The sequence below is a fragment of the Sciurus vulgaris genome (assembly GCF_902686455.1).
Source record: "Sciurus vulgaris genome assembly, chromosome: 14".
NCBI lineage: Eukaryota > Metazoa > Chordata > Mammalia > Rodentia > Sciuridae > Sciurus > Sciurus vulgaris.
The window spans coordinates 83,895,450-84,026,343 of record NC_136475.1 but is presented as its reverse complement, the minus strand read 5'-3'; the positions used below and the strand labels follow the sequence as shown (position 1 = coordinate 84,026,343).

The 130,894-nt window shown below is 40.2% G+C and overlaps 3 protein-coding genes and 1 long non-coding RNA gene across 5 annotated transcripts; all 4 read right to left on the bottom strand.

Annotated features, from left to right (window-relative positions):
- Positions 1 to 15,349: 15,349 nt before the first annotated feature.
- Positions 15,350 to 19,509, bottom strand: LOC306644228. The gene is made up of 3 exons (XR_013759213.1): positions 18,725 to 19,509; positions 16,441 to 16,700; positions 15,350 to 15,798 (listed from the first exon to the last, which is right to left on the bottom strand). It is a non-coding gene; the product is annotated as an uncharacterized lncRNA (long non-coding RNA).
- Positions 19,510 to 30,078: 10,569 nt separating this feature from the next.
- On the bottom strand, positions 30,079 to 38,262 carry TTC32 (tetratricopeptide repeat domain 32). Its single transcript, XM_079110917.1, has 3 exons — positions 37,860 to 38,262; positions 33,489 to 33,655; positions 30,079 to 32,697 (listed from the first exon to the last, which is right to left on the bottom strand). The coding sequence occupies exons 1-3, from the start codon at positions 38,009 to 38,011 to the stop codon at positions 32,558 to 32,560; spliced, it is 459 nt and encodes a 152-aa protein (XP_078967043.1). The 5' UTR covers positions 38,012 to 38,262; the 3' UTR covers positions 30,079 to 32,557.
- Positions 38,263 to 44,976: 6,714 nt separating this feature from the next.
- Positions 44,977 to 101,192, bottom strand: WDR35 (WD repeat domain 35). Of its 2 annotated transcripts, XM_079110920.1 has the most exons (27): positions 101,026 to 101,192; positions 100,258 to 100,375; positions 99,065 to 99,136; positions 97,588 to 97,680; positions 95,939 to 96,067; positions 94,161 to 94,294; positions 92,928 to 93,093; positions 92,647 to 92,792; positions 87,262 to 87,387; positions 84,659 to 84,844; positions 80,015 to 80,075; positions 73,870 to 74,014; positions 71,160 to 71,229; positions 68,074 to 68,127; positions 66,595 to 66,704; positions 65,817 to 66,027; positions 61,993 to 62,073; positions 57,516 to 57,652; positions 57,009 to 57,212; positions 56,110 to 56,256; positions 55,334 to 55,466; positions 52,645 to 52,755; positions 51,514 to 51,678; positions 50,505 to 50,645; positions 49,673 to 49,829; positions 45,770 to 46,010; positions 44,977 to 45,444 (listed from the first exon to the last, which is right to left on the bottom strand). In XM_079110920.1, exons 1-27 carry the CDS (start codon positions 101,047 to 101,049, stop codon positions 45,294 to 45,296), a joined length of 3,513 nt encoding a protein of 1,170 aa, XP_078967046.1. In that variant the 5' UTR covers positions 101,050 to 101,192; the 3' UTR covers positions 44,977 to 45,293. The 2 variants fall into 2 exon arrangements, with proteins under 2 accessions (XP_078967046.1, XP_078967047.1); XM_079110921.1 differs by lacking the exons at positions 44,977 to 45,444; positions 45,770 to 46,010; positions 49,673 to 49,829 and having other exon boundaries at positions 50,510 to 50,679.
- Positions 101,193 to 106,748: 5,556 nt separating this feature from the next.
- Positions 106,749 to 124,607, bottom strand: MATN3 (matrilin 3). The gene is made up of 7 exons (XM_079109850.1): positions 124,375 to 124,607; positions 119,498 to 120,064; positions 116,837 to 116,962; positions 115,848 to 115,973; positions 114,119 to 114,244; positions 111,223 to 111,348; positions 106,749 to 106,986 (listed from the first exon to the last, which is right to left on the bottom strand). The coding sequence occupies exons 1-7, from the start codon at positions 124,589 to 124,591 to the stop codon at positions 106,817 to 106,819; spliced, it is 1,458 nt and encodes a 485-aa protein (XP_078965976.1). The 5' UTR covers positions 124,592 to 124,607; the 3' UTR covers positions 106,749 to 106,816.
- Positions 124,608 to 130,894: the final 6,287 nt, after the last annotated feature.

The window sequence follows — 130,894 nt, the reverse complement described above, 5'->3', positions numbered from 1 at the left end:
ATCCCAGCACTCAGGCCCTTGGGGACAACGCCAAGCAGACCATGGGAGAAGCAGCCTGGAGACCACAGGGGCCAGGCCATCTGCTGGAGGACAATGTCCAAGAGGCTCCTGCTCTGAGCTCGAAACCTATGTCCCCTGGGCCTGCCCCAGCTAGAGCCCTGTGGTCTGGGACAAGCCTGGAATCCTTCAAACCACCCAAAGCACCCAGAATCGTAAGAAATTGAACTTTAGGAGATCCCAGAACAGGACATTTATAACCTTAAATAGAATCACAGAGAAGAGGACAAAGGATGTCCGCAAAGCTAACATTCTCCCTGTCCCAGGACAGGAGCCCTCTCAGCAGCACCCGCCCACCCCACCCCACCAAGAGCCATCCTGGCTTAAGGTTCCTCATGGCCGTTCACTCCCCTGCCGTCTGGCACGATCTGTAGCTGAAAATTGTATTTTTTTGAGTTTTTTTTAAATTTAGGATAAAATCTACCTTTTTGTAATTGTTGCTAACTAGCTCAACTCTAGTGCTATAAAGCAGTTGTTTTTTTGTTTTTTGGGTTTTTTTTTTTTTTTTTTGTGGTTTTTTTGCAACTTTTTTCCTTCTATAACGTGAAACCAATGACCTACAAGTGAATTCCATAGGTGTTCATTTGTGCATTCATTCATTCAACAAATGTTACTGAGAATCTACTAGAGATCAGGTGCTGGAACAGGGTACAACATGAAGAGAAAAAAGCTCTGCCTCATGAACACTATATTTATTATTGCTTGCAATAACAATAAGTAAAATATACAGCAGCTCAAATAGAGATAAGTTGCAAAATAAATACAGCAGGGAAGAGAGAAGGGAGGGCTTGGAATATCTACTTAATAGAGTGTCAGGGGAGGTATCATTGTGCAAAGACCCAAAAGAGAGGAGTGAGCTAGGCAGCCATGCAGATATCTGAGAGAAAAGCAAGGCAAGCAAAGAGAGCAGTAAGTGCAAGGGCCCTGGGGTAGAAAAGCCAGGGCACAAATGCAATGGATTTCAAGTTGGGCACAATGCTATGGAGTCCAGCTGACTGCCACTTTAGCTCTCCACTCAAGAAAGAGCAGGGAATGAGGAGACATTTTAGAGACTTGAATCTGCTTTGATTTCTTTCTTAAGATCCATTAGTACTTTATTATAGTATCCGATTATTCTGGCAACATACCTCCCAGTAAAGACAACTCCTCACCTCTTTGCAACACTGTGGCTGGGAACTGCTGTCCTAGAGACAAACACAGCCACCCCCTACCCGAGGATGTGCTTAGGAGAGCAGGGGCTCTCATCCCTCACTGTCCTCTCTGTCCACCTCTGGCCCCGCTCCAGTCTGTCCAGGTCAATCAATCAGTCTCCATCGTCTTTTAAATCATGACGTGCAGCTCATGACATGAAAGATGGAGGAAAGGCACGCTGCACATCCGTTCACACACAACTCAGGTTGCTTCACCCAGACGCATGACCTCCACGTTGGGGAGCTGGCGCAGGGGTGCCCTCCCCTTCGTAATTCACGTCACCTCCAATACCAGAAACATGCATCACGCAGATCTTTTCCCTTCTTTTTTTTTAAGATGTTCCCAAGAAAATCTGTATTTAATTTATGGGCAATTTATAATGGAAATAGACCATATAAAATGTATACAAATGTGTATGGCCACGTAGAGGGCTTGGAAGGAGATAGTTTAGCCTAGCAATAATTAACATGAAGGGCCTCCTCCATGCTGCCAGGTAGACGTTTGGAGTGCCTGGACTTTCGTTAAACTTAAACCAGAAAGGGCTTGGGGGCCGAGGTCCAAACATTCCTCAACTCTATGGAGGACAGCAGGACGTGTAGCCGACGACAACCCGTTTCTCCAGGATTGCCAAGGCCTTGTTTAAGTTCAGAAGATGCCTGTCTTGCATTACTTGGACAGAAGGCGCCAGCCTGTGTGCCACAGTCAATTTTCTAGAAAATTGGAAACGAAACCATTTCCAATGCCCCAAACCCACGTGAGGCCACAGGACTGGCAAAGGGGTCGCAGGCCCACAGGACACTGATCTGTCCCCACACATGTTGCTTGGGCCTACAGAGCATGCCTGCTCCCCAACACGGGGCCACCCTGCTTGAGTGGAAGAAAAGTTACAGAGAACCTCAGAGTTGCCAAGAGCTATTTCCAGGGGACTTTGATCCACCGAAGCTGTAATCTCTGAAGGGAAACATACTTCATTAAGAAGGTATTCTTTGGTGTCATTCCCAAGGAGAAGACATACTTGGTTTTGGAATAACACAGCTCTTCTCTCAATCTCTCTCTCTCTCTCTCTCTCTCTCTCTCTCTCTTTCTCTCTCTCTCCTGAGTCATGAGCGCTGATTGTAATGGTGCACAACCTTGCCGAACACAGTGAGAAATCACAGAACATACTGTCGGCCAGAAAAGCATGTTTTCATGTGCCCAATTAGAAGCCAAATCCTAGGTGGCGGCGGTACCCTAGCCTAAGGGCCCCACTCCAACCTTCTGCCCGCTGCCTTCGCCAGGCCCCAGCCCTGGCCCCATTCAGGGCAAGACCCCTCTGTGGGGGAGGTGGGCCACCTCAACACGTAGGGCCCCCAGGATGCCCTGAATGCATAGCGAGGGTGGTACGTTTAAATAAGTTTTTCCTGGCGTCTTCCAACATGGTTTAGATCAGTTACCTCATTTTTCAACAATGAAAAGATTAAATAGTTGTTAAGGGTTATAAAATGATTTAATATGCTATTAAGTGGAGATATAAACTATCAAAGTTTAAATTTCCAGAGAGAGACTTAAATATCAATTATACTCGAATCCAATTTCTATGCCGCTCCTCCCAGACCCCCTCCCAGAAGCCCACACCGTGGGCAGCTCCCCGCGGCCGTGGGGACACGCAGCTGCTCCAGAGGCAGCTTTGAAAATCCAGTTCCCGTGTGTTGGTTTCATGAAAATTTGCCGTGGCCAGGGAAACCAGGCTCAGAGTGTTCACAACACTTTTTTTTTTTTCCTTGAAATGGAGAACAAATCAAATTTTGGAGAAATCTCGGGGATATGTATTCTTGCTGAATGATGGGAAAGGATCGTTAAGTGCCTTTTTTGAAACAAGAGTAGGGCTCTAACTTCTCAACTTTCTCCAGTATTCACTCATTCACTGCTGGAAACATTTCAAAGGATAAATTTTTTTTTTTTCAAACTACCTTTTAAGGAAAAAATGAAAAAAAAAATAAATAAGCCAGACTTTTCATCTTCTGTCTCCTCTCCTAGCTTTAACTTTTAAAACTATTGGTTCCTCAAGCTCACTTTACTCCCCAAACATTCAGCCTGCAAACCTGCAGCCCTGGGTGTGGACATCTCCTCAGTTTGCAAAGCACCAGGTTAACCCAGAGTACCTGTGAGCCTGTCTCAGTCCACCTTTCAGCCCCTGGACAGGTTCCCACAATGCCGACCCCGTCACGAGGATGACTCAATAACCCATTTGATCAACTCCATCCGCAAACTGTGCAGGCAGAGCCCACTGCCTGGGAAGCTCAGGGTCAGCCTGATAGAACCCAGATGTGCCCCCACTGCCCTATTGTCTCATCCCTACTCATTCCAGCAGGAGCAAATCCCATGAGATCAGCACCAGGAAGGCAGACCGCAACACAGCCATGCGCTCAAACCAGGTTCCATGTACCCCAGCCGCCATGCCCCGTCTCCTGCCTTCAGACCCCAAGTGGTCTTTAGCGAGGACTAAGAAGGAATGGGATGAAGAGGCGACATTGCCCTGCTCTGCCAGGAGTCAGAGGGTATCAGCTCACAGAATATTTGGAATAATGTTTTGCAAATTAAATGTCTCCCAACCCCAAACTACTGCTGCCCAGTGTCCAGGATTCCAGAAAGTCCCTATCATGCAAGATATGATTGCAATTATAAAATATGCACATTCCACGCCTCTCACGAAGTCCGACTCCCCAGACGAACAGTCCATCAAAATGGTCCAAACATGGGCCAAGGCTTCAGAAGCAGCCCGAGCTCCTCTGCCTTGCAGGCTCAGGAAGAGAGCAGCCTTGGAGCTCAGCTCAGCGCTCCCCATGGCAGGCCCCGGCCACAGCACTCGCCGCCCACTGTGACTCAGGAGAAATCGCAAGCATGGCCCACTTTCCCTTCTCGGAGAAAACTGTGATGCTCAGGAGACAGGCACAAGCAGCCTGTGGTGCAACTTGCAGGACGGTGACCACTGGGCCATGCGGATGAAGCTTGTCCTTGTGGCCTGCACCATGCCCAGCCGAGGCACTCCTGGTGACTTCAGAGTTCCCCGTCTCCTGCTCTCGCTCTCCCACCAGTAGACTACACCTGAAGGGGCTCAGGCTGTCCTGAGGCGGACCAGCAGGAAGAGCCCATGTCTATCCCACCTGCTGAGCCTCTGGTTCCAAAGGATGGCCATGTGTCCGGGTGCGGTGGGACCAGGTTCTAGAGGAAGGTGAGGAGTATCCTTCAACCCCATCCAGAGCACCTACCAGAGACCAAGTGGGTTCTCGCCATTGTCAGCTCTCCTCCCCTGTTTCTTAAGAGTTGAGTCCCTCCCAGCAGCTCAAGAGGCTGAGGCAGGAGGATCACAAGTTCAAAGCCAGCCTCAGCAATTTAGCAAGGCCCTAAGCAACTTAACAAGACCCTGTCTCAAAATAAAATATAAAAAAAGGACTGGGGGTGTGGCTCAGTAGTTAAGCAACCCCGGGGTTCAAACCCTGGTACCAGAAAAAAAGAGTAGAGACACCGGTGCTGTTATGTAACCTAAAGATACTTTACCCAAATCAGGGCAGGCACAAGGGGCAGCTGCAAGCATCCCCTAAAGCCATCTCTGGAGCCACAGGCTTTGTTCTCCCCGAAAGGTGCCCTGAAGTCTTCCCAGGGACATGGGCAAAGCTCTCCTTAGAAAGGCAGTCTCCGGGTTCCACCAAGTGAGCACAAACATGAAATCAAAATCAAAATCACGCTTGGGATCTGAACGCGGATCCAGCCCAGCAGGGCGGTGCTGAGGCCCTGCACCTGGCGGAGGTGAGCAAAGCACGCAGCCCTGCCCCAGCCTGAGCAGGGAGGGGCACCCGCAGATGCCCGGCGGGAGGTGCTGACTGCTGGTCAGCGCTCTTTCCTGAGCCCTTACAAAGGGCACCCGGTGAAGTTTCGCGCTCTCAGCAATGAAAGGAGCAAAGTGCTTCTTTTTAATTCTGGAGCATCACGTAAAACGAGGGGATTAAACTGCTGTTCTGCTCGTAAACGGGGCTATAAAAATCACCCTGGAGGGGCTTCCTTCCAGCAGGCACTCTCCATCATCACGCGCCGGGAACAGCGAGGACACGCGCGCACCTTCCCGCCTGCGCACCAAGCAGCACCCAGGCAATTTGGGTGAAGGAAACGTGGGAAGCAGGGACCCACCAGGATCCCAGTGACCGCATTCAGGCGCCATTTCAAAGACCAAGGACCCTCCAATGACCCGCCTCAGCCCCTGGGATGAATTTTCCAAATCTCCAGGCTGCTCTGGGGCTCCATCTCCCCCAGGCTTCATACCCACTGCCATCACTGCCCAGGGGACCTCTGAGAAAGGGCGGGCATGTCCACCTCACAGATGCAAAGACGAGGTGGAGGCCTCCCTGCTGGCACGGGGTAGGCAGGATCCGAGCCGCTCTCCCACCTCGACCCATAGTCTATCTCACACGGACCACACACCACACGCTGGTGTGAACGCACCCCCACACACACACACATAAACACACACACACACATATACACACATAAACATACACACACACATAAACATACACACACATACACACATAAACATACACATACGCACGTATACACACGTACACACATACACACATATACGCATGCATACATACTTACACACACACACACATATACACACATACATATACACACATATACACATATACACACACATACATAAACATGCACACATACACATATACACCCATATACACACATACACACGTGCACATACACAAACACATACACAAATACATACACACAAATACACACATACACTCACCTATATACATACATAAACATGCACACATACAAATACACACCATATACACACATACACACGTGCACATACATGAACACATACACACATACATACACATAAATACACACATACACTCACCTATATACACACAAACACATACATACATATACACACGCATACACACATATACACACATACACATATACACACATACACACATATACACACATACACATATACACACATATACCCACATGCACATATACACACATGCACATATATACACACATACACACACATACGCACACACACACATACACACACATGCACAGGCTTTCTGTGGGTGACAGACCCTGACACACCCTGGCGGCTGCTTACCCGCAGCCGTGGCTTCCAGGAGAAACCCCACTCCCTCTGTTTTTCCAGGGGGAACATAAGGGCAGGACTTGGAATATAAATAATAGAAATAGCGGAGCCCCACTCTCAGATCATCTTGTTTCAGTGTGACCACAGTGCTGTGACCCTTGGTTACTCTCAAACCCACTCTTGTCATATAATATATGAACTATGCATAAACAGCTCTGGGTTATGATGTGTTTTCTAAAACTAAGGGAACTTCAGCCATAACACTGACATTTTGTTTCTGGAAATGAAAGCCTGGGAACGGTGAAAATACAGTCCATCAATTTATGAATTGTATTTCCGTGCATACTTCAATTCCCAGCGCTTGTGGGGAAACAGAAAGAGGACTTGGTTTCTGGCGGCGTTGTCCTGGATCAGCAGGGTCTGACTCGCCTCAGTTTTCTACTTCATACCAGGAAGCCAGACTCTCCAAATAAGGCCCTCACGAGCAACCTGAGTGACCTAACACTGAAGAAATGATAAGAGTAGATCCACCCAAGACGGATTTGCTCACTGCTTTGGGGAAACAGGCACCCTGCGCCTGCCCAGTTCCTGGCAGGAAGGGCAAATACCTTGAGACATTGGGACAGTTGGCCAGGCTTCAGCAGAGACCCAGCTTCTCAGAGGGATCTCATCCTGGACCGTGCCTGTCCCTGCAGGCCAGGGGTGTGGATCCCCAACACCTAGCAAGTTGGAGACCCAGCCAATGTCTGCAGAATGATGAGTGGGGGAGGGGTCTTAATGGCTATAGCTGCCAAGGGAGGCCAAGAAAGAAGGTCTCCGTGTGGAAGGAAGATTGAGAGGAATGGGGAAGTGTAACAGGCAAGACGGGGTTTGGGTCTGGACACGATGGTAGGGTTTCACCAGCATCAAGCAGGTGGAAGACACCAGGTAGAGAGAGCTGGGCCAGCAAAACCCAGGGCGTAGTGGGTCCTGAAGAACAGAAGGAAGAGCAGAAAGCTCAGCTCCATGGGAGCTTTGCAGATGAGAGGGACAGACAGGATAAATTGATTCCAGCTGTGATATTATGATACGTCCTTTTGCTGAAAGGTTCTAGAAGGGCCCGGGTGGAGGGATGCTAGCTGCCCACACTTCCCATTCTTTTTTTTTTTTTTTTTTTTTTAAGTGTTTAGTTGTCAATGGATCTTTTTTTTTTATTTTATTTATTTATATGCAGTGCTGAGGATCAGACCCAGGGCCTTGCACATGCCAGGCAAGCACTCTACCCCCGAGCCACAACTCCAGCCCCAACCTTCCCACTCCTGCTCCTCCCCAGAATCCTCTGTGGCAGGCGTCCTCTGCCAGGATTGCCTCCCTGTTCCTTGACCCAGGACAAACCCATCCACCCCTGCTCACGCTCTTCCTCCACCAGGAAGCTCTCCTGCCCCAATTTCTCCAGCACATCCTCCCCTCGTCCCACCCTAGCCACCATCAGGCACCACAAGGCACGCACAGGCACTTTGCAGGTTGGCAGCTTTTCTCCCAGAAGACTGCAGAGGGCCACTGGGAGCAGGCCCACCTCTTCCTCTGTGGGCTTCCCCACAGCACAGCTTCGCCCCGCGCCTGGTGCACCAGGACTTGAAGAAGGACTCTCCAGTCCTGTAGGAGACCAGCCTGGGAGAGGGAGAGCCCATCAAACCCAGAGTGCCCAGGCCTAACCCATCTCTGTCAAGCAGGACTCTGACAGCCTCCCTAGTTAGGAGTTGGGGAACCAACTTGGGTGGTTTGGAGCCATCTTTGGTATCAGTGCACGTAGCAAGATCACCCAGCCTCGTCCTTGATCTTCACATGGCCGTCTCCCTGGCTGCCTGTGTCCAAATGTCCTCCTTTCATTAGGACACCCGTCATATCGGATTAGGGGACCACCCTACTTCTGTGAGACCTTATCTTAGCTAATTAATTTGGGGAACCACGGCTTCTAATCCCTTCTTCAAGGCTCCTGGAGAGAGGCACCAGCCCTCGGTTGAGGAAGTGACCCGCCTTCTACCCTCCTCCCAGAGCCCCCCTCACCAGGCCTCCACAGCTCAAGGCCAAGGGTCACGGTCATTAAAGGCAGACATGTGTCCTGCCAGTGCCAGCTCCTTCTGGACACCATCACTTCCAGCCAGTCCCACTCCCAGGAGGCCAACTGAGCCTGGCTGCCAGCACCATCCATGCTGGGGGCACCCTGGCTGGTCAGGGAGGATGAACGCAGCCCGACCCCAGGAGGCAGTCTTGCTTTTACAAGGCCAGCGTGGGGGTGGGGGGAGTGGAGAAGAGCGGGAGAGCTGGGAGGGCGCCGCCTCGGTTCTTTCTGAGTGGGAGCCTGGCCTTCACCGTTTGGGGCACAGGAAGGGCCTGCACAGAGGTGTCCACCTGCAAAAGAAGCCACCACCTGTCTTGGGCCTCCAGGTCAGTAGCACAGACTCCAGCCTTCAGGACTCTGACCATTGTCATAAGAAAAACATGCTGACGTGTCGCAGGAATTACTTAGGGGACAAAAACTCACATTACGAAACCATTGTTCCTTGACAAAAGTTCTCTTGGAGAGTTAACAAACTCCTCTTTGAACATGTGGGTGCCTCTGGACCAGCCAGGGGTCTCCCCTGGAATCATACCCCCTAGGTGTTGGCCACTCACCCCTCACTATGACCCACCTCAGTCAGATTGCTTTCCTGTTGCCTGATGGTAGAATTCAACTACCCAAAGGAAGGGATTTTGGTGGAGACTGATACAGGCTAGGTCAGGAGCACCACCAGAGACCTAGAAGAAGTGGGGAGAGGCCAAATAAGGAGACAAAGAAGAGCTGACTGATGGAGGGAGGGATCAGGGACGCGATGTGGCCTCTCAGCTCGGGCACTGAACTAGCTTGCAGGACTGTCAGAACAGAGGACCACAAACTCAGTGCCTTGAACAACAAACACCTACCACCCCACTGTTCTGTGGGCCAAGAGCAAGGTGTCAGCAGCACTGGGCACTTCTGGGGCTGTGGGGATCAGCCCCAGGCCTGGCCTCCGGCCTCAGGTGGTTTGGAGTCATCTTTGGTATCACTGGCACGTAGGAGGATCACTCAGCCTCGTCCTTGGTCTTCACATGGCCATCTCCCTGGCTGCCTATGTCCAAATGTCCTCCTTTAGGACACCCGCCATATTGGATTAAGGGACTGTCCTACTTCTGTGAGACCTTATCTCAGCTAATTACATCTGCAATGATAGTATTAAATGGAGGTTAGAACTTCACCTGTGGATTTGCGGGGGACACAATTCGGCCTATGACAGAATCTTTTTTGGGAGGGAACTCAACAGAAAAGAGACCAGCCCTCGCTAGCTGAGGGACTCTGAAAACCACTCATCTGCCTGACCTCAGTGACTCACAGTGGAGGTGTAGCGGGGGAAAGGGGTGGGCGACAGTCCCTTTCCACCTGCCTCCCAGCACAGTGGGAAGACCAGGGGCCAGACCTGAGTCTGCTAGGTGTGACCTCTGGGCAGTCGGCTGTTCTCAAGTCTCAGCAACGCTTCACTCGTCTAGGCTGACTCTTCCATCCCTACTCAAATAAGGACATGGGGCCTAGTTACCAGCACAACCAGCCCCTGGGAGTGGGAGCTGGGGCACTACAGAGGGCAAAGGTGTCACCTCCCACCAGGAGCCCTGGAGACTTCTCAAGTGGGAGAGTCCCAGAGACCACAGAAAAGCAGCCTATAGAACAGTCCCAGTAAGACAGATGGCACTTGCAAACGGCTGCACTCACAGGGAGCAGCAGCACCCCCACTGGCTGAGGCACTCACTCTCTTCAGAACAAAGCCTGGACGAGGGCACACACATGACACAAGCCAGCACACAGTAGGCCCTGCAGGAGCCTTAGACCGGGGCCTGGAGGCCCTCTCATGGAGCTAGGGCGACACCCAGTGGCCACCTGGAAAATGGCTCACAAGGCCCTGCGGGCTCAGTTGTGCAAACCGAAGGGATGAAATCCTCCAGTCTCAGCCTGGGCCAGTGGCTGAGTCCACCCTAAGTCCTACATCCTCCGCACTCCAAGGTGAGACTCCAGGCCCTAGGAGGGACAGCAAGGGTGTCTCCCTTTTACAGAACCATCTAGTCACCTGCACAGCTAATTAAAGAACAAAGTTCACCTGAGAGGGGTGCACTGAGCCCTCACCTGCAAACCTTCTAATGGGCTTTCTGCTCGGGGAACATGCGTCACTGCAGGACTCCAGGCGCCTTCAGCAAGCTCAACCTGGCACCAGGGAGTGGAGAGGACCCAGCGTTCTCTGGAGCCCTTGGCCTGGTTCTGCGCAAGGACGCTAGACAAACCCCAGCCCTGCCTGGACCCACTCTCCCCGGCCTGGGTTGGAGTAAAACATTTCCAAGGGCATCTGCAACTCTGGGTCTTTGTGAGCAACTTGTCTTCTGATTCTTGAGAACAGACAGAACTAGTTCAAATTCCGCCTCTGCCCACAACTAGCTCGCTGGCCTCAACCATTGCTCCCAACTTCTCCCTTTCCCCTTCTTGAGTTACGCGAAGGTTCAATGACACACTGAACGCAAAGTTCCTCCACACGGTGGTGTTGTAACAGGTGCTGATGACATCAGTTCTGAAGGAAGCAGTTTAAACAGTTCTAAGGCAGCTGCCAGAATGTGGAACTAAGTAACCAAGTAAGATGAGAGCCACCTACTTCCTCTGCCCTATGGTCCTCAGCCACAGGAATCACACAGCCCTGATCATGCACGCATGCACACACACACACACACACACACACACATACACAAACACACCTCAACTGCCTAGGGACCCTCACTGACCCCCTCAAGGTCAAAGCCACATTGACTACACCCTCCTTGCTAGAAGCTCCCACCCATAATGACCCTCATCCCAACCCCCGTGGCTGCCTAGAAAAGATTGGAGGCCCAGAGATGAACAGGGCAGGTTCCCTCTGCTTCTTCCCCACCCAGGTGGGCCCAAGGTGAAGCTCTGGAGCCCACGTACAACAAAATGGGCGCCCGCACTCAGCAGGAAGGAAGGGCTCCAGAAAGTAAAGAGGTGTGGTTGACATTCTCAGGCTGAGAGCAGAGTCTACTTCTTAGATGTCCCATGTCATGCAAAGGGTAGATCAGCCCTGAGAAGCCTCTGCTGAGCCAGCCTGCTGGTGGGGGACTTCCTTTTGGGCTGGGGGCTGGGATCCTTCCCCATCCCACACTGTGACTTGGGACCTCACTCCCACCAAGTGTACCCTTCAGACAGGCCCAGGCTGCCATGAGCCCAGAGGGTCTTTGTACTCAGTGACTTCAGATGAGGGAAAGTGGAGACCCAGAGGGCTCAGGGAATTCCCCAAAACCACAGAGCCAGTAAGTGGCAGAAGCCAGTGAAATTAGGTCCAATATGATTTTATTTGATCCAGTGTATCCAAAATATTATCATTTCAACACATAATCAATATAAAAATGTTAGAAATATTTTACATTCTTCTATTTGTACAAAGTCTTCAAAATCTGGTATCTATTTAACACTTACAGCACATCTCAATTGGGACAATAAATTTTCATCCAAAATCCTTGATTCGCAGTTGCAGATTCCCATGTTTTAAACGTTAGTATGTTGTTCCAAACATGCGTTAAAATTTTCCAGTAACTGAATTAAGTATCTTTAATATAAATTAATTCAAATAAAATTAGAAATATAGTCCCTCAGTGATAGAAACGACACTTGCAATGTTTAAGACCCATGTTTGCTGGTGTCTGCCAAAGTGGACAGTTGTAGCTTTAGACCTTTTGCATAACTCTTAAATAAGACCAGATCCAGATATCAAACACTTGGAACCCAAGTCTTTTCTCCCTACCCTGGTCTGTCTGTCCCAAATCCGTCCAGCTGATTCATAGGTAGGGGTAATGGAGCATCAAGAAGAATATGGAAGAATATTCCATCTCTAGCAATTAGAGAAATGCAAATCAAAACTACTCTAAGATTTCATCTCACTCCAGTCAGAATGGCAATTATCAAGAATACAAGCAATGAAAATAGTTAGCAAGGATGTGGGGGAAAAGGTACACTCATACATTTCTAGTGGAAATCCAAACTGGTGCAGCCACTCTGGAAAGTAGTATGGAGATTCCTCAGAAAACTTGGAAAGGAACCACCTTTTGATCCAGCTATCTCACTCCTTGGTTTATACCCAAAGGACTTAAAATCAGCATACTACAGTGACACAGCCACATCAATGTTTATGGCAGCTCAATTCACAATAGCTAAACTAACCAACCTAGATGCCCTTCAATAGATGAGTGAATAAAGAAAATGTGATATATATATATATATATATATATATATATATATATATATATATGATGGAATATTACCCAGCTTTAAAGAAGAATGAAATTTTGGCATTTTCTGGCAAATAGATGGAGTTAGAGAAAATCATGCTTAGTGAATTAAGCCGAACCCAAAAAACCAAAAGTTGAATTTTTCTCTGATATGTGGAAGCTAATTCACAATGCAGGGGATAAGGAAGAATAGAGTTACTTTATATTAGGTAGAGGGGAGTGAAGGGAGGGGAAGGGGTATGGGGGAAGGAATGATAGTAGAGTGAAAAAGACATTATTACCTCATGTACATGTATGACTGCATGACCGATGTGATCCTGCAATATTTATAATCAGAAAAATGAGAGATTACACTCTATTTATGTATGATCTATTAAAAGTGTATAAGCGCATTCCACTGTCATGTACAGCTAATTAGAACAAATAAAGTAAAAACAAAATTTTTTTAAAGAATAATATCTACCCAATAGAAATGGAAATAGGACATCACTTCTGAGCAAATAGCCATTGCCTGCAAAGACCCAAAAGGTCTGTGGGGCAAAGCCAGTATGTGCAGCTCAAAGACTCAAGAGCATTAAAGGAGACTCCCTGAAGCAGTGGCAACATTGTATCAGACTGCTGTGAGGCCTACAAGGGAAAACTAACTTGTCTGGACCAAAATTTAATAAGCAACAAAGCCACAATGAGAGCCAAGTTTTCTGGTTTTCAGCCTAAGCCTCACCAACTCCATCTCTAACTGCAGGTTCTCAAGGGAAGCCAGGACCTGCCTGGGGGTACCCGGAGCAGAAGGTCCCAGCCCGTTTCCCAGTGTAGGAGATGAGAGCCCAGGGTTCGAATTTCTACTCTGGACTGAACAGACGGCCCTCAGCCATCTGTGGCAGCCTTCTCTGCTGTAAAAAGAGGGGTATGTTTGTCTCCCAGGGCCACTGTAACAAAGCATGGCAAACTTGATCGATTAAAACAACAAAAATTGATTCTCTCCTAAAAGACCAGAAAATGAGTCCCAGGTGTCAACAAGGCCACACTTCCTCTGGAGGATCTAGAGGAAGATCGTTCCCACCTCTTCCAATGTCTGGTGGCCCATAGCAATGTCACTTCAGTCTCTGCCTCCCTCTTCACATGACCGTTCACTGTCCTCAGTCTCAAATCTCCCCTTTCTCTCAAAAAGATACTTGTAGTGGATTTACAGTTCACCCAGATAATCCAGGTTAATCTCTTTATCTCAAGACCCTTATCTTAATTATATTTGCAAAGATTCTTTTTTAAATACTGTCATTTGCACAGGTTCTAGAGGTTAGGTCAGGGACATATAGGGGGGGGGGGGGGAATCATTCAACCCACTGTAAGTGGTTTGACCAAATGAAGCCCAGATCTCACTCAGCTTTACAAACCTCTGACAAAGGCAACTCTCTCTACTACATAACTCGAGTAGACAAGGTAAACATCAACATCCCAAGGGGTCCTGGGACAACTCATATAGACAATTAGAAGAGGCTTTGATACTAGGCTGACTCCCACAGATGTTCTACCAGATGTCAAAACAAGGCAAACCAAAAATGCACCACAGATTTGCTAAGGCTAAGAAAACTAAAACCCAGTGCTGGCAAAGATATGATGAAACAAATTTATGCCTGAGAAACTTATATTTATTCCCAGGGACTGGCTCAGAGTGGGCATCTACTGAATCAAATTGATGGGTATGTAAATTAGCAAATCTCTTGGGGGGGAGGGGGGCATGTGGCAACATGTTCCAAGAATCCTAAAAAGTGTCTCTTGGCTGCAGATTCCACTAAGGAAATCATCCTTATGAGTGCAAGCGAGTCGCAGCATCATTCAGAGCAGCTAGGTATTGCAAACGACCTAGTTCAAGGGAATGGGAACAATTTTGCACAGACATTCTGTAGCTGTGAAAGTGACATTAAAACCAGGAAACAGATAAGGCACATAAATAAATCAGAACTGCTGCGGGGAAGGAAGAGGAAGTTTTCTGGAACATCAGAAAGGCTTTGCTGGGAATATGACAGCTTCAGAATTAATTCCATAAACAATGCATTTCTTGTGCTGTTTTATAATTAAATTATATTTTACAAGAATAAACACATAGACGACAGATCTATCTTGCTTTTTAAGCAGTAGATCCAGGGACTGGAAGGACACATCTCAAGCCTCCGCAGAAGCACACAGCCCTTTCGGCACAGCCTTGGAGGGCTCCAAACCATCGGTAAGGTCAGTGTCAAGGCAGAGATTTCCGCCCTGGGTCTTCCTCCAAGTCCACACTGGTGGGCGGAACAGGGTCCCTAGTGAGGGAGATCTAGGAAATCCCTAGATCTGGTCCCCAGAGACTCAAATGGTTTGCTTTCCGACCTTCCCCAGCCTCTGCCCCTGGCTCCCAGACGCGCCTCCTCCCCTGCAACCCGACAAGGAGAGTCGGGGTCCCCTGGGCCTTGGAACAGCCTCGCGGTCCCGGCGGTCCCGCGGCGCCTCCCCAAGAGAGCTGTGGGGACACTGGGCAGACAAACTTTTGGTCACACCTGGCCCTCGGTGCCTCACCCACTTGCGGGCGCTCCCCCGAACCGAGAGGAGGCAGCGGCCTCGGCTTCCGCACCCGGCTGGACCGCGGTGAAAGCCCAGGGCTGCGCACAGCCGCTCTGCGCCCCGCCCAGGACGGGGACCCAGGTCACCGCAGGCACCAAGGTCGGGGGTCTGTGGCCCCGCCCCTTGGTCCTTCCTGCGGCGCACTTCTCTGCCTCAGCTTCTGGTTGCTTCTCCTGCCCTTTTCGCCCCGGCCTCCGCTGGCCCCAGGTGAAGGGTCCGATGGAAGTGCCCTCGAAAGTCCTTGGATTTCCCATGGGAGGAGCAGGGAGGGACCTGCCTTTTCTAACAGACCCCCAGCCAACGGGGACTTCCCAGCTTGGGTGGAGAGCAGCTGCGCCACCAGGAACTTTCCAGATGAGGCTGTGACACGCATTCTGCAGAGCCTGCAGTTTGTCGGTGAGGGGAGAAGACTTGTGGAATTTTGTGGCCCAGTGTCCCCAGGGCAGTTTCTCCCAACCAACACAGCCAGACTGCCTGACCTGGGGAAAAGGGGAGTTGAGAGAGAAGGAATTGAGGGACTCCCCAGCTCAGGCTGCTTTCCAGCGCCTGTTCTCTCCTCCACCCGCCCCGCAGAAGGCCTTGGGCCGCTTTCCTGAGCATTATTACCCTGGTGACAGGACTCTGAGAGCTGCCATGCTTTCTTGGGCTGAAAAGTGACTTTAATCCTGCCATTTCAGACCTTCTGGGGGATCTGCCAACCCCTGGTTGCCTGGCTGGCCTTCCACTGTGGTTACGTGCTGTGTGAGAACACCTGGAGAAACCCTACTCAGGGTCTGTTCTCGGCTGTAATGGTTGACCAGTGAGCAAGTTTCTGAGATGCCCTGGTTGAACTTTCCCAGAAAAACCAGAGTCCAACACTCCAATAGCCAAGGCAAATACCATGCAACAGCCAGGAAAACAACTGTCCCCCAACCTCCCAGTCCAGGACTGAGAACATTCGGGAACCCAGCCTTTTCCCCCCTAAGGCATGCTGCTTCACCTTAGCACAAACTATCTTCACAGTCACAGAGACCACACTCTCTTTGCCTTCCAGGGTTGTCGAGCAAAGCCTTAGCAAGTGGAGCAGCTTTGTAGGGTAGACAAAGAAAACCACATACCACTTGCAGGTGGCTGTGACTTACTCGGCTTGGGGGAGACCATAACTGGAGCAGTCTGCTTTGTTCCTACTGGATCCTTCCCCAGTGCCAGATGACAGGCAGGAAGCCAAACATTGTAGAGCCTTGGGCTCAGGTGAGGCTCAGAGGAGACGGTGTTCCAGGGAAGAAGCCTCGGGTGGGATGGTCAGGCTGGGCATGGCTGTGACATCAACTTGGTGGAAGGCCAGCTGGGAGCCCAGCATGAGCTAGTCTGGGAGTCTGAGGATCTAAAGAGCTTCCAGGAGCTGTTGAATAGAAAAGTTGAGATTAGACATAAACTGTCTAAATTCAAATTTCAACCTGCTCTTTTGCACTCTGCTCCTTCCCCTGCACACCTCTGCCTGTCTACTGACAATCTGCTTCTCCACCCCACCAGGTCTTGGCCAAATCTTTCTCTTCGACTCTTCCGGAGTCTCCCCTGAGGCTTCATGCTTTCTTGCTTTTCCTCCAGGGTGATAAATGGCTTTCCTTCTATGTGAGCAGGAAGGTATTTGGACCTGTGGAGCCGGGTGAAGAGCCCCCTGCCGCCATCCCATGATCCACTCCTAGTTCACTGGGTCCCTGAGGAAAATGCCCTGTAAAGAGAGCTACGTGGAGGGAGCACGACCAGAATAAGGTATGTGAGCTTGGGTGACATCCGCCAGAAGGCTGGGTCTCCAGGGACAGAAACGACAGCATCCATCCTCTGAAGATTAGCAAACTCACTGTTCTCATGGAGCAAAGTCCCCTAGTACTTAAGTGTCATCAGCCATGAGCTAGGTCCTTTCCTAGAAATGAGATTTGGTTAGTTAAAAGGGAATAGAGTAGTGAAGGTGAAAGCACTAAGAGGTATTTGAGGTAAGCAGCGTGCAGTCAGCACCCACCAGGTGGTGCCTTGCTGTCACCTGAGAACCTACGAATACAGCATGAAAGTTGGTGCCCCACAGCCCATCAGCCCTTAGGATGGCTCATTGGCCTTCAGGATGGTCCAGAGGAATCTCGGGTCTTTCCTTTGTGTCTTCCCCTTCCAGACATAGAACCGACTTGCTGGCATGTGTTGTGAAGAAGAATGTGCCCAAGATTTCTGAAGCCCTGGACCCTCAGCAATAGAGGCCGGAGCTCTGGCTGGCTGCATGCCTGTAGTAGAACCAAGGATTGACCAGGCAATCCTTGGCCAGTCGGGGTAGATTGGCCCACCTCTTTCCCATATAGTGCATGGCTGGGCCTACCTCAGAGGGAGGTTCAAAACCACATCAGCCTTCAAATGCCCCTGTGGCCTATTGACAGTCTGGAGACAGGAGTCACCCTGCCCACCTGGGAAGGTCTCCCTGCCTTTGCCAGTCTTGACTCCCACTGGGAGCCTCCCTCTTTGGCCTGAAGACTCCCTTCTGCAGGCCTCTCTGGCTGAGCCTCTCTCTCCTCTTAGCTCTGCTCATGCTGGGCCGGGAGCTGGAAGGCGGTGCAGCCAAGCTGGACTATGGCTTTACCAGCACTGGGGCCAGCGTTCTGGCACTCGCTCTACTCCAGCAACAGGCTAAAGCTACCTGTGTAAATTCTACCCAGCTATAACCCTTGCAGAGTGAGGGGACAGATCATGAGATGCTCTATAATTGGCCTTCGCAAACTCTGAGCACAAGGACAAACCCTGTCTGCAGGAGGATGCAGAGAATAGACAGCAAGTGGCTATGGTCAGTGTCAAGGTGAGACCCCGCTCACACACTGTGAGGGCCCTGCTCTATGGTAGGAAAGGTCCTGGCATCAGAAAGCCTAATGAGAGCCAGTGTTTTAGGTTACTGAGTATAATCCAGGCATGGAGGGTAGAAGAGAGTTCTCCATGAGAACACCAAGCACTTCCCCTCTTAAAATAAGTCATTCACCAAATTCCACAATGGGGAGGTGGCCACTAGCAGATCAGCCATCAGAGTCGACATCCTTTGAGGTAGAACTAATGAGCTCAGATGCCTGTGCAGGATTATACCTAGATGAGTGTTGGGTCAGTGTCAGCAGACTCTGATGGCAGCCCCCAAAAAATGTCATCAACAGGCAAGTTAGAAACTGAGAAGACAGGATCAGAACCCATCCCAACAGGAACAGCCCAAGAGTCTGCAAGTGCCTCTCATCCTGTCTCCAAATTCGTACCTGCCGTGCAAGATCCCCAAGTGACAACGCTCAGGAGGTCTTGGTGTCATCTGAGCCCGTCAAGAGTTTCCCATCCCTCCTGTAACGTTCTCAGTCAGGATCTTCCCCTGACTTCTCCAGTCTCAGCCCCAGCGACAGCCATGGCACTTACCCAATCCTTATGGACACCTCCTCGTGATTGAGGAGCCAGCCACTTCTCACCAGTTCCCATGGTGACTATCAGGATGGACTGGAGACAGGTGTAAATGGACACAACCTTCCCCAGAGTGCCTCACACCCTGTTTCCAAATTCTTCTTGGCAACTGCAGAAAAGAAAGTAACCAGCTAGAAGATCCAGATCTTGGTGGAATTTTGAAGAAAACCTGTTGCTTAATGCCCCCTGCTGGAGGTAGACTTGACCCAAACTCCAGAGTGAGAGAGTTCCGTACCCCTTGCCAGCCAAGAGGCTGATGGTGACACCTGCGCCATCCCGACCCCTAAACAGTGAGTTCTCAGAAACCAGAAGGAGCCATATGGGAATCTAGACCCCCAGGTATACAGTTTGGGGACACTGAGCAAAGTCCCTGGAAGGCCCAGGTCCTGGAGTATTTCCTGGGCTCTCTGGAAGACATCTGCCTGGCACGTGCAGCTGGATGAGTGGGCCCCAGTGTCCAGAGTTGAGTCTGGCAAATGTTCCCTGGTAACTGATAACGGATCAAGCAGGGGACAGCCACCTGGCCGAGTAGGACTTTTAACCAATCCTCTGTTTAACCAGTCATTAGTTGTGTGACCTGGGCAGACATTTTGTTGTTGTTGTTTTTGAACCCACTTTCTGAAGAATGGGGCTTTGGCTTCATTAAAGTCACTGGAGACTTCAAAAATGCTGATAAAACATCCTGCACGTAGACTCCCTCAGAAGGAAGAGGACTGTGAGTCCCTGACTGACACCCCGAATGGCCCCATTTCCTGTCTAGATGACGTCTTCCTTCCCTATCCCTTCTCAGACTTTAGCTCCCCTCCCCTCTCCTCCCCCCCCTTCCTTTCCTCCCTGCCCCCCCTCCAAAGCTACTAGGAAGAATGTGCCCCAAGTCTTACATCTTAGGATGAGTGGGGCTGGGAAGGAGGGGGTATTGGATCACTCTTGGCTTCCTGAGGCCCTGACGAGGGAACCTCCGCTCCTGCTAGAACAGAGGAGCCCCTGTCTATGGGAGCTCAGATGCTGGAGAAGATCCCAAGACATTGGCCCCACAAGGTCCCTTCAACTAACATTCAGTGTCTGTGGTGCCCTCACTTCTGTTCTCAGCTCCGTCTACACCGCCTGACCCGAGTCTGCCTATACTTGCATCTCTTGAGAAGAGAGGTGGAGAGAGAGCCCCTCCCCATGCTGGAGAGCAGTGACACTGAGCAGCCCTGCCCCACCAGTCCTGCCAGGAACCTTTCTGCCTGTGTCCCCTCCACAGCTCCAAATGGCCCCAACCCGAGTGCTGACCAAAGCGTGCCTTGCCCTTCCAGCAGAGTGCCCTCAGCGGCATCTTAGCTGGGCCCATTCTGTTCTCTTGGCCCCAGGAACTCTTGCTGGAGGAGGCCTTGCCTGCAGCGCTGGGTGAATTCTCAAGGCTCCTTGGCCAAAAAAAACCTGGCTCTCACCCTGTCTAGTGTCTGGCTATGCTAATTTTCAGGCATTTTATGAGATGTTTAACAAGTCTGGTTATCTTTCTAGAAGAAGGAAATCCATGAGTCCAGAAATCTTGGTCTTCCTGTCTCATATATCCCCTACCCCATGCCCACCTTGAACTCAGTCCTGGAACACGTGCTTGCCCATCTGGCCTGGTTTTCAGTAGCTATGAGGTTATGTGCTCACCAGCTAGAAGATCAGGATCTTGGTGGAATTTTGAAGAAAACATGTTGCTTAATGCCCCCTGCTACCCTGAAACCCTTCCCCTGGAGAGCAGTACCCAAAGATCCTGTCTGTGGCCTCAGCTGACCATCTGCTTTCTGGTCATCATGGTGGTTGCTATGATGGTTCTGTCCAAGATGACCTGTAAGTCATCCATGAATGATACCAGATTCCAGGTGCAATAAACACAATCAACCAAGCACACAGCACAGCACCCTGCTGTCCCATCTGTAGAGCTCTACTTCAGAGATCTTCCCCAAATGAGGGAGAACTCTCAGTGTTCCACAGAAGCCCTTGAGACCTTGACTTGAAATTGTTTAGTAAGGTGAGATGATTAACTTAAGCAAAGTTGTCCAGCTCCTCAGGTACCAACAGACCTGTTAGCAAGGAGGAAACAGGAACAAGAATAGTTATCACCCTCGAATCATTAAGTGGAGGAGAAACTGCCCTGGAGCCACCTCATGCCTGAGAACCAGATCTCTGAGTCTCCATGAGCAGTTCAATGCTCCAGCCTGCCACCTGGCTCCTCTTTCTCAGGAATCAGCCTGACTTCTCGAGAATACGGTTCTGTTCTGCTTTATAAGACTGGTCAAACCCTCTTGTCCCTCTTCTCCACTTGAGTGTTTTGCTGTGATGTCCGTGAGACCATCTTCACTCCCAGGGTCAATGTTTAGCTCAATTCTGAGTTCACAAAACAGGATCTGAATTAAAGCTCATGGTTTAAATACAGGCCTCTTGGTTGGGGCCCTTCCTGGCCAGGTCTCGAAGCAGTCTTGGAGGAGTGTGGTAAGAATGTTTCCCTTGAGCCCAGTTACCGAGCTGGCCTCCTTTCCAGATCATGCCGTAATGGACGGAGGCCTCAGCTCAGCCCACACTCTTTTCTGGCCCAGGCAGCCGTCTCAAAAGGGCCATGTTTCTTACTGTAAAAATGGGTGGTCCATCTTGTTAACCTAGCTAAACATCAGGTGTTGGTTAGCTGTAAGCGGGTCGGGGGCCTCCTGGCCTTGGTGGGGAAGAACCCTGGCTGCCTAAGTCCCTGCTGGAGCCTAAAGGCTTCAGTGTGCTGACTTCTCCTCATTGAGGACCAGTTCATTATCAAGATTTTTTAAACATTCACAGCAACAAACAAAAGCAGAACATTTTTAGCACAAAATGTTGGCTCACAAATAAAGGATGCTTCAGTCCATCCCAACAGTCACCCCAGGATCTGGTGAGAAGGGGACGCGTCCACAGGGCTGGAGTGCGTGCCAGGGCTAAGACTGGGATTTGCATGTTGTCTATTATCATTGTCTAAAAGCTAAACTTCTCTAAGAAGCAAAAGTAGCAAGTGGAGCTGCCTTGGAAGGGGAAGCACTCTGTGAAGTCCAAGAGCAGACTGCAGAACACCCGCACTCACCTGTGGTCCAGCTGAGCACTGCCACGTGGGCTGGGGGTCCAGGGCTCAGACCGCAGGGAACTCCGCACCTATTTTCCTTCCCACCGGCCACCAGGGGCCACCAAATTCTCCACTAGGGGGATCAAGAACCAAGCTGCAGAGCTCAGCCCCTCCCCTTTCCCACTGCTCTGCCACCATCTAGGATCATATCCTAATTCTGAAACTCTATTGCCAGGGAAGTGTCCCCTTCTCTCCAAGTTGTATCCTCATACCCAGTTCTTCTCCAGAGAAGCCCAGCATCGCCTCCAGATCTGCCTGTGCACATTAGCAATTAGTTAAACCTGGTGTTGCTACTGGTCCTTCAGAACCCCAGCGTGGCTGGGCTGGACAAGACCAGCAGGTAAGAGGCTGTTTCCACTCTCTACTTTGCAAGCTGCTCATGAAGCCCATTCTCGTTCCTGTGAGGATGGTGTCCTTCAGATACAGCCCCTTTTGCCTTGAGCAACTCTGAATGTTTCCGACCCTTGCAGTGACATTTGTCTACAGGCAGAAGCACTGGTCCCGGGGGCTGACTCACTTGTCTTCCTGTTTGTCTCCATCATGTCTCACTTCTTGTAGGTGTGAGTTAAAGTAGAAAAGGACAGCCACAACCCTATCGGTGACCAGCCCTCCACAGGAAAGTGCAGTGGGATGGCCTGGCGACTGGCAGAGCCACAACCAGCCCCAGGGCTGTGGGCTCCATCCCACCTCCACCACTGGATGCGGAGCCGGCAGCCCGCCCTGTGCCAGGCGCCAGTCAGCTGAGCAGAGCAGGCCTAACTCAGCACCTTTGAGGCCAGGGTGGCTTCTGGCAAGAACTCTTGTCCAATGTGAGACAAAAAGAGGGAGGAGCAAGGTTTGCCCTGGGCTGAGGGAGTTCCTGAGATGCTGGATTTCCAGTTTCAAAACAGAAAAAGTCCTGGGCAAGCCAGGACAAGTTAGTCACCCTGGAAGAAACTCGAGTGTAAGGAATAGAATTTGGGGCTGTCTCCTAACTTTGGTTACAACCTCACCGAACCCCCTGATTGTCTCTTTTGGTAAAACAGATCTGCCTGTCTTGAAGGGATATTCAGCAGCTTCCATGTAGATACATGGAAAATGGCGGACACTTGCCTTATTGGAAAGTGCTCTAACAGATCTCTCACCCTCCTTCTTCCTACCCCTACTCCCAATAGGGTGTCTTCCCCTAGACCTGGGATTTAATGTGAGATCACTATTCTCCTTCCTATATGTGTAAATCAAATTATAACCAGCATTTCAGTGAGCAGAAACCTAGTGGGGTTGGAACGCCTCCTTCTCCCAAGGTTCTTCAGGCCAGCTTCCTTTCCTACAGCCCATGGTTTGGGAAATGTGCCTCCCCCCAACTCATCCATGGTTTGAGCATCCTGTTTAATTTGGGACTTGATTTGGGTGCTCAGAATATTCTTCTCTGAGTCAGATTACTGGACCTGTGCATAATTCCACACAGGGCTGGGTCAGGGGTTCTAATCCTGGAGGATGATTCTGAGCAAAGAATTTAATCCTGGGGTGGGTCTAAGGTTTGGTGTCAGGATTAGAGAAAATAGGTGTAAACTGAGGGGCTCCCCTAACTGGAAGTCACCACTACTCTTAAACTGAGAGTTAGAAGAACCAGCTCTGGTTGTAATTCTATTATTAACCAATCACATAAACTTGAATCCAGAAGTTCCTCCACTGTTGGTCTACCTGTGAAATAAAGGAGCAGATGACTTCTCTGGTTCCTTCCAGCTCAAGTGTTCTATGACTCTGATGAAAATTGTATGCCCATTAAGCAATTCAAAAGGAATTATGTCTGGTGATTTGAAAGCTAGCAGCCAGCCCAAGGAGGAAGAGCACAGGGAGCAAGGCCGGTCTGCTCCCCAGCCCAGAACTCTTGCTGCGGCGTTAATGGACGGTGATGGAACACAGCAGCGATTTATGAGAGTTCATGAGCAGGAAGCCTGAGGAGGCTGTACATTAGTCATGTCTGAGATTCCTTCTCACTGATACTGCAAGTCCAGGGAGCCAGCACAGCCACTGCCCAGATGAAGGACTTATTGATCCAGAGAAAGGAAGTCAGCCAGCATTGCTTTATTTTAATAGCAAATAAAAATGACTTTTTCCAGGGAGGAAACCCATATAAAACTATTGGAGACAGAATTCTGGATCAAGTCAGACTGTGACGAGATAACAAAATTACATGGTATTGCCAGTCCCGATTTGAGAGAGGAAGCATAACACTCCTCAAAAACCCAAACCTTCGAGACTCAGTTACAAAGGGAGGTCTACCTCCAGCGTCCCGGTCCTCCTCCCAGCCCTCTCATGATTGTTCAGAGCAGTTAGCAGGTAGTGACCCCTGGACATGTATCACCCTGTACTTATAACAGGGCTCAGTGCCAGAAAAACACACAACCCACATGACTCCTGCTCTCAGGTCCCCTTTTTGAGACAAAACACCCATGGAATGAAAGAGCATAACTGGAAACTAGGCTGAATGATATGGATGGGTGGTTCTCAAACTTGAGTGTGCATCAGAATCTCTAGAGCACGTGTTAAATCACAGACGGTTGGGCCCCACCCCAGGGAGTCAGATTCATTTAATTTGGGGTGGGGCCTAAGTCTTCATTTTGAGCAAGTTCCTGGGTGCCTCTGCTGCTGCTGGTTCAGAAACCACAGGGAATGAACACCATAGATCAGTGCTCCCCATGCCTTAGTATGCACGGGACCCACCTGGGGATCAGTTAGGATGTAAATTCTGATTCAGTAGGTCGGGCACAGGCCCAAGAGGCAATATTTCCTTCTTGCTGCTGGCTTGCTCGGCCTTGAACCCAGGGTCTCACACATGCTAAGCATATGCTCTGCCACTGAGCTACACCTTCAACCCCAAGACTCTGCATTTCTAACAATGCCCAGGTGCTGCCAAGGCTGCCAGTGTGGACCCCATTCAGCAGCCAGGGTGCTTCAGGAGAATGGGGGTGAGCGGGGTTGATACTGGTGGGGATGGTTTAATGGGAGTTGTTGGACGACGCTGGTCCTTGAAGAATGAGCTGATTTAAGTAGACGAGGAAAAAAGGGTATTCCTGGAGAGAACACTGAGAAAGGGTAGAAAAGTGAACACTAGCCATTGTCGGATGCTGGTGGAAGTGACAGATGGAGGCTTGGGGCTCCACGTGCGGGCGCCTCGCTCCGTTTGATCCCACCTCACCCTCCCCATTCAAGAGCTGGTCCAATTCCAATGAGTCTACTGGCAGCTGGTCTTCATGATGGAAATAATGATTGTTCTGTGAGCCCCAGACTGAGAGCTCCCATTCCTGTCTGCTCAGCCAACTTGGATATTTTTTCACCTGGCTTGCTAGTAATGGTTTGTTGCTTGGCAGCCTGAAGTGACGCCCACTTTTCCCTTCCAACCTCAAGTCAGAGGAGTCTCAGGTCTCCAAGAGTTGAGTGCCTTGCAACCACACAGGGTGGTAATGAATTTCTCAGCAGGCAGCCAGCGCAAACCAGCATGTTTTGTACAGTGCTGAGTCATGGGTTCCTCTCCTCATTCAGTCAGGGTCATGACCAAATAAAGAAACGCAGCCCTCTCTCTCCCCTCCTCGGCCTTGGAAATCTTTAGTTTATAGGCTAAACCAACAGAAGACCCACCCTTTTCTCAACAGAGCTTCATTTGTGGGTGTGAAAACACAGAAACACAAATGGTTTATCACCTGAAAATTGACCTATTTATAACTGTTTTTATTTCCCAGTCCTACCCTAACAAAGTATCACAAACCGGGTGGTTTACAACCACAGAGATTTGTCCTCTCACAGTTCTGGAGACCAGAAGTCCAAAATGGAGACAAAGGCAGAGCCATGCTCCTTCCACAGACAGGGAGGGATCTCCTCAGCTCCTGCAGTTCTGGGTGTTCCTTGACTTGCGGCAGCCTCACTCAAACTTCTGCCATCTCCATGAGGCCTTCTGCCCTGTGTCTGTGTTCAAATGTCCTTTTTCTTGTAAGAACACCATTCACATAAGGACACTAGGAATGGTGGATGAGGGATCCGCAGCTTCCATCTACGTCACCTTAACTAATAAGATCTGCAGGAATCCAATTCACAAATAACATCTCCTCTGCGGCACCTGTGGCCAGCGCTTTCACATATCTTTAAATTAATTCAATGGAAGCCATCACAGGTACCGGTTACAAAGCTGTATCTTTTAAAAGTCCCTGCTGAATTTGACCTCTTAGAGGGCTTTCTTCCTCTAACTTAAACCAGAAGTGTAAGCTGTTCTAAGTAAAATGAAATCTTACCTACAAATTGGGTCCTTGCTCAGGGTCAACAAAAAAGGGGTCACAACACTTGCCCACCTCATACCTATTAGCCAATGATGAGTCTGCAAGCTCTAGGCAGCACGTTCATAAGCAGGTTCCTATCGAGTGGTTCCTTGATCCACTCCACACAGTCCTAAGGGCTGAAGGTACAGTAGTGTACAAAGCAGGCACAGACTCCCGTCCCATCTGCCAGTGGAAGACAGGCAGACACAATGCACAAAACATGGTATGAGTAGATGGAAAAAAATACAGAGACACGAGGAATATGATCACGATTTGCAATTTTAAGCAGAGTGGTCAGAAGAGGGCCAGTGTAAGGCCAAAGGGCAAGCGATGCATGGCGGGAACAGCAAGGGCAAGGTTCCTGGACACTAGCCTGAGATCTGCCCCTCACTCTGCTGACGGTGTTGAAGTATACTTTGGGGGTGAGAGCAAAGCAGGAGACTTGTAATACAGAGTCACATCGGGGGACGATGGCAGAGGCGAAAGTTGTTAGAATCTGGGTCTGTTACTGGCACACCGGATCCAAAGTCAGGCCTGAAGATCTGGGACATAAAGATACCATCAGCGACAGGTGCAGGCCTGAAAGCTCGCTTTGGGATGAGGTAAGTTTTCAGCGCATCAGTTCTTTACATCTTTAATCTTTAAAAGAGCTTTAAGTAGAAATAAGTTCAAATAAATAGGCTGCTGAAAGAATATATTTAGAGGTATTCTTGATATAAACTGGTAAAATTTGCCCCGAAAGAAGAGTCACTAAGGTAGGGAACAGAACTAAAAAAATGTTTAAATGTGACTGGCAAAAGGGAGCTTTTAAACCATGGTTTCCAGCGGTTTTGGGCAGAAGTGGTTACTTCTGGAGGGGAACATGGGGCAGCACCTTTTTCATTCACACCTTCTTGACTGTTTTGTCATTACCATATCCATAAATACACTTTATAACAAAAAATTGGCAATCATTTTTAATATGGTTTTTAAAATTATAGGCCTAAGAAAAATGAGGTAGATTTCTATGCCCTCATGCGAAATAATAGCCAAGATAAATTATATTTAAGTTACTGAATAACAGTATGTACAACATAATTCTTTGCATGTGCGTGCATACACGTGCCCATGTTTGTATACAAAGAAAAGGGCCTGGAAGGGTAGACATGAACCACGGTGAGCCTAAGAGAGTCAGAGAGGGAGTAATGGGGGAACTTTCACTTTTTACATTATATTCTGCAGCTTTTGCTACTTCTTAAAGGAGTACTTTTACGTGTGTTTTGATTTAAGATAAAGGTCTTCCCTATATTTTGCTTCATCCAGAGCTCAATTAAACCTCCACACAATCCAAACAGAGATGATTGAATATTTTAAAGAAACAGGCAACAAGAAAATAGAAACCTTCAGTTCCTCTTTATTTGTATGCCTGCAAGAAATAATATGAGCACACAATGATAAGCTCTCCTTAAGGTGTTCATTTCTTTCAATAGTAGTGTCAAAACTTTAAAAAGTTAGGCATGGCTTCTAAAAGAACACAGAATGGAAATATGACAAATGTTTAACTCACTAATGAGAGAACCGCCCAGGTGGTAAGAGAGCGCTAAGTATTGATGGGCAATGAAGAACTGGGAATAAAGTCGCCAGGTTAGATGCAAAACTGGTCGGCGTTCTTCAGGGCAACAAAACCATAGCTTTTAGGGTTGTCTTTTCTATCAGACAGTTCATTTGCATCTCCTCTGAACAAAAATTGACAAGTTACATGTAACCTCAGTCTCGCCCCCAATTGAGAGTAGAATTAAACAGTCCTGGGGTTGGGGGTTCTGTCAGACAGTTCGGTATGATGCTGAAAGAACATGCAATCCCTCCTTTTGCCTTTTTTCTAAGCATTGGACGCTTTTCCTTAACATAAGATACAAATTTACATACTGGCAGCCACAGTTTTCAAGTTTCCAAATGGAGTTTGCTCGTAATATTAATCTGCTTTTCACCATCCTTTGTGTCTGTTTTCAATCAGAAAGAAAAATGACCAACAAGCAATTCTAGCATTGCAATAATGTTGCATTATAAAAATGAAATACATTTTAACATCGTTTGGATACTTACCTTGATGAGCATTAAAACATTTTATGACCAATTTAAAATTTTTATCGGGACCCAAAAACAGTCTACGTATCTGCTTTGAGCTGCTGCCTGCTCAGCAACAAAAAAATATCAATTGATAGGAACTGCAGTTTCATATGTTTGTACGGACTGGGGCAGAACTTTGGGCAAGTTACTGAATTTCTTAAATCTCAGATTCTTCCTCTGTGAAAAAAGACTTTCGCGTCTCTGCTCCATGCATGATTGTGTGCTGATAAATAGTGTTACACAAGGGTGTTCTCAGTCTACTGTTGTATGCACATTCACAGCCTGTAATTTCTGCTTCTTTACTTTACAAGGTTTACTTTACTTTACCTTTACAAGGTTTTATAATTGTCTTCTACTACATGGATTCGTGCTTTTACCTTCTCATAATTTTAAAAAGTATGAACTATGTTTCTTAACCCGATAGTTTTTCCAAAAACAAAAACTGTGTTTATCATCCTCCTTTCCTTTTCGTAAAGAGTAAAATGGTGTCTTTTGAAGTCCCCTAATGTTACATATGAAATGCAACCAAGTCTCTCAGTCTCCCCCCGCAACCCCCCAACCAAGTGCCCTTGGCCATTTGTGATTGGAATCCCCTTCCCCTAATTTACTGTCACATTTTTGAGAAATATAGGAAATGTTAAAATCTAAATTTATGTAGAAGCAGTTAAAATTACACACTTAGCTCACATAGCAACGACTCAGTCTGCCCTTTACTAGGCTCTGGAAAACTTAGACCACATGTATGTCAACAATTAGTTTTTAAAAAATAACAGTCTATTAGCACAAACACCCTAAATAAGTTCAACACCACAGCTGCAGGCAGAGACATACCCCCTGATTTCCTCAGCACAAGCTTCTAGCCAGAGACTATCACATGAAGCAAATTAGAATCATGCCACATACTTGGACAAAACCAGAAGTGGCATCTTTGATCTGTTTTGACCACGTGCTATTGTTTCTGAAGCACACTCATGCTTGGTCTTTAATTTGCCTAAAGGTGCTTTTCTGCATTATAACTTTATTAAGTACAGTTTGCAGGCAAGAAGACCATAAAACCCAAAAAGCCTGAAAAAAATGGTGCAGAAACTGAATATACTTTAAAACCTCCTGTGTACTTCAAATAGATGAATTCTCTCAATAAAGCTGTTTTTTTAAAGCATCAGAAAAAAACATTCATGCTATAACAGTTTATGTGAAAATTTCTCACTTTCCAATGGTTACATTTGTTCTCATTGCTCAATTTATTTTTCTGTGAAAAGTGAATATTGTGGGATAAAATGGAATTATAATTTTTCCAATTAAGAGTAATGTAAATAGTTTTCATTTAATAGCTTTTCACTTAGAAGAAGCATTTTCAGGGACAAATGAAAGTTGTTAAGCAAGAGATAGGTTTAATTATTTGAAACTTCTAGCTAAATTTTTAAGGGTACTAGACTCAGCAGAGATGGCGATATTGAGGCCAGAATAAATGCTGAACTGATTTGCCCTGAGTGTTAAGGTTACACTATATTATGCCCACTGAGAAAGGCTTATGACCTACAAAATGGCAGAGGGCCAAGCCTATGTTTAGGATAGAGAAGCCAGTATAAGACAGAAAACTAGCATAGATGCAGAAAAGAGCAATCCGATGATGACTACAAGCTGACTTGGAGATTTAAGCTTGCTTTTCACCGGCTGCACCATAGTTTACTACCTTAAAGTCAGTCCAAGGGTTCCTTCAGTTCCAGACTTCCGAAAAAGACAAATAGCTTCAAGCTTCTCAATTAGTGTTGAGAATAATTTTGTAAGCTCAAAAGTAACTTAAGTCCATTTATTCTGTTTTACTGTACTCTGTGAAAGACAATTCTTATAACAAACCATAATCATCTTCTGCTTTGTAGAGAGAAAAGAATGGAACAATTTAGTTTAGGCACTTTTCTAGTAGAAAAGGGAAAAGAACTCAACAAATACTGACATATGGGAACAATAATGAACACAAGAGCATCTCTGAGGTAAATATCAAATGTATCATTTAGGCAATCAGAAACTTAGACCTGAATGTGTAATGCCTCATTTTAAAGATGATAAATGAGGAAAATGTATTATTCCCTTGTTATTTCCACTTAATGAGAAAAAAAATAAGTGCCTGTGTCCCCAATAAGCAAGTGCTGATTCTGAACTTCAGTGATATTTTTCCTGAAAAAGGATGAGGAAACTTTGAATAAAATCCAAACAACCAAATGAAATTTTTTAACAAGTTTTCTTTTTCATATTATATCTGATCTCAGTCAAGAATAAAGAAGAGAATACAAGCCAAGAAAAAAATAAAGTTATATAAGTAGTATTTAAGTATCCTCTTGAGTGGAATGGTTTTAAACTCTCCCAAGGTCTAGAGATTTCACTTAAAAAAAAAAAAAAAAAAAAGGTAAAAATTTTTCTTAAAAGGGATTTTTCTGTTTTCATGCAACTTTATAAATTCTTTTAAAGCCATTTCCAACAAAATGAAGAGATAAATCATATTGGAAAATGTGACTAATTCCAGAAATATAGACTTCACTTCTGGCCATCTTACTTAATTTCCTCTTCATAGGCATTCACCTGCAGCCCAAATTCTCCATGTGTCTTGCCAGGTATTATTTATGAACTATAAACAAGGCAATTAGTTTGTCTGCTTCATGAGACCTCTTTTACTTAAAAAAAAAAAAAAAAAAAAAAATTATTAAGGCCAATGATGGCGAGTGTGTCTGAGAAAGCCACAGAAGCTCAGCTGCGCCTTCCTCCGGAGACACCAGTTAAACACACTTTCCTTTTTTCCCAGGAGGGTAATTTCCATCCCAGAATAACTTTCCGGCAGCAGCAATCAACTAGTTTGGTAGATCTCAAGATGAGGGTCTGTATCTTTGAAAGCCAAACCACAACAATAAAAATTTTCAACTATAGATGGGACATGCTGGCTTTGGCTTGCTTTCCCTTCAAGCGCTTCCCAGTTCCTGAGAGCCTCATCAGAGCCCAATTGCCTATTGGCAGCACACAATAAAATGGAATTTTTAAAGCTTTACATTTACCACGTGTTTCTGTCAAATCCTTACCTCTCTATCCACCCCACACCACCCCAAATCATTAGTTTGAACAGTGGTGTTTATATGGTAAGTATATTGTAAGTATTCAGTAAGTGCTGAGGACAATAATTACAGTCATTATCCAGAGACAGAAAGGTAGGTGCAATATTTAAAACCTTAACCTCTTATCCATGATTTCTAGAGAAAACAAAGTACAAGTTGAGCTCTTTCAGACTGCTCTCCTGCAGGACATATCATTATTTTTAAGCCCAAATGTCATGTCTCTGTATCCTAGCCACATAAAAATAGCTTTACTCTCAAAGCAAGTGCAATGGGTAGAAAATGAATAGGGGACGGACGATTCTAGATTAAAAGAACTCAGAGACATAACACAATGCAATGAAACCTGATTGGTTATAGACCCCCAAATAAAAATCAACACATTTTGGAAATAATTTGGCAAATCTAAATGTGGGCTGGATATGGAAGGCTTTATGAAATTTTAATTCATATTAGGTGTTATCATGCTATCGTGCTTATAAGGAGGATGTCTTTATTCTTGGTAGGGACAAGCTGAAGCATTTAGGGGTGAAGTACTGTGATGTCTGTATCTTATTCTCAAGTGGTTCAGCAAAAAGTATTTTGTTTTTTGGGTTTTTTTTTATTTTTACAGACTGCATTTTGATTCACTGTACACAAATGGGGTACATCATTTCATTTCTATGGTTGCGCATGCTGTAGATTCACACCATTCGTGCAATCACACGTGTACATAGGGTAACGATGTCTGTCTCAGTCCACAATCTTTCCTACCCCACCTCCCTCTCATTTCCCTTTTTAAACATAGAGGAGAAACAAATGTAGTACGATGTTAACAACCAATGAGTCGAAGGGAAGCATTTCTAGGTGATGGCAGTAACACCCGTACACTTTCAACTTCTCTGCAGATGAAAAACTTTTTAATTAGAAATTGGGAATAAAAAGTAGCAAAAATCAGAAGTTCCACTGAAGAAAATACCACACATTTCTTTAAATATTTCACTATAATAATATACAATTATACATCAATATTATTTACACATTGACAGTTTCTCAACCTGAAATTAACAACCTTAAATACATGAACTCTCAGTACCAATGCATAAATCTTAAATATAAATCAAAATAGCCTCTAAATCAGAGCCCCTAGAAGCAGATGTAAGAATCACGAATTACTAGTTCAACTGAGTTAAAAATTTCAGTAATTTTTTCCAGTATTTCTTCTTTGTTTTTCTTCTTTGTCTAAAATAGTCTGTTTTAAGCTCAGAGCAGCATCTTGAAATCCAGGATTTAAGTCTAGTACTTTCTTGAAATCTTTCAAAGCATCATCGAAATATCCTGTACCAGAACCAAAAAAAATAAGAGAAAAAAAGCTGAGTATTGGTATATATTATTCGTAGCAAAATCTGGATACACATACCTTTATATTTATGAGCTTTCAAACACTTGTAGTATACCAAGTTTTTCCTCTTAATACAGGGGTATATAAATTAATTTTGTGTCTTTATGGAATAATTACACCTAAAATTAACTGCGGAAGGTTGGGGGTAGAGTGCAAGGCCCTGGGTTTGACCCCCACACAGCAGGGGGAAAAATGAAGTTGGCTATGAGTTTATTTATAAGAGTTAATAGGTTAAGTAGCATAAATCATAAAATTTTAACAAAACTATACACTACAGTAAAATTGAGACATAAGAGATTTTCTTTTTAATTTTAAATGAGAAACAGGATCCACAGTCTCTCTAATAAAGGGATCTGAAACTTTTTCACTTTCTACTGTCTCAAGGGTCTTCAAAGATCTTAACCCAGAGAAGTGTCACAGGTGAGCGTCCGCATGACCCTCATTCTGCAGACAGGAATGCAGAGGCACAAAGTAGTGGGGTGCCCCGCACTCCTGCACCCAGGTCCAATTCCCACCTCAGTGCTCTGTTGTGATCTACAATGCCCATCAAACACCTAAAATAAACTCAGGTACACTTCCTTCGTTCCACGCTCCAAACCTAAGTTTCATGTTACCTTTAAAACTTGATGACTACTACATTTGTTTCACAACATTTAATCGCTCTGAAATAACAATGCAATGGATGGAGGAAAGCAGAAGTAAAGAAAAAATTTTTTAAATTTCTTACCCAGCCTGTACAATATCAACCCTCTGTTGTAATACGGAACTTCAAAACTGGGTTGGACTTCTATGGCAGATGAGTAGTCATCCATGGCTTCAAAAAAATCAACCCTCAAGTACTTGATTTGCCCCCTGTTGTTATATGCAGTAGCCAAATCAGCAGGGCTGCATTTGCTTTAAACAAAAAGTTCACATTAAAAACACAGCGTTACCAAATTCCTCAAATTTCCACTTTCATTCTCTTTTGGGCATTGTCAAACTTCATAACCTATAACATGCATTATCTACACTGAAAAAAACATGCAAACAATAAGGAATTGAAATCAATTTCTGTCTAACCCTGTTACTTTTGTAGGACTACAGAACTTCAATGTCAAACTGAAAAACACATGAATTTTATAGGGTGCTCAATGCTCCTATTCACTGCCAACATGTTTTGCTGAATATAATTTTAAAATGACTTCATTTTCTAAGCACACACCAGCAGGGCAAAGAAGACAGATCAAATTGTGTTGAGCAAGAAGGAAAAGCCAGTCCAAAGTTCAAGTTTGCTATGGATGGATCACAAAGTGAATCACCAAATTTACTCTCAAATTCTGAAGTCACCTTTAAACAATGAGACTTAAAATCATTTTCCACCAGTAAAAAAATCAATACAAGTTAATCCTAGTTGAAAATTCAACACACTGATTCCAGGGAGTGATCTCCGGGATAGAGGTGCCCTCTCTCCAGCCTTAGCAGGGATCCCCCAACACCAGGCTGCCTCCCTGAAAGGAGGGTGGGTTCCAGTTAACTCTGGAAGTCTTGTGTGCAGAAGAGCTCTAGAGACGGCCCCAAGAGCGTGAAGAGAACAGACTTTCCTACTGGGGGCTGCACATCCTGCAGTTGTTCCAAGAAACCACCAGTTCCGCAGGTCTCAACACCCTCCCCGTTACTGCCTTGAACCTCTCTGCATTGGACAACTATTTGCATAGAGAACATTAGAGATTCTTCTCTGAGTCAGGGATGATTCTGTTTTCCTTTCTTTTTTTCAAAAGCGACTCTCAAGTTCAAACCAAACAGAAGCTGCAGGTTAAACTTATCTGTCATTTCTTTTTTATACCCCATAGTGCAAACTGTAGTCCTCAGAAAGTATTTGTGATTGCGGTCAGCTACTTAACATTTCCATTCTTAATATCTTAGACAAGCACTACCACTACTGCCGTCAGCAGAAGTACTAACAGTCTAAGTTTGCTAAAAGTAAAAGAGGAACTGCTGCAATTTTAGAAAATCTCTGTTCTCTGAGCTCTAAAGACTACGTCTAGATACCACTAACACCACTGTTAAAAGGTGGAGAACCAGGGCGGGGGATACAGCTCAGTTGGTAGGGTGCCTGCCTCCCAAGCATAAGGCCCTAGCACCGCAAAAAAAAAAAAAAAAAAAAAAAGCTGGAGAACCGCAGGGTACAAGCTCTACATCTGACTGTTAGTTCACTAGTTGAACTGCTACCCAGTAATTCGAAGAAAAAAGAAGCATCAGGACTTCAATAAGGTTTTAGTAATACATTTGAAGGTTCAGAGCTTTGTTATAAATTCTTATATTCAAAGGATCACACTGAATGTTCAATGTAGAGTTAGATCTCACTACATCAAATTCTAAAAGCCTACTTTTTCATGCAGAAGTTTCACTTCCAATTTAAAGGAATGGCTGACACTGAAATTTTTTTAACGTTAGGATTTTTGTGAAGATAGTATTTCTTGTCATGGAATTTAACCAAGTTACCTAATCCAAATGAGGATTTTTAGCATTTGGGAGCTTTGGCAAAGACAAGGTACTTGAAAATTAGGTTATAGCTATGACTGCACCTTTGGATATTAAAAAGAAAATATGACAAACCATTCAGAGTAAAAGACATTCAAAGATAGCAAACAGTATCTCAAAACAACTCAGGGCCCTAATAGTTTAAAAACAAGTTTAAACTCTGAAAGATATAGTTAGAGGGAAAAGTTAACAGAGTTTAATTTCAATCCAAGAGCTCCTAGAGGAATTTTAGAGCTGTTGGGAGAGTGGAGGCTCATTTTACAGATGAGAAACTGAGGCTCAGAAAGGGCGCCAGTACTGCAAAAGCCAAGCTGAGTATGCAGACATGCTGAAGTCCCTTCAAACCAGCCAAGGCAAATTTTCTTTCCTGTGCTGGTAGAGGGCTGAAATTACATTTGCTATGGACACGTGTTCTTGGGCTGAGATGTGCAATGGAGGAAGTCTAGACGGCATCCACATAATCTATTGCTGAATATTTTTTCAAACCTATTAGAAAGTTCTATTCTCAGAGATAAAAATGAGGACAGAAAACTAAGTGTCCTATGTTTACCCGTTTTTTAAAGGGGGGGGGCAGTGTTATGCAGGATAGTGGCATCATCTCACTGCCTGTTCAGAAACTTGTATTAACTATCATTCTAATGTATTCTTGAAATAAGAGAACAATTTTTATCTTTCTAGTTTAGTTCTATATGGGTTTAATACAAAGTAAGAATAGAGTCTTCAGTGTTTTTTGTTAAGCTTCAGGCAAGAAACTACTGGCATCTGATCAAGAAAAATCAAACCCTCTAGGGGAGAGGAGGGTGATGGTGCAGACATCTCTCAACTGTCCAGGAAATCCAACCAACCCTTTCTGTTCTCTTTCCTCACCTGTTCCACTCCATGTCATCAACAAGCGCGACAAAGGCAAAACTTGAAGTAACAACAAATGCAACCACATCCAGGCATAAACCCCAAAGATGCCCTGCACAAGCAGATGTTAGCAGGTAAGGCTGCTAACATCACGAAAAAGAACAACAACCAGACTTTACATGCTTCCTAGCGGAAGCACACTCATCCACTTATAAAATGTTCTTGCCATAATATTCGATCAAACCTCAAGATTTTACTACCAATGCACAGACGACCACATTAAATGACAACAGAAACATGCATTCAACAAATCCAAAATATGGAAACTCTCAGAACACAAGATAACGGTTTTCTCAACAAATAAACTGCTGGGGGGTGGGGCCGGAGGGCGGAGGAGGGCTTTAAAGATTAAGAGACCAGATGTGCAGATATGCAGCCCGACTTGAGCCAACTGCTAACCGACCAATATCAGTAAAGCACTTTAACGTCAATCAGGAAAGTTTTAACACTGGATATTTGATATCAAGGAATTCTGTGATATTGTGATTATGTCTTTTTAGGAATCCTTAATGAAGGATTATGGAAAATAATAGTCCTACAAGATAGCTCCCCAAGAAAAATGGAGGGAAAGTGTGGCTTGGAAGGAGGGAGGGGAAATTGGCCAAACATTAAACCTCTCCCGGTAACAATGGGCCTTGAGGAGATAAAGCAGGCTTTCACCCCCAGCATCTCCACCAAAAGCAAACATTTACTCCTTCCCAACCCCAGTGCATCTTGAAGGAAGGAGGCAAATACTGAATGCTGGGCCCTGAACTTTGACCTTCCCCCATCGCAAATGAGTCAGTCCTAAATGGAGTCACAGCAAATATTGAAACCCTGAGAAACAAGGAATCCCAGCGAAAGTAAAACAATGGGCAAGATTTGAGTACTCATCCCTCGGGATCTGGGCTCCTATCTCCCCAGATGATAATGAGTTTCAACCTTTTTTACAACCACCCTCCTAAGTTAAAGTTTTAAACTGTACAACTAGCCCCTGCCTCTCAAAACTGCATGTCCGTAGACACCAATGGAACTATAAAACCCAGAGTCCTTCTGCGATCCAGGGCCAGCTCCATACCCAGAAAATGGGCCCTCCCGTGCCTGATCCCTGGACCTCGCTGCAGACTAAAGGAAAGCTTGCTGATCCGAGGTTTGATTCCCGGCTCCCGACTCCGTCCCTTGTGGGTCATGAGCCGACACTTAACGTGGGGAACGCGTTGGAAACACCCACGAATGACACGAGGTCTGTGTAACTGATGATGCTTAAGCGGGGAGATGACCACCTGCGTTCATTACACGCCACTCCGCACGCTTATCACGTTTTTTCGTTAACAACTCAAAATAAAAAGCCCAGCTGTGGCTGCAGCAGGGGCACCGTGTTCCGGCGTGACCCTGCCCGGACGTGCACCCTCCGGTCCCCAGGCCGCGGATCTCCGCTTGCTGGCCGCTGAGGGAGAGGCGGGGAAGACCGGGCGAGGGGCGGGGAGCGGAGGCTGCGGCTGCGCTCCCGAGGCGCCTTTAGAGGCAAGCTCCCCGCTCGGGTCCTCCCGCCCGTGACCCAGACCTCGCCGCGGTCTTTCCGCCACACTAGCGGCCCGGAAATCGGGTGAAGGAACGTGGGAACTGAAGGATCCCAGCCACGCACCCCCAAGCCCGAGACGCGGTCGGCCCCAACTCTCGCGATAGCTACCTCCCCGGACGCGCGCCGACGGGCGCCGCACAAGCGCACTGGCGAATGTAAGCGGAGTACAGCGCCTCGGCTTCCGCGTACTCGCCCTTGTCAAAATGAGCCTGAGCGAGTGCTAGGGTGGCGTGGCTTCCCTGCCCCTGCTGTTCTTCCATAGCGGTGGAAGGCCTGGCTCGCGGTGGGGAGTAGGGGTTTCCTTCTGAGAGATTAGAGGCGGCGCCACGGAGCTCCTAGTGTACCCCGGAATTTAATTTAGCAACAGAACCTGGGCGGTACGGACGAGGAAGTTTGAGTCTTCTGAGGACCCTTCTTCTCGCGAGAGAATTGGTCCGCGGCTAGCGGACCGCGCGGGAATTCGGGGGAAGTTTGAACGGGCCCTACTGATCTGCCTCTCCTCTTGTCGTTGGTTCCACCTGTACCATCGACAGGTGGTCCCAAACGTTTCTAAGATCACGTCTAACGTTGCGAGGCGCGTGCTCTTTGTCACAATGGATTAGGGCCTGTGGTGCTGGAAGCGGAAGGAGGAAGCCAGCGCGGTTCTACGAGTGGCTCTTGGGCTCGCAGAGTTGCCGTCGCTCTCCTCCGGCGCAGCGCCCCACTTCGCAGAACCGGAGTTCAGGGTGCTGTAAGCCCACCGGTCTCCCCGAGAGACGTGGTGTTGAAATCCTGCAAGCCTCGTTGTTCCACGGCTCCGAGTCCGAATTCAGACCACACCAGATATTAGCTCCAACAAGGTAGATGGCAAGCACTCCATCACTGAGCCACAACCCCACCCTATAATTTGAGTGTTATTGTTCGCCTTAATTTTTTTTATTTACCACTGAAAAATACATATACTGTTAAAAATACAGTAGTGGGAATTACAGGTTAGCAAGATACAAAAAAAAAAAAAAGCTGATATTTTCTGGTGTAAGAAAATGGACTGCTTAGGATCAACAAATATGTGAAAAAATGTTCAATAATTAGAGAAACGCAGTAATAAGTAATTAGAGAAATGCAAGTCAAAACTACCCTAAGATTTCTTCTCACTCCAATTGGAATGGCTGTTATCAAGAATACAAGCAACAGTAGGTGTTGATGAGGATGTGGGGGGAAAGGCACACTCACACATTGCTGGTGGGATTGTACAGCCACTCTAGAAGCAGTATGGAGATTCCTCAGAAAACTTGGACCGTAACCACCATTTGCTCCAGCTATTCCCACTCCTCGGTTTATACCCAAAGGACTTAAAATCAGCATACTACAGTGATGCAGCCACATCAAAGTTTATAGCAGCTCAATTCACAATAGCTAAATTGTGGAACCAACCTAGATGCCCTTCAATAGATGAATGGATAAAGAAACTGCTACATATACACAATGGAATATTAACCATAAAGAATAAACTTATGGCATTTGCAGGTAAATGGATGGAGTTGGAGAATATCATGCTAAGTGAAATAAACTCACCCCGAAAAACCAAATGCCAATATTTTCTTTGATAAGTGGATGCTGATACATAAAGGAGGGGAGGGTAAGGGAAGAATGGAGGAACAGCTGGGTTGTGAAGAGAGAAATGACAGGTGGGGGGAAGGAAAGATGGTGGAATGAGGCAAACATCATTACCCTATGTATATGTATGATTACAGGAATGGTGTGCATAACCAGAGTAATGAAAAGTACTCTGTTTGTGTACAATGAAGCAAAATGCATTCTGCTGTCATGTATAACTAAATAGAACAAACAAAATAGAAAAAGAAAATGGACTGATTCAAGGAGATGACCAAGAAACATGATCCCAATAGGCTTTTTTTTTTTTTTTTTTTCTTTTGGGTTTTTGTTGTTATTTTAATGTGTATCCTGAAAGAACAGATCCTTTAAAATGTGTGCTACTGGGAGAATGAGTTAACCATCTGAGGAAAAATACTTTTAAGCATTTAAGTTACCAGTTCATAATACTCTTCTTCCAGGTGAGTTAGAAAGTTAAAATATTTTTTAAGGTCTCCAAAAATAAAAAGTAGGATGTGTAAGATAATTATCCCAAATATAAATAGGTTTTTCTACATAAAAAAAAGGAATGCTATGGTTTTACTGTGTCCCTCCAAGTTCGTGTGTTGGAAATTTAATCTCCAATGTCACAGTGTTTGGAGGTAGATCTAATAGCAGATGTTTAGGTCAAGAGGGTTCCACCCTCATGAGTAGATTAATGCCAGTTATTTAAAGGGCTGAGAGTGTCGCAATTTCTCTTATTCTCTTGCCATGTTAGGCCTTCTGCTGTGTTATGAAGCAAGAACCAGATAACAGCCTCGTGATATTGAACCAGCCTCCAGAGCTATAAACCAAATAAATTTCTTTTCTTTATAAAATTACTCAGACTATGGTATTGTTTACAGCAACACAAAACTGATGAAGACAAGAAAGAAAAAATTACAAAGAATCTGGTATAATCAACTATAAAAATGACGCAGAAAGAAATCTGCAACTTGCAAGATAATTGCCATCTTTCACATATACAGAACTAAAGGCTCAAAAGTCATTTCTCGAGCATCTATGTGGCAGACAGTTAAGAACTGGGAGCAGTGCAGTGAACAAAAGGAAGTCCCCTGCCCCTACTGAGCTTACAGACTAGCAAAGACATGATTTTAAAATTAGTGATTTAGTGCCATGGGGGGAAAAAACAGTATAGGGTATAGGGAAGTGGTGATTTCTACTTTATAAGGTTGGGTGGAAAAGACTTCATAGGAAAGGTGAACTTCTGAGTACAGACCTAAAGCAAGTAAAGGAGCAAGCCATACTGAAACAGGTGAGGAAACCAAGTGCAAAAACCATGAGGTAGAAGATTTGCTCAAGAAGTAACAAGAATGTTCGTGTTTCTCAACAGCCAGTGATCTGAGGAGGAAAACAGCAAGATGTTTACTGAAGGATGGGAAGTGGGGTAGTGGGGAGGTCCAAAACAGGAGTAAATGGTTTGACAGTCTGGTGAAGCCTACAGCTCCTTCCCATTGTTTTTAAGTGCATTTAAAATACAGGATTATGGGGCTGGGGGTAGCTCAGTGATAGAGCGCTTGCCTAGCACATATGAGGCACTGGGCTCCAGCTGCAGTACCACATGAAAATACAGGAAATGTGTCCATCTACAGCTAAAAATATTTTTAAAAAATAAACATTCGCTGGGTCAGTGTGTTGCAAGGTGTAGTCTAGGACCACCTGTATCAGAATTCCTTGACAAGCTTTCAAAAATAAAGATTCCTGGGCTTCCAGAATGACTAAATTGAATAGGGATGGGGCCCAGGATTCTACATTTTCAATGAATTCCCTAGGATTCTGTATGCTGAGGTTTGAGCATCACTGCGCCAGGCTCTACTTAGAGATCACAGAGTAAATTTCACCAAGTTCCTTTAACTGGTTTCCTTTAGTGAAAGTATTTACTCAAATATGAAAGCTTGGGCCAAAGGGCTTGGGTTGAGATGTGGGGACCTGAAATGTCAAAGGTCACCTGCCTGTTTCTTTTCTGAGTAACAAATAAGTTTGTCGTGTTTTTGTGTGTTTCAGTCTTCCCATTAGCAAAATAAAGACTGGCCTGTTTGAATAAATAAATAAATAATGAAAATAAAATACAGGATTATGAAGGGACAAAATTATGTTAAAATAGATGTGGAAGTCTTAACATACATACTTTTTATTAACACACTAAATATCAAGTGGAAAACCCAAAGCTAGCAGAGAAAGGAAATAATAAAGGTTAGAAAAGAGATAAAATAGTAGGAAACCAAATATTGGTTCTTTGAAAAGATCAACAAAAATTGATAAACCTTTAGCAAGTTTGACTAATAATTACATCAAAAGTAAAAGTGAAGACAATTCTACATAAAAAGGATTATAAGAGCACACTGAAGAATTATATGCCAAAAAAAATGATAACTAGATGGAATGGACAAATTCCTACAAACAGAAAACCAGTCAAGGTTGAATCATGAAGAAATAGAAAATATGAATAGACATAACTAGTAAAATTTAATAATTAAAAAAAAACTCATGCTTTCACTGATGTATCCAACACCAGTTCTTAAATTCTTTCTAAAAATAGAACAGGAGGGAATACTTGCTAACAGCTTTATAAGGCCATCTTTTCTCACACTAAAGCCAAGGAAAGACACTAGAAGAAACTACAGACTAACACCGCTTATAACACTAATTGAAAAAACAAAAAAAAAGAGTAGCAAATCAAATTCAACAGCATAACCTCATGTACACATATGACTGCATGACAGATCCTACAATATGTATAATCAGAAAAATGAGTGATCACACTCCATTTATGTATGATCTATCAAAATTATAAAAGCATTCTATCATGTACAACAAATTAGAACAAATTAATTTTAAAAATTCAACAGTATAGAAAATGAATTATACACCATGACCAAGTGGGAATTATTCCTGGAATGCAAAGCTGATTCAACACATGAAAATCAATCACTGTAATACACCACAATGACAGAACAGAGAAAAACAACATGATAATCTCAATTGACACAGAAAAAGCATTTAACAAAATTAAAAACTCATGATAAAAACAAGTTAGGAAAAAAAGGAATCTACTTAAACATAGTAAAAAAAAATATGAAAAACCCGTAAACATCAGCTCATCAGGTTCAACAGTAACTGAAAGATTTTTCTCTAAAATCAGGAAGAAGGAAAGGATGCTCACTTTCATGACTTCTGTTCAATGTAGCAATGAAGATTTAGGCAAAGCATTTTAAAAAGTACAATGGAAAAGAAGAAAAATATCTCTGTTCACACACACATAAATAAATATACATATATTTGTATCCCTAAAAATACCACCAAAAGAAAATACTGTTAAAACTAGCAAATGAATTCATCAAAGTATCAAGACACAAAATATGCAAAATCAGCTGCATTTGTACACATTAACAATGAACAATCCAAAATATTTAAGAAATCCTATACAATAGCACAAAACAATAAAATACTTAGAAATTAATTGAGGTAAAAGACTTGTACAATGTAAACTGTAAAACACTGTTGAAGATAAATGGAAACATATCCTGTCCCATGTTCATGAATTAGAAGACTTAATGTTTTTAAGATGGCAATATTATCTAAAGCAACGTGCAGATTTAATTGAATTTCTATCAATATCCCATCTCATTTTTCTCCAAATTTTAGTTTTACCATATAGAAATTTAAACTATGCCAAAGAAGAAATTGTTTAAGTAATAAACCTAAACCTCTTAATGTCACCTTTTAATTTTAGAGAAGTCTTGTTATGAAACTTATTTATAACATGTTTCTTTAGTTTTGCCTGTTTATTAACTTAAATCACACTAAAATATAAATTAATGCTTTTTAGTTTTAAAAAAGTTTTTACTTTCTCATCTATAATCTTATGTATTTCTGAAATTTTCAACCATGAACATGTTACTCTTATATTTAAAGCAAATAAATATTAGTTTTACTTAAAAGAAAAAAAATGAACTGAGAACGTAATCATAAAAATAGACAGTAGGGGGCAACATAATATTACTATTTTCATTTTGGAAACTGGGAGGCAAGAGCTTGGAGCTGTCAGCAAATTTAATACTCTTGATTTTTCTCTTAAAAGCCTGGCAACATAATTTTTTCCCTTATTTCTAAATGAGAATATGTCACCTCTGAGGAGTAATTCTCTGCAACTTCGATCATCTGACATTTACTTGTATCTGTATAAGGATTGGGTTTCTCCCCTTTTATAGCAAAAGTGGTGTGATACATCTGTACCTGCCCTCTCCTTGCCTTCTCCATTCGGCAGCACAACTCCCTGCTAACCAACCCCCACCAAAATAGTTAAATGAAGACAAAGTTAACAGCATGTTACCCATAAGTTATCAATAAAGAAAACCTGGGATAAACACAAGTTATTTTTTCTTGTATTTATTATTTTCACAAATTTTCAGGTAATAATAAAACCTAAGATCTCAGCACTGGGAATACAGAAAGACACTTTCAAAGTATATCTGAAGAAAACAAACTAGCATTTTGTGAGTGTGGTAAGTCAACAGTGCTATGTAGCTTATTAGGCACACTGCTTATTTGTACAGCTGTATCAGCTGGTTCTGTCATTTCAATACTCAGGCCTACTATACCATTCTAAAACATAATATAATTCAGAATAAAGAACAACAGCATTGCTCAAAGTGAGTCAGTTCATGTTTACTGCCAGAGGAAAAAAGAATAGCAATTTCATTATCCTGTCTTCAGTACTCTACCTCTGTCCTTCCAACGTCTCTTCAGGTATTTGTTTTATGTGGTTAGTTTTGCTTCTCTTTGTCCCTTTCATCAAGGGAGAGTTGAATAGAACCAATCGGATCAATTCATACTAGAGGGTCTAGTACCACTTTCAAGCTGAACAAAAGTCCCCTAGACAGTGGCAGATCATTAAAAAACTTCCATAGATTTAGATCCCCAAGAGTCATACACATTTTTACAACAGTAGAAAAGATGTGTCTCTGTGTACATACATAGTTATATTTGTGTGTATAAATATACAGATTCATATACATATATGAAAACTAGATCCACAGGTTAGAAGAGTTTGTTCTTAGAGATTTGGTTTCTGAATCAAAACTGAACATGAAGTTCAGGTTGGCAGTAACTCAGGATTTATCTAAAATAATTAGTTGGAGGAAAAATTTAGGGCTCAGGCAGATGGAGCTAGATGGCTTCAAAAGAGAGTTACCAAAAGGTTATTAGGAGAGGCTTAGGAGTTAATGAGTTCTCAGTAGACTCCTGGGTAAGAACAGGAAAGGGAAAGAAGAGGTAGCAGACCATGGACCAAGAATCACAACTAAACAGCGTCCTACAGGAACTTCTCACAAAGAGGGACCTAGTGACAGGCACACCATCCCTACAACCCTGAAAATTCCTCTTTCATTGATAAAGCAGAGAATAGTCTCATCCCTGAAAAACAAAGTCCCATGGAAAGATATAATTAAGTTCAACAGGAGCTATGTTGTCTTGGGCAGATACCCTGTAACACACAGATTATATCAATCTCTAAATTCAGCTTTGCCCATTCCCATGCTTCCTCCATTGCCCACCTACCTCCCAAGATTGTACAATGAATTAGTAACCTTGGAATGGTGAGAAAAAATTATTTATTTGGAATGTTTCCTTAGGATCGTGTAACCAACCATAAGATATATAAATAACAGAGATAGGAAAAAAATAAGACTGACTTCCATAAATTTTATGTGAAAGTTAACCTTATTATTTCACAGTTGTACCTCTGCACAAAAGCTAATAACATAAAATGTCAATAAAATACAAAAATACAGCTATAAAATAATGAAGCTTATTTTCATATAAAAACTCAGAAAGAAACATTGCATATACAGTTAGAGCTAGGTATATATGTTACATGTACTTTTACAATTATATACATTCGTCTTTCCTTTATCCCACTGAACTATGGCATAAGGGACAGAAGTTGTAGTTGCTGATTTCCTGAGCAAGAACACAGTGCTTGCACACAGTGCACATCCAGAACTGATACTCCGTGATTGGGCTTCCTGTGGCAACGCATGTTGGCAATTTCCCTTCTCCCCTGGAGAAACAAACGAAAAACAGTTAACTACACTTCAAAATTTCCAATTACTCTAACAATGTATTTAATACCCTAAAAATTAAAGAACGAAAAACATATCAAGATAAACTTCAAATAAATATTTTATTTCATAGTTTGTTTTTCAACTAAAAACTTCTTACCATGAGGAAAAGCATTAATATACATGTAGATTAAGTAAAACAGAATGTGTTAAGGTAAACTACTTTAAAATTGAGCGCTTTAATTATTATATTACACATCATACCCATAGAAATTCAAGCTTCAAACAAGGTAGAATGGTAGCTACTAACAACAATTAGCCTACCCTTCAAGAAGGCTGTCCAGTTCAGATTTTCTGTTATCTTTTGGAGTATGTTTGGTGAAGATTTCTAGAGCAAGGTCTTCATATTGCTGTTTCTGTTCTGAACTGAGAGTCTCTAATGATTCAAGTTTAATGAAAGCTTTGGAACAAGTACCAAAAGCTCTACTGGCACATGCACAGAGCGCTAAAAGAGAGTATATCTCAACTGCAGGGATGATGTCTTCGTAGTCCCTCAGGTGAAGAGCTAGGAAGAAGAGGACAGTGTGAGCATTTAAAAATAATCATGATATCATGAAAATGCATGGAAAAGAATCTATGTAAAGCTGCTGTAGTTTAACCTACATGAACTTCAACAAACTTGAAAACAATGTTGAGAGAGAGAAGTACTAATAGAGGAAGTAGGACCCATGGTCCCTAGGTTAGGGAAGCCAACTGACAGCTCAGGTCCTGTGATGATTATAACCACCAAATGATACACATGGCTGACCCACCTAGAAAGAGACACAGACAAAAAAATTTCTTGGTGCTGAAAGACACATCCTTTTTTCCATTTAAATTAGGAATATCTGTGGCATTCAAAAAAAAAGTAGATTAATATACTGTTAATATTAATCATAACTGTCCAATTATAACTCTCAAAATAATGTTTATTTTTGCAAAAATAAACGCAAAGCAGTATAAAATCACAAGTTCTCTCTTCTTCTTGTTTTTAAATAGATTAACCCGTAAGGTACCAAATTTTCAATTCTGCAAACATAAGTATTCAAATAGTATTTCAAAAAAATAACCATAGTGGTATATATATAGTTCGATTTCAGTGTTTTTCTGGGACAAGAGGACAAAATTGATTAATGCTTTTTGTTTGTTTCATTGAAACAACAGGACTCAGAAAAAGGAAGTAAAAATGAGCCTCTAAATTGTCCACTTAGACCATTTATTTTAATAGCCACTATATCTTAATTTGCAATTATTCTATGCTAAAGACAATCTTTCTTTAAAAGGTACTGTAGTGCTAATATCAGATTTGTACCTAATTTGTATCTCTTTCTTCTCTAGTTCTTGCAATCTTACAATATACCTTATCATAGTATACTGGAAATGTCACAAAATAAGCATAAAATAATATACTCATGTATTTTAAAATATAAAATTCTTCAGACTGGTTCTGAGATCAAGTGTTGATAACAAAGTTTAATGGAAGAAATGTATAAAAATATATTTATTTAGTTACAATAAATAATACCCTCTAATTTCACATCTGGAACATAATGGATGTGCAGGCAATTTACAGGACATACATTGTTTCAGATGGTTTTATAACTGAAAAAAAATGGAAATATATATCTCCACCCAATTGGTAGACTCTCAAGTTAAAGTTCTAATTTTTCTTTTAATATAAGTCTAGAAATGGTATATAAATTATAAAAATATGACTTTAAACAGGGCATAATTTATATCAACATTAAGATTTGTTATAAAATAAATATTAAAAATTATTCTTTTGTATAATAACCAGTTAGAAAGACTTTTTCATAGACCCATTGCTTATGATGGCAAAAACAAAAATAAACTACAAAAGAAATATTTACAGCATACAAGAAGAAAACTAAGAATCTTTGGAAAGATTGCCAGTAAATGGATAGAACTGGAGACTAAAATGCTAAGTGAAATAAGCCAATCCAAAAAACCAAAGGCAGGATATTCTCTCTGATATGTGGATGCCGACACACGATTCGGGGGATGGTGGGTAGAAAAGAACAGAAGTTCCTTGGATTAGACAAAGGGGAATGCAGGGAAGGGAGTGGGAATGGGACTAGGACAGACAGCAGAATGAGTCAGACATAACTTCCCTTGTGTATATGAATACACAACCTGTGAAACGCCACATCACGTACGACTGCAAAAGTTGAATCCTAATTAGAAAAATTATACTCCATGTATGTATGTCGAAATACACTCTACTGTCATGTATACCAAAAAATAATAAAAAATTAATAAGGCCACAAAATAAAAGGCATAAAACTACAACCTAAAACAAGAATCTTTGGAAAGAAATACAGATACACCAATGGTTTTTAAAAATTGATGTTTCTGGATGAGAAAAGTCACAAATAAATAAATCAATGATACCAATATTAATATATTAAAGTTAAAGCAATTCTGATACAAAGTCCAACAGGATTTCACTTAAACTCCTCCTACCCTCAAAAAGATTGTAAAGTTGATCTGGATGAACTAACACAAGAAAATATCCTTCAAAAAGAAGAGTAATAGCTTAAATCCCAGATATTAAAATGTAAAAATAAATATGAGGATAGTACCAGCCCAGAAGTATACAAATAGAAAATAATAGTCTAGGAAGGGATTAGATATAGAAATTTAAATTCATTAAGGGAGAATTCCAAATCTCTGAGGGAATAACACATTTAATAAGTGATTTTCAGTTAACTAAGAAGTTACAATAAAATATAATATGTAATAACCTTAAAGTTAATGACTTCTTAACTTCCTAAGTGAAAAATATGAAACATGACTGATCAAAAAGCACTATTAATTATCATCATCATGCTGTCACTACTCAGGAAGTCCAGGTACCAGACAAGTGATTTTTCTTTTCAGGAACTTCTCTCTTCGTCAATGAAACAACTGTGAGGAAGATACTATTACCCACTTGACATAAAAAGAAACTAAGGCTGGGAGAGGCTTAGTGATGACCTTATTGCTGCTAGGGAATCAACACATATGAGAGACACTCATGTTATAAAATCTCTCGAGAGTTCTTATACAAACAGTGAAAACAAAAATAAAAACATCACTATAGAATTATAGAAACATTCAAATAAGAATTTCTATGAAAGATTTTTAAAAAATCATTCCCCAGAATGCAGATTAATGACTACTCAGGATTAGGGGGTGATGTGCAGTTGGTGATAATATGAGCAGCAGCGGCCCACCCAGTGTGACAGAGGGCGGGCAGGATGGCCAGGACAGTGTCTGTACTGCTGTTGTGCTGAGCTAAAAAAAGCAGTAATGTTACAGTAATGTTTTAGTCATTCATATGCCTTAGTTTATAACACAGATCTCATAATTAGTTCTTAGGAGTTAACATATCTAAACTCCAGCATACTGTTAAAGCCAAAATAAGTTCCAGATTCAAATACTACATGTAAATAATCTTCTATAAATTATAGTCCATAAATAACCAGGAATATTATATAACTATTAAAAGTGATACAGATCTGTTTCCCAATGAAAGAGGATAATTACAATATACTGATGGTGGGGAAAGCAAACTCTGGTCTGAAGAAACCAGAAGGAAGTTTACCCAAATGTTAGTGATCATCTCTGACTTATTATTTTATCAATTATTATTTATTTTATTATTATACTATATATTAATATATAATATTTATTATTATATTTTTCCATTTTGGAAATTATTAAGAATCATTTTATAAAAACAAGATAAATATCATAGAGTGTATACAATATGAAAATATTTTATAACATTATTTTTAAAAGTAAAAGTATGCCTTATTTCACTCCCAATATTATAAAAATGTTTTAAAAAGTTTTATATAAATATAGATATCTCCAAAAGGATACAGACTGATCTCTCAGTGTCCAGCTTTGAATGGACAGCATATAAATGCTATACACATTCTTTTGCTTATCTCAAACTTCTGATATTTCTATGAACTATAAATGCTGCCTGCTACATATTAAAAATTTGTTTAAACTTCAAAAAGGGGAATAAATTATATAGAGCATAATTCAAACATATGAAAATAAATCCATAGTGAAAAATGTTATCAAAACAAATATAAAAACAAGTTGAAGGAGTTGGCCCTTCACACTCGATCTGAAATCTTTCCGGCACCCGGTGTATGTAGCCAACACGCCCACCTGTCTTCAGCGCAGTGTCCATGTAGCCCTCGTAGAGCTGCCTCTGCGCCAGGATAAAGAAGTGGTAAGCCTCGGCCCCTCTCCACGCATTGTCTGTGAAACGACTAGTCGGAGACAGAACTTCCTCTTCCAGCAAGCCAGCCAACGCAGAAGTGGCCTGTGAGAAAGGCAGACAGCACTTTGGGTCAACCCAAACACCCGGTGCCAGCCACCACACAACCTTGTCATTACAACGAGGGTAACCTCTAAAACCGGCAGAACATATCAGCAGACCGGATGTTATCATTATAAATCTTTCATTCCAATTTTTTCCATTATGATTCATATTCTGTTAAACTGGTATGATCAAGTTTTAAAATAGGATTGATTAAATTTAAGTTAATATGAGATTCATTTATACATTAAAATAATATACATATTCTAAAAAAGATTTCTGGATTATTTGTTGTTCTCTGGTGCTGGGAATTGAACCCAGAGCCTTGCACATGCAAGGGAAGCACTCTACAACTGAGCTACATCCCTAGCCCCTAAGTTTTTTAAATTCTCTGATTAGAAAGGAAGATTTATTAGGTAAGTAAAAAAAAAATTAACAAAAATAAATTAAAGCAAATAATATATATTTTTCATGTAGAAAATATTGAAAATAATTTTCAATATTTCTAAGTAGAAATTTCTAAATTTGAATACTAATTCTAAATCAGTCGTACCTTTCTTTGTATCATTTAAGTAAACAAATGCAGATATACAAATTAAAGGGCTTGTCTACAAAGAAAGGTTGGGTCTTTTCTCCTAAGCAGGCGACATGATTGGACGCTACTTCAAGTGACCTCACCTCTGAACTCTTGCCCTTCACTTTCCCTCTCTGGGCGTTCTTCATCTGCTCATGGTACTGCTCTATAAGTAAGGCTGCCAGTACGTAGAGCTTCTTCACACGTAAAGGCTTACTTCCTTTCTTTGCCTCTTCATCAGCAATCTTTAAACAGAATTTGGGGAAGATACTTCTTAATCTACATTTGTACAAATAAGAACATTTTCAAAATTAACTGAAATTTGGTTATCTAAAAAAGAAAAAAGACCAGTAGGATGGAATACAAATACCACCTATTTATTTTGTGTTTTATATTTTAAAAGCCATTTTCCTTTCCTTACTACTAACATAAATACTCAGTTCTTTCCTCACTATTCAGCCCGTGGAGTTAAAGCTATTAACAGTCTTAGACTATCTGTGTTAAACAGTTAAAGCAGAATGAAGATAGTCATGATGGGATGGGCAACTTCCACACACAAAGGTTTTAAAAATAATATTCCCAGTACACAAAGAACAATGGCATTGACATGGTATATCCTTCAGAAGTTTATTTAAATAATTTTGAGGGAAATTTTTCCTTTTTCATTAATCAAACAGGAAAACAAAGCAATGTAAAATCTGCATAGATTAATACTGTTCTAGTTAGTTTTATTCCCTCCAAATGGATATTATCAAGAATGCAACATTTTAAAATTTATATAATTGCAAGGACTCAAAATGAATTATCAATAGCATTTAATGCCCAAATGAAGGAAATATGTGCTTGGTGGTTCCAGCAAATTCTTTTAAGTTTTTATTAACTTCAGTACCAAATATATAATTGTTTAGGAATCAATAAGTTGCTAATATTAATAAATACCCTTGTTAGTAAAAGGTAATACTAAAGCAACAAATAGTTACCATAGTCATAAAATCAGAAAGTTTGCTGTAACAAACATTTGGTTCTCCCCCAAAATAGCAAATGTGTTCAGTACTATATAAAAAAAAATTATAACCTGGACAAACCAAATACTCACCAAAATTGCTACCTTACCTTAAACATCAGTTTAGCAGCATCGAAAAAGTAACTGGCTTTCCGATAGAGTTCTATGGCATCAAGAGTTTTATTCTTTTCCAATAAGTGAGATGCATATCTAGCTAACAGGGATCCAATTTCTTTCATACTATGACTTTTAGCTAATTCAACAGCTTTGTTCCACTAGGGGAAAAAAATGATATCATTTGGTCACCCAAGTATCTATTTCACGTGTCATAAAATTCATACATTAAGACTTTAAGTTTGTAATAACTGATGATATTTCTTCAAAATAGAAAAAAATGACATATGATTTTAAAAATCACTTAAATTCAGAGAAACTATAAGTTCTATAAGCTAACCATGTCAAAAGGATTAAATGATCTAAGACTACTTTAAGAAGTACAACAGAAAAGGAGTTAATAATCACATTAATTTTATAATTCTATTTTTGCACATGCTAGAAAAAGATTCATTTTCTTATTCTTTACAGTAATGCAAAATATCTAATTTCAGTTAAGAAAATATCATTTCAAATTTAACATTTAAAATTTTTTTATACAGTAAATAGAGCTTTATAAAATACTCAAAATACTTAAAAGAATATACTGATAGTCAACAGTGTCTATAATAATTCTATACTTTCATTTTAGTTAAATTTCAGTTCTTAAAAATGTCAAATACATGTTTTCTATAAAGGGAAAGGAAAACCGATTTGCCAAAACAAATATTGATAGTGTAAATAGATTCCTTCCTCAGGCAATGACCTACCATTTAATTGGTCCTTCTTTGGAAACAAAACCTAACCCTAAAAAAATGCAGAAAATTGTGAAATTACTTCCAGATAAAAACTTGCCAGACTAAAAGCACAGGTTTATTCATGTTCCCTTACTGTGTTAGTAGGTCAATAATGAGTGGTCACCCTTCAAGGTAGCACTTAAAGAGGCATGTGCAAACTCCAACACTTTCTCAGGCTTCAACTCTAAGGGGGAATACCTGACTGCCTCCTTTCACAAAATTCCCTTCAAACCCTCCAACCCTTGCACTTGTCATAATCTCTACAGGATCATGACAGTGATTTTAATTTTATTTCAACTTTAAAATTCCTAAGACAACCAGCTGCACAGACATTAAGTCTCAGCTCCTTACTTGGTTCAGATGTATGCAGGTATCTACGGCTGCCTTGGGTTGATTACATTTCAAAAACGCAGTCACTGCTTGTTCACACATTCCAACACTCTCAAACATTTGTGCTATTTCCTGTAAGGACAAAACAGTACTATCAGATTTCACAGCCGAAGGAAATCATTTATATTTTAATTCAGCAAAACTATGCAGGGACAAATGAAAATTAAATTGGTAGTTACAGGAATTTTTCTTTTAAACAGACAGGGCAGAGGCTGTAAGTCAGAACAGATGCTAAATCACCTCCCTCTACAAAACCAGTACTTCACTGATTTAGGCAGTGGATCTATCTGATTTTTACCAGTTTCTGAAAACACTACACACCTTTCCTCTCTCAGCTCAGTAGCTAGTACACAGAAATGTCAAGCTCCAAAACATATCCCACACTAGCAGGTAAAAAGAAGACCCATAAGGGAGCTGGTGGTATGTTGGATGCTAATCATTAATTAAAGGCATAAGAAAAATTCTCCCATCCAGAGCTCTCAAATACCTCTAAAAAGAAATGCCCCCGTACCAGGCATGGTGGTGCACATTTTGGTACAGGTATTCACAAAGTCAAGGCTCATGAGGATCACTTGAGTCTAGGAGTTCAAGACCAGTGTTATAGTTTGGATCTGGAATATTCCCCAAAGACTCAAGTGTTCAGAGGTGGGGCTTTTAGGAGGTGATTGTATCATGAGAGCGCTAATCTCATCTAAGGCTGAATGGACTATGGCAGGCGAGAGAAAGTGTATGCAGGAGGTGGAACCTAGCTGAAGAAAGTGGGTCATTAGGAGTGTGCCCTACACGGGTGTATCTTGTCCCTGGCCCCTTCCTTGCTTCTCTGCTTCCCAGCTACCATGAACTAAGCAGCTTTCTTCTGCCATCGTTCAACCTTGACGTTCTGCCTCACCTCAGCCCAGAGCAAGAGAACTGAAACCTCTGAAACTTTAAATTGTTCATATCAGGCATTTTGCTCTCAGCGATTAAAAGCAACACAACCAGCCTGGGCAACAAAGTGAGACCCCCATCTCAAAACAAAATGAGAAATATGTCATTCATCAGTTCAAGAAGCTAGACCCAAACAATTCCTCTGGGAAGTTATGGTACGTAAGGAGAACCACCAGGACAAATCTTACCTGTTTGGCTATGATCCCCACTTTCAGAAAATCAAATTTCTGTTTGTTTCAGCATTCCTACTTAGCCAGATTGTTTCTCTCCCCAATCCCCACACCACTTCCAAAATACTTTTGGCAATATAAAAGTATGTTTTTTATCCAACTATCTTTTTAAAATAATGCTTCTTTTTTTATTAAAAATAATACATTTTAGTAGCAAAAAATATTATAAAACATGAAAAAGTAAAGTTACTCATAATCTCATTACTCATAAGAAACCTCTCAATATTCTGTGTAATTTCCTACTATTTTTGTCCTATGAGTGTATGTGTGTGTTTATATATGTATAGTGACCACACTAATGTAGTTCTGTATCCTGTACTTCCCACTTCATTATTATGTATATATTTTCATATTATTAAAAATTCCTCTAAAATTTGATTTAAAATTTATAGAACAACTTAAAATTTATTATTTTAGTTATTTGGTTACTATTACAATTAAAATTATTTAGTATTTTCTTAGTAATATTATTATTCGGGATCCTCTAGGGAAACATTTTTTTTAACTTCATCAGACATACCTAATAGAGGACACAACTAACATTGGCTATCCAGGTGCCCATACCCAGAATTCTAAGTAATTTTGTTTTCCTTCTTACTCAAGAAAATACTTAAGATTGAGAATAAAGGTAAATGACAATACCATTATTATAGGAATAACTGTTCTAGTTCACAGTAAGAAAACTGAATTATAACAATTCCATACTTATTTATTAGTTAACAAAATTTTTGAGGTGGAATTCACAACTGATACATGTCCACACCCTGCAGTTTAGAGCTACAACTCCATAGGCATTGTACAGCTCAATGATTTACAGATAAAATACAAATACATTAACAATATTCAACAATTAAAAGATGCTTAAGAGGAATATTCAAATTAAAGAACTCTGCTTTCAGTTTCTCTTTTTTGACATTAAATACTTCATTGTTAATATAACCTACTAAAAGCTGAACTATCTTTTTAAATTTAAGTTGTAGTAAATTTCAAATAATTTCAGATTAATTTGAAGCAAATTCCTGACAATATACATTTCATCTGTTAATAATTCAGGTATTCAGCTAACTTTTTTAAAAAATATTTTTATTAGTTGTTGATGGATTTTCATTTTATTTACTTATTAATCTTCAGTGCTGAGAATCAAACCCAGAGCCTCACACATGCTAGGCAAGCACTCTAACCACTAAGCCAAAACCCCAGCCCATCAGCTAATGTTTTAAAGCAATTTTATAAAACTGAAGAAACTATATAAGACTATATGTTAAAGTATTAAGAATATAATCGATTTCCCCTCTACTTTCAAATATTTTATAATACTGATATATTATTTCTTAATTAAAATAATAGCACTATTTCATGTCTAAGAAACTATAAAATGATAGATTTTTAATTTTCTAAAATTTTCTATATTACAGAGGATAATTCCTGACTATAACATAAAAATTTAACAAAGTAACCTAACAACTTCAACAACTAAAATTTGCAATACCTACTGGAAGCAACTTGTGGTTTTCTGGGAGTGAGCTGACAAGATTCTCTAATCCCGCATAATCTTCTAACATAAAATAACATTCAGCTAAGCGTTCCTGGTTCCGGCCTTGTACATAATATTGTACAGCATTCAACCTATGAAAAGAAAGAAAACTTTTAAAAGTAATGTGAATCTCGTAATAAATAAGTCCTTCCACCAAAAATGTTCATTAGATTTACCAGTAGTAGGATTACCCAAGTCATCATCTTCAGTTATGCAATAGTTTTAAAGCATATAAATTAGCAGGGGAAATCTAGAGACCACAGAGCATATTCTAGTTGTAACATTCTTTGACTATTCTTATGAAATATTATTTTAATCTGATATACCACTATAGTATCCCCACTGACATAAATAAGCACATTGATCAAAATGAAAACTTAAGAATAAAAGCAATGATTCCTGAAAATAATCTATAATAACAAAACAAGAAAATATAAAATATACTTTTTGTTCAAAAACAAATCACATAATATCTTAGAATTACACACGTGATTTCAGTGGAAAACTTCCTGGAGCTAAGTGCAAGTTTTATGTTTACTAACTCCAAAGTTTTACAGTGCTCATTTCACAATTCCAAGAATCTCTTGTTTTCTATTGTGAATCTAGAGAGATCTAAATTTTAGGACTAAGGAGAATAGTCTTCATTTCCCTAGCACTATTTCCAAGGGAAGTCCTCTTGGAACATTTAGCTCCAAAGCTAAATGTTGCATGAGGTGCTTCAGATAGGTTACATACCACTTTTGTCGATCAGCAAAGTAGTCTCCAATGGCACTGTGGGCTTGTTCAAGGAGACTGTCATCTGCATCGCCAGATCCAGTTTTCAGGAGTTGGAGTACTCTAAACCAATCCCCCAATTTCAGTCGGAGGCCAATAGCGAGATCTCTGCAACCAATGACATTCATTCACTCATCCATTCAACAAATATTTATCGAGCGTCTACCTTTTGCTAGGTATGGTTCTAGGTAAAGAGAATACAGACAGATAAGGTAACTCTTCAAACACTTTAGAACTAGCCTGACTAGGTAACATGCAATGGAGAAGATAAAGATGTTATGGTTTGAATGTATGTCCCCTCCAAAATTCATGTGGAACTATAATTCCCATTGTGGTATTAATAAGAGATGGAGTCTTTTCTTTTCAGGTCTTAAGGTGTATTAAGGATCTTCTGGGGAGGATAAACAACATTAATGAAAATTAGAATATTTCCAGTTGAAGTGTGTATGTTATTTTATATGAATAAGAAATGAAAATAAGTAATAAAACTCAGTCTATAACACCTTTGATTTTTATTTTATGCTTCCTGAAATGGAAAATTAAATAATGGCCTAAACCAAAATAAGAGAACCAAAATTAAGAGCTGTATGATAAATGATAGAAGTCCCTACTCCCTATAGTTCTATCAATATTTTTCCTACTAAGTGAAAAAAATCTCTATAGTGAATTATCAATAAATGTAAAAACAGAGAAGCAAGCTACCCACAAATTATAAAAGATAAATTAATGTATGGAATATCTAGGTTGTACTCCAAGCTGAAAATTATTTTTAAAAGAAATGGCATGATATAATCTATTTCATATTTCCCACTTGTAAGCTATTATGAACTAAGAGTGACACCTGATCCTTTGTCACCTACCTTCTGTCCATATCAAGATACATTCTTTCAGCTTCTTCAAACCTACCAAAGTAGGCTACCACCTCTGCCTGCTTCATTGACTCACTCTGCAGATTTCCCAGGCGCTTCACAAACTTAATGCCTTGGTAATCTTTGCAGCGCACAAATGCTTGCTCTGCAGTGTACAAATCCAGTTTCTGAAGTGCTGCTTCAGCCAGTAGTCGCCTTTATTAAAAAGAAGAAAGAGAATGCCTATCGAAAGTTTCTGATAAACAAGCCTTGAACCAGAACTCAATGATCACACCTATTGTTTCTGGTAAACATGGTGGGAAGTATTTATTTTAGCACATGCAATCACTTTTTAGTCTCTCTTATATTGAGGACTTCCATATCTAAAATGAATTTCTATATTTTCAAAAGAAGAGCAAAGAAAAGTCTGTTCCCATCAGGAGAGATCAGGAGATGACAGAGCTGGGACTTTAAAAGCATGCACCTGACATCTTGAGAGGTTTTGAGTTTTTTAAATACCAAAGTCGGGGGTGTGGATTGTCCTCTATGAACTGAGATGCATCTTCAATTCCAACCTTCTCAATTAATGCTCGACTATCCCGCAAAGACCGAATCTCAAAGTTAATTATATAATCCTTGTTTGGATGCTCTGGATTCTAAAAATAAAAATGAAAAACAAAGGGTTCAAATAGCTATTTGTAGAGCATGTTTCTTTTTTTACAATTAAAAAATAGAACCAAAAAAAACCCTACATCTCATTATAAGCAAAATTGGGAAGAAAAGAAATCCCCATTGTTATGGTTTAGAGATGAGGAGTCCCCCAAAAGTTCATGTATGAGACAATGCAAAAGCTTAGAGAAGAAGGGATTGGGTTATGAAAGCCTTAGCCTAATCAATGCATTATTGCCTGGGAGGGATTAACTGGGTGGTAACTGTAGGCAGGCAGGGTGGGCCTGGAGGAGCTAGGACACTGGAAGTGTGCCTTTGGGGTATGTATTTTGTCCATGGTGGGGGGAGTCTCCCTCAGTTTCCCTGTGCTATATGTCCTCAGCTGCTTTCCTCCGCCATACACTTCTGCCATGATATTCCACCTTACCTCAGGCCCCAAGGAATGGAGTCAGCCATCTATGGACTGAGACCTCTGAAAATGTGAGCCCCAACATAAATTTTTCCTCTTCTAATTGTCAGGACTTCTTGTCAGATCTTTTGGTCATAGCACAGAAAAAGCTGACTAAAATATCCATGTTTGGATATTATAAGTTACTTGGAAAATATCCAAAACACACAAGTCAACTCCTTCCTGAGCAATCGGCTACCTATGGGACGAGTGCACAATGGTGGAAGGGTCCTTCCCAGATCTGTTTCCCTCTGCGTCATTTTTTTCCCCAAATGATTCTCTTTCCCTTTCAGAGTGCTCCCAGGCCTCTCCTGGCGCAGAAAACACACATGCAGCAGCCTCCACTCTGTCACCCCTTCAGCAACTCTTTCCCTGCCAGAAGCAATAAAACTGTTGTTACGTACTGTCAGGCAGCCAAGGGATGAAAGAAAAGAAAAAGGGCCAGTTGTCATCACTACTTTCCTATCATAATGCAGCAGGCTGACTAACACAATAAAACAACCAAAGGCCTGCCTTTCAGGAAAGAGCTAGCTAAATGGCCAAACAGGAAAGGCAGTGGAGTCGACTTACTGATACTCTACACATCCCAAGGAATGGAAGAATGGAGCACAGGAGGCAATCAGACCAAGAGTGCAAAACAGCAGAGGGTGATCCCAGACAGGAGAGTTCTTTGAAAAGGTAAACACAGCCACAGGCACCAACCCCCACCCTGCAAGGAAAGCACAATAACTAAAGCAAGTGAAGTCCTCTGGGGAACTCCGGAGCACAAAGAAGGAATTTAAGGAAAGGGCTTGAGACCTGGATTCAAACAGCTGAGATCTAATCCATTCTGTCACTCAATGGCTATGTGACAACTCTCTCCAGAAACTGTCCCACACCTCCCCACACCAGCCCCAAACACCCAGGAAGCCAGGGTCATTCTTCTCCAAACAGAAACCCAATCATGTCCCTCCCCCGCTTTCCTCCCCCACTGACTCCAGGATAAAGCATAAACACCAGAGTCTGGCTACAAGGTCCCTGAGGACCCACCCCAACCTCAGCTCCCAGGCTCATTTCTGCCAGTGCTCCAGCTGACACACCAGCTTTGAAGCCATACCACTTGGAACCAAGTCGTTCTTCTGCACATTGCTAACTGGGTGACACTGGCAAATTAGCTTCACACCAAGCCCCAGATTTTCTTCCCCAAATTGTGAGGATTAAGAGACAACTCTCATCAGCCCTTGAGCACGAGGCCCAGGCGTGCTATTCACATTATTCCCAGTCTCAGAACTGACTCAATACTCTCCACATCAGAGCTTTGAACAGAGACACCTCCTGACTGAATCGGCACCCCAAACCTCTTCGGGTTGCTGAATTTCTATCTATCTCCCCACAGGAACTGGCTCCCCCGAAGGTAAGAACTGTGTCTTACCAGCTCTTAACCAATATTTCCCAATTCAATAAATAGATGATCTTCAGATAAGTCATTTTACCCACCAAGATCCTTCCTCATCCAAAAGAAGAGGTGTGTGTAATATCTACCAGGCACGGTTGGAATGACAACAAATGAACACCTCGTTTGAAGGTACTGTAGTGTATATTAACCCCTTCCTTTTCCTTCTATATTTCCTCTTCTCCAGTCCTCCAAGAAACTTCTCATATTATTCTTAAAACTATGCTTGAATGAATCCATAGTCCAGCTAATCCATAGCCCTGGGTCAACAAGACCCCAGAGAGAGGTATGACCATATTCTTTTCTTTGATAAGCTTTGCATGTAGTAAGCCAGGTAGGTAATGGAACTGTCACAGAGAATTTGGTTGTTGTTACTGTTTAACTCTCCACCCTACCCCCATTCCTTCTCAACAAACTGAGCACCAACCAACACTGTGGGCTCTCTATTCTAACACTAGTGCATCCACAGTCTTGGAGTACACCTAACCAATTTAAATACTTATTTTCTAAACACTTCAGTAAAGTCAATACAATCATCAGTTACAGCAATGCACTTTCAAACATTCTAGAACTTAAGGCAATCAGCAACTATGAACCCTTCTTGAAAACCACTACTGATGATGAAATCCAGCCAACTAAAAGACTAATCAAAGAACTCACATACAGAGAAAATGTAGTAAAAAAGACTAGTATTTGAATTCATTTAAAGATAAGAATCAACAACTGAAAGTTAGGCTTACAAAACAAAATTAAAATGTTCTAAATTTTGACAATGTAAACATAAGAATATTGCTAACACAAAAGAGGGTGAAGATGAAAGAATGTCATCTTTTAAAATGAAAAGTCAATTCAGTCTATTAAAAATTAAAATATAGTTTAAACTAATAAACTTAGTTTTCCATAAATTTTCTTAACCTGGGAAAATGATATTGTTTGTGGTGAAAAAAAATTTACCTAAAAGGCCAGAATTACTTTATTCACTTTCAGATCATTTAATTAAAATTAAATTTAGCCAGGCATGGTGGTAAACACCTGTTATCCCAGCGACTTGGGAAGCTGAAGCAGAAGGATCACAAGTTCAAAGTCAGCCTCAGCAATTTAGCAAGACTCTAAGCAATTTTGTGAGATCCTATCTGAAAATTTACAAAATAAAAGGGTTGAAGATGTGGCTAAGTGGTTAGCACCTCTGGGTTCAATCCCCAATACCCACCCCCAAAGTTAAATTTAACACTAAAATTGTGGATTACATAATGTTTTTATTTTTATAAAGTTACTTATGTTCATCTATCTAACCTATCAAATCTGTCCCTCCACATATGTCTTATAGCTATATGGGATGATATTCTCTTATTTATCTAATGCTAATTATGAAAAAAGCTGTCTGGTGGGATTTTGGGTGCTTTTTTAAAAACTTCCTTTTCATCACTTTTCCATATTGACTGAATTATATATAATTATATTCACCACTTTTTAAAAAGTTATAAAGTCATTATTCATTTTTTAAAAAATCAGTGTAATGGCTGGGCAAGGTGGCGCATGCCTGCAATCCCAGTGGCTTGGGAGGCTGAGGCAGGAGGATCTCGAGTTCAAAGCTAGCCTCAGCAAAAGCAAGGCACTAAGCAACTCAGTGAGACCCTGTCTCTAAATAAAATACAAAATAGGGCTGGAGATGTGGCTCAGTGGTAGAGTACCCCTGAGTTCAATCCCTGGTACCAAAAAAAAGGAACAAACACTTCCCAAGAACCAAGTATACCCCAGAAACTTGCTGGATGCTGGGGACTCAAAAAACTCACTGTTAAAGTATTAACATGTAAAAACTCCAGTCATCTTAGGTGGACTTTACCAATCTCTTTGTTTCTGAAAGGACACAGGCAAAATCACATTTTCCAAAGAGAGTCGCCCAAACGTAAGTCTTTTGGAAAAGAGGTCAAGATAACAAAAAGACTATTTTCCAGCACAGGTGAGGAAAATAGATATTCTCTGATGTTACAGGCAAGGAAACAAGCTCACTCGTTTTACAGGTTCTATACCTTAAACAGGTCAAGGTCTCTCTCTTTACTCTTTGCAGAAGTGCTATCCACACAGAGAAGAGTCAGTCAGACGTGGAAAGCATACAGTCTTAGAGTGAATCAAACTCCATTTTGATGTTTGACTGCTGACAGCTTTGAGTTTCATCCTTCTCTCCCTCCCCTTCTGCCTCACATGGACCAAGCTGAAAAGCACAGGCCTCCTTTGGGGCCAGCCAGAGTTTCAAACCATATAAGCCCCTACCCACAGGAACCAAAGCACAATTAACAGAGCAGGGCTGGACCCCAAGATCTGTGTGACCTCTGAGTCCCCACTCCTATGTGACCTCTGAGTTCCCATTCCTATGCAGGATGCTGCACCACCTGTTCAAACATGAATCCCAGTCAAGCAGGCAAAAAGAAATATAATTTTTTAATTACCTTTAATATCTCATCCAAAAGGACAGATTTGATTTCTAAATCCTCAAAGTTACAAATATATCCAGAGGTCTGAATGGGTTCCTTTAGAGACAAAAACAAATGTTAATGTTTCATCATGTAAAATGTCCCCGCCTTTAAGGAATTCTGATTTTAAATATCATCAAAACTTTCAAACCAACAAAAAAGTAGAGAGAATGCCATTACCACCGTATGCCCATCACCTAAATAATTATTAACATTTTGCTAAATAAACTTTGTTTAATTTTTTGACAGTAGCATTGTAAAGTAAATTAAAGACATCATGACATTTCACCCCTAAACACTCCTAAGCACATTTCTCTACAAGGACATTTAATTCTCAGTAAAACCAATAAATATGACATTTGAATCATAGTACATCTCTCACAATAACACCACAACTTACTGAAAAGTCTGTCTTCTGTAACATAAGCCAGAGAGTGTTCCTGATATATTTTCTACGCAAGAGTTTATTTGCAAATATGTAAATACATCTGTTATATGTCAATATCTTACCCTGATATTATGCAGGGCTGTAGAAAGAAAGTATAGGAAATGCATACTGTAATGTAAAGTAGCTGCCCTAAATCCTTAGTAGAAAAAAACAGGTATCAATAGCATATAAACCAAAATAAATAAACTGTTAATATACTTAATATCTTTATGAATAATAAAAAAGGAATAGGATATGTTATCTGATAATGTAAATAATATCAAAATATAATTTTTAAGAATACATGTGCAGGTATAAGACATATAATTGTACAGTATGATAATATAATATAATAAAAGGAAGATATCAAATAGATGAAAGGGTAAAAGAGGTAAAAATGGATTCACATTTAGTTTGAGTTTATATGTCTAAGTTTAAGAATGAGGTTCTTGTATGCAAAGTAGACATGTCTAATGGGGTTTTAAAATGTATATTTTCTTTTAAAAAGCATAAGTTGTTAGTTAAAATAGTCAAAATTATAAAAGAAAATTTTATAAAATTTTATAATGCTTTTGCCTAAAACTATTGTGCTGCATAAGGCAAATAATGTACTTTTATGAGCAACAAATACACATGAAGAATTAGAAAAAATTTAATTGAAAAAGAAAGCACATGTAGTATTTTTTCTATAGGGTCCTTGCACATAGTTTGATTATTTGGATACTATAGGTAACCAAATATATTTGTATAAACATGTTTATCTTTAGGAAAAAAATTATTTTTAGCCAGATAATGTAGAAAAGTAGTCAAAAGATAAGTCATAAAAGTTGAACCATAGATTAAAAAAAGTACCAAAAACAAAGAGAAATAAAGGGGAAAGTAAAGACAGATGAGATGAAAAACTAAAGAGTTTCCAAAATAATCTATGATTATTTGCATATACATAAATACACAAGTACTTACACAAAAATATTTTAAAGTTCAACTTCTGCTTGGATTACCTCAACCAATTATCTTTTATTTTCCAAAATTCACCATTCATTCATTCATACCTCAATTATGAAGTTTCAGACTAATGGTCTACAAAGCTAAGCATACACAAGATATTTCTGTTTATCAAAAAAGTATCTAAAGTTTTCCATTCTCTTCCTAGAAACCTGTTTCCCTCACCAGCAACAAGTCAGAAGGCCACAGTTGTTCTTTACTTTTCGATCTTTACACACTGTGACACACTAAAGTTTGGACATACCTTATTAAGAGGCTTGAGGGATTATATGATCTAATTTTAGCTACCCCTCACAAATTAGACAAGTATCATAAAAAGTTTCTTGACAAAAATCTGTGAATGCAATGTAATACGGATAATGCAAGCACAAGCTAATGAAAAGGCAAACTGACTCCTCTGTGACTCATAGCACAAAGCCTTGGGTCAGCCACACCACGGTGTGAACACAAGGACATTTTCACCTATCCTCACAAGGATAAAAATATATTCAGTTATTAGCAGCAAAACGATAGCTCATCTCCAGAATGATAATAATACCAACTATGTCCTGAAGGAATATACTATTCTGTAGTTCTGCAGAACTGTTAAATTCTGTCCCGGGCTGGAAGTGTAGCTTAGTGGTAGAGCATGCCCAAAGCCCTGGTCAATTCCCAGGACCTCAAGAACACACACACACACACTAAAAAAATCTGTTTTGAGATATGTGTTCTTACATGATCAGTAAGCATCTAGAGGATGATTACTTATAAGTAAACAAGCAGGAACCAGAACAAGTCAGTGTCTTCCTGAATGAACAGAAAGAACAGAACAGTATGGTTTATTTAAAAAAAAATCTAGACAGTGGTAAGGTTGTTCAAAAAAAAAAAAATCCATCTAGCTTTAAATCTAATAGAAACTGAATTTTATGCCAAGCCCAAAAATAAACTTGAATAAAGAAAATAATATTTTTTTTAAAATAAAGGCTGTTCTGTTAGAACTACTTAAGAAACACTTTCCACCAGGCAAAAACTTCACTTGGTGCTAGATTGGCCGCGTGTGCTTTGCACACATTATGAGCAGCCAGCCATAACAAACACTCACTTCTCCAGGCGTAGGATTTCCAGCTTGGTATGAGTGGAGCCAAGGACAGAGAAAAAACTCTTAACATTCAGAAAGCATTCTACTCCCATCTTCAAGGTTGTCCTGTGATTACCTGTTAAATTTCTACACTTGTTTTGTGGCAAGGGTCAAATATTCCTTAGGTCCTTAAAAAAACCCCATTCTTGCAGGTCAAATGTGGCAATCCCAAATGTCTTTTTTTTTTTTAACAATTTCTTAGGGTCTGAAAACTACAAAGGCCCTCAGACTCCTTAAGCTTTAACAGAGCCCTATACATCAGGTTATTTGCCAACCCCAAAATCCTAAGTAGGGCTCAAATGGGGAAATGTAAAAATAATTTAGGATATTAAAGGGGCCAACAGCTTACCACTAAACAAATCACCACACAAAATCTTTGGCAGCTCAAGAGCCCAAGCATGCAATTTCTTCGCAAAGGAAGCTATCAATGTGAAGAAAAATGAACAACTCAAAGCATTTATTAACTCATCCCTCTTATTACTTTCCCTAGTGAAATACAACAGAAAATTCCAAATTGAAAATCATTACTAATTTAAAAATTGTTTGAACATGTATCTTCTTGATTAGGCTACCACTCAAATTATTTTGTGTTTCCTAAATACAATAGCTAGCAATTGTTCCAGAGTAGACTGAATGACAGGAAAACCCAGAATATAAAAATGAGCTGATGTGATCCAGAAGTGGAAAATCAAAATTTAGGCTTAAAAATCAGAGATAAGAGCTTCCTGATAACAGAAAGAAGAAGAGAATCACAAGCCACCTGCACATCTGCAAAAATATCCAGGATAAGGAAAAGCCTGGATTAGATGGTGACATTGTGAATGTTTAAAAAGATCAGGTACCCATGAAACTAGACTCATAGGCAGAAGAAAAAGAAAGAACAACTCTAAAGCTGCATATTTTTTAGTTAGATGTTTAAAAGAAATCCAACAAATAGACTACTTTCTTTTTTTCTTTTTCTCTTTGAACTTTGATTAGGAAAAAAGACCATTTAGTGGCCATGATTCTGTATTTTAAGAAAAGAACAGATAAATGCTTAGAAAGTAACTTTCAGAGAAAGGGGAGAATATCTAAAAAATGAGAATTATTCCCACTTCAGACCAAATATCTTTAACCTCACAGAAATGTTTACTTTCACAAATTTACATAGCCAACACGAATGAACCTCTTAAAAAAACAAAGGGGAAATATCCAGATTTTGATCTTTGGCTCATTATGTATGGACTGTTAGCACTCGTTTCTTGTTTTTACCTCAGGATCCAAGTTTCTGAAAACATACATTCTCGTCTTCTCCATCATTGCAAACAAATCAGGATTATCCTTGGCCCACTTCATATCCCAGACGTCTTTGCGCTCCAATTTTAACAGCTCGCCGATTACTTGCTGTCCTGTGCTGTCTGTTACCCGAGCATCCAAGTCAAAGAAAACCAGAACTCCTGAGTTGTCCAAGATAGCAAGACGGCTAAAAGATGCCATTGCGGGAAGGACACAAATGTGAAATTACCATCCGCGGTCTTGAGTACAACAGCTACAACTGTTCTTCAAAATCAATTTATCAAAAACCTGAAACACTGGGGCTGGGGTTGTGGCTCAGTGGTAGAGCGCTTGCGAGCGCTTGCCTAGCACGTGTGAGGCACTGGGTTCAATTCTCAGCACTGCATATAAATAAAGATCCAACAACAACTTAAATTTTTTAAAAAACCTGAAACATTGCAAAAATGGCTTTAATTTTTTTTAAATAAATTTGACAGGAGATATAGACTTTTCCCCATTTTGCTTCCTTATAAAAAAAATACCCAGAGATCAAACCAATTGAGAAGTAAAAATACTCTCAAAACACTTAAACGTTAAGAATAAAAAGCTATACAAGGGTTTCCATATATCTAATAAAGATATTTAAACCAAAAGCCATACAGTTTAAGACAAGTTCATAACAAACACACACACTTGTTTTCACATTTATTAAATAAACCCAACAATCCCAACTGATAACTTCTTAACACCCCATGAGGAGAGTTTTTAAACTTACCTAGAGTTGCAATTTAAGGATAACTGGTAGGCTCGACAATTAAGAGAATATTTTTGAATCAAACCAACATTAGGAAGACTGTATCTCTGAATGGTGCCAGATTCACGACCCTGTAGGAATTAGTTGTGATTACTAGAACATATTTACCATAATAAAATCAATCTACAACTACAGGTTTCTCTGTATGTCACAGGTGTTTTAAAACCAAAATGACATCGTCCTAGCAAGTTCCCAGTTCTGATACTGAATTATATCATTAAGTATATGTTTAGCTCCTAATTTAATTTAAACCTTTTTAAAGTGGCCAAAGATGGTCTGATTTTTTTCACAGAACATTCAAGAAAGAAGTCAAAAACCTAGCTCTTCGGTAAAATGTAAATTCTTACATCACAAGGAAGAAATATCTACAGTTCTCTCTAGTTGTTGTCTATGTTAACATTCGGGATACATTAAGAGCTAAATCATAAAGTGCTTGTTGAATTAAATTTCACATGTATGAAAAATCAATAGAAGATCATGGTATGAAACAGCTGTTATTGAAAGTCTAGGTTTTTATCCTGTAGGCACTTTTCTAACACAAGTTTTGGGTAAGCAAAAAAAATGACCTGAAAACAGTCATAATCTTGAGTATTTGTTTAAATATGTTTTTTTAAAAAATAAAACTAAATATACATTCTCATGCAATTATTGGAAAACATTGAAAGATTGACCGCAAGTACAGCAGACAGGAGAGAGCTGCAGTTTTCAAGCCCTGGCCAAGGGACAGAGTGGAAGGTCCACACAGCCAGTCTTGACCTCTTTCCTTTAAATCAGAAACTCATGCTGCAAAAGTTGAAAAGAGGAGCCTGTCAGAAAGGTGGTGATACTACAGAACACAGTGCTCTTAGGAGCTTTTTCTCCATTAAATTAGCTAATGGTTAACAAATGTAACTAAAACTGGAAATATATATACTACTAAGTCTCTGTTTCTGTAATTCCAATGCAACTCCACCAGCATTGCTATATTAAACACTTATTTCTAAAATTAATATTTTCAAATGCCAGAGCTCAGGAAAAGACACTATACCATTGATTTTATTTGCAAAGTTCAGCAGACATTTGCCAGCAACCTCTCTACTGCTGGCGAACACCACCTCTTCATTCTAAGTCTTATGAGAGTAGCTGAGCCAAAGTATTTTCTTCAATATAAAAGAGAAAACTTTCTAAATCCCACTACCACCAAGCAATCGGTCCCACATCCTTCAAGCCTTCATAGGGAGGGCTCTTGCAACCTGCTGTAAAACTCTAAATGTACTTTATCTTCTCAGATGGCCACCATTAATTTGTGAGACAAGCTTGAAAACCTTCTCCTTTCTTACATTAGTCTCAGTAAAACATGGGGTACTCACCAGATGCTATTCAAATCCAAAAATCATTGCTTTAACCTACTTCTAAAATTTAAACAATTATTACTTATAAAATAAGTGTTTTACAACTTACCACAATCAGTGTCTTATCAGATGCAGTTATGGCACAAATTGGATCTCTTGTGCCCTAAAATAAATAACCAATTATTATTATTTAACAAATACCTATTGCATGACTATTCTGTAAAAGATAGTTGCAGTTCACCAAGAATATGGCAGGGTTGGGGATACAGCTCAGCAGTAGAGTGTACGTATAGCATGAAGAAAGCCTTGGGTTCAATCCCCAGGATCAAAAACATAAAAGAAGGAGAGAGAGGAGGAAGAGGAAGAAAAGAATATTGTCCATAAAGTATTTATTAACTTAAAAGAAATTTACTTAGTGAGCACCTATTATGTACCAGTCACTGAACTAAGTACAAAAGATACTCAAATGAAATCTTTACCCTTAAGGATTACTCAAAAGTGTGCTGCAGAAGATGCTGAACTGAACACGTAATTGTAGACAGCATGACAAAATAAGAGGCACAGAGAGGGATTATGAGGGAGAAGCATCTAAGCTACGAGATGGGTGAGGTTAGTTCTAAAAGATGAACAAACAACGGCAGGGCCAGCACATGCCAGGAGGAAAGGTTAAAATGGCATGGCACTGCAGCCCCCTCCAGGGCATCGTGTCTAGGGAAGAAAGTCATCTCAACAGGTTATACACTGTGTGATTCCATTCCTAAAACAGTCTCAACTGATAAAACCATACAGATGGAGAGCGGACTAGTGGATGCCAGGGAACGTGGATGGGCTGGGGAATAGACGAACACATGAAGAGAGAGCACTGAAAGGAGTTCCTTCCCGGTGATAAAATCACATCACATTCCATGCACACAACTGTATGTGAACACTAGTGGAAACTGAATCAGGAAGAAGGCCCCAGACTAGCAACAGTATTGTATCAATGTAAATTTTTTTTACAACCACATAAGATGTCACCATTGAGGAAGTGGAGTAAAGGGACTATTTCTGCAACTTCCTAGGAGCCTACAATTATTTCAAAATATTTTTTTTAAATAAATCAAAAGAAAACATCAGCCGGGCATAGTCAGGAAACTGCAAGTTATTTAGCACAGCTGAAGAATGTGCAGAGGGAAAAAATGGGCATGGAGGGAAGTTGGAGGGTTGGTGGAAGTTGTGGGTATCTATACTTAATTCTTAAAAATATGGTAATCTGCTGAAGATTCATATTTGGTGAGAGGAGGGAAGGCAGCTGCTGTGCTATCTTGCTCCCACCGATGTCCCACAGGTTGACATTTTAGGGTGCACTGACCAGCATGACAAATGGGTTGGCGCTGTGAGGACGGGGAAGTCTACAAGCAACAGCCTATGCTGTGCCATTAGACACCAGAGCCACCCACCACATGTCACCATTTAAATGTAAAGTTTGATTGATTAAAGTGAAATAAAACTTTGGATTCAGTTCCTCAGCAGAACTAGCCAAGTGCTCAGTAGCTACATATGGCTAGTAGCTACTGCACTGAACAAAGATGAAATTCTTCCATTGTCATAGAAAGTTCTCTTACTGCAGTGATCTAGACAGGAACTAATGAAACTGAACTGATATAGAAATAAGGGGGAGGTAAATTTGAGAGAAATGAAGGAGACAGAATGAGGACTTGAAGAGAAAGAGAAAAGGACTTCTCATGATTCTTCCACAGATGGCAGAACCAGTCACTAATATGTACATGCATATGGAGGAATGGATTTGGAGGCAAGATGAATCATACTCAGGCTAAATTGGTGTGCTTTCAGGCCATGTGAATTATTACACCCAGACAGCAAGAAATATATTATCATAAATTAGAAAAACTCAACATTAGAAAGATAGGTATTACAGTCATCAGCTTATATAGGGTGGGTTTCCATAAGAACGAAAAGAGTGCATTAAGTGATGGTCTAGGTCTGGACATAAGGGGACACCACAGTAACAGAGGGTAATGAGCCCTTGACCAAAAAGACACAGGAAAAAGCAGTTAGGTGCAAAACCAAGAGTGTGGTTTCAAAAGTCAAGCAGAAAAAAGTGATCAAAAATATTAAACGCCACATATAGATCAAATATAAAGAAAATTCCTATCAGAGTTGGCAATTCAGAAGCCTCTGGAAACCAAACTGCAATGGAGTGAAAATGGAATGTATGAAGAGGGAAAGAAAATGAATATAAGATATTCTTTCAAGAAGTTTAGCTCTAAAAAGGATAAAGAGACAAGGCAGTGGTTAGAAGAAACCATGTGGCTGATAATGGGGACTTGTTTTTAAGATGGGAGAGATTTCAGTCATATTTTATGTGAGGTAGGGGAAAGAACTGCTTGATGATGAATCAATGTGGAATTTCCTAAAAGTTCCCTAACAGAAGGGACTTTCTTACTCACCAGTAGATTTCGGTAGCCAATGTATGACATATGAGAGACATTCAGTGAATACTTGTTGATTAAATAGAAGGACAAGATAGATGACCAGAGGGACTCCTGCATATTCTAGTGAACAGATCTAGATCTGTCAAAAAACCTAAATTTGAATCCTCACTTTGCTACCCTTAGTTTTCTGTGCATAAGTAGGGAAGAGACTCCATGCTATCTGCTTGGAAGCATCAGATAAGAAACTAGATAAGAAAGCTTTAAATACTCTCAGAAAATCTTATTAAAAATGAAATTGCTACTAAAATATTAAATTACATTCGCTTATAAACAAAAGTATATTTCCACAAAGATACAGTGAACTATGCTACCTACAACAACTGGTATACTCACTAATACGACAGAGATGACAGGACCAATCTATGGTCAGTAGATCAAGTGACAGACCCACAGATAATAAGATAGACAGATGCTGAAAGGGGAGGGCAAGAAAGTGAGGAAAAAGTATGTGCCCCAATGTTTTTAGATAATAAGTTTTTCTATTATCCTATTAGCTACTTATCACCACCTTTATTTTAGTTGAAGAGTTTTTAAGACTTAAAAAAAGTTTTTCAGAATAGAAAAAAAATTTTAAACTGCTAAAATAATATCATTCACTGGAAATGAATTCTTTTTCAGTTCTCAAAATAAAATTACAATATTTACAATATTTCCAAACCTACAGATATAAACATTTTCTGGGAAAAATAAAATCACCTACTTGAATGGCTTTGCTATAATCAAGGACCCCATCCACTGATCCAGAAGGAGTATCATCAACATGATAAAGTCTGTTAAAAAAAAAAAATCAGAATTTCAAAGAAAATTTAATAAGGGTTATATTATTTCATAATCTTCAGAACAATGAAATGTTTGGGTGACACCATTGAATATTGTTACTTAATATAAAAATCCTGATTATTTTAAACAATTCTTGATACAGCCCAGTTTCACAAGGTATCTACCAGGTGTGTATAGTTAAGCAACTAATCTGCTTCTGATCAATGTGCCCCCAAATAGATGTGAACATTCAATCATATGTTCCCAATGAATTTCATCAAACTATGAGAAAGAGGTTACCCCACCCTGTCAGGAGTAACTTCTAATACATGAACTTTCTCTGTTGTTTCTCCATAATATCCCTTCTATCAGTATGCTTAATAAAAATAAAGCTTAAATGGATTTGAGGAGCACTAATTAAAGAAGATACGCCACTTATGGACCCTGCCATCTCCCTGGCACCATATTACAATACTTTTTCACAATGTAGTGGAGCATCATTGCTGGTTTACTCATCCATTGACTCTCACTAGGTGGTAAGTCTCCTGGAGGCAAAGACTCTTTAGTCCCCAGCATAGTACCACACACTCTCAAGTGCCATAATGTCTGCTGGATAATTATTAAAATGAATGAAATAAATTTTAAAGAATTGCTAAAATACTATCCTAGCTTACAGAGTAGCTCCAAGCCCTTGGGCAAATTACTTTACTTTCCTGACCCTCAATTTCTATCTCTGTAAAATAAAAGTAACATTTGCCCTCTGCAGCATTTCTGGAGACAAAGTGATGTTTGTAAAGCACGTAATAAACACAGAGCCTAATACATACAAGGGGTTCAGAAATTGCAGCTATAGTATAATCACAGAAAAACCGTGCCATTTTCTAGTTTTTAAATACCATGAAATTTTATAATTGTTCATCTGAAATCATGACTGTACTCTTATCAATGTAATAAGTGCATCAAATTTTAAATAAATATAATAGACATCTATTAAAATGCAGAAACATGGTATGTCTAAATAGGTACATGTTTCTGCATTTTAACACATTTCTATTAAGTATATCTAGGCCTACGCAGTTATCACAAAAGAAGTCAAAGATAAAAAGAGCAGTTCCCTGAAAAGATCATGTGGTCTGGTTCATTCTCCTAAAACAAGAAAGATACAAGAAAGGCCAGTTCCAGTAAAAGGACTTGGAGTCAGATTAACCAGGTTTTATGTCCCATCTATACTTAGCACCTGATGACCTTTGGCAAATAATTGAAGCTCAGTTTCCTGTATGAAACAGGAAATAATACAAACACTGACAAGACTTACCAGAGGATCTGTTACATAAAGAAGTACTCAATAAATGTTGGCTGTTCTCACTGCCATCAACATATTTTACAGATGAGGAAACCGAGATCCAAGAAGAACCAGCTCCAAATCATTAACACCAGTAAACACATCCCAGATTGGAAGATAAGGATGTGCTGTCTTCTTGATTTAAATAGAAACCTGAATTCCTACAACTGGCTAACAGAGGACAATGGTTACAGAGATGCTGGGTCTTTCCCTCCCACCCCCGGAAACTGTCCAAAGATCCAGCTTCTCTCCAAAGACTGCGGGTCTCTGCTTATCATCACTACTACAGGAAGTCCATCAAAGGACTAGTGCACTATCCTCAAGGAAGCCAAAGACCCTCTCCAGCTAATCTTCCAGCACCACCGAGAAGTCAAGATATTTACTTTTCAACAGTGTCTGCTTCCAATGAATTCATATGCCCCAAATGCTTTCACTGGTGACAAATCTGCTATCTTTGTACATGAGTGAGTCCTAAAGGGAAGGGAAGGTTGTATTGAGATATCAAGTGAGTGTGAGGGAAGAAGATGATTTGAAAAATCAGCCTGGGATTTCTGACCTGACTCCCACCACCCCAGTCACACCTGTGCTACCTCATTCAGAACCATCAGCTTAACAAATGTGACAAAATGCTTTACTTAAAGACTTAGGGTAACAACATAGGACAACAAACAATAGTATCACTAACAAAGCCAACTTACAAAACCCTATAAATGCATCTTCACCTAGACTTACTATAGGGAGTCGCACCTGCAGGCTCCTCACCTCTCCATGAAGAACAGCCCACCTTACCCCATTTACCACAAGTCTTCCCAACTCCAGACTTCCTGGAATCCAGAGCAAGGGAGAAAAGTCAAGTCCTCAGTTCACCCCACCCGACACCTCTTCCATATCTGTGCCCAAGGACCTGCTTGTCCTGTGGTGACTGACACTAGAATATTCCTGGAAAGAACTATACCACTAACGCAAAAGAATGAAGCTTTGGTTAGATACTTGGACCTCAAATGAATAATCATATTTCAGTAAACATAATAACCCTAGTATTTGGGGATAGGTGAGTGAAGATAGCATTTCATTACTAAAAACAGAGGTCTCCAGTCTTTATCTCTAAGGGCTTTCTTTTATTACACCATGCTATTTCTCTTTTGAGAAATTTAAAATGGATCAATTTGAAAGATATTCATATTAATGGAAAAATATTTTGTAGTAATCAAGGCAACTGGCATTTCTCAAGCATGACAGTTTATAATTAACTGTATCTAGTTTTCATGTGATATGATTGAACTATTAAAATAAGTATCAAAAGAGATACCTCTCTCTCCCTTCTTTCCGAGGCCGTGTGATCTGATTTATTTCCAGCGCTGTGAGCTTCTTTGCCACACGATATTGCCAGATATAAAACGCTTCTTTTGAAGCTGCTATCACATGAGTTTTAGTCATTGTAACAAATAATGGTACTGTCAAAAAGAACAATAAGACAAGTTATGGTTATATAGAATCACAGAAGTTCCTCCTGAATGGAACTTCAGGAATCACTGAGTCCAACTCCTCATTTTACAGACAATATACTTGCAGTTTCAAAATACCCACACACAGTTTCTCAAATCAGAAAACAATCTAAAACGCACAGGACCATACCATACAAAAATAATGGATCAGGGGTGGGGATATAGCTCAGTTGGTAGAGTGCTTGCCTTGCAAGCATAAGGCCCAGGGTTCAAATCCCCAGCACCACACACACAAAAAATATAATAATGGATCAAAGTACCCCAAAAATGCTTCTTTTGAAGTTGTTGTCACATAGGTTTTGGTCACTGCAACAAATAATGGTACTGTTAAAAAGAACATCAAGACAATTAAATTAAGGAATGAATCAAAGACCTAAATAGAAGAGTTAAAACTATAAAACCCAAAAAAGAAAACTTAGGAGTAAATCTTTGTGACCTTGGGTTAAGCAATGGTTGGTATCTTAGACATGACACCAGAGCACAAGCAACAAAAGAAAGAGTTGATAAATTGGACCTCACCAAAATTAAACACATTTGTGTTCAAAGAATTACCATTAAGAAAGTGAAAAAGTACAAAGAATGGGAGAAAATACTTATAATCATATATCTGAAAAGGAATTGTATCTAGAATATATCAAGAACACATAAAATTCAATAGTAAAAGCAGGCAAAAAATCTGAATAGACAGTAACCAAAATATTCATTAAGAAAATGAAAAGATGGTCAACATCATTAGGCATCAGGGAGATGCAAATGAAACCACAATAAAATACAATTTCACACCCACTAGGAGAGCTAGAATCAAAAACTCAAGACAATAACAAGGGTTGACAAGAATGTCAAGAAATAATGGAAATGTAAAATCCACTTTGAAAAATGTCTCAAAGTTCCTCAACGTTCACTTCCTCTAAATGTTAACTATAGTTACTATATGCCCTAGCAAGTATACTTAGATATATACCCAAGAAAGATTAAAACATATGTCCACAGAAAAAGTCATACAAATGGTCATAACAGCATTATTCATAATAACCAAAAGGTAGAAACAACCCAGATGCCCATCAACTGATGAATGAATAAATAAAATCCAAACCCCTGCCTTCCCTCCCCACAACCAGTTATGGCTTGGTTTAGAATTTATTTTTTCTCCTGACCTCATACGTGTTACATCCACATTGTAACCTGGAAAAGAAATTTTTCCCAAGTTCCTTTCTAATTTAGAAATATATTTTTGTAAACAAACAAATTTTTTCATCTGTTTTCTCTCTTTAAAAATATTTAATTGAGCTCCTACTATGGACCCTTTTATGAAGGTAGACAAGATAATCAAATCCAGTTATAGATTTGAATTTTGGATATAGAATTTTTATACTACATAACTCAGTAAACTGTTATAACTGTTATAACTCAGTAAAACTGAGTTATATTTAAAATGTTATTTTCATCACAATTGTCAAGTTTTTTGTTTAAAATATGTACTATTAATGACCTCTAGAGGGAGTTCCAAGCCCCTCCTGGGGAAAAACAAAAGCCAGCCATGAAGAATAGCAACTAGGCCTCCAGGGGGCGCTCCAAGCCCAGGCGCTGTTCTTCACTTCGTCTTAACTAAATTGTAAAACATTTGCTAAATATTTAGTAAATTCCACCATGAATACTCTGATGCTGGGAACTATTATGCTCTTATAGTAATTTGAGGTAAGTTCACAAACCTTTACTGCTTTCTAATATAATTTTTCCTAAGCACATAAAAATATTTTTTTCCAACCAATGTTTTATCACAATTACAAATTATAATGAAGTTCCTTCCTTCTTTTTGATACATTCTAAATACTCACAAAAGTTTATTGTTAGCCTGATTAATTCATAGTTAGGATGATGGTTCAAGGTAAGAGTCAGATTTCTTAGATTCAAATCGTAGGCACTTGCAAACTGTGGCACTGGATAAAGTATTTGTTCTCCCAAAACCTCAGATTACTTATAGTAAATTGAAAATAATAATAATGACAAACTTAGTTTTAAAAGAGAAAATAAATATGAAGCATAGCACAGTGCCTGGTATAGAGTAAATACTTAATAATTTTAAAGCCAATATTTATTGATTTTTAAGCCAAAGGTCAAATGTTTTCCCTGATAAGTGGAGGATGATATATAATGGGGGTGGGGTGGGGAATAAGAGAATAATGGGGGAACTTTAGAATATGTAGAAGAAAATGACAGGGAGGGGGCTATGAAAAATGGTGGAATGAGACAGACATCATTGCCCTATGTACATGTATGATTACACGAATGGTGTGAATCTGCATTGTGTACAACCATAGAAACGAAATTATGTACCCCATTTGTGTACAATGAATCAAAATGCAGTCTGTAAAAAATTAAAAGCTAAATAAAAATAATAAAAAATAAATAAATAAAAATTTTTAAAAAATATATATATATGCCAGGCCCTCTTTACACATTATAAATATTAACTCACAACCACCCTTTAAGGTAGACATTATTATCCCCATTTAGCATATGAAGAAGGCATGGGGCTGGGACTGTGGCACAGTGGGAGAGCACTTGCCTAGCATGTGTGAGGCACTGGGTTCGATTTTCAGCACCACATAAAAATAAAGGTTTATCAATAACAAATAAAAATATTTTTTAAAAAAGAAACTGAGGTATGAAAGAGCTATAATTTACCTATGACATATGCTAGAAAGTGGTAGGGTTGGACATGAATCCAGTCAATCTGACACCACATTTTGTGCTCTTAACTCTATACTATACCACCCCTCAGTAAGGATTAGGAAGTATTAGGCACAGGTGTTATTATTACTTTTACTATCTATTTAGCTTTTTAAAATACAACCATATACAAATTCTCTAGTCAACAAAATTAAATACAAAGTATATTGGAAACGTGTTCTTTTGAGTCAAGATAGCAGTGATTTCAGTAAATTTACATGGGTTTTAATGCCATCAATATAAATTTTGATATTCTTTATTTAAAAAATTTACTTATCCAGATTAAGCTTCTAGGTTAAAAAGAAGGCCAAATTTTAAGGGACCAAATGTTTTAGGAAAAGAACATTTCCTAGACAAAAGCATCTCACACCCTCCTGAACTATGTAATACCTGGAAAGAAAAAAATTCAAAATATCTAGAAAGATTTTTGAACAAATTTTTAAGAAAATAATTATGCTTCCATTAATTGCACTTTGTAACACTAAAAGCAGATGTTACTGGTCAAGCCAGTATGTAAAACAATTTAAAACAATTTAGGAATTCATATATAAGTAAAACCTGCTTGTAATATTTTAATGCTGAGGCCAGAATCTGTAACACCCCTCCCCTACTTTCCTACTCATTCGTTTCTTAGTCCTTTAAAAGGAGCTGGTAAACTGAAATTTGCATGCCTCCATACCTCTGCAAATGCCATTATCTCTCTTTAAAATACCACCTGAAGAAATACTTATCCCTCAAAACTCTGCTCAAATGCAACCTTTTTTTACATAGAAAAGATGCCCCTGAGTCCTTATATGCCAAGACTCATTTACCCAACACCTTCCAGGATACCTGGCCCACAGCAGGGGAGCAATAAGTCATTGTTCAATGGACTGACTCTCCCTTAATTACTTGTTTATAGACATCCTGTAAGAAATGTCATAATTAATTTCTCATTATTCCCAGTGATCACTGAAGTATCCAAAACAGTATATACTTGTTAATGATTTGCTAAATAATGACTCTGTATTTACATGACAGAAAATATTTTCCACATGTTCAATAAACTTTTACTATAGGCCAAGCACAGTGTTAGGTACTGGGGATACAAAAGTTAACTAGACACAGACCTTTAAGCAGTTCAAAATCTAAATGGGAAGACAGGCAAGAAAATCAATAACCACAGCACAGGATAAGAAGTACCTGTAATAAAAGTACACCAAAGATACTATAGTGCCCCTGTGAAAGAGCTCCAAAAGAGGGTACCCTAACTCCCACATGTAGAGTTCGACACAGCCCCACAAACCACACTCCAAAATAATGTGGAAGATCCTTTTAAAAGGTTTCTACAGAGACTATCAGGAGGAAGAGTATACAGCAAAACAAAAACAATACATTTTAGAGTAGTGCCAGTCACACGTGCTTTTTGTTGTTTTAGTTTCCAGTCCTCACGAAAATTTGGCATAGAAACTTAACAAAGAAATTTTACGGGATATGTATGAAACAAAAATATTGAGTCTTTGGCTGCTTTTCCTGCAGAGCAATGAAAGAACTGTTTGTTAAAATGTCAGTCAGCAAGACTGCAAAAACCATTTTGAGACTCCCAAATACAAATAATCATGCCCTCAAGAATTTGCCATCTTCTGAAAGGGAAGGATTTACATTTTGCTTCATTTTTAAAAACAGTCTAGCCTGGTGCAGACGTGCATGCCTGTAATTCCAGCTACTTGGGAGGCTGAGGAAGGAGGATGGCAAATTCAAGGCCTACCTAGGCAACTTAGCAAGACCTTGACCAAAACTGAAAAGTAAGAAAAGGTTGGGGATGTAGCTCAGTCAAAGAGCACCTCCAGGTTCAATCCTCAGTTCCAGAAACAAAAGAAGGAAAAAAGTCAACCTGAGATAAAAATTACTTAGAGGCTAACCCTATCATCATATGAGTTTATGTTAAACTGCAGATCTTAAAAGAATATAATCTGAAGATTGATGAAATTCACCCCTTACAAACTGTCATGTTTCCAATAAATAAAAGATGCTTGTAATAAGAATCAGTAATACTCTTAAGTCTTTAAACAAGGAACATTAACATATGTGGACATAAGTATGAACATACCTATGCTACCATGGACATAAAATAGGAAGTTGAAACATTTCAATGTATCAAGGTGAATGAGTTACCAAGACCCCAACTTTGGAGCATAAAGTCTTCAAGGTCAGTAAATATTTTTCATATTTGCTTGTATCACCGGAAGAATTTAGCAAAATCCAAACATTTAGAAGGTGACATTAACATTTGATTGCTTAGACTGAATGTCCAATCCAGAAAAAAAAAAAAAAGACTAGTTCTCAGGGTCAGAAAATAATTCAATGGGGGTTTTCAATTTTTTAGATAATTTTTTTGTCATATCCATCATACTATAATAAACTTTAAAAGAAAATCACTACTTTTCAAAGTTATGTGAAACGGCAACAAAATATTTGTTAATCATTATAAACAAACTTCTTTGAATAAGATTTGAAATTTTTAAGTGGGTTACTTTCAAAACTATTGGATAAAGAAAAATGTAAAATTAAAGAAACAAATGCACTCTGGAAAAAGTAGGGAATTTTTAAAGCTGTCCCTATTAAATAGACTAATTTCATTAGAAAACTCTGGAAAGGGCAAACTTGATTTTACAAGCAGCTAAAGTGTTTTTATGGAAGAGAGGTATTTACAAGCAGTTTAGTAATAGTAAAAGGTAGTTTAACAGCAAATTCTTTCTATAATCCTCAGTTTATTACATTTAAGCATTATGTAGCATACCAATTTCTGTACAATTATATTTCCAATTTAAAGCAAATAATGGCAATTATGAATTATTATGGATTTTAGAAACAGTAACCTTATAATTTATTATCTTAACTAGGATGCTTTTGAGACTGAAATGGAGTGTTAATAAGTCTACTATGAGAACAGGTATAATCTGCTACTGGACCTGACAAGCAGAAAGTATGGTCATCCTCTTTACAGGGAATACTATTCTCATGAAAACCATAGATTTTTAAATTCATGTTACAAATAAAACCTGATTATTGTTCTGGGGATATGGCTCAGTGGTAGAGTGCTTTCCTGGCATGCCTGAGGCCCTGAGTTGAATCCCCACCACAAAAAAGAAAAAAAAAAAAAGCAGAAGAAATAGATAATAGAGGAAAAGAGAAGAGAAAACAAATTCAAAGAGGAAATAAGTATTAACATTTCCTTACCAATATCAATGTATTTGGGATCCAAGGGTGTGCCGATAGAATTACAAAGAACTAGCACAAACTGTGAACAAACAAGACAAAACAATATCAGAACTCTTGTTTATAACTAATAAAGCAAATATATATCATGCTTATCTTTTTCAAGTATCACTAACTAGGAAATAATTGATAAAATTGTTAGATGCAAAAATAGAAAATAAAAAGATAATCTACAACATTAACTATTTTAAAAATATGAATTAAAATTAAATGAAGACTGATTTCTCAATATAATAGAACACCAGAGTTTTTAAGAGGACACTTTAAAAATACTTATACACTGGCTCCTTTTCATCATGTATACTTCTAAAATTCCTGACCAGCTATAACATCAAAACTCATTTTTATCCTATTATAACCAGCTATATAAGAACTAACTTAATTTTTTACCGTTGCACCAAATGTCTCCATTTCACTCTCCTCCTTTGAAGCAATATATAAACAACATGAGAAAATTAGAAAAATTCAGTTAATTCAGAAAGAACATAATCCAACCTAGTAAAAATAACTTATATTCAAATAGTTATCAATGACCAATATTAGGAAGATATTAAAGCACCCTTAACATCAAACCATTCTAAAGTGATAATTTCATTTTTCTTTCACTGTATCAGCAATAGTATTCTATTTAGGTGTTTTCCTAATCAGAATAATAATTTCAAATAAACCAATTCTTTATGTGCTATTTCATACAGATGTTTTCCTTTTTTCAGCATCTCAATTAAAACCTGTTTAATTAACTTCATAAATATAAACTAAATGACAAAAGGTATACTAAAAACACAATTTATCCTTTCACCCTTTAAAAGCTTATTTACTGTCATGAAATACCACAAGTTGTATTTTTAATTTACTTTTCATTTTTATCAGTTATATTTTCAAAAACTAATTCCACAAGACTTCTCACTAAAACAGCCACTCCCCCCACCAGCATCCCATTCTTACTCCCTTGGACTCCTACTCTTGCTATTTACCTCCACGAATCTAAGTAACATGTTTCTAGAGCTATTTCTTGTCTTTTGTTTCAATCCAGTGTATTATCTATCGCCTTCCCACTACGGAAGATAAAAATTCAGCTTTTTTTCATCCCTTTTCCCATCCACCTGCCACCCAGGAGTACAATTCCATCCCTTCACCTTTCCACTTTTAATATAGTTTTGTTAGATCAGAACTAGGGTTAAATATTGTATGTCAGTTAAAAGCTTTTTTAATTTAAAAAATCAGTGATCATATATTTTGACTGTGTAATTGCTACTCAGTTGAGCATTCATTATACCATGATTTATTTTCCTTTCAAGCATATTTTGCTTTCCCTATAGTTTATAATTATTTTTATTTTTTCTCTTTGCTTAGTTTTCTAAGGCACCTATTACTAACTCAAATCCCTGATTTTCCTCAATTAAGTCTATCTCCTCTCAAGGGTTCAAACATACTAGGGATTCTAACAATTGCCTACACTTAAATTTCTTCTGGAACCTTCTGCCCTTCTCTCACTGACCTCCCTGGGCATGCTGCAGAGCAGTCAGTTGGTACCACAGTTGACCAGGGACCCTGTGCTCCTGTTTCTTCCTCTTCCCTCATTTTCATGGACATTATCCTCAAATAACTAACTCCCTAAGATAGGGCAGCATGGAAGCTTGCACATCTGAAAGAGTCTATATTCAACTCTCACACTTAATTGGTTTTCTTAAGATGTGGAATTTTAGAATGGAAGTCAGTTTCCCTCAAAATTTTGAAGGCAATTCTCCTAAGCATTTCTTTTCACAAGTTAGATGCCATTATGGCTCCTCATCCTATGAAATCTGTTTTTCTACTCTGAAAGCTGACTTTTTAAAAAAAAATCCCCAGTGTTCTGAAATTTCAGTGATGTGTCTTGATGTGGAAATACATTTTTTCACTGAGCTAGAGGTTTCTAATCTAGAACCTCAAGGAAAATTTTCTTGATTTTTTTTTTTTTTTTCACTTTCACTCCCGTCCAGTTTGCTTTTTCAAAATTTTCTTAGAACTGCTGATCAAATGCTGAACTTTCAGGACTAAGTTTTCTAATTTTCTTATTTTTCACTACTTTCCATTTCCTTGTCTTTTTTGCTCCACTTTGTAGGGTGTTTTCATTCATACAATTCCTCTGCCTAATTTTTCAATGTGATTCTCATATTTGTAATTTCCAAAATTTTCCTTTTCTATACTATGCTTTCTTTATTTTATAGATAGACACCTCATAATAATAATACATGGTTCTTTTCAGAAGATGGGTGTTTTTGAAGTGTTCTTTTTGTGTAGTCTTTACTTCCTCCAAGTTCTTTTCTACTTGTGTTTATATTTGGTATCTGTTAAATCCAATGCTTTCTTCAAATGTCTGAGAATTCTTGTCTATCTGCTGTATTTAAAAGTGAAAAGCCAATTAATAAATGGGCAAAAGAAGGAAACAGTTCTCAAAAGAAGAAACATAAATGGTCAACAAATATATGAGAAAATGTTCAGCGTGTCTAGCAATCAAGGAAATGCAAATAAAAACTACACTAAGATTTCATCTCCAGTCATAATAATGGTAATTATCAAGAACATGAATAACAATAAATGTGGCAAGGATATGAGAGAAAAGGTACACTCATACATGACTGTTGAGACTGCAAATGAATACAACCACTTTGGAAAGCAGTGTGGAGATTTCTCAAAAAACTAGGAATGGAACTACCATATGACCCAGCTATCCCATTCCTCAATATTTATCCAAAAGAACTTAAACCAGAATACTATAGCAATACAGTCACTACAAAGTTTATAGCAGCACAATTCACAATACCCAAATTATGGAATCAACCCAGATGCCTGTCAATAGATGAGTAGGGAATGAGAGGGAGAGAGAAAGGAAGAAAAAGGAAAAGAAATATGACATTAATCAACAAAATCATGTTATATACATATAAAAATATACCAAAGGGAATTCCATCTTTATGCATATGTAGAAAGTACCAATCAAAAATAAATACAGGAGTAAAGGGAGATCAGTAGAGGAGGGAGAGGGAGAAGGGATGGGGATTGAAATTGAATTCCTTGTATATATAATTTTGTCCAAAGGAACCCAAATACTATGTATAATTATAATGCTTTAATAAAAAATAGTGGGATGCTAAAAGGCTACTTGGGATCTACTTGTTCTTAAATAAGCCTTACTGTGCATGGCTTTTATTGTGAAGTGATCAAGCAGGGCCACTTTCTTGGGATTCCCAATCTTAGTCTTTTCTCATGAGTTGATCAGATTCTCTGGGGGGATTCTTTCAAACTGCTACCTCAAAGCCTGATGTCTGGTTGCCGGCGCTCTGGGAACCAGATACGGATAGAGGACTGGGAGTAATGACAAGTTGTGGATTTTTAATTTAATTGGTTTCAGCTGAGTTCTTCCACCCTCAGCAATACATGGTGCCCTTCAGTGCAGATCCTCTTTGATCCTCCCTGGAGATTTAAGCCCAGTCTTAATAGGTGGTAATCAAGCAGCTGCCCACATTTCATTCTATGGGGGATCTGGGAACCTTCTTTATTATGTCTTTTTTTTTTTTAAGTTTTCTCTCTCCTGCATCATTGCTAGTACTTCCAAATTGCTTGTATGTTAGTTTCTTTCTCCTATCAGACACTCCAAGTCCTGTTCCCCTTCAACATTCTGGAACTGGATGTTTCTTTGCTTTTTCCATAAAAGGTTTATAGTTTAGCTTTCTTAGGCCTGCTAAGGTAATTATCACTAATCCATCTACTCTATAACCTCCAAAATTTCGTTGCCATTTCTTCTCCCTCTCTGGTCCCTATGGGCTTTAGAATTAAAAAAAAAAAAAAAAAAAAAATATATATATATATATATATATATATATATACACCTTTACTGTTGTTTCAGTGCGTTTCAGAAGAGAACAAAGACAAATGTGGCTATTTAAATGGTTACCTTTAACCAAAAAGATAATAAGAAAATAAATTATAACCTAGTCAAAGAAATTGGTAGTCCTATTTTGTAATATTTACATCTTTCTACAAATACTTAAATTGTAAGTACACTTTTTAACAAGATATTATTTGTGCTATTTATTTTGTGCTATGTTGATTTTTAAACTAATATAATTTCAAATAAGAGATTTCTCAATGTCAAAAGCTACCCAAACACTTGTAAATAGTCACTGTTGGGGCTGAAGAAATAGCTCATTTTAGAGAGTGCTCACCTAGCATGCCCAAGGTTCAAATCCCCCGCCCCTCAGGGAGAAAAAATAGTCATTGTTATATCATTTCTTTAGTATTTATAACAGACATCTGGACATTCATCTTTTGCTTGTGAAATTTTAACTTGGCAAAGGATTATGCTGTTTTAAATATATTTCAGAGAAAAAATTTCATTCAATACTGAACCAATCAATGTGAACTGCCAATAAGCTGAATGGAGAAAAAAAAAAAAATAAGAGAATACAGAAGCAATAGAGTCACAGTTTTCCAAAACAGGTCTAGACTGACATGGCCAACAGACCCAGTGTTTTGCTGTATTTATACTTGAGAATGTAGATAATTCTAGCCCAGTTCTGCCAATTGTTAACCAGTCTGTGCTTTAGGAAACCAGGGAATTCCTACCTGAGGATGACTTTCATCAGCTTTTGTAGCCAAAATGCAGAAATCACCACAAGTGGTAATAGAAATGATACTCTTCACATATTTAACGTATTTCTCATTGTTTTTAGTATCCCAAAAGACAACACAGTACTCAGGACGATCGGGTCTGGTATATGCATACACCACAGTATTTGAGCAATAGCCCCACTAGGAAGAAAGGAAGCAGAAAAGGGAAGGAAAGAGAGGAGGAAAGAGGGGAGGGAAGAAAGAGGAAGGAAAGAATATTTAACTTTGGGAGAAAAAAGCATTTTCCTTTATTTTTACTCAAAGAATACCAAAGATAGGTACTATATCAGTATTGACAAAATATATTCTTCAGAAATGGAAGAATTTATGAATTCTGAGTCTTCACTTCATACCTACCTTTTTCACTGAAATAACAAAAAAGGTAATAATAATACATTTCACAAACAAAAAATGTGATGCAAAAATTAATTCAGTGTGTTTAACCCTCCTCATTTTAATTTTTAACACTTAAGCTTTGGTGGTACCAAAGCTAGTGTGAACCATCAATAGTGTGATCCCTGTCAAAATCTTAAATTCTGAGTCTTTAAGTCAATATTTAAAAATAAGTGTTTCACCTTTCCCCCATGCACATATTTTATGGAATTTGTTCCTATAGTCAAATCTTTCTGCATGACTTGTTATTTAGAACAATAACAAAAATGCAGATCCTTCCTCACTTCCTCTCAGGAAGAACCTGTAACATCTTTAACTGTAACTATTCCAGTATTAATCATCACACTGCATTAGTTATTGATTATGAAACAGGCACTTCCAGCTTTTCCTTCTAACTCTTATAGTATACTTACATGTAATTTTGAATATACTAACTCCTATTGCCACATTATGATTAAGTTTACTATTAATAACTAATAATTATGTTTAGCTTTTAATGCCATGATTATTTTCTACAATAAGCTTTGACTTTAAAATCATTTTAAATTTGCAGTGAGGTTGCAAAGATAATACATATTCCTCTCACCCATTTCCTTATTAACAGTTTATATAAACATAGTACATTTGTCACAACTAATATTACTATTAACTAAATTACTATTACAACTAACTGAACTCCATACTTTGAGTTTCATTAGTTTTTCCCTAATGTCCTTTATCTATCCCAGAATTCCATTTTAGACACATATTTAGACAATGTGTCTCTGTGGGCTCCTTTGGGCTGTGACAGTTTCTCAGTCTTTCTCTATTTTCAATGACTTTGGCATTGAAAGAGGAGTACTGCTCTGGTATTTTGTAAAGTGCCCCTCAATCTGGGTTTGTCTGGTGTTTTTCTCATGTTTATTGTGGGATTATTGGTGTTTAGGAAGATCAACACAGATGTGACATGTTCTCGTCACATTCTATTAGGAGGTATGTGGTATCTACAGGACATCACCGATAACTTAGCCAAAGTGGTGTTCATGAGGAGTCTCCACTGCTAAGCTACTTTCTCTTTCCTCTCTCCATCCTCCACTCTTTGGAAGTGAGTCACAAAGTGCAGCTCCCACTCAAGCTAGGGGAAACGGAGACTATGCTCTACCTCCCGGAGTGGGTATACATTAAGTGAGATGGTACACTTCTCCAAGGAAGATCTGTTTCTTCTCTCCCATTTATCTGTTCATTTAAATAAGTTAATTTTATCAGTGTTGACTCATGGACATTAACTTCCTCATTTGGGTTATAATAAACTTGCATTATTTGTTTTATTCCTCAAATTGCTCCAGTTTTAGCCATGTGCCTTTGACATGGCCATATCCTTTTTTGTTAGGGTTCTTCCTTACTGCCTGGCACTGTACGATGCTCCAAGCTTATCTTATATTTTCCCTGCCCTAGTGTTAGAATCAGTCATTTCTTTGAGGGACTTTGCCCTTTTAAATTAAATATATAAGATTTTTCAAAACATATAATTTATCAGATCATATTTCAGAGCTTGTTTTGGATCAAATGTTAAGTTTAAGATAAAATATTGATTAAATATCAAGTTGCTCCTTCTCATTTTTCCCCTCCTGATCCATTCTCTGCTCCTTCTCTATTCTGCTCTGAGCCCTGGAAACTGATTTCTATGAACTCTATCACCTGGGCTACCTTGCCATCTGGTACCTAGTTGGATTGACCAGTAAAAGGTACATAAGGTGGAAAGATGAGTGGAGTATTTACTCGCCCAATCTGTCTCTGCCTGCCAGTTGGTGGTAGCCAAGCCACTGCTGGGCAGCTCCTCTTACACAGTCACAGCTCTCCTGCATTCCAGGAATGCTACTCCCTTACCTTGCCTACTGGTGATGGCATCTATTTGCTAAGCCCTGGGTGCCTGCTTTACCTCCCTTAATGCTAACCACACCTCTGTAATAAACCCTTCAAGTTTCCATCAGTTTCCTACCAAGACCCTGACTCATAGGGTCATTTTACTAACTATACACAGTATACTAGAAAAGCTAGTTCGAAGGTCCTCATACACAACAAAAGCCTCCTTTCTGTTAGTTTCTAAAACAAAACCACTATGAATATAATGATCTTTAACAAATTATTTCATTAAAAACACTTTATTTTACAGACGTTCTTAATACCTTATAATCAGGCCGAATGTTCGCAAAATATATAAAGGAATCAACAGTTAGGGCAATTTTCAGTCCATCTCCTTCCCAAGATAGTGCAGACATCTGCTTTCCAGGAACTTTCAAAGTACCCAGATGCTGGAGGAAAAAAATATGTATATATTCAATCTAAAGTATGTATCACAATGAACAAATTACCACTGAACATTTCATCAAGATCAAAAGTGGTATGGAAACTCTTGTGAGAGCATATTACTAATTTTAAGATCATTTTCCTTGATTTTAGTCACAAAAAAATGCATGTGATGGGAGATATTTACAAATTCTATCTGAAGAATGTGTTATCAAATTTCATCAAATCTACCATGCCAGAGATTTAAAAATATACATCTTTGTTTTTATGTACAATTAAGAAAATCGCTAATTAAAATATGACCACTTCAATTACATAATGCATCCCAATTTTTTTCTTTCAGTTCTCAGGACTGAACCCAGAGGCATTTGTTTATTGCTGAGCTACACCCCCAGTCCTTTTTATTTTTTATTTTGAGACAGGGTCTCGCTAATTTGTGGAGACTAGCCTTGAACTCAGCCTGAGTTACTGGGTTTACAACCATGTGTCACCACAACTGGCCAATGCATCCCAATTTTAAAGTTGTAAAAAACTGTAGTTTTTAGAGTCAATGAAATGTTATATTAGTAACCTCAACACTGAAATCCTACCTCTCTCTTTCCTCCCCTACAACCAACCAATCACCAAACCCCATCGCCTTTGCTTCTTTCTATTCTCCACAGCTGCTTCTTTGTGTGACTGAACTACGGGAATAGCCTCCCTCTCATCTCCTTTCTTATTTCCACCCTCTCTCCTCCAGACTCAATCTCTATTCTGTTGTCACAGTTACCTTTCTGGAACAAAACTCTGATCAAAAAATAATAATACTTTAAAAAAATAATAATACTTTCCAAAAATCAATAGCTCCCCGTTGATCATATGTTCTTTGGCATGGCATACCATACTTTCTTCCCATATGGCCCAAAGCTTCCTTCTTTGCTGAATGCCCCCACTATATGGCCATAATTATGTATGCCAACTTGTGAGAGAACTACTCTGCCACCATCCCTCAGGCCCATATCACAACCTTCTGCCTGAAATCCTCCTCTTTCCCAGGCCTCCTTACCCTTGCTATTCCTTGTCCTTCTGGAGTACCCCTCTCCATCCCTCAAATACAACTCAAATAGTGCTTCCTCAGCGAGCCTTGCCTTCTTCCCTCCATGGTCCCAGGGAATTTGACAGTGAGTTCCTCAAGAGCACTCACTTCATGGTCAAGTTAGTTTATTCATATACTAACATACTTGCTCATATACTAACATTTGATGAGTGAATCAATAAGCAAATCAATGAACAGCACTTTTAATCTATGGTTCTCATTTGTCAGACCAGTGTAAACCCCAAATTTCCAATTAACTGCACTGGTATCCCTTATTCTTAAGCAGATGTATCTAAAGACAAATTTAATGTTGCTTATGCTCTGAATGTTTATCCCCTCCAAAATTCATGTTGAAATTTGACCTGGAAACAGTATTAAAAGGGGAGGCTTTTAAGAGGTGACCAGGAATAATGTCAGGTGAATTCAGCCCCCTATTGTCGCTTTCTTGCCCTTCCCACCTTCCTCCACGTGATGATGCAACAAGACCCTCACCAGATGCTGCAGCCTTGATAAGGGACTTCTCAGCCTCCAAATCTGTGAGCAAATAAAATTCCTTCTGTTCACTGTAAAGTGCCATAACAGACCAACACAACTGTATTGAACCCCATTTTGCCAGGGAAACCAATGAAAAGAAAAAAACTCAAGCTTTAACGTAGCAGGGTCCATCTTGCTGCCTACATGAAACAAAAGGGAACACACAAGCTCTTATGACAGTACACTTGGTACTGACCCATCCACAGAGAGAGAGAATAAAGTCATCTCCTAACTGTACAAATCAGCCAGCAGCAAGGGCAGAAACCAGACTTAGTAAGCACTGGCTACATGCCACGCCCTGGGTAGAAACTTCATCACTGTTCTCATCTTTCATCTTTATGACAGTACCAGGAGGCATTACCCTTCTTTCACAGAACAAGTAAACTGGGCTTCAGAGGTTAACTTAAGATGAACTGCACTGTGGAAACGGAATTCAAAACCAGTTCAACCTGACCTCGACCACATGCTCTTCCCCACCACAGCTAAGACCACAGTGCAAAACTCAGTGAGCCCTAACCTTCAGATTCAAAGCAAATTCTTCTCTGAGGTTTAAGTTTGAACCTTTAGATATCCTCCTTCTAAGTATCTTCCCAATCTTAACAATAAAATAGATTCAAAGATAAATCCTCCATATGTTCACTCATCCCAAAAATTTCAAGTGAGTAATATGTCCTGAAAAGTTACAATTGATACTTTTAAGTACAGTTGAACCAAAACCTTCTTAACAGTTTTCAGGATATGTTTTAACACACTGTTTTTCAAAATAAAATACACAGGGCTGGGGAGATAGAGTTCAGTTGGTAGAGTGCTTGCCTCTCAAGCACAAAGCCCTGGGCTCAATCCCCAGCACCACAAAAAAATAAATAAATAAATAAAATAAAATACACAGACCTTAGGACACATGTTTTTCTACTTGAATAAGGCTGAACTAAGCAGGCGGGGGGACAGATAAAATAACAATGTTAAACCAATGGGGACCCACAAGAAGAAGCAACAAAGAATATGAGTGATGAAAATTATAAGCACAGAAATAATTAGAATTCAGATTTTTATTTAGAAACCTTAAAAACTCTGCTTTTGTTTTTGTTTGTTTTAGCTTTCACATCTATCAGAAATATCATTAGCTGACAATGCACAGACAGTGCCTCCGCTCTGCAATACATTCACTAGGTAAAGTTGAGGTACTAATTCAAAAGCACCAGATAATACCATTTCGTACCCTTACAAAAAAGCTCAAAATCTATAAAAATATTAATATTAAAATATCAAAACAACTGGTATAAACTTTAAAAAAAATATTTTCATTAGTTCTTGGTTAACCTTTATTTTATTTACTTATTTATATGTGGTGCTGAGAATTGAACCCAGTGCCTCATACATGGTAGGTAAGCACTCTACCACTGAGCCACAATCCCAGCCCTGGTAAAAATCTTTTCATAGCCAAAAATACACATTCTTGCAGTCTATCGTGAATTTACAAAAACTAACAAGGTATCTAAAAGGAAGAAAATAGAATATAAGGTTGGAAAATAAGATAGGCAAAAATATATTAAGCTTACTTATTAGTAAGCTCTCATTTTCTAAATTCTTTCAGATTCACAATACATTTAATCTCTTACTTGAATGGTCCAAAGCTACTTCAGAAAATTCTCTTTAGAATTTAATTCATTAATAATATCACAGAGAGGAATAATAAATGCATTTATGAAAACAATGCTTATATTTTAATGTAGCATCATTTAAGATTAAATATTCTTTGTATAGCCTGGAGATTAATGCTCTACCTGAGGTATAGGTAATAAAGATTTTCTCCAATTTTGTAGAATCTCTGTTCACATTCTTGATTGTTTCCTTTGCTGTGAAGAAAGTTTTCAGGGTGATTCCATCCCATTTATATGTTCTTGATTTTACTTCTTGTGCTTTAGGAGTTTTATTGAGGAAGTCAGTTCCTAAACCAACATGATGGAGAGCTGGGCCTACTTTTTCTTCTAGTAAACACAGGGTCTCTGGTCTAATGCCTAGGTCCTTGATTCAACTTTGAGTTAAGTTTTGCAAAGTGAGAGATAGGGATTCAATTTCATTCTGTTACATATGAATTTCCAGTTTTCCCAGCACCATTTATTGAAGAGGCTATCTTTTCTTCAATGAATGTTTATGGCACCTTTGTGCAGGATGAGATAACAGTATTTATATGAGTGTGTACCACCTGTATAACAGATAAAGCATTAATCTCCAGGTTATACAAAGAACTCAAAAAACTTAACACCAAAAAAACAAATAACCCAATCAACAAATGAGGCTAAGGAACTGAATAGACACTTCACAGAAGAAGAAATATGAATGGTTAAAAAAAAACCTGAAAAATGTTCAATATCTCTAGCAATTAAAGAAATGCAAATTAAAACCACACTGAGATTTCATCTCACTCTAGTCAGAATGGCATTTATCAAAAATACAAGTAACAGGTAACAATAAATGTTGGTGAGGATGTGGGGGGAAAGGTACAGTCATACATTGCTGGTGGGACAGCAAATTGCAATCACTATGGAAAGCAGTATGGAGAATCCTTAGAAAACTTGGAATGGAACCACCGTTTGACCCAGTTACCCAACTCCTCAGTATATACCCAAAGGACTTAAGATCAGTATACAGTGACGCAGCCACATCTATGTTTACAGCAGCTCAATTCACAATAGCTAAGCTACGGAAACAACCTGGATATCCATCAACAGATGAATGGATAAAGAAAATGTGGTATATACACACAATGGAATATGACTCAGTCATAAAGAAGAATATAATAATAGTATTTGCAGATAAATGAATGAACTGAAGACTATCATGCTAAGTGAAATAAGCCAGTCCCAAAATACCAAAAGTCAAATGTTCTCTCTGATATATGGATGCTAACCCAAAACAAGGGAGGGTGAGGAGAAGAAAAATAGAAATCCATTGGGTGAGACAAAGAGGAATGAAGGGAAGGGAGGAGAGAGGGGAACAGAAAGGACATAATTTTCCTAGTCTTGTGTTTGAATACACAACCAGGGTAACTCTGCATCAGGTACAACCACAAGAATAGGATCCTAAATAGAATAAATTATACTCTTTGTATGTACAATTTGCAAAAATACATTCTACTGTCAGGTATAACTAAAAAGAATTTTGAAAAAAGATTGACTCTTAAGGTAGGTTTTCTTAAAATAATCACTGCAACAAATTAAAATCATTAGAAATTTGGCAGAAAGGCAGACATATATGTATGTTTAATTTCTCATCACATTTAAAGTATTACATTAAGAATGATAACATTGAACCTCAAACAGGTATATTACACTAAAATTTACTCAAAAACCAGTTGTGAAAAGAGATACCTATTCAGATTATAGAGAAAATATTCTAAGTAACTACTGCACAGTGATTTATATCAAACTTATGGCTTTCTAAATGTACAGATTATAAAATAAATTCTATGATAAAATAAGATGAAAACATGTAAAGTGAAGACATTAGTCAGACATATACTTGATATATCAAGATTATCACTTAAAATGTCCTTAAAAGAAAACGTGACAAGTTTGTACCTTTTCTTCATTCTTTTTTCCCCTCCTTGCCACTGTACCATTAAGTGGAAAGAAGATAAAACAAATGCACTTACCTCCCCAAATGGAGTGTAAAACTGCACGGTATTGACATCTTTATCCTGAGTGACTACTCTCTGGGAGCCTGCCACGGCTAACACGCTGCCAGTTTGGTTCCACTGAATACTGACCACATACATGCCCGTATCAATCAAAACTGGATCTAGTCAAAAAGAAGACAAAAACCAAAAAACAAACTGTGTTTGTGCACTTAGTCTAGAGGACTTGATGATATCAAAAACAATTTTTGAGTATGTTTTAAATTCTCCAATTTCAGATAAACAGAAAGCTTGCTTACTTTGGTCGTTCTCGTGTTTCATTATCTGGCATCTCCCATTGTCAAAACAAATAGCGAGGCAAGGGCAATCAGGCTCCACGTAGCCCTCTGTGCCGTGGTACCAGTGAATTCCCGCAATGCTGATGGCTCCAGTGACGTTCACCAAACATTTCAGCTTCATTTTCATCTAGGTAGAATTGGCTAGGTTAAATATTTACATTTTGAAACAGAGCAGTATGAACGGACACCATAAAAAGGATTTAAAAATCTGGACGTGAATGCAAGCTTAAACACTTACTGGTTTATCAACCTTGGACAAATCACTTACCGAACTCTATCTTCCCCATGTGTAAAGTGAAGGTTAAAACAGTTTTTTAGACTCAGATGACAAGAGGTATATGAAAGTGCTTTGAAAATAGCAAAGTGTCATACAAACGGTAGCAATTTTACTTTCACCAGTCATTGGATTTCTGAACTGTCCCAACCCTCACTAAAAACAAAACTGCCCATCAGTAACCAGAGATCTACCACAGCTCAATCTTGCAAAGCCAAAACTTTTCTCCAGGTTATGCTGTGAGCCTCCTCTTTTTCATCCTTTTTCTAGAAATTGATTTTTCTCCCCTGGTATAAGTTGGCCGTTCTTTTTATAAACAACCTTTAGCTGCTACAAAAATAACTTTGGTATCTACATGTAAACTTTGGCTTCAGGCACTAGAAGCCATTCTCAAAACTTAAATTCTACATTATCCTACTCATTATCCCTTTGCTTCAATGTTGTAGCACCTTGTCCCATCCATCTACCAAAAAATCACAACTAAAAACTACACTCTAATATGTTACATTAATTTGCCTTAAAGAAATCAAGACTTAGTTTTAATATTTTTTAAAGTTGGATGATTAGAAAAAATTAAAAAGTCAAAGTAAGGACTGATTACAGGGGTACAATGCACACACCTATAATCCCAATGACTCTGGAGGCTGAGGTAGGAGGTTCACAAGTTTGAAGACAACCTCAGCAATTTAACAAGACCCTCAGCAACTTGGTAAGAAACTGCCTCCAAATGAAAAATAAAAACGGCTGGGGCTGTGGCTCAGTAATTAAGCACCCCTGGGTTCAATTCCCAGTATCAATAAATAAATAAATAAATAAATAAAGACTAATTACATAAGCCATCATAAAAAACATATATACATATGAATGATATATTAAAAATCATATAAAATCATATAAATAGAAATAATATATATGCTTACTATAAAATTTCCTTGATTATCATAAATGTGTATTTCACCATTTGCCATTCCAAAAAGTAAGATTTTACTATCTGCAGACCATGCTACATGGCACAACTGTACGCCCTTCAGGTCTTTTCCCCAAATACGATTCCCTAAAACAAAACATAAACATAATTATTAAAAGTTCAGATTCATGATCCTCCAATAGTTGCTTTCAAAATTTTTGTTTCCCTAAAGAGTTCTCACATTCCTCTCAGCAATCATGCAGTCATTCAGTGCATTTGGTCAATAAATATTTATTGAGCACTTTACAGGAGCTAAATTCCCAAGAGACAATTAAAATAGCAGCTGTTTCAAACTTTCTCCCATTTCTTCTAAGCTGATACAGGTTCTCACTCCCAATTAATAGACGAGTCCATCTTCCACTTTGGAAAAGAAATATAAGCTCCCCAGAAAGAAATTCAGGACATTTAGAACACAACTGGATCCACACATCCATTCTGTTTTGCCCTCTGAAACAAAGGAAGAGGTCTTCCAACCAGACCTCTAAGGTTAATATTTCCACCTAACCTGTGATCTGAACCCTTCCATATTTGCAAAAATCTCCCTTTATAGATTATTCTCATTTTCTTTTTCTCACTAAATTCATCTTTCTAGGCCCTTTCTAATAAACATTTAAATATACAGAGGTCTTCTAAATCATCACCTCAAATAAAAAGCAAACAAAATAAAACAAACGACACTTCCCTCAACTCTAAGCTACCTCTCTAGTTACCATTCTATTTCTACCATTCCCTCTCAACCAAACCCCGATAAGTTGTTGAGGCTGGCCTCAAACTTTGGATCCTCCTGCCTCAGCAGCCTGAGTATCTGGGACTACAGCAGTGAGCCACTGTACCCCATTTCCATCCTCAGTTTCTAAAACTACAGTACAGCTATTGCTCTATAAATTCTCAGAAATATTCACTAATACACACACACGCAAACACGCACACACAGATGTGAAAATGACTTTAAAATAAGTTATTGCTCTATCAACAGTTTCATTCACATTAATACCTGTAAAGGTGCTAACTTACAGAAGACCCAGTTTTATCTACATACTAGAATTTGAAAGACATAGGTTTTAAGGCTATAAAATACAACAATGATATGCTATCTTCTACTAAAAATACCATAGAGTGCTATAATTTTATATACTTCTTGAAACTAAGCTCTATGTATTTACAGTCTAACCAATGTAAAGATGAATTATATGACAGATGTGTATTGAAAATAATGCTGAGAAATTAATTCACATTTTCTTCAGTGCCACTGTCGAAGATCAAAAGAGAAGAAATTGTTTTCTCATGTAGACTTGAAAACAAATGGTTAGAACCAAATGATGCTCCTTAGATTTCATCCAAATATATAGCAACTATTTTCTCTTTTTATGTCTATTTTTCTTTTCTTTTCTTTTCTCTCCCCCCCCCCCCCCCCCCCCACGTGAGGGTCCCTTGAATGCCTGGAGTTCTAAATACCTCAGTTCCTCCATCTTTGCTCCTTTCTTCGGAGCCACCTGTGCTGCAGTGCACACCTGCCACTCTCAGGCCGCCGCCCACCAGCCGCAGGTTCCAGGCCCAGGAGGAGGGGCTGGGCGGAAAGGAGGAGAGTCGGAGCGTGGCGCTCACGGGCGGTGTTGGGGGAGGCGGAGGGGCGTCAATCAGAATGCTAACAATATGATAATTAACTTAAATCTCTAAAAATAAAAAAGTCAGCTAAATGTTGCTTAGTCGTATGTCCAATAAACGCATTACCATCCACTGAACCAACTATCACAGCCCCGTCTTCATACACGATGCAGATCTTCTGTCCGTCAGCATTCCAGCTCATACTTCGAACCACTGATTTATTCCGATTATTGATCATCTCTTCATACCAAGAGCCTGTTTTCCCAAATTAAAAATTACAAGTCAAAACTTTCACATCTATTAAATGGTACTTAAGAGTTGACAACACTCTATAAAGTACAATGTGCAATGAATAATTGCAAAGTTTTGTACGGCCTGAGATATTAAACTAAACCTTCAAATCAAACATAAACAAAAGGAAAATTTAATTAGGCCTTGACTAATCATTTTTTCAAATATTCTCACAGGAAACACATCAAATGCCCATCTCTTTTCTTTCAACTCTCTCTTTTTCTCATTTTCTTCTTGTCAATTAAAAAAGGAAATTTCATTTTCTTTTGCAAGGTTAAAACATACTATTTTTCTGAGAGCCTAACTTTCCCCACTTGAAACCTTAACTTTTCAGATAGTAACTAAGGGGGAAAAAAAACAGAATAACAACAACTTTATATGTATGCATAAACTCTCCAATGACTAGTTATAAGCCTACTTTGAAAAATTCTTAAAACAACTCATATTACATTAGCAGTACATTACATATGCTATCACTAATGCTGAACAACAAAAACATCTGAGCTACACAGAGCTGGAGTAAGATGTGACTTCTCTTAATGGTATAATCAAATTAGAAGCAAAAGAACAGGGAATTTTGTCTTCATTTTTGTGTTTTTTAAAAACTTTATCACACTCTGGCCTAGGGAACTCTGGCTAGCAGCCAAGCAAATGTCATGTGATTTGAAATAACTGGTCAGAAGAGGGTATTAATAGAATTAGGACTGAAGTCCAGAGAAAACTTACTTTGGAAACAAAGTTCACTTCAATCTACTATACTTTCTACCAACTCCACTCCTCAAATACACACTTTAAAAATAATATTCAAGTACTAAGTATATTTTTTAATTACAGATTTGTAAACAACATACCCTGAACCTTTTGAAAACAGCACACATGTACCTGTCCCTTTGGAAGATAATGGCTACAGGCTTCAAGAGAACATGTATTATGAGTTGCTTTTCTAGTACTAATGATGCATCTAACCTAATCCTCCTCTTCCCCTCTCTACCTTGCTTTCTCTCTTATAGATAAGAGGCAAAAATTATAGGTCAGAAGTCAGAGACAAGATAAAATCTGCATCCATGAAAGAAAAGGAAGTTGACTGGTCCAATATAGGAAATGAATTATTATTGCCACTGACTTCTTCATAAATATGCTTTTATGTAACTCCCACCACCAACCACAGAGGAACTAATTCTTATTGGAAATCTGCAAGGGTTAGAGGAAGGAGAAGAAGAGCTTTCTAAGGGTAGAAACTATTTTACCAAGTACCTAAGTTCATTTTGGAGTCACCTAATTTGCTTTCTTAATGCACAGTTACAGTTCAAAGGAAATAAAGTGACAAGTAGGCTACAATAAATCCAGACATATCATTACTATGCAGTCAGCATGAACTCCTCTTCTGTTTACCAGGGGTCTATTTTGGAGATGTTATTTCTCCATCCAAACACTGTGACCCAGATTCCAATTTGTGAAAGATTAAAGCAGCAATTCTAATGTACCTTTATATAACATCCAGACAATGATAAGCCCATTTTGATCACTGGTGGTCAACTTCTGATACTGTTCATTCCACGTTACAACTTGAACAGAACCTACAAGGTAGGAAACAATTTAAAATGGCTACTATTAATTTCAAATTTGTGCCTTTATAAAAACAAACATCAAGATGGATTTGTAGCTCAGTGGTAGACCACTTGCCTAGCATGTGTGAGGCACTGGGTTTGATCCTCAGCACCACATAAAAATAAATAAAATAAAGGCATTCTATCCATCTACAATTAAAAAGAGAATTTAATTTAAAAAGAGTATATTAAAATCAAGACTGTTCCTATGCAACTAACCAGTCTTTCAAATATTATGAATGCCAAAAATATTGTAACTGAGATCACAAATTTTCTATAACAATGCATAATACTCTCACATCCATCCCTATTTCATGCCTGCATAGGCACACTTCATGGAAAGCTGCCAGTAAATCTGATAGTGGAAACAAAAGTAGCGGGATTTATCAAACAGGCTTGCCTCCCAAGGATAATGTTGTCCAAAGGACACCAAGTTATTCCTTTGAATTGTTTTATTTCTGGTTGAAAATGCCCATAATCTGTTTTCCCCCTTCCATCCTCCCCAGTTTTACATTCTATTTGCAACATACTTTAAGTATATCTTAAACCTTTGGGTTACATTAGTAATTGATTTCTTTTAATTCTCATATCTCTAAACACTTTTGTATGTGTTTCCTACGGATATTCTTTTTCATAACTATCTTACAAATTTAACACTGACAAAATATTATTATCTAACACACTATCCATGTCCAAATTTCAATTGTCCAAGTATGCCCATTTTTATTTATTTTTATTTATTTATTTATTTATTGCTGTATTAGGGATTTAACCCAGGGCCTCATACATGCTACGCAAGCTATCTTTCACTGAACTACATTTCCAGTTCATTTTATTTTATTTTGAGCCAGGGTCTTGCCAAGCTGCCCAGGTGGGCCTTGAACTTGGGATCCTCCTGCCTCAGCTTCCCCAGTAGCTGGGACCACAGCATGCACCACTATACCCAGTTATCATGTCCTTCATAGATACTTGTTTTTCTCATTCCAGAATCCCATTTAAGATCATATTGTGCATTCAGTTGTTACATCTTTTTAGATCCTTTAATCTGTAATTACAAAACAATCTTTAAAGGGAAAATAATATAAATGTGTTACATAAACATATATGTATCTGTGTATGTCATCCATAGAGAATTAACAATATTGTTCACATATAAAATAACAGCTACTTTTTTCAGATTTATGGAAAATGTTTAATAACTTAAAAGTTGTTGAATGACTCTAGGCCATATTAATTATGGCTCAATAAAAATATTTAAATATTATGATTATTTAAAATGTTGACATTTCTGCATTAAGTAGATGGTTTCTAAATGACTAAATACAATTTAAACACGATAAATTGCAGGACTTACCACTATGACCTTCAAGAGTCTGATTCATAGAAAGGTTACTAGGGGCAGCAAGACCCCTCAGTTTTACATCATCTAAAATAAAACAAAGCAAAGAAAACTACTATGAACAATAAATAAAAGTAGAAGCAACAGGAACACCCACCTTTCAAGACTATTGTAAAGCCAAATGAGACAGCACAAGTTAACTATCCAGGATATGGAAAATATTTAATAAATGCTGCTCAAAGGGTGATCAGAGCATCAGAAATACCAGCATAACTGCAGAAGAAAATTCGCAGGCCCTGTCCCAGATCTACTCTGGGGGTGGAGCCCAGAAATCCATTTTAACAAACTCTTCCAGTGATTCTGATGCCTGATAAATTTTGAGAGGTTATGCTGTAAAGGAACCCAAAATGTAATACAGTTTACTTCATTTGACAAAACAATGAACTAAAGTTCAAAGATATTCAGCAACTTGCTGAAAGTCACTCAGTAGTCCTGTGCAGAACTGATTCCAAAGCCAATCTCTTTATCTAGATCTCCAAGGTAGACTATCAAGATTCCTAATCTACAGCAATACTAAGGAAGTTAAAGAAGTATGAAATTGTTCACTGTGATTCCAGAGAACTAGAAAAAGAAAGAAATCAAACTATAAAGATGAGACCTATCAATAAAAGTGTAACATGCTGTAAAAATACATAAAATTTTTTTCATTCTACTACACTTGCAAAAAAAAGTGTAAGATGTATTTCATTTTCAGTTTGGGGGCACAAGTTGTGTAATCATAACACATTTGATAAGGGGAAAAGCTGATCTGGACCTGTAAACAAATTGCCAAAATGTGAGGTTTTGTGATGTTACTGAAATGTTAATTGGCATGATTTTTATTAGACTCCTAATAATATAATGCAATAACTGGACCTGGCACAAGACAACATAGTAACTTGGTTTAATTTTTCATTTTTTTTTTTTCATTTTCCATCAATAACTTCAGCAAAAGCTGAAGGTTCACATTTTACATACTCTTAACTTTTCTCTAGAAAAAAATGTCACAAAATGTTTAGGGCTTTTTGTTCTTAAAAGAATTAGGATTAAAAAAAAAAAAAAAAGAATTAGAATTTCTCACTGACAAATACCAAGAGAATACCCCACTGAATCAAGGACACTTTTCCTTTTTCTACCAATTTCAAACACGTGAGCTTACATTCGTTTACCTGTCTGTGTCTCTAATTTCAAAACTTTCAGCAATCCATCTTCACCACCGCATGCTATGAACCCTTGGTCCTTGTTCCAGGATATGCATTTCAGCTTCACATTACTGGGAATGGCAATCTGCAAAAGGAATCACAGTCACGCTAGCAACTTTCCACGACGTTCACGAAGGACTTGGGAAGTACCTCTACAGGAGATGAAAAACGATGAAAATCTTTCCAGAAGAAAAACGCAGGAAAATTTTCCTTGCAGGAAAATGATCTGTCATGAAAACGGACATGTTCCTCTGAAATGCCCCGGGCTGCACAATTTGGTAAAGAGGGAAAGAAGTGCACACAAGACAAAGGCAAAGGGGGAAGCCAGGAGGTAAGTCACCTGGGGCATTTTCAAAGGGTGGATGGGGCCGGGGTCATGAACCCGTTCCCCACAGAACACCTGGCTACCTTTCTTTTCTCTTGCCGGGTGATGATCTGGATCAGCAACAAGTGGAGGAGGACCGAGACGGTAGCGCCTGGTGATCCATCCTGCAGGTTACCCGAAAGGACCCAGGTGCGGACAGGTATGGCAGAGACGCGGAAGAGAGTTTCTGGCTCGGCTAAGGCGGGTTCCCAGACCCGCAGAAGGTCCAAGGCCCGACCAAGCGGGCAGGTGGGCAGCGGGGCAGAGAAGCCGCGACCCCGGCAGGTGAAGCCGCTCGGCTTGGCGGGCAGGATGCGGGAGCTGCCGAGGGGCTGGGCACGGAGGAGGAGCGGGGCGGCCCCGAAACTCACCTTCTTGCTCAGGTAGAAGAACATCGTGGGAACCCGGAGAGAATGGACAAAACCTGCCGCAGGGAACCGGCTCTGCGGCCCCAGTCTGGGTTACCAGCGGCTCTGGGAAGCTCCCGTCGCCCTGGCAACCGCCGCTGCCCCGGCGCATCCGGGGCGCGGAGGGACACTTCCGGGGTCGCCCTCGCACTGGACGTCGTGCGCCTGCGCGGGCAACTGGACCGTGGTGGCGCGCGAGGACCTGCGGCGGGGCCTGCGGCTGGCCTCGGGCCTTTCTTTGCTGGGCGCCGGGTCAGCGACCTGCACCGCCAACCGTGCGCACGCCTCCGGTGCCCCTCTCGTCGCCCCCGCAGCCCTCCGCCCGCGCAGGCCCTGAGGACCCGCCACGCCACACCTCACATGGCGGCGCCTCAGGTGTCATCAGTGTCAGTGCAAAGTGTCCATTCCAGGGAGGTCACCGGGATTTGGTGTTTTGTAAGCTCCACCGTCCCAACATCCTTAAAAGGAAAAGCCACTTATTGCATTTGGTACGCTAGTGCCATCGGCCGGGCCGCGCAGACGTGCGTTCTGAGGGTTGGTTGCCTTTTTGATTTAGGACATTGTAGAACCCTCTGGAGCAATTTGAAAAGAAGAGACTTTGTTTATTCTGTCGTGGAATTTTTAAAAGAGCTTGGCTAAGCTGACCATCCGACCTCGAGAGCCCTTGTAAAAGGAGTATATGAACTTTGGGTCATTACAGCTACGGTGGCCATTGAGGCATAACCTCCCATTTTAAAATATTTGAGCTGTTGAGCGTCTTCTCCCCTGGGATAGACTTTTCTGTAGCTACCACTGTTGATTTGTATAACCTAGCATGTGCTTTAAGCAGCAGCACTAATTTCTCCACTTGGAGTCTTTCCCCTTCCAGGCAAATAATCTTCAAATCCTTTGTCTCATCCAGCACATACTAGAATTGGCAAAAATCCCTAGTGCTTTTCCCATCAAGTCTGAACTCCATCTAAAATCAGATCTCTGACTTGGTTTGTAGTCCAGTGGTAGACTGCTTACCTAGCATGCAGGAGAACCTGGGTTCCCTCTCCAGGGAGACAAGAAAAACATCTTCCCTCAGTCCTGAAATGTCCTACTGTGGTGCCCCCCTCTAAGCAAGCCAACAGCTTCATTCCAGCTTTCCATGGGCTCTGCTTCCCATGCCATTTTAGATATCCTACGATGTTCTTACTCTCCTAGGAGGCCAATTGTGTTCAAACCAGCCCAAATCAGGTCTACTGAGGAATTTCAAACTTAATGACTACCCCATTCAGATGTTTGTTTTGAAATATTTAGCTAGTTTTTCAGCATTAAACGGTAAACCAGGAGCCTATGATACAAATCAGTCATAGAGTCATAGACTCTGACACAAATCAGTATTATCTAAGTCAGAGGTTTTCACTCAACTGATCAAGACATGATATACAAGGACCTCAGATTCAGACCAGAGACCCTTCATCTTATAGAAGAAAAAGTAAGTCCAAATCTTCAACATGTCAGCTTAGGATCAGACTTCTTTAATAGGACTCCAATGGCACAAGAAATAAAAGCAAGAATCAATAATTGGGATAGATTCAAACTAAAAAGCTTTCAGCAAAGGAAACTATCAGCAATGTGAAGAGAGAACCTACAGAGTGGGAGAAAATCTTTGCCACTCATACTTCAGATAGAGCACTAATTTCCAGAATATAAAGAACTCAAAAAACTCTACCCCAAGAATATAAATAATCCAATCAACAAATGGGCTAAGGAAAGGTACAGACATTTCACAGAAGAAGATCTACAAGCAATCAACAGATATATGAAAAGATGTTCAACATCTCTAGTAATAAGAAAAATGCAAATCAAAACTCCCTAAGATTCCATCTCACCCCAATTAAAATGGAGATTATCAAGAATACAAGCAACAATAGGTGTTGGCGAGGATGTGGAGAAAAAGGTGGGGCTGCAAATTAGTACAGCCACTCTGGAACGCAGTGTGGAGATTCCTTAGAAAACTTGGAATGGAACCACCATTTGACCCAGCTATCCCACTCCTCGGCCTATACCCAAAGGACTTAAAATCAGCATACTACAGAGATTCAGGCACATCAATGTTCATAGCTGCTCAATTCACAATAGCCAGACTGTGGAACCAACCTAGATGCCCTTCAATTGATGAATGGATAAAGAAACTGTGATATACACAATGGAATATTACTCAGCTATAAAGAATGATAAAATTATGGCATTTGCAGGCAAATGGATGAAATTGGAGAATATGATGCTAAGTGAGATAAGCCAATCTCAAAAAACTAAAGGACAAATGATCTCACTGATAAGCGGATGATGACACATAATGGGGGGTGGGAGGGTGGCAAGAATGGAGGAAGGAGGGACTGTATAGAGGGAAAAGAGGGGTGGGAGGGGTGAGGGGGAAGGAAAAAATAACAGAATGAATCAAACGTCATTACCCTATGTAAATGTATGATTACACAACTGGTATGCCTTTACTCCATGTACAAACAGAAACAACATGTATCCCATTTGTTTACAATAAAAATAAATTTAAAAATAAAAGACAGGATATACTGAAGCTGTTACTGTGAACCTAGTTTTCTCTCTTGAAACTCATTTCTCTCTTTGGGTAAATACCTTTCCCTCCTTGCACATGAGTTCTGTTTATTCCTTCCATACCAGTATTTCTTTGTGATATATCACCAAGTGTTACCAATCCTATGTTCAGGTTAGTTTAAAAAATATGGTAGCTCTACATGATTTCCTTTCAAATGTTTTGAAAAAATACAATAGATAATTCCTATATACTGCTTTGGTATTTATTTTTCATTTTTTCTTTAAAGTTAATATGTTAGGTTTGCATGGGTAGATTACATATACTTTTCAGGAATTTATATTAATGTAAAACTCATCATTATTTTACCTAAATTTTGATATTTTATATTATTCCCTCTCCCACACCATAATGACTAAAGCTTTTTTAATTAATCCAAACTTAAATTTTTAGCCTCAAGAATGTAAGACTATAATAGCCAAGTTATGGAACCAGCCCAGGTATTTGTCAACAGAAGAATGGATAAAGTGGATAAAGAAAATGTGATATATATACACAATGGAGTTTTATTCAGTCATGAAGAAGAATGAAATTATGCCATTTGCAGGAAAATGGATAGAACTTAAGAGCATTATGTTAAGTCAAATAAGCCACGTTCAGAAGTCAAGGATCATGTTATCTCTCATGTGGAAGCTGGAGGGGAAAAGGGCCAGGGTGTCTCATGAAAATAGACGGAGACCAGTAGAGTAGAGCAAGGGCACCAGGGGGATATGAAGGAATTAAATTGAGCAAATTATGATATGTATGAATGAAGGTATGTATAAATATGCCACAATGAATCCCACTGTTATGTACATTTGTAATGCACCAATAAGGAATTTTTTTAAATTTTTTTATTTTTTTGTTCTAACTAGTTGTACATGACAGTAGAATGCATTCACACATTTTAATAGCTCATACATAAATGGAGGGTAATCTAAAGAACTAAATGAACTAAAAAATTTCTTAGGCATTAAAATACAATTCATAAGAAATTATGTGGAACAAGAAGAACATAAATGCATTTATGGAAATAAATGGTATAAATTTCAAAAAAAATTAAGTGTGCGATTAGATTATAGGAAAAGTATTAATATTCTGTCCTTTGACAAGAAGCTGTTACATTCAAATAATTATTCAGTTCAACATACAGAAATGTGTTTAATAGACAAAATTGATGTGAATTACTAAAAAAAAGTCATGACATTAACAAATAAGGATAATAACTTTATTATTAAAAACAATGCAAACCAAGAAAGAATTGAGTACTACACAACTTAAAGGACTGTTTTGTTCTAAAAGTTATAAGCTATAGAAGATAATGTATCAAATATATAAGTGAAAAAGTTATGCTTATTACTAACATTTAAACAGACGTTAGATGTTGCTGTTATAACAATTCTATAAATATGTTATCAGTTGAATCCTAAGCAAATGATAAATTTAGGATGTTTTGCCCTTGTTAAAAAGTTTAGCACCTTAAATTCACAACTAGTGCTCTTTAATTGTGCATTTCTAACACCAGAATGAGTTAAAAATTGCATGTAATATTTTCTTAATCTGTTAACTACTTTTAAATGTGTATTACAATCCCTTGATCAGAGCTTCAATAATACTCCCGCAAAAAATAGCAAAAAAAGTGTTTATCAGTTCTAAATTATATTAATCTCAATTTAATTATATGAGCTTTTTCATGTGTAAATACTTTGTACCATTTGCACTTTTGGTAACAAAACTGGTTTATTTTATAAATACTATCAAGAGAAAATATATCTTGTTTCCATTGTGGATATGATTATCTTACTAATATAAAAATTTAAAGTTATAAATGGCTCAATTAGTAGATAATAAAAAATTGAACTTTTTATTCTACTACCTACCAACCATTTCACAATTAGAGCATAGAGACACTAAAGTTTGCTCTTAATAAGAATATGCACATTTATTTCCTTGGAAAAAGAATACTTATTCTCCAGAAAATCCTCCTATTTATCTAGCAATATTCAAGCATTTATAATGGCAAATTATTAGCAGGAACACTGAAGATACAGGTGTGCAAAAGAATATTAATTGCACCAAGTTTTCCACATTTCCACATTTTGAGCAATTTAACGATGTACTTGTCCATATTCATTTACTTGCAACTTCTGCAAAATGTCATCAAGTGGCTAGTTGTTAAGGCCAACACCATTTTTTTTACACATTAGAAAACACAAGCACACTTTCAAACACTTCAACATGAGATAAAAGAGAACTGTGTCCTAGTATAAGTGAGAAAAAAGAACAAAATTGTTTTCTCAGCAAAATTCTCATCCAACACTCATTCCATTCTTCAGAGACCTTGATAAAATTAGTGGTCTTCAAATATTTTTGCTCATATAAAATTTAATTGGACAGATACCTATTAGTAAGATGGATGAGGGAAGCGACATTTATGAAGTCTTGGTTAAAGGAATTATTGGTCCTCTGGAAATTCTACTTTTCTAGAAAATGGATCTTAGTAGATTCAGGGTAAGAGAGAGGTGTGCCTTTCTTCTGTAGTAAGGAAAATGGCAATCCTGAAATGGGAGAATGGGAAACAAGAATGCCAGCTGATTCCAAGTAGCATCTTAAGTAAGTGAACTATTTGGAAATTGATTCAATTTGAACTGGAAAGTCTGCATACTCCTAGGTTGTACCTACCTCGATCTATGCCACTCCTCTAAGGTAGCAGAAACAGAGTTGTTAACTTGAGCTGTGATGAGAAAAAGTACTTCTTCTGTTAATACTTTGAAGAATTGATTTTGAAAGATCCTGAGACAATATCATGTTACACTTTAAAATCTGTTTTTGAACAGCTGGCTAGCCAAAGTGTAGAATCATGTGTAAGCTGAGATATCACACCCCCTCAGTCAGCAGATTTGTTCTTTACAGATGCAGATCCTGAACTAAGATAGCCATATTAAGGAATCAGCCTAATTGCCTCATCTGGTGAGTAAGAACTCAATTTGGAGCATACACTGCCATGGAAAAGTAATAGTTATGCAGCTTTTACAGGTAATATTAAATGGTCTATTAAAGCATTTTAAAAGAACTCTAAATTGGGAAAAAAAAAAAAAAAAAACCTGTATGTTATTGCTGTTTATCTTAAAACAACAAATAAGGCCCTTGCCTGCAGAATGTCCTAAAACATTTGGCTCAGGTGTAGTACCTAGACTGGCTTCGAGCAGAAGCAGAAAGCCTTCCAGAAAGGATATGTTTGCTGTTCAGTCTCTGGAGGTAGGAGCTGACCTTCTCCTGGTAAGCCAGTGTGGCCTCGCACCCACAGACATCTTCCGTGGAAATGAGTCTCCGTGCCTCTTCAATGGCTACAATGACAGTACACAAGATGTTATGGATACCTAGAAAATAAATCAGGACTGAATCCAGGGGAGTTCAACCCTGAGTCACATCGCCAACCCATTGTTTTCATTTTTTATTTTAAGACATGTTCTCACTAAGTTGCTTAGGGTCCTACTAAGTTGCTGAGACTGATTTTGAATTTGTAGTCCTCCTGCCTCAGGCTCCTGAGCCACTGGAATTCAATATTACTATTTTTAAGACTTACTGAAATGTATTTTGCAGGAGGTAAAAGGATATAAAAGCAAACAGAAGAGGATAAACACTTTGGAATAATAACATCATAGAAAACTTTCTGTTAGGTGATATGGGGAAAATGTTTATAAGTGTCAAAGCTGGTGATGATTATATGAGAGTACACTAAATAATTCTTTATACTTTCATGATTATCAGAATTTATCATTGATACAAGGCAAATTTTTTAAAAGATGATGTAGGAGAAGGCCCAGAATACAGCAATGAGACAATCTTCTTCTGGTACTGTGTCTTCACTAACAAATGAAAACAATAACCCTCCACTTGTATGGCCAAAGTATTTCAAAGGTTCAAACTAGGTTACACCTGATTTTCTATATAGTACTGTTAATCTATTAAATGGTTTGGTAAGAGTACTAGTTTTTACCCCAAAATACTTGGGAACTAAAAATCCAGATATACATTGACATTTAAGTAAATGTGAGAGACTCATAAAGGTAACTCTATTTTTTTCTGTAATTCTGTGAGACAAACATTCCTGTTGCAAATAGAAATAAGCATAACTTTCCAAGACTGAAGACTGCTGTCTAATCTTCCAAGTGCGTGAAACTCCTTGGCTCCCATATTTTCTTTCACTTTCTACAAAGATGCAACACAGGCCTGGGGGACCATAATTCACTTATTTAAATGCAACCTATGTGTCTGAATCCTGTTAAAACCTTTTGGGACCAGCCAGCCCAAATCCCACCTTAATCAGTCTATCAATCAGTTAGTAAACAGGACATATCTATTGATTATCGCCTACATGCCCATCATCCCTGTGCAGAGTGTAATATATGATGCTTGTCCGGTCTCTCTTGCCTAATAGACTCCAAGCTCTAGGAGGGCCTGTCTCAGTGTGGTGTTCTAATTAAAATTCTCTATAGAAAACTGCAAATCAGTGACAAGCAATTGGAAAGTTGAGAGATGAACTCATGCACAATAGCATCTAAAAGAATAAAATACATAGGACTGTCTTTTTTAAAGTACAAGACATACACTAAAAACAACAAAAACATTGTTGAAGAAAATTAAAGAAGAACTAAATAAGTGGAAAGACACCATTTTAATGGATTGGAAGATTGTTAAAATGGCAAAACTTCCCAAATTGATCTGTAAATTCAATACATTGCCTATAAAATCCCTGCTGACATTTGTGGAGAAATTGACAAAATGATCCTAAAACGTACAGAAAAATGTTAGGGACCCAGAATAGCCAAAACAATCTTTAAAAGGAAAAAAAAATTGGAGAACTCACACTTTCTGATTTCAGAACTCTCTACAAAGCTATAGTAATCAAGGCAATGTAGTGTTGGCATAAAGAAGGCATGAGGATTAATGGAATAGAACTGAGATTTCAGAAATAAACTGTTAAATTTATGGTCACTTGGTTTTCAACAAGGGTAACAAGAAAATTTAATAAGGGAAAGGACACCATTTAAACAAATTATGCTGGGAAACCTACATAGCTACATGGAAAAGAATAAGGTTGAACCCTTACCTCACACCATGTGTGTGTGTTTGTCCACATGTATGTGTGTGTGTGTGTGTGTGTGTATATATATATATATATATATATATATATATATAACTCAAAAAAGACCATAGACCTAAAAGTAAAACTATAACACTCTTAGAAGAAAACACCAAAAGTAAATCTTCATGACTTTGAGCTAGAAAATGATTTCTTAGGTATAGTGCTAAAAGCACAAAATGCAAAAGAATAAATAAATTGAACTTTATAAAGTTAAAACCTTCTGTGCATCAAAGGATGCATCAAAAAATGAAATGATGATCCATGATATAGGAGAAAAAAATTTCAAATCACATATCTGCAAAAACTGCAAGTTACATGTTCCAACTCAACAAAAAGATAGAAAATCAACTTTTAAAAATGAGAAAAGGGCTTTCAATAGACATTCTTCCAAACAACATATAAAAGTGGCCAACAAGTACATGAAAAGATGATCAATATCATCAGTCATTAGAGAAATGCAAATCAGAACTACAATGAGATATTGGCTTACCCCATAGGATGGATAAAATTTTTAAAAGACAGTAATAAGTGTTGACAAAGACATGAGAAACTAGAAGCCTCATTCATTGCTTGTGAGATTCTTAAATGATATAACCACTTGGAAAAAGAGTCTGGCAGTTCTTTAAAATATTAAACATAGAGTTTCATGTGACCTAACAATTCCACTTCTAGGTATATACCCTAAAGAAATGAATATGCATGTCCATACAAAGACTTGTATTCTAGTGTTCATAACAACATTATTCACACCAGCTGAAAAAGTGGAAATAAACTGTCCATCAACCAATGAGTGAATAAGCAAAATGGGGTATTTATATGCATAGAATATCATTCAGCAATGAAAATGAATAAAGCACTAATGCATACTACAAATGGGGATGAATCTGGAAAATTGATATTAAAAGAAACCAGTCACAAAGACTGCATAGCATACCATCCATTTATATGAAATGTCCAGAATAAACAAATTCATAAAGGTGGAATTAGTGCTTGCTAGGCACAAGGGATTGGGAGGTATGGGGGAATGACTGATAAATGGGTATAGGTTTCTTTTCAGGGTGATAAAAAATGTTCTATAACTAGTGCTGATGGTTGCACAATTTTTTAGTATACTGAAAATCAATGAAACGCACACTTCAAAACCACAATTTTTTTGGTTGGGCATGTAACTCAGTGGTAAAGTGTGAGCGTATCATGCATGAGGTCCCAAATTTGATCCCCAGAACCACACACCAAAAAATCTAAAAAAGTGAAGAGTAAACATTGTAGAAAGTAAATTACATCTCGATAAAAATGTTGTAAAAAGGAAGAAGGAAAGGAAACAAAGGAAGAAAGGGAGAGAGGGAAAAAGACAGGAAGGGAGGAAGAAAGCTAGCCAAAAGATACAGATCCAAACTTAAGAGCTTTCCACCTAGAAGAAACGAATCCAGCCTTCCTCAACTTTTTAAGCCCTGGATGGTCTCCTCTTTTTTCTAAATATCCACAGTACTACTGTGTGCCATTTAGGTAGCATTTGTGTTATGCTTTCTCACAATGTTAAAATGTCTCCCCTCCCCTACCTGGAATTCCTACCTGGAATAAGTCTCCAGTTTCTTCCTCAGAATCTAATAGAGTACAATTTGTAAAACAGTAGCTCCATGAACTCTAGTGAATGGAATAAATACATGAACCTTAAACAAATGAAATGAGGTGACAGCCTAAACCATTATAAATCATGCTGAATTCTCCACCTTCCAGGAGGGGAAAAAACAAGATTTATTTTTCTGAAGATTAACCACTAAGGTAGGATGTCATTACCCAGACTTACTCAAGTTCTAGAAGCAAGCTGATCCTCACTATCCCTGCCTTTCCCCAGAAACTGACACTATTTCAAATGGAATAATATCTTCAATGAAGAAATAGCTGCTGAAAACCTACTATGTGTCAGACACTGTGGTAGAGGCCAAAAAGTACAGATAAGATCACCACCCTTGGGGGTGAGGATTACAATCTAAGGATGAAAACAGCCAGTTACCAGGGCTGGGGGAGGAGGAATGGGCAGTTATTGTTTAATGAGAGCAGAGTTTTAGTCTGGGATGAGGAAAATGTTCCGGAGATGCATAGTAGTCCTGGCTGCCCAGCAACGAGACTGTGTTCAATGTCACTGAATGGTATATTTAAAAATGGTTAGGATGGTAAATGTTATGTTATGTATAACATACCACAATAAAAACATCAGACTTAGGTAGAAACAGTAATTAGAAAAAAGAGAGAGAAGAGACCAGGTCATAGAAGGTAGACAGGCAGAGGAAGGTCAGTGTTTTATTTTGTAGGCAACTGGAAGCCAATGGAAGATTCTGGCCAGGAGAAAGGTTCATAACTAGATACAAAGAAAGAACAGCTTCCTCCTAGATTTTCCCGCCCAACAGAACAGGCTCAGAGGGCCAGGCTTCACCTGAGCACGTCTTCTTGTCCTCGTTCAGGTTGTAGCCAGGAAAGCAGTCGCAGTGGTAGGAGGCTGCCCCATCACTCACACACACGTGCTGGCAGCCGTGAGTGCCCAGGACACACTTGTTCTGGACTAACCAGGAATGGGGCAGGAGAGAAAACATCCACATGTTAATCAAATATGCAACTACACACAAATTCTGGGAGGCAAAAATCTTCCATTTGGTCCCAACCAGCGCAGAGAATGAATCCTTGCTCAGTAGCCACAAGCCACACGTGGCAGGAGAAAGTCCCCTTCCCTTCTCCACCTCCTATCCCTGCGGCTCACCTTTGATCACAGATATTCCTGCACCCCTCCCCTGCAGTCTAATGGTGCCTTCTCCTTTTTCTTCCTGTAGCACTGTCTTTATTATATTCCAGAACTTACCTTTCTGGTGACTACCAACATCTCCGGCTTATCATGGATCATCACCCAAAATAATCTATTAGGGACCTCACTGCTCACAGAACTAAGTGTGATGCTACACAAAAAGGACCGTATTGAACAAAGACCTGCCATCTATAGCTTATAAAACAGGACAGCAAGCATTGACCTGGAGACACACAAAACACACACACACACACTCATTCACAAGCACAGAGAAAAGTGATAGCAATGTTAGTGAGAACAAAGATGATGTTTATGACTGACAATGAAGTACTTATCATCTATCAAGTAACATTTCAAGGATGAAGACAATTTGCCCAAATATAAAAGGAGAGCAGAGGAAAGTGCCACCTCAGTCCCATGTCCAAACTGGCCCAGGACAAATGAAAATGGCAACTCTCATTTAAAAACTGAGCAGGGTTTCCTGGGAGACATGGGTTCTTCCTCTGCCATTAAGGGGACCAAAGCGTTTCATTTGTTCCCTTCCAGCTCCTCTCTTAAATTGTCATTCCAAGCTCAGAAACCTTCCATGGCTTACTTGCCTAGAGAATAACTTTGCATGAAATGCAAGGCCCTATGTATTGTATCCATAAAGGGCTTTTCCAACCTTAACATGGTTATTCCCCTCTTCGACACAATTTAGATTTTTTTTTTTTTTCAGCAAAATGCCACAGAGCAGCCTATTCTATTTTCCCCTCATCCCAGCAGGGCATTCACTTTACACATAGATACTGGACCTGCTTCCTGCTCCAGCCCTGATCTAGGGCTCCACATCCAATCTACAAACCTCCCTACCACCAGCTCGGGGAAAGCAGGTCAGGGGAGCCATCTGATAGTGGTGTGGATCCAGCTTTATTATAGTACTATTCCTTATTACTTTAAAATACACGTATACTAACTCGTTCACAGTTCTTTCTCCTCCCTCCTCTTTGCTGTCAGGTTCTTTGTACAATGAGACAGTAGTCAAAGGCTCAAGTAACCCTGGGAATATGGGATCAAACCCTGACTCTACTACTTACAAACCAGGTAACCTGAGCAAGTTTTTCAATCTGCCTATGCCTCAGTTTCCTCCCAAAGTCGCATGACCTTGTGTATAAAATGCTGAAAACCTCGAGCCGCCCACAGAAGGTGCTGAAGAATGCTGCCTACCATTACCTAGGAGCATTACCTGGAGTTGTCTGAAAATTTTCTTTGATTTTTAAAAAAATAAAATGTTTCATTTTCTTCCATAACATCTGTTAATTTAAATAGAAGTGTGCTTTTGTTTCATGTTCCTGAATCCTCCTTGTTGCTGGCAGGTCACAGTACCAACAGGGAAGCAGCGGGAGGAGTGTGGCGGCCCTCCGTGAGCCCCTGCATCCCAGCTGGCTCGGTCCTGTTCCCCTGCCCCTGCCAAAGCCACCCTCTGCTCTCTTGGCTAAACCTTCCCCATCCTTCAAAGCCCAAGTCCAGTTCCATGCAGCTCAGAGTCTTTCCAGACTCCATGAGCCTCCAGGGCCCTCAGCTCCCATCAGTGCCTCCCCTGGCTACTTCCTCTCTGCTTTCAGAAGGAGTTGCTTCTCTACCCAGGCTGTAAATGCCCTGGGACAGAAACATGCTTCCTTATAGCCTCACAGTCTGGAAACAAAGCAGTTACTCAATACCCTTACTGATTTCATTTTTTAGAAAGGGGGACTAGTGATATGCCATTTTCCTTTTCTCTATCTTGACAAGATCCCACAATATAGCTCCCGAAGAGAGAGAAAGATACACAAGATCTAAAAAACATTCAATGTGCCAAAATGGTGCACCACCTCGAGAACTTGGATTTTCTCCCCTTTAGGACTGTTTTGACATTTATGAATGCCACCCTGTTCTGCCAGTAAGTTTAAATCAAATTAATGAGGATTAGCAGTCCTGGTAGGGCTCATCAGCCAAGTCTTAAGGCTCAGATTCACCGAAGATTGATCAGCTAGAAGCTGTCAGGGAATGCCCTGCTTCAGACTTACTGGAAGATCTGTGTGGGTCTAATTCAGGCATTTACAAAGTCTCCTTTACTAAAACAATCCAGCTTTAAGATTAACATTACAGAAAAGTTCCAGGCCAAGTTTTAACTGGAAAAAGATCAGTTCAGCCTATCACACTAAATAGTTACTGTCCAACCAACTTCCTCTAAAGTCTCCTATTTGCTTAAAAAGTCCCCAGTGTACAGGGCTATAAAATTTTCCTGGATAAGGACCCTCTATTTAATTAGCTTTTCTCATATCCCCCATTCCCTACGCATTTCCAGTAATTTTCTGAAGTGATCTATGTTTGCAAAAACCAGTGAGCTCACCACCCTCTGAGCATGCGTGGCTTCATTTGTAAGCACCACAGAAGGCCTGAGCCCTGTCGTGCTCTAAGCCACTGAGAAGAACTTCTCTCCTGGCAAATTGCACGTTGGTTTCCCCACCATAGGAAGAGTCAAATAGGAAAGAATCTGTCGGGTAGACCTTACCTGCGCACGTCTTTCCATCTGCGTTCAGAGTGTAGCCCTCGTAGCATTCACAGTGATGAGACCCATCTCTGTCGTTCACACAAATGTGCTGACAGCCATGTGTACCGAAAGCACATTTGTCTTGAGCTGTCAGTGAAAAATCCAGGAAAAAAAGGAAATAAACAGTCAAAGAGTCTTTTATTACCCATAGATAGACACCTTTTTGTTTGCAGCTAGAAATATATACGAGGAAAACTTACTGGAGGCTATTCAAAGCTGTCAGCATTATTTGCTCTAACTAGAAGTTAGCGGAGTTAAATAAAATCCTGCACCCGCCATAATTATTCTCCAGTCTTCCCCAGTTCCTTTCCAAAATCAAAACTGTTGAGATTTTATAATCCAAGAATCTCATAAACACTTTATAAAGGATTCCTTTTAGGTTAACTGTATTTTTCCCAATTTAGAGAGGTATGTACAATTATGCAACTAATTACACTAGATTTGGAAAAACAGAATTAAAATTTGAAGAATTTGTAGTTGAACCCTTTCCTGTTTTATTTTTTATTTTTATTTATGTATTTATTTGGAGTACTGGGCATTGATCACTGAGCCATACCCCAAGCCCTATTTTCTATTTATTTTATTTTGAGTCAGAGTCTTGCTAAGTTGCTGAGGCTGGCATAGAACTTGAGATCCTCCTACCACAGTTCCCCCAGTCTCTGGAATTACAGGCATGTGCCACCATGCTCAGCTAACCTCTTCCTCTTCTATAAATGAAGAAAATAAGCCATAAGGAGACCAACTGATTCAGGGCAGTATCAGAATTCACGACTCAATTTTTCATTCAATGCACTTCACTCTGTACTAGTAAATTTTTTAACTATTTTTTTAATTTTTAAACTTTTTATTTTAAGATAATTTCAGACTTATGAAAAACTTTAAAAAATGCAAAGAGTTCCTGTATATTACCTTGCTTCCCCAAATGTTAAAAACTTGCATAACTCTAGTATGATTATCAAATACATTGATATGATTTACTAATCTACATAGTTTTTTCACATTTTGCCAATTGTTCCACTAATGTCCTTTTTAAGATCCAGGACACAATCCAGGATACTGCATTGCATTAAGCTGTCTCATCATCTTAGTCTCCTCCAATCTGGGACATATCCCCAGTTTGCCTTTGTACCAGAAAATTATTTTTGTGAACTAAGAATGTCTCTATGTTTGGGTTTGTGTGATGTTTCCTTGTGGTTCTGAATTTTTAACGAGAACACCACAGACATGTTGCTGTATCCTCAGTGCAGGATGTCAGTTGATCCATGATGTCACTGTGGTCATCACTAATGATGGTAGCTTTGATCACTTTGAGGACTTGACTAAGGTGGTGTCTGCCAGGTTCTCCACTACAAGGTTACTATCTTTCCTTTCGAAAGCAATAAGTATCTTGTGGGATATTATTTGATGTTAAATTACTAAATTGTAGCATTTGGAAGGACTGTGAGGGCTGGGCTGAGAAAAGAAATGAGCCTCACATTTACACGTGACACAGACATGTTACCATTTCTAATTTTTTTAAATAAGACTTGGAAATGGGGGGGAAAAAAAAACAGAATGACAAGGGAGGAAATCAGATCAAGTGTGGAGGTGGGACTTGGTGCCCTGGGTCCCAGGGCATGTGACCAAGTTCCAATACTGGGTAGGCAGGTGGGCTTGTAAGTAGCAGGAGCACAGGCTCCTCCCCACTTACCGGAACAAGTCTTCCTGTCTTCATTCAAGGTGTAACCCTCGTGGCACTCACAGTGATAAGAGCCAGTCCTGTCGTTCACACAGATGTGTTCACACCCGTGTGTGCCAAGAGCACACTTATCGATAGCTATCAAATAAGAAGCAGGGCAACTGTGAACACATGGGGAGTGGCAGTAAGTAAATCATCAGACCACACTTAGGACACAGAGCTAACCAAGGAGGCGGGGCGCCAGGAAGGGCAGCGGCAGAATCTGGAACTGACTAGTATTGGCTTTCCGTGACAGACCCGTCATGCCAGTTAAGTCTTTTCCCTTCTTTGGGTCCCAAATTCCTATCTATAAAATGAGTCAGGGGTTAGGGATATAGCTCAGTTGGTAAAGTACCTGCCTCGCAAGCACAAGGCCCTGGGTTCAATTCCCAGCACCGCCTAAAAAAAAAAAAAAAGATCAATGACCAATTAAGTCATCTTGAGAAAAAGTGGAATGGGATTTTGATGTTTAAGAAAAATGGCATGGTTCTTTTTTCAATTTCATCTTTCAAGAAAATGATATGCAATTATAAAAAGTCAACAGAACTTTACAAAAGAAAAAAGTAAAAAAAATTTTCTAATTAAAAAAAAAACTTTCATAGAATTAAAAAGAAGAACCTGATTGCCCTTCTTGGTTGATGTTGAATACTCATGCCCCAGGTGAGGGAGGCCCTCTCTAAATTTTCCCCTACTTCTAAAGTTCATGAGGCTGAATGATGAGAGAGGAAAGGGAGGCTTGTATTCAACTAGATCCAATTCAGGGGCAATGACAAAGCCACAAAAGGACCAAGGGTTTGCGATCCCTTATCATCTTACCTTTTGCGTTTCAAGGAAGATCATCCATGAGCAACAGTAAACCAGCCAAATGGCAGTGAGGTAGAAAAGGAGTCAAAGTACTGGCCAGTCCCACCCCGGAAGAAGGGATCCCCAAATAACCGCCGCGGCCCCCCAAGCAGCCTCACCTGCGCACGTTCTCTTGTCAGCGTTCAAGGTGTAGCCCTGGCTGCACTCGCAGTGGTGGCGACCCTCCCCGTCACTGACGCACACGTGCTGGCACTGGTGTGTGCCCAGCGCACACGGGTCCAGGGCTGTGCGGGGAAGTTCGCAGCCGTCAGCGTCCACAGGGAAGGACCTTTCAGATACTTCCTCACGTGTTAGGAGGACACTGCTCTTCTCTTTATTTCACTATCAAAATTGGTATTTGTTGTCTGCCTCGGGCTTACTAGAAATACCCTTAAACTAGAAAATGTTACTAATTTAGAATTACAGACCTTGCTAGAGACTTTCTCAAAGGAGAAGGGGAATTTTGGAACCGGAGCTGAGGCCAAGCACTTCCATCCGTCAGTTAACTGGATGTTTCACTCAGCTTATCCACAGTCCTATGAAAAAGATTTTTGCTTTCCAACCACAAGAGACCGAGAGAACAGTAATAAACTGCTGGAAGTGCTTACCAGCAAGTTGTGCCTGCAAAGCCAGAACTTGGTTTGCAAGGGTTCCAGAGTTTGTGTCTGAACAGAATTCACAGGCAAGCATGCCCCTTAGCCGGGGACATGCTCTCACTTGGGTGACAATGCATATTTCCACAGGCACAAGATGGGGGCAATCTGGGTAAGTGCTTTCTGAACATGCAACATGGGTTCTTGAGGTCAGGTATCTTTGCAGGCAACTTGGGGACAGTGAACTCATGATAAATACAAACAGGTGAAAAGAAAAGAACAAATTAAATGAGATTACATCAGCTAAATGGCATCTCCAGCTTTTTGCTCCTAGAGACATTTATATTTCATTGGATTTTTTTTTCCAGCAACATGTTTTGAAAGATGAATCAATGAATCTAGTCACTTCTGAGGAATCAAGGAGGCCTATTGGAGAAGGCTGGCACTCCTGTGGCAGGTAAACCAGCCTCCATTGCCCTTGGCAGCAGGACAAGGCTCATATTTTCCCAAGAAGGGCCTTTTCATGGAATGATCTTTCCAACCTGTTGACTACGACTAGCTGCCCCTCAGTCTTTTTTCCATAGACAGGACGTCCCCCACCCCAGAACAGCATGTCTTTTATACCAGAGGAAAAGCTTGCCACTCACCACTTGTTACTTTATGGCCCTCGAGCCCAACCCCAGGTGCCAGCTCTGACACCCAACTGTACCACAGAGCAGAGACCCAAAGGAACAGCTCTCACCCGCAAACTTGGGGGTTTTCCTGGGAGAAAGAAAGCCACTTTCTTTGTGGAACCCAATGAATACCAAGTAGATGCTACCAAAGCCAATGATGGTCTGAGAAGGCACAGTGTCCCAGGACAGGAAAAAAGGGAGCCCAGCCAGGTCTGGCTGAGATGAGGCCAAGCTTCCCCCAGACCAAGCTGCTTCTCTCATTTCCCAACTCACTGGTGATTGCTGGGTTTCACATTAGTTTAGATATAAAGGCTCCTCAAGATTTACAATTGCAGTTATTGGCTCACTTGCTTGTCTCACCCCCAACCCCAGAATGCTACTGGATGGTTGGGAGAAACTGTTTTTTTGTCATCAGTGATCAATAAATGCATGCTGAATAAACAAATGTGGAATAAATTATATAACAAAAAAAAAAAAAAGGTATTTATGTTTAGAAATTCACCTGACCTAGAAATCTGTACACATTTTCTTGGGTAATCCCACAGAGAGTTTCAAAGAATAATCTCCAAAAGATAATAAATAAAGCATGAGCCCCACAAATCATAATTCTGATCAGATCAATCACTAAAAATAAACCCCAGCCCCAGATAAATTCATGTTGATACATCTGGCTGATTCATGCTAAAAATTCCAATGAAATTAGCATGTTCATATTCAAACTACAACCTAAAGGAAGAAAGAAATAGGAAAGTAAAAGAATGATTTTTTTTAAAAAATCTGCTTCTTTTGTCTCTCAGCTGAAGCAAAACCCCATCTTCTTGGTCCCTAAATTTTTTTTTTTTTTTTGTAGTTGTAGATGGAGAGTATGCCTTTATTTAATTTGTTTATTTTTATGTGGTGCTAAGGATCGAACCCAGTGCCACACACGTGCTAGGCAAGCACTCTGCCACTGAGCCCCAGCCGCAACCCCCTAATCCTTTTACTCCACAAAGAATAGCCAGAGAAGGAGCCCAATCTGAAAACGAGTGTTCCCTAACACTGTGCACACTGACAGACACTGTTCCCTGTTTTCTACAGAACAAGTAGAGTTCTGTTAAATCTGGAGATGGTAAAGCGGAAGCAACTACCTGGGGGGGAAAATGTAGTAGGGGATGGAGACAAGACAGGCATCTTGAGGGTTGTTTTTTTTTTTTTTTTTCCCTGACCCCACCACGGAACAGCAGGATTGTTTATCCTGGATATTTCTGGACCTTCACATTTCTAATGCAAACATGAAGATTTTATGAGCAAACCAAGTATATAATGCAGCTCTATATTTCTAAACCAACACCATGTGTTTAAGCTGGTAAAAAACACCAAAAAAGCACTGCATGCATTTTAAGTTTTCCATAAATGTCCACCACCACCACCCCCAAAAAAAGGAAGAAAAAGAAGAAATCTTCTTTTCCACTGGGTACACAATGTCTGAAATATAACATCCTTGCTACCTGGAAGCAAAGACTTACCAACTTACCACAAAAGGTTTCCTGGAATCTAGAGGAGAGTTTCTCAATGACCCCGTAGGTCTCCACATAGAACACATGCTCATCCAGGGGCTCACTGGCCATCATCTTGAGGGACTCCATATCTGCCCGGTCCACACCCACGGCATAGAGCTCAATGCCAGTTGCCCGGGCCCGGGCAGCCACCTCATTCACCTGGTCCTGGGGCCTCCCATCTGTCACGATGATGGCCACCTTAGGGATGTTGGAAGTAGGCCCCCGAGCCCCTGCCTCCACTGTAAAGGCTTCATCCATGGCTGTCTGGATGGCCAGCCCCGACATGGTGCCGGTGGACAAGGGTGTGATTCGAGCTACGGCTTGTTTCAGGGACTGCTTATCTGCGTAGGTCTGCAGCTGGAACTCAATCTTCACTGTACTGGCATAGTTCACCAAGGCCACCCGCGTGTCAGCTGCCCCAATGTCCAGAGTATCAATGATCCGGGAGACGAAGGTTTTCACTTTGGTGAATTCCAGGGGCCGCACGCTTCGGGAACTATCGATGATAAACACTAAATCCAAGGGCCTGCTTTTGCAAACACCTGCAAAGAAGAGCATGGGGAGTTGAGAAGACCAAGCAATGATCAGACCACAATCAGAAACGGGACAAACCGCACTCCCTGTCAACTCTGGGATTCCAGGAGGCCAGGCGGTATTAGTACCCCTTAATCACAAAGCCACTGCCTGCTGCCTTCCCCAAGTTCATCCTCCTATGAGTACTGAAAGTACCAAACCCTTTAGAGTCCCATAGTGAGATTCACATGGAGATGTGACATGTCCCCAGACATCTACCTATAAGCTGACAAGCTCTGAAATTTCACTTAGAAATCATTCCTCTGTTTAGGGTTTTGCTCCGAAGATTCCTTGTGACCCTCAGGAGTTAGTGGGTCCCAGTTACATCCCAGGCACCTTGGCTATCTGAGGCGATGGGACTTCAGGGTGTAAAAGGTCCCAGGTTCTCAGGTCCAGCCTCACTGCAGAGTTCCCTGCCGAGGCTTCAAGCAGTGGCAGAATTTGAGGCAAGGCACTCTGACAATCTTCTAGTAGCTTCCTTCTTCTATTCCACTTCTAGGGGGTGAAAACCACCCCACAGTGGCCTTAAATTCTCCCTCCATCTGTTCACCCATTCTTATCTGGTGAGCTTTGGCTTAGCTGAAGATGGGAAGAGGAATGACAACTTTATGATAAATATGTCACACTCCCAAATTTATGAGCATGTCTTATCATTTTAAGGAGCAAAGGTTGTGACCTGTTATCTATTCTACAACCTATATCCAAACTCACATAGCCACTCTCATTCACTATTCATTTGCTTTTCTTTTTTTTTTGCAGTTCTATACAAAAAAGGCCTGTGAAGTCCTGTGCAGTCCTACAAAGTCCTGGGACTAAAAAGGACAATAAGCCAGATGTCCCACTCTTCACTGTTTACTGTATTATTTCTACACAAAAGTACCTGGCACACTGTAGTGACACAAATTTTAGTTTCCTTCTTTTCTTTCCTAGTCTTTCCTGCTCCCTCCAACCCTATTTGCACATCCCTCTCCCAGTCAGCAAAATCAAGTCCACTAGTCAGGACTAGATAAGAAAGAAACCAGTTATCAACTTCTTTTTCAAGCAATCACATAGACTCATGCATACACATCACACACGTAGCCCTAAATGGAAATGAAATCCCTGGACATGAAGTGTCAATCAAGGTTCTTTCCTTTTCCAATTAAAAAAAAAAAAAAAAAAGAGATGATACTGCTCTAAGAAGGCAGTTACTCAATGAGTAGGGAAGAAAGGTGGACTCAAAAGAAACTCTTAGGCTAAGCTGTTTATGGAAGAAAAAACCTTGTCTAGAAAAAGGATCAAGTCTGTGCAGTCTTCTTTCAAGAGCTGAAAATTACCCTCTTGGCTTTCTTCTGCTGTCTGGACGTATTCAATTAAGAAAAGAGTACCTTACTTTCAATAATACTCTAGGGATCACAGGACACCAAGGCAACAGTGCTGTGAAGCCGGAAGTTCAGAGGCTGTTTATACTGCATCCATCTAACAGGTGAGACATTGAGGTTCAGGAGTAAGAACTAGGCTGTGGTGCCATGTGACTGGACTCCAGGTTTCCTGACTCCCAGCCTTTCTGCCACACCGTGGTTGCTCCCTCTGAGGCAACATTTTCCACCATAAAAAATCAACATCATCTCATGTGCCTAGAAACATCCTGCATGTTGACTTTGAGCCACCTCCCTGAAATATGCTGTATGTCATGTATTTAGTTAAGTCAAAAGGAATTAAAAATCTCTCTTTTTCAAATTACTCCAGAATTTCACTTCATCCTTACAGATGCCCATGGATCAGGGGCAAGGAAGAAGAACTATGTTGCAAATCCTGCCTGGAGAGGGGTCAGGTACTTTTGCATTATTGGAGTAAAAAGAAGAAAAAAAAACATGATAGGAACCCTGTAATTAATATCCAGTGGCGTCACTTGGATAAATCATGGTTCTATTCCTGCACCCAAACACACGATTCTTTCCTTCTTCACTGAATTCTTATTGGGGGGAGTTATGGGGGTGTCATTGGCAGCATAATGCACCCCCCTCCAAAAGATGTCTAGGTCCTTATCACAGGAACTTGAACATATGCTACTTTTCCTGGCCAGAAAGACTTTCCAGGTATGATGAAAGACGTTGGGATGCGAGGTTATCCTGGAATATTTGGGTGGGTCCAATATAATTACAAAGACCTCTAAATGTGGAAGACGATGGCAGGACAGGGGGGTCCAAGTGACAGGATGTGAGAAGGATTCAACCTACTGCTGCTGGCTTTGAAGAGGGAGGAAGAAGGCCATGAGCCAAGGAACACAGCAGCCTCTAAGAAGCTGAGACAGCAGGCAAATGCTTCTCCCCTAGAACCTCCAAAGAGACAGAGATGCAACCCTGTCAGCATTTTGACTTTAGCCCAGGGAGACCAGTGTCAGACCGACCTACAGAGCTCTAAGATAATAGTGTGGGTCACTGGGTTGGGGATATAGCTTAGTGGTTAAGTGCTTTCCTCACATGCCTGAGGCCCTGGGCTCAAAACACACACACACACACACATACACACACACACACACACAGAGTATTGTATTAAAGTCACTAAATTCATGGTCATTTGTTGCAACAGCAATAGAAAACTAATAAAGGAGTCTTAACCAGGGTAGCAGGCAATTCTGTGACTATCTGGTTCCTTCCTAATTTGAACCCCATCCATAAGGAGCACTAATCATTTTTGGGTCTCACTCCCAATGACTAAATAGCAGCAATTTGATTCTCAAAAATAAAGAGAGTATCTGAGTCTCCTAAAATATTTTCATATTCACAATATCTCCAATTTTGATGTTTTTTTTTTTTTTCTAGAAATAAAAGTCCATAGCAAAGTCATAGCAATTCCTGGTTGCTAAGAGGAGAGAATCCAGAAAAGGTGTAGAATGTGCTGTTTATTCAAGAATTACTCTTCACAATCAGGTTTGGTAGGAAAGATCCAGTATAGTTTAGGGGGAAATGGTCACACGGTACAGAATCTCACCTTCCCCTCCAGTCCCATCTTGAAGAGAGGGAGGTGAGGTTTAGAGGCAACTCCACTTCTGGAGAAAAGGCTATTCTAGCATCCCCCACCTGGAGCAACCAGCTGGCTACCAGCTGAATTTAACCCCTGTGAGTCTGGTCCCTCTTTTATCATTTCAAACAAGGTAGTATACCAAGAAAGTGTCCTTTGAGTTCCTTCTCAACATATCCAGAAAGGAGGGGACAGACAAGGCAAGTGAACCTGACAGGCAGCATTGCTGGCTAGGTAAGACAGGACACCCAGAAAATGGTTAAAAAATCCTCTTGTCAAACAAGATTGACACCAACTTCTTGGTAATGAACATAAAACCGTATGTAAACCATATCAAGAGCTTGATAGGCTGGAGCAGTGGAAAGAACTCTCACTTGGGATTTCAGGGACCTGAGTTTTATTCTGAGCTCTGACACTGAGTTGCTGGGTCTCTTCACTTTGATAAGGGTTACCCCGTATCTCTCAGGGGTTGCGCCAGATGATAGGACACAACCAACTTGGCTGCGCTAGGAACTTTGCTCTGCCTCAGGAACCAATTATTGACCAAAAAGAGAAATAGAAGTGTTCGCTGAGACTCGGTGTCCTGGGTCTTTGGGAATCTAAGAGAACCCAGCTCGGGTGTTGAGCCCAGTCGGGAGGACACCTGGTTGTGGGCAGAACAGGGTTGAGACTAGAATGGTTTCAGGCATTCAGGTGGCTTCTCTGGTTCCCTTATTGGCCTCCCGCCGGCACCCCAAGATTTCCCTTCTGCTAAATCCGGATTCCACCGAGGCAGCTTGAGGGCTGCAGGGGAGAGGGCAGAATCACCCACAATCCTGCAACAGAGGCGGAGGGATTTCGAGAGAACTAAAAGCAGAATCCCTGGAAGGCTTGGGTCCACTGAAGGAAGAGACCGGTCGTGTTGAACGCAAGTGGGAGGCAGTCCCAGCGCTGCCCCAGCTGCCCCATGCTCCCTGCCCAAATCACAGGCGGAGCTGGAGCTTGGGGAAACCCAAATTCTAGCCCGGACCTACGAGTAACCTTGGGTGGCTCCCTGGCTTTTTCTGGACCTCCGATTTTCGGCACGGGATTCCTCGGGGTGGGAGGGGATTCTATGGCCCGCGCCACTGCCTGCCTGAGGCTGGGATGCGGGACCCTTGGCAGAGGCCCGAAGCGCTCCTTCCATGCCGGCTCCGCTGCCCACGCCCGTCCCATCCCCGGCCCAGGCTCCCGTTCCCTTTGCCCTGCAGACTGTCCCTCTGAAGCCGGGGCCCGACTCCCGCCCGCGCCACTGTACCTGCGCCGCGATTCCCACCTGGCTCGCTGGCCCCGGAATAGGGCGCGCGGGTGGGAGCCGGGCGGCGCCCGGGGCTGCCGGCCGGGCCGCGGGTCCCCAGCCTCCGGACACCCGGGCGGTCCAGGGGGCCCGGGGCGGCGGGAGGCGGCAGCAGCTGCAGCACCGACCAGAGCAGCAGGAGTCCGGGGAGCTGGCGCGCGGGGGCCAGGCGCGGCATGGTGGGCTCGGCGGGCCAGCGGTGGGGTCAGGGCTCTCGGGGTCAGTCCCGGTCCTGGGAGCCGCGCGAAAGCCCCCAATTTAAAGGTCCCGCGCCCGCGGCCCCGCCCCGCCCCGCCCCCGGCCGCGACGCAGGCGAGCCGCGCCACCCGTCCCAAAGCCAACAAGGAGCCTTGTCGGCGCATTCCAGTGGCCGAAGCGGAATGTCTGGGGCGAGGCGGCCAGCGGCGCGGTGGTCACCGCCCGCCCCGGCCCCGCTCTGCGCCGTGCGCCGCCCGCGGCTGGGTGGGCTCGGCTGGGGGCCTTCTGGCCTCCTGGCCTCCTCGTAAAACGCGGAGCGAGGACAGTGCGCTCTGCAGGAGCGCGTCCTGCAGGACCCTCAGCCCAGAGCCCCGCGCCCCCGGGCTGCCCGCCCTGTCCGCTCGGGTGTGCCTGCCTGCGGGCTCCGAGCGAGAAACCCGGGTCCTCACACTACCCACCCTTCCCTAGCCAAATAACCCGAGTTTTACTGGGAACTCTTGGTTTTTGAAAAAAAGAAAAAGAAAGAAAAGGCCTCACAGATTCTAGCAGCACGAATAGAAACGCTTTCATTCGCCTTCCAACATCCATAAACATTTGCACCTACATTACCGGGAGTAGAAAATCAAACATGCCTTCCCCCAGAGAGCCCGGTTGGCTGGAAGGACAGGCTGTACCCACAGAGGCTCCAAAAAGCCTTCCCTATATCTCATCTCCTCTCCTGAAGAGTTACCTGCAGCACAGGGCTGAAGACTGCTCAGGAGACCCTCAAGAACTCAATCCGCTGGGAGAGAAATAAGCATAAATGATGTATCCATCCAAGGACACATGGTGGATTTAGAGAAAGAACGGCCTGGGCAAACCAAGAAGGCTTCCAAAATCAGAGGACATTTCAGCTGCGACTTAAAACATGGCACGAACCTGAGTTCCAACGGATCCTATCTGGTCCCTGCCTCCACTCTGGCCCTTCTGCAATCCATCTTGGCAGTTACCTGAAAATCACTTCTCACACTATAATACACCATGTTCTTTGTAGATTTTACACAATCTACAAAGAAACAACCCAAGTATCCCTCTTTGGATGAATGGATAAGCAAAATAAAATGTGATATCTACGTATTACAAGGGAATATCATGCAGCCTTAAAAAGGAAGGAAATTGGAACATGTTATAACATGAATGAAACTTGAGGACATGAAGGGAAGTGAAATTATTCACAAAAAGACAGATACTGTATGATTCCACTTAATATGAGATATGTAGGGTAGCCAGATTCATAGAAACCAAGTAAAGTAGTGGTTCCCAGTGGATTTGGGAGGTAAGAATTGAGAGTCATTGCTTAATGATATAGAGTTTCAGTTTTACAAGATGAGAAAGTTTTGGAGATTAGTTGCACAACAAGGTGATTAAACTGAATATACATGAGTGTGTCACCCCAAAGTTCAAGCGTTGGAAACATAATCCTCAAAGTCATGAACAATAGTATTTAGAGGTAGAACTTTGGGAGGCAATTGGGATTAAATGAGGTCATAGAAGGGTCCACACAATGGCATTAGTAGCTTTGTAAGAAGAGGAAGAGAGACCCAAGCTAGCATACTTTCTAGCCTTGCCCTGCGATACCCACTACTGAGTAGGCTTCAGGCGCACAGAGTGGATGCTTGCATGTTTCACTGCCCAGTTCCCAGAAAGTCTACCTTTCCACACGCAGGTTCACAGCCAATGACAGGAAATGGAAGATCCTAGAACAGGGCTGATGTTGAGCCTTACCAGGGTGAGCAGGGTGGTCAGGCATGATGGAGTATTTGTAGAAGAAACAGCCTGGCACTTCTTTATTTGAGTCGAGCTGTGCTCAGGAAAGGGTTTACTCTGTTTCACTTCACTGACCAACAACAGACTGCTCTGTGCTGGGCATTGGCTCCACGCAGTGGCCTTCTCTGGTCTTCCTCCACCACCAGGCCTCTCTGTTACAAATTTGGACCTCAAACTGGGTTCTTTATTCACTCTTGGAATTGCAGAACCAATAAACAAGAATGAGCCCCAAATGAGCAATAAAGGAAGGTTTATTCTTGGCCAAAGGATAGGAGAAGCAGGGAGAAAAGCTCAAATCAACTTCTCAACCTTTTGGCGGTAGGGAAGTCATGATATAGAATAAAGGAAATGAGGGAGAGTGAAAGGCAAATAAAGAAGAGGAAATGTCATGTCTTCTGAGAATGGCGTGGAGATCTTCCAGGAATGTGGGCACCGCCTCTTCTTGCTGTTTTTTTGGTTGTTTCTGATTGTCATCATGGGAGTTGTCAACTGCCATGGAACTGGGGATAGTGGTGTCCTTGAGTATGCGGATGGGATTTTAATGAAGTTAAAGGTTGTCTGGCCCTCACCCTGACGGTCATCTTAAACCCAACTGGTTTTGGTCAGCCCACCTGCAGAGGGACTTCTGGCCTTCAGGTATCCTTTTCTCAAAGATAATCAAGATTAGCGAGGGTAGAAAAGCAGCTGAGCCACTGGGTAATGCTTCAGGGGAAGGAGGTCACGGAAGAAGCTCCAGAACAATGGTGTCTTTCAGCATACTGATCTGTGAGCATCTGAAAAAATCAAAACTATTTAAGCAAGGATGAGAAACTGAACTGGGGATGTTGCTCAGTGGTAGAGTGCTTGCCTAGCATGCATGCATGGGGCCCTGGGTTCAAATCCTAGTACATACATACATACATACATACATAAATTAATTAATTAAACACTAGTCTTTCTTTTTAAAAACATCACTAATATCACTATTTTTTTATTTGTTCTTTTTAGTTATACATGACAGTAGAATGCATTTTGACATATCATGTATACATGGAATATAACTTCCCATTTTTGTGGTTGTGCATGATGTGGTTACACTGGTCATGTATTCATGTATGAACATAGGAAAGTTATGTCCAATTCATTCTACTCTCTTTCCCATTCCCATCCCCTCCCATCTCCCCAATCCAGTGAAACACACACCAGCACCCCACCCCTGCCTATTGTGAATCAGCATCCACATATCAGAGAGAACATTCGGTTGTTTTTTGGGGGGATTGGCTTATTTCACTTAGCATGATGGTCTCCAGTTCCATTCACTTACTGGCAAATGCCATAATTGCATTCCCCTTAGAACTGAGTAAAATTTTGTTGTGTTCATGTACCACATTTTCTTTATCCATTCATCTGTTGAAGAGCATCTAGGTTGGTTTCATACCTTAGCTGCTGTGAACTGAGCTGCTATAAACATTGATGTGGCAATGTCAATAGAGTATGCTGATTTTAAGTCCTTTGGGTATATACTAAGGAATGGAATAACTGGATCAAATGGTGGTTCCATTCCAAGTTCTCTAAGGAATCTCCATACTGCTTTCCAGAGTGGCTGCAGCAGTTTGAGCCCCATCAGCAATGTATGTGTGACCCTTTCCCCCCACATCCTCACCAACATTTATTGTTACTTGTATTCTTGATAAATGCCATTCTGACTGGAGTGAGATGGAATCTCAGTGTAGTTTTACTTCGCATTTCTCTAATTGCTAGTGAGGGTGAACATTTTTTCATATATTTTTTACCATTCATATTTCTTCTGTGAAGTGTCTATTCAGTTCCTTTGCCCATTTATTGATTGACTTATCTGTTTTTGTTGTTGTTGTTGTTGTTGTTTGTTGTTGCTGCTTTGTTTTGTTTTGGGGTACCAGGATTGAACTCAGAGGCACCTGGTCACTGAGTCAAATCCCCAGCCCTATTTTGTGTTTTTTTGTTTTTTGGTTTTTTTTTTTTGTTTTTTTGTTTTTTTGTTTTTTTTTTAAGAGATAGGGTTTCACTGAATTGCTTAGCACCTCGTTTTTGCTGAGGCTGGCTTTGAACTTGTGATCCTCCCGTCTCAGCCTCTCCAGTTGCGGGGATTACAACTGGCACCTTGCCTGACTGGGCTATTTGGTTTTTTGGTGTTCATTTTTTTGAGTTCTTTATATATCCTGGAGATTAAAACTCTATCTGGGGTGCAGGTGGTAAAGATTTTCTCCTATTCTGTAGGCTCTCTCTTGATTGTTTCCTTTATTGGAAAGAAGCTTTTTAATTTGATACCATCCCATTTATTGATTCTTGGTTTTAATTCTTACACTTTAGGAGTCTTGTTGAGGAATTTGGCTCCTAAGCTGACACGATGGAAAGTTGGACCTACTTTTTCTTCTAGTAGGTTCAGGGTCTCTGCTCTAATACCTAAGTCCTTTTTCCACTTTGAGTTGAGTTTTGTGCAGAGTAAGATAGGGATCTAAATTCATTTTGTTACATAAGGATTTCCAGTTTTCCCAGCACCATTTGTTGAAGAGGCTATCTTTTCTCCATTGTATGTTTATGGCGCCTTTGTCTGGTATGAGGTAACTGTATTTATGTAGGTTTGTCTCTGTGTCTTCTGTACCGATGGTCTTTATGTCTGTTTTGGTGCAAATACCATGCTGTTTTTGTTACTATGACTCTGTGTTATAATTTAAGGTCTGCCATTGTGATGCCTCCTGATTCATTTTTCTGACTGAGGATTGTTTTGGTTATTCTGTACCTCTTATTTTTCCAAATGAATTTCATGACTGCTTTTTTCTAGTTCTATGAAGAACATCATTGGAACCTTAATTGGAATTGCATTAAATCTGTGCAGTGCTTTTGGTAATATGGGCATTTTAATAATATGCCTATCCAAGAACATAGGAGATCTTTCCATCTTCTAAGGTCTTCAATTTCTATCTTTAGAGTTCTGTAGTTTTTATTGTAGAGGTCTTTCACCTCTTTTCTTAGATTGATTCCCTAATATTTTATTTTTTTTTTGAGGCTGTTGTGAATGGAATAATTTTTCTAATTTTTCTTTCAGTTGATTTATCTCTGATGCATAGGAACACAATTGATTTAGGATGTTAATTTTATATACTGCTAGTTTGCTGAATTCACTAATGAATTCTAGAAGTTTTGTGGTGGAGTTTTTTGGGTCTTCTAAATATAGAATCATGTCATCAACAAATAGAGGTCATTTGAGTTCTTCTTTTCCTATTTGTATTCCTTTAATTTCTTTCTTGTCTCTAATTGCTCTGGCTAGAGTTTCCAGGACTATGTTAAATAGAAGTGGTAAAAGAGGGTATCCCCGTCTTGTTCCAGTTTTTAAAGGGAATGCTTTCAATTTTTCTCCATTTAGAATGATGTTGGCCTTGGGTTTAGTTATATAGATTTTACAATGTTGAGGTATGTTCCTACTATCCCTGGTTTTTCTAATGTTTTGAGGTTCTCTATTTTGAGAAATGCTTTTTCTGCATCTACTGAAATAGTCATGTGATTCTTGTCTTTAAGTCTATTGATGTGATGAATTATGTTTATTGATTTCCATATGTTGAACCAACCTTGCATCTCAGGGATTAACCCCAATTCATCATGGTGCACTGTCTTTTTAACATTTTTATATGTGATTTGCCACTATTTTATTGAGAATTTTTGCATCTATGGTCTGAAATTTTCTTTCCTTGATGTATCTTTGTCTGGTTTTGGTATCAGGGTGATATTGCTTCATAGAATGGGTTTGGAAGGGGTTCCTTTCTTTTCTATTTCATGAAATAATTTGAGGTGGATTAGTGTTCTTCTTTGAAGGTCTGGTAGAACTTGGCTCACAAATCTGTCTGGTCCTGGGTTTTCCTTTCTTGGTAGGTTTTTGATGGCTTCTTTACATTCATTGCTTGAAATTGATCTATTTAAATTTTCTGTGTCCTCCTGATTCAATGTGGGTAGGTCATATGTCTTTAGAAACCTGTCAATGTCTTCAAGATTTTCTATTTTATTAGAGTATAAATTTTCAAAATAGTTTCTAGGGGATCCAAGATAGCGGACTAGAGGGAGACTGCATTCCTTGTCATTCCGTAACTCTGGTATCAAGCAGAGGATATCTGTTTCTTGGTAAGGCAGTTTTTACTGCTTATCGATCCACTGCTGTTTACCCCATTTGTCTGCAGTCTGCCAGCATATCGATGTTTTTTTTGAGTGCAGATTGCTCACTGTCAGGCACTTGTCATCTGCCATTTGCCTGCCTCTCGCCTGTCCATCGCCGGCCTTACTCCTATCCATCACCCGACGCACAAGGTTCACCTCCCGATCGTCCGACAACACTCAGCAAACTGATCGCCAACTGCCAGTGGAGCACCAGCTGCCTGCTGCTGCCTGGAAGTTCACTGTTACAGTACCTGCAGGTTTGATTACACGTGGCTGCCACCATATTGAGACAACAGCCAGGCCCCATAGGACC

Coding starts and splice junctions, on each gene's coding strand:
- WDR35 (XM_079110920.1), bottom strand. CDS start 101,049: ATGTTCTTCTACCTGAGCAAGAAG. Junction 80,076..84,658: donor CTGATGAAAGTCATCCTCAG/GTAGGAATTCCC, acceptor GTTTGTTCACAG/TTTGTGCTAGTTCTTTGTAA. Junction 50,646..51,513: donor CTGCTAAACTGATGTTTAAG/GTAAGGTAGCAA, acceptor TTCTGTTTAAAG/ATTGCTGATGAAGAGGCAAA.
- TTC32 (XM_079110917.1), bottom strand. CDS start 38,011: ATGGAAGAACAGCAGGGGCAGGGAAGCCACGCCACCCTAGCACTCGCT. Junction 33,656..37,859: donor GTCGGCGCGCGTCCGGGGAG/GTAGCTATCGCG, acceptor TTTTGTTTAAAG/CAAATGCAGCCCTGCTGATT. Junction 32,698..33,488: donor GTTGATATTGTACAGGCTGG/GTAAGAAATTTA, acceptor GTTCTGGTACAG/GATATTTCGATGATGCTTTG.
- MATN3 (XM_079109850.1), bottom strand. CDS start 124,591: ATGCCGCGCCTGGCCCCCGCGCGCCAGCTCCCCGGACTCCTGCTGCTC. Junction 120,065..124,374: donor AGGTGGGAATCGCGGCGCAG/GTACAGTGGCGC, acceptor TCTTCTTTGCAG/GTGTTTGCAAAAGCAGGCCC. Junction 114,245..115,847: donor AGACAGGAAGACTTGTTCCG/GTAAGTGGGGAG, acceptor TTTCACTGACAG/CTCAAGACAAATGTGCTTTC.